Source organism: Astatotilapia calliptera, chromosome 6, assembly GCF_964374335.1.
Source record: "Astatotilapia calliptera chromosome 6, fAstCal68.1, whole genome shotgun sequence".
NCBI lineage: Eukaryota > Metazoa > Chordata > Actinopteri > Cichliformes > Cichlidae > Astatotilapia > Astatotilapia calliptera.
Genome location: NC_137427.1, coordinates 9,781,120 through 9,919,562, shown reverse-complemented (window position 1 = coordinate 9,919,562; position 138,443 = coordinate 9,781,120). Strand labels below are relative to the sequence as shown.

General features: G+C 40.2%; 13 protein-coding genes across 24 annotated transcripts in view; 8 read left to right on the top strand and 5 right to left on the bottom strand.

Moving 5' to 3' along the window:
- Window positions 1–3,020, top strand: part of LOC113023782 (UDP-glucuronosyltransferase 2A2-like) — a 13,082-nt gene extending 10,062 nt beyond the window's left edge. Inside the window, exon 8 of one of the 3 annotated variants that reach the window (XM_026170145.2) lies at window positions 1,968–3,020. The gene's annotated coding sequence lies outside the window, so the exon portion shown is untranslated. Of the gene's footprint in view, window positions 1–1,094 lie in introns of all 3 variants that reach the window. The other 2 variants (XM_026170143.2, XM_080302362.1) reach the window with 2 other exon arrangements.
- aspscr1 (ASPSCR1 tether for SLC2A4, UBX domain containing) lies at window positions 120–22,002 on the bottom strand. Its single transcript, XM_026170142.2, has 17 exons — window positions 21,835–22,002; window positions 21,556–21,611; window positions 21,000–21,114; window positions 18,193–18,293; window positions 15,938–15,995; window positions 15,764–15,837; window positions 14,045–14,576; window positions 13,622–13,681; window positions 12,112–12,251; window positions 11,197–11,278; window positions 11,048–11,114; window positions 10,630–10,692; window positions 9,408–9,460; window positions 5,435–5,486; window positions 5,108–5,177; window positions 3,061–3,248; window positions 120–363 (listed from the first exon to the last, which is right to left on the bottom strand). The coding sequence occupies exons 1-17, from the start codon at window positions 21,922–21,924 to the stop codon at window positions 353–355; spliced, it is 1,812 nt and encodes a 603-aa protein (XP_026025927.2). The 5' UTR covers window positions 21,925–22,002; the 3' UTR covers window positions 120–352.
- A 3,470-nt stretch (window positions 22,003–25,472) lies between these two features.
- On the top strand, window positions 25,473–34,427 carry notum1b (notum, palmitoleoyl-protein carboxylesterase b). Its single transcript, XM_026170146.2, has 11 exons — window positions 25,473–25,982; window positions 26,738–26,790; window positions 26,950–27,045; window positions 28,669–28,729; window positions 29,613–29,671; window positions 31,570–31,672; window positions 31,751–31,942; window positions 32,147–32,244; window positions 32,337–32,484; window positions 32,568–32,615; window positions 33,368–34,427. The coding sequence occupies exons 1-11, from the start codon at window positions 25,618–25,620 to the stop codon at window positions 33,690–33,692; spliced, it is 1,548 nt and encodes a 515-aa protein (XP_026025931.1). The 5' UTR covers window positions 25,473–25,617; the 3' UTR covers window positions 33,693–34,427.
- Window positions 34,428–55,179, bottom strand: tmc6b (transmembrane channel-like 6b). Of its 3 annotated transcripts, XM_026170140.2 has the most exons (22): window positions 55,095–55,170; window positions 53,957–54,031; window positions 50,045–50,208; window positions 44,882–45,012; window positions 44,551–44,712; window positions 42,776–42,931; window positions 42,567–42,675; window positions 42,216–42,300; window positions 40,069–40,320; window positions 39,241–39,440; window positions 39,016–39,160; window positions 38,731–38,886; window positions 38,182–38,360; window positions 37,996–38,086; window positions 37,794–37,891; window positions 37,556–37,651; window positions 37,386–37,461; window positions 36,370–36,503; window positions 35,576–35,752; window positions 35,350–35,428; window positions 35,137–35,223; window positions 34,428–35,035 (listed from the first exon to the last, which is right to left on the bottom strand). In XM_026170140.2, the coding sequence occupies exons 3-22, from the start codon at window positions 50,098–50,100 to the stop codon at window positions 35,021–35,023; spliced, it is 2,484 nt and encodes an 827-aa protein (XP_026025925.2). In that variant the 5' UTR covers window positions 50,101–50,208; window positions 53,957–54,031; window positions 55,095–55,170; the 3' UTR covers window positions 34,428–35,020. The 3 variants fall into 3 exon arrangements, with proteins under 3 accessions (XP_026025925.2, XP_026025926.2, XP_026025924.2); XM_026170141.2 differs by lacking the exon at window positions 53,957–54,031 and having other exon boundaries at window positions 55,095–55,179; XM_026170139.2 differs by lacking the exons at window positions 50,045–50,208; window positions 53,957–54,031; window positions 55,095–55,170 and adding an exon at window positions 45,132–45,243 and having other exon boundaries at window positions 44,882–45,032.
- A 2,412-nt stretch (window positions 55,180–57,591) lies between these two features.
- tmc8 (transmembrane channel-like 8) lies at window positions 57,592–66,158 on the top strand. Its single transcript, XM_026170138.2, has 16 exons — window positions 57,592–57,907; window positions 58,696–58,945; window positions 59,894–60,042; window positions 60,126–60,257; window positions 60,345–60,397; window positions 60,486–60,625; window positions 60,698–60,845; window positions 61,413–61,577; window positions 62,449–62,606; window positions 62,687–62,762; window positions 62,857–62,954; window positions 63,089–63,275; window positions 63,930–64,087; window positions 64,243–64,386; window positions 64,506–64,584; window positions 64,889–66,158. The coding sequence occupies exons 1-16, from the start codon at window positions 57,865–57,867 to the stop codon at window positions 64,958–64,960; spliced, it is 2,052 nt and encodes a 683-aa protein (XP_026025923.1). The 5' UTR covers window positions 57,592–57,864; the 3' UTR covers window positions 64,961–66,158.
- A 1,760-nt stretch (window positions 66,159–67,918) lies between these two features.
- On the top strand, window positions 67,919–76,611 carry LOC113023778 (Fc receptor-like protein 5). Of its 5 annotated transcripts, XR_013909421.1 has the most exons (12): window positions 67,919–68,050; window positions 68,139–68,165; window positions 69,654–69,935; window positions 70,027–70,323; window positions 70,518–70,826; window positions 71,718–72,050; window positions 72,408–72,458; window positions 72,898–73,033; window positions 74,147–74,257; window positions 74,352–74,376; window positions 75,031–75,118; window positions 76,394–76,611. XR_013909421.1 is itself a non-coding variant. In XM_026170136.2 (11 exons), the coding sequence occupies exons 1-11, from the start codon at window positions 67,945–67,947 to the stop codon at window positions 76,412–76,414; spliced, it is 1,614 nt and encodes a 537-aa protein (XP_026025921.1). In that variant the 5' UTR covers window positions 67,919–67,944; the 3' UTR covers window positions 76,415–76,611. The 5 variants fall into 5 exon arrangements, 4 of the variants coding, with proteins under 4 accessions (XP_026025921.1, XP_080158485.1, XP_080158487.1 ...); XM_026170136.2 differs by lacking the exon at window positions 72,898–73,033 and having other exon boundaries at window positions 70,554–70,826; XM_080302359.1 differs by lacking the exon at window positions 72,898–73,033.
- Window positions 76,612–76,852: 241 nt separating this feature from the next.
- Window positions 76,853–82,683, top strand: LOC113023777 (platelet endothelial cell adhesion molecule). The gene is made up of 13 exons (XM_026170134.2): window positions 76,853–76,990; window positions 77,088–77,114; window positions 77,212–77,338; window positions 77,421–77,602; window positions 77,861–78,044; window positions 79,542–79,645; window positions 79,764–80,036; window positions 80,133–80,438; window positions 80,515–80,616; window positions 80,702–80,729; window positions 81,560–81,608; window positions 81,709–81,774; window positions 81,856–82,683. Exons 1-13 carry the CDS (start codon window positions 76,960–76,962, stop codon window positions 81,922–81,924), a joined length of 1,548 nt encoding a protein of 515 aa, XP_026025919.1. The 5' UTR covers window positions 76,853–76,959; the 3' UTR covers window positions 81,925–82,683.
- A 1,270-nt stretch (window positions 82,684–83,953) lies between these two features.
- On the top strand, window positions 83,954–92,134 carry syngr2b (synaptogyrin 2b). Its single transcript, XM_026170132.2, has 4 exons — window positions 83,954–84,875; window positions 88,828–89,065; window positions 90,461–90,597; window positions 91,161–92,134. Exons 1-4 carry the CDS (start codon window positions 84,756–84,758, stop codon window positions 91,434–91,436), a joined length of 771 nt encoding a protein of 256 aa, XP_026025917.2. The 5' UTR covers window positions 83,954–84,755; the 3' UTR covers window positions 91,437–92,134.
- A 1,547-nt stretch (window positions 92,135–93,681) lies between these two features.
- tk1 (thymidine kinase 1, soluble) lies at window positions 93,682–97,322 on the bottom strand. Its single transcript, XM_026170133.2, has 7 exons — window positions 97,067–97,322; window positions 96,896–96,927; window positions 96,385–96,498; window positions 95,724–95,817; window positions 95,022–95,111; window positions 94,624–94,743; window positions 93,682–94,288 (listed from the first exon to the last, which is right to left on the bottom strand). Exons 1-7 carry the CDS (start codon window positions 97,136–97,138, stop codon window positions 94,109–94,111), a joined length of 702 nt encoding a protein of 233 aa, XP_026025918.2. The 5' UTR covers window positions 97,139–97,322; the 3' UTR covers window positions 93,682–94,108.
- Window positions 97,323–102,067: 4,745 nt separating this feature from the next.
- afmid (arylformamidase) lies at window positions 102,068–108,598 on the top strand. Its single transcript, XM_026170130.2, has 11 exons — window positions 102,068–102,227; window positions 103,329–103,419; window positions 104,111–104,215; window positions 104,305–104,353; window positions 104,438–104,523; window positions 104,634–104,706; window positions 104,924–105,021; window positions 105,143–105,221; window positions 106,687–106,822; window positions 107,307–107,411; window positions 107,746–108,598. The coding sequence occupies exons 1-11, from the start codon at window positions 102,201–102,203 to the stop codon at window positions 107,773–107,775; spliced, it is 879 nt and encodes a 292-aa protein (XP_026025915.1). The 5' UTR covers window positions 102,068–102,200; the 3' UTR covers window positions 107,776–108,598.
- A 1,009-nt stretch (window positions 108,599–109,607) lies between these two features.
- On the top strand, window positions 109,608–117,633 carry cant1b (calcium activated nucleotidase 1b). Of its 4 annotated transcripts, XM_026170125.2 has the most exons (6): window positions 109,660–109,738; window positions 110,049–110,086; window positions 113,857–114,444; window positions 114,529–114,669; window positions 115,513–115,716; window positions 116,808–117,633. In XM_026170125.2, exons 1-6 carry the CDS (start codon window positions 109,701–109,703, stop codon window positions 117,176–117,178), a joined length of 1,380 nt encoding a protein of 459 aa, XP_026025910.1. In that variant the 5' UTR covers window positions 109,660–109,700; the 3' UTR covers window positions 117,179–117,633. The 4 variants fall into 4 exon arrangements, with proteins under 4 accessions (XP_026025914.1, XP_026025910.1, XP_026025909.2 ...); XM_026170129.2 differs by lacking the exon at window positions 110,049–110,086 and having other exon boundaries at window positions 109,608–109,738; XM_026170124.2 differs by lacking the exons at window positions 109,660–109,738; window positions 110,049–110,086 and adding an exon at window positions 111,642–111,799.
- A 1,573-nt stretch (window positions 117,634–119,206) lies between these two features.
- ogal (O-GlcNAcase like) lies at window positions 119,207–126,790 on the bottom strand. The gene is made up of 17 exons (XM_026170122.2): window positions 126,411–126,790; window positions 126,189–126,240; window positions 125,745–125,842; window positions 124,840–124,970; window positions 124,397–124,568; window positions 124,183–124,281; window positions 123,934–124,073; window positions 123,694–123,838; window positions 123,059–123,157; window positions 122,714–122,970; window positions 122,461–122,635; window positions 121,900–121,985; window positions 121,276–121,368; window positions 121,102–121,190; window positions 120,631–120,751; window positions 120,412–120,541; window positions 119,207–119,662 (listed from the first exon to the last, which is right to left on the bottom strand). The coding sequence occupies exons 1-17, from the start codon at window positions 126,481–126,483 to the stop codon at window positions 119,526–119,528; spliced, it is 2,097 nt and encodes a 698-aa protein (XP_026025907.2). The 5' UTR covers window positions 126,484–126,790; the 3' UTR covers window positions 119,207–119,525.
- A 1,972-nt stretch (window positions 126,791–128,762) lies between these two features.
- On the bottom strand, window positions 128,763–138,186 carry LOC113023770 (uncharacterized). The gene is made up of 11 exons (XM_026170121.2): window positions 138,057–138,186; window positions 135,908–136,012; window positions 135,667–135,822; window positions 133,673–135,356; window positions 133,029–133,082; window positions 132,161–132,941; window positions 131,885–132,088; window positions 131,623–131,689; window positions 131,415–131,536; window positions 131,172–131,323; window positions 128,763–129,714 (listed from the first exon to the last, which is right to left on the bottom strand). The coding sequence occupies exons 1-11, from the start codon at window positions 138,150–138,152 to the stop codon at window positions 129,614–129,616; spliced, it is 3,522 nt and encodes a 1,173-aa protein (XP_026025906.2). The 5' UTR covers window positions 138,153–138,186; the 3' UTR covers window positions 128,763–129,613.
- Window positions 138,187–138,443: the final 257 nt, after the last annotated feature.

Here is a 138,443-nt window from a genome sequence, read left to right as displayed (position 1 = left end):
ATTCAGCCTTTACCCTGGTGATGGTGAAAATGTTAACTGCAGATCCTGATCAAACTTACCTAGATGTGGCACCATGTGATTAAGTGCTAGCATAATTCAAATTCAATACAACAGACACATTTGTTCATCAATCTTTATTCACTTTTCTCTCAGCAGGAATCAAACACACCGATCTTCTTGACAATTAACGCATTCAATCATTTCAATCTTTATTTTAACCATTTTAAAACCCCGGCTTCAGCTCTGATGGATTAAATCCACTGCAGGTCACAAAGCTGAGCCTCTAGTGAAGCATAGCGAACATTTAAGTTGCATCAGTCTGTCATGGTGGGTCCTCAGCACAGCAGAAGCTTTACTTCTTACCTGTAGAAGAAACAGAAAGCAGGAATTAAACGCACTGCCAACAAAAAATATACACAGTATTTCTCTTAGCTCCCATTTAGCTACCCCTCCTCCTTGTCCCTTTCTTTTACCATGTAATTTTATCTTTTGTTAGTAAGTGGTGTTTCTATGCATGCAAATCTTTTGAGCCAGCAGTAACAGCTGATTTACAGCTCAATATATATATTTCTTGAGACTGTGTGTCTACATCTTTAAGATTTTTCGGGGGGCATTTTTGCCTTTATAGGATAGTGAAATAGTAAAGAGAGACAGGAAAATGGGGCGAGAGGGGGAGAAAAAAAAAAAAAATGCAGCACAGGGCCCGAGGCCATCCTTGACTTCGTCCTCACCCTCAGTTGGAGCTGTCCCTGAGCTGAGAAATGTCTACTCATTTCTAATCCTGTCTTTTCTGATCAATCCCAATGCAAAGCTCAGCATTTTCGGCTCTGCCTCCTGTCTTTTTATCAGTGGTACTGTCTCACAACCTTACATCACTGCTGCTCTCACTGTCATTTTTAAACGTTGCCATTCACTCCATCCTGCCTGCACTCTCCCCTTCACTTCTTTTGTACATTGGCCGTTGCTTTGAATGGCTGAACCCAGGTGTTTGAACCCGTTAGGTTCACTACCTCTACACTGTTACTCCTGCCTCCTTCTCATTTTCACACGTGTTCTGCCTTGCTTGGACTAACTTTCGTTCCTCTCTTCTCCAGTGCATACCTCCACCTTTATAGGCTCTCTTCCACCTGCTGCTTCCTCTGACTACAGATCAAGACGTCATCCGCAAAAACAATATTCAACAGAGACCCCCACCTGATCTCAGCCTGTCCATTATCACTGCAAACACAGAAGGGGCTCTGAACAGATCCCCGATGTGATCCCACACCCACCTTGAACTCATCTGTCACTCCTACAACATACCTCACCACGGTCTCATTTTGAATCTGAAGTTACACAGAGACCATCAAAAGCTTTTTCTTTACCCAACAAGCATCAATAAGACAGATATTTAGGAGTAAACTGTTTGTAACTTGTCCTTTAAAATGCACACGCAGAAAGTTGATGACTGCCTTCAAGTGCTGATTAATGACAGAGTGAATTAAGGCAGATAAGGAAAACATATCCTGAATATGTTAAACACGCTTTGTTGTCCAGATCAATACACAAACACCGAGCCTGGATGCAATGAAAACCAGTTAAAAACAAACCTGGTATCATCCACCCCAGCGCTGTTTTTCAAAACACCCTTCACAGCATGAAACCTGCAATAAATCCAGTCAGCACGACACAAGGCAGATCATCATGAAACAGGAAGGAGAAGAAGTTTAGTTTAAAAGATGCCGGGCTTTAATCGAGGGCCAGAAAGACGCCAGAAGGCTGAACACTACAAGTGTGCTGGCTCTAATACCGAATCCTCGGGAAAGCATCAAAACACTCTGCCCATTACTGAACACACTAACGAAGACATGCCAACAAGCCTCATATGCTCTGTGTGTGTGTGTGTGTCCTCTGTAGTGGTCCACACATGGAATCTATAATTCCTGATTCAGCCTCCCCACTTTTTCTTTTAACTTTCCTCATGAAAGACAAAACAGCCACGACTTTCTTCAGAGATGCGGAAGGACACACACGGAGATCAGCCAGAAATAAAATGAACAGAAACACAAACAAGATGAAGACAGAGAAGAAGAGAGCCATGTACCAAACAAAAACATCAATACGGTGACCACCAGAGACAACCACAGTAGAACAACAGAGAGGCGCTGGGACTGGACAGACCACAGGGGCTCGTGCTGTGTGATGTGGCCCGGCAGCAGGCTCTCTCCCTGGGCACGATGAGTGTCTGTAGTGGTCTCATGGGCTGGAGGGGGTGACCATCCTGAACTAATTGGATCATCCTTACATGCATCCTGATCCTCTGAGTCATCACAAATTCAGCTTTCAAAAAGCCATGTCCTATTAGCTGTGGTTTTGTGGTTTGTGTGTGTGTGTGTGTGTGTGTGTGTGTGTGTGTGTGTTTACCATGACATGAATCGTGTGCCTCAAAGCCTTCTGTTCTTTCTCAACATTAAATAAAAAAAGGGGTGGTGGGGGGCAATGCTTCTTTCTGAGTTAAATGTGTTAGAGGAGCTTTTGCAGCTAACGTGTTTGGTGCAGTTCTGCTGTGCCTACAGGTTTTCTTTGTGCAGGACTGGAAGTTTAATTATTCAAACCGACAGCGAGGACTAAAAGAAGGCAGTGGACTCAAACTGGTATTTGTTTGATGCTTACTGGGATTTGAGAGAGGCGTGATTGTGAATGTCAGAGTTTCTTTCACTAATTTCAGATCAATTTTCAATCTTTTCCTCATAAGTTTTTAATGTGAATGTTTATGTATTTGAAGTCCGTGTGAAATGACAGCAGTCCAGCACAGCGGGCCATAGATGAACGAGGAGAGGATCTTAAAGGGGTGAAATAATAAATCAACCATGTTTTTTTTCTTCTTCTGATAACTTTTTGGCTGAACCTCACTCATGATATCAAGGGTTGATTCCATGTGCTGTTGAAGATGCGTGAAACAGTTATTGTACCTTGTAACCTGTAATTGTCTTTTCTTTATTAAAAAAACCCCCCAAAAAACAGTGTTACTTAAACACAGATCCTTTCTCTTTGTATGTGTGCTCTATTTTCTGTCCTGACCTGGAAGTTTGAGCCATTTAGGCACCTTGCCCGGGTCAGATCTGGCAGGTTTGGCGGCCTGGGTTTGTGTCAATGGGTCTTCCTCGTTTTGTGTGGATCCGCTGGCTTCCACTGTAGGCTCTGGGGGAGGCAGCGGCTCCCTGAAGCCACCAGAGCTCGAGGAGGGAGTTGAGGACTGGAGCATGCAGCTGAAGTAGGAAGGGAAAGAAAAAAGAGAACAAAATGAATGACACGAGTATGAGAGGATGCTGCACTGAACAAAGTTGTCACATTTGTCTGAGTCATAATTAGTTGCTCCCACATAAATTTTGGTAAAGTGAGTAAAGGCAACATGCCATCTTATGCCAAAGGAAAATAGTCGCAAACTGAATGTTCGCCAAACTATGGAGACATCATCCACTGATCCTGAGGGCCTCTGTGATCCGGGCACTTGAGTTCATATCAATGAAAATTGATTTTAAAAAACTGTTTCAGGACATCAAAGTTGGTTGATCAGTGTAATAAGTCTAAACTATCATAAAGAACATGTGAACACCAATGTTGTCCCTTAATTTCATAGATGAAAACTACAATCATGTAAAGATACGACTAAATTTGAAAACTTGAAACAGAGTGAATGTAGGAAAAGGGGAATCTTACAGATACAGTGATTTGTTTTGACCAACCATTTATCCCATATGGTGATTTTTCCGGTTACTGTCTACAGAAAATGCATTTTGTAATTTCCTCTGTCACCTGAACCTGTCACAGCTGGATCAGAGAGTATATCATGTATAACCAAAGTATGAACAGACCAATATATCAGCTGAATATCGATACTGGATTACATCTGGCTTGCTGACTGTTTATGTCACCCTGTTTAAACAGAATAACATTTACTGAAGTGGACGATATTTAAGAACTTAATTCTTAAAGAGTAGAGTTTGAAAAAAAAAATGCTCAAACAAGCACTTTCAAAATTAAAAAGTGACAGCATACCTTTCATATGATCTAACCACCTCTATCATATGCATGTTTGAAAGCTGAAACCCAAACCAAACTGTTCTAAAGCACAAAAAACAGATCAAACTTTCAGATCACCAATAATTACATCTCTTTGGAATCTGGCCTAGCTGTGTGTCGGGCCTATGCATAACTTCATCGACCATCACCTACAAGTTGTAGGTGTTTTCTGTCACCAGGGGGCAGCATCCAAAACATGTGGAACAACTAGTCTGTTGCCTGTACTGCTGTTGGTCCTCCAATCAACCATGGAGAAGACATTAGTTACAACATATAATGAGATGAAGTGAGATTTGCAGCCACGGTCCGTTGTCACACTTCAGTGTTTGCGTTTCTCCCTCTACCTCATGAACTCTGATATGTTTTACTGGGCTATAAACCATCACTGCTGGTTTTCTGGAGGACTGCACACCACCATGTCTGAGTAGGATGCATACCAAGACCCTTGGATAACACCTACACCAATAAACCCAGTGCATCCTGCTTAAATAGGTGGAGTTTTGCTTTTGAAACTAGGATGTATTCCATCACAGTGAAGTTCAAGGTTGGTCAGAAAGAAAATACTCGTCAAGAAAAGCAAAAATGTGGCTTTTCATCTTTAAAACCTATGAAAATCTAGCTCTGTGTTTTACTTCTAAAGTTATGAGGAATCACACATGCTGGAAAAATTTAAGTTTGACTAACCCTGAGCTTGAAGCTAAACGAGATAGTGATCTGAAACAGAGGCTTTGTTAATGGAGCTGAAGGACAACAGGTGGGGGTGACTTTTGGGGAGCTGGCTCTATCTTTAGACAGACTGGAAAATGGTGTGCGTGTATGTGTTTGTGTGTGTGAGCGAGCGAGAGAGAATCTGTATGCGTGTGTAGGAAATGAGGGCGCATGGGGGCACCTGCTGTTTAGGCACAACCTCAAAGGGATTCCAATGATGACAGCTTTGTGACAGGAAAATAGGTTGGTTGCTGCGGGATACAAATGCATATATATACACACACACACACGCACAACCAACTGCACATTTAAAACACACACGGACACGTGCACATACCTTGCAATGGACTCGTTTGCTTGTACGGCTGAGACGGGGGATTCGAGCAGTTCTCTCTTCATGTAAAAATCTGTGGAGGAAACGTACACACACACACACACACACACACACACACACACACACACACACACACACACACACACACACACACACACACACACACACACACACACACACACACACACACACACACACACACACACACACACACACACACACACACACACACACACACTGTAAGCTATTGTTTTGTTACATTACATTCCTCGATAATACACCAGTATCTAATCCAAGTCAGCATATGAAAGAAGGAAATCAGACAAAAACCTGTCTTGACATCAGAGCCGAAGTACACGAGCGCACCAGGAAACAGGTCGGCCTGCAGACACACAGAGGAGCAGAGCAGGAGTGAACGGAAGCTTCTAAAAATGTCTGGCACACATTACAATTTCTGCAAAACACGAAAGAATCCAAACAAAACCACCTCCCGCTACACGCAAACCGAGAGCTGCCGCCACATCCAAGTCAAAGTCAGGTTCATTTTTGGGGATGATTCATCGCTCGGGGGACCTGAACCAGCAACCGTTGGTTCTTTGAAGCAGACCACAAATTGAGCACCAATCAAATGGTTAGTGAAAACACTTTCACCCCTGAAGCACCACATTCCTCTCCAGTGATAGTCTTAATGGGTATAATGGGCCAGTTGCAGCCAGAAATTATCAACCGTACAATTATGAGGTGGAAATGCAGACAGACAGGCAGGCAGGGCACACGTCTGTCAGACTAAGAGAAAGGAAAGACAACATCTGCTGCACAGGAGCTTCAGCGAGTGGTCATCATCGCCGCAATGTCTGCAGGTGTAAATAAGTCTGAGCTGAATTTAAGACTAGATTAGTCTAAAAAAAAAAAAAATGAGGATAGCAGCTGAAAGCAGGAAAAAACTTAAAGAGCTCAGTCAAAAATAATTCTAAATGTAATGCAATAATCAGGGTATTAAGTAAAAATCTAAAAAGATGAGGTGTAGGAGGTGAAAAAAAAAAGAGACCTCAGCACACTAGTGCTGCTGCGTCGTGAGGATTTCTAGGCACCAGCTTTTAAAACCAAGATTAATCTTTATCATTAAGCCATTCGTTGTTACACTCACATCTTCCTGAGGCCATCGAGCAGGCTGGCCAACAAGGCCTTCTTCAATATAATCATCATCAGGGTTTTTCATCAGTGTGTCGTAAACCTCGAGGCCAAACGATCTAAACTGACCCACGCCTGGCTTGAGAATTTGTGCCTCTTTGTATTTGTATTGTTTTTTAGGCATGAGTTAAAGCTAGCTAATGTTACCTACTCTTACGAAACCTCAGTGTGTAGAAATAGTGGTGGTGGGTTCTGGAAATTCTTTTAATTAAAACGTTTACGACCCATCCGAGCTGAATTTAAGATGATTCACGACTTCAAAAGGCCTTTTATTGGTAAGTGTGTATGTAAGACATTAAAACAAAATTAAAAACACTAAAGTCCTAAAGATGTTTCTGCTGCTTTCCCTCTTCCTTCATCTAGTTAACAGATCCTCTTACGACACACTGATGAGCAGCAGACGCTCCGCTCCAGGAATCCTGAAAGAACTGATCCGTTTATCACAGACACATACGTGCAGAGCTGTGAGAAAGTGACATGTGCCTCCTAAAGAGCTTTATTACCACGTAAACAAATGCCCTGAAAAAGAGAGGTTCAATAGCTTCCTTCAGTCTCACAGATGAAACTTCATAAACATTTTCTGACTCATAAGCAGGTGACAGAGACCATCAGCAACCAAAACCATTCCTAAAAATCTTTTTAGATTTATATGTGACAACCAAGAACACTAAAATACAACACTTAGAGCATCTTTTCACATAAATTACACAGTCTAAGCACCGCAGCGTTTTAAAATCCACTTTCTGAATCCCGACTTTCAACAGTTCTTACCAATACTACTAAAATCTCTAATAATCATCCTTTAAATGATCTCAAAACTCGCATCAACAATGTATATTGATCAGAAGCAAAATTTAAAAAAGGAGGTGGAAATGCTGATTACCCCCGTTATAAACCCATCCAGACTTTTCCATCCAAACAGCTGGTGTGAAGGCTCCCAAAGTGCAGCAAGAAAATATCCTCTATATCTTCTATTGCTCAATTTTGTTGAGCATGTGTGACTTGCTGATCAGTTTCCTGATCTTAGCCGACAGAAGTGACACCTGGTGTTGTCTTCCAACCGTACCACATTCAAAGACACTTTCTTCCTCATTCTGATCCTCGGCCTGAACTTCAGCGGGTCGTCGTTTTGACCACGTCTACCTGCTTGAATGTGCTGAGATGCTGCTATTTGATTGATCGATTAGATATTCGTGTTAAAAAGCAAAGTTAACTGCTGTATTTAAGATGTGTCTGCTGAATATATGTTTGCTACAGCTTGTGAATATAAGTAACTGCACTTCTTGTCACTCTCGACAACCTGCTTTTATCCTTGTGAGGACTGTACTTTGTCCTGGATCCAAAATGACTTAAATCATGTAGAGACTGGGCTCTGTTCAGTTCCTCCCAACAGGTAACGGTTTCCTACACGCAGCAATGATGCCATAAAACATTTTGCATATAACTTTCCCTCCAGACTCTTAGATAATCAGCAGCGTAAAATAAAGGCTGTAGCTGGGGTCTGGCGGGTTCACCCAACACCACAGGCCGTCTTACACACACACTGTCCTTTCTCTGGTTGCTAAATTGGGACACACTGGCCTAATTGCTATTATTACAGCCCTGTGAGCAGGAAACAATGTGTTACAGTGAAACAACAGGCATTCCTGCAATCCTGCTCCGTCTGGCAGCAGCAGCAACATTTCCATTCGGGAAAAAGACGAGGCCAACGAGAAGAGACCAGTGTATGTGGGAGGGAGAGGGTGAGTGTGTTTAAATTAAAAAAAAAGAAGAAGAGAGGAATGGAGAGAGAAAAGGAAAAAGAGGCAGAACGGATCCTGATGGAAGACAGAGGGGGAGACGGATGAGGGAGGGGATGACTGGTATCAAAGGACTTCTGGGTTGGGAAACATTCCTTTCCTGACATGACACAAAGTGATTAAAGTGTGTGTGTGTGTGTGTGTGCCAACGTCTATGTGACATGACAAAAAAAGATTAAAGATTCTTTAAATGTGTGTGTCGAAGATTGATGTATAGACAGGGAAGCGGAGCCAGACAGAGTGTGCATATGGGAGAAATGACACCAAGGAGGATTAAAGATTTTGTTTTTGTGCACTTTAACGCTTTTAAGTCCCTAATGGATAGAGACATGGGGTTGAGAGAGGAGGGGTGAGGCACAGGAGAGGGCCGGAGAGAGGGACCATGTGGGTGCTGGAGTTGGAGGAGGAAAGAAAAGAAGAAGAAAAAAAAGGAAAAGAAAGCCAGAGTTGGGGTACAGGAGAGGGACGAGTACTGAAAAAAACAGACGGGGAGAGTTCAGAAGGGGATGAAAAGATGAAAAACAAAGAATGACATCAGAACATCAGACGTGATTCAGAGCGATCGTGACACCAAAGGGGTATGAACACACCAACGCAGCCATATTTCAAAGTGCACTTTTGAGGATTGTTATCTTTTATAGCAGTCCCTTAGAGGAGCTGAATCTTGCTCATCATCACAACACGATATCACTTCAAAAATCACTTCAAACATCCGCCTCTTCCTCCACTTCTTCTGTGCGCTTCAGGTTGAATCAAAGTGTCAAGTGAAAGAACGAAAGGCGCCGATGACAAAAATGTTTGCCAAAATAAAGTGTCTAAAAATACAAGAACCAGCAGTGCGCGGGAGTGTCGAGGTGATCAAACATATGTATCTCTTCACATTTTGAATAAACTCAAAGGCTACAAAGCATCAAAGCTGCCCGTTGCTCTGCATGTGTGTGAGCGCTGGTGTGTTTGTGTGTGTGTGTGTCGAGATCAAAGCAAGGCCTGTATTAACCCCATGTGCCAGTCTGGGAAAAATCAAGCCCAGCTGGGGTCAAGGACAGTGGAGAGGGGGGAACAAGTGCGAGCAGAAGTGAGGGAAGAAGGGAGAACGGGAATGTAGCGAGGCTTTGAAGAGCAGAGGAAGACCAGCTGATATATTTTATGTCCATGTTGAGGGAAAGGAAAAAAAAAAAAAAAAGGTTTTGTAGTTGTTTTCTGCAGTTTCACAGTGATGAAGTTTGTTCGGTTTAATTCAGCCGTTTTATTACTGAGTATTATTACTTAGAAGCTCTATCAAGGTAATCGAAGGACAGTGTGAGGAGTCGTACCTGGAAAAGTGTAGCTGAAGGGTCATCCAGAATAGTTTTTGGAGGGGTAATGACTGAAAAAGGAATAAGAAAAATGGTCAAAATGATAAACTGTGAATAAAAGTCTATAATACAACATATACATGAACACAGGAAAGTTAATGCTGACAAATGAATGAAAAACAAATGGACGCGGCACAGAGACTTAAGATTTTACAAAACAACAGGAGCAACTTTTAACTAAAAAAAAAAAAAAAAAAGATGCTTTAAAAAAAATAAATCAAATTCACATTTGATCTGTAATCTGGAAACATGGCAGAAAAACTGATACAGTTTCAAAGCTTTGTGTGTAGGCAGCACATATCAAGGCTAAAACTGGTTGTTCCTGCTCCTGTCATTTTTACAAGTGGAGTTAAATTAAAAAAAAAAAAAACAATGGTAAAAATAAAAGCAGGTGATATTGCTGATAATTTTAAGGTTGATCATTTTGGGATGAGGTGAAACTGGAGATTAAAACCATGGGTGTGTCGCCAACAAATCTCCAACGACTGTGTGATGTTATGTCGATATGGACCAAAAATCAAAAATGTTTCCAGCATCTCTCTGAATATCTGTGCCACGAAGAACGGAGGCACCTCTGAAGGCAAAAGGGGTTCGACTCAGTACAAGGTCTACCTAATAAAATGTCTCTTAAATGCTTACTCTATTAGGAAAAAAAAAAAAAAGGTTTTGCTTTGGATAGCTGTCACCAAACCTCACTTTCAGTAACCTCATACATCTTAAACTCGCTCAAATGTACCTGCACATAGTTTAAATAAAAAAAGTGACATTATCAGTAAAATCTAACTGAAGAAAATCCAAATCCAGGCAATTCAAATGAAAACAATTCAAACTGATAATTTGGATCCAAAACGTTTGTAGAAAATTCCTCCTTTTTCAGGCTCATAGAAAAGTTGGCCTCATTGCATGTAGATCTCTAGAAATTTTGAGTTTATCAGCATTTTTTGCAGTTTTGGTCAAAATTCTAAGTGTTAATTTTGCATTTATTTGACACTAGAGGAGGTTGGATTAAGCCAGTCATCAGATTTGAGGTTTTTCAGGTGATTTCAATGTGCTTGTAATTATGATCAGAACTATTATCCTATCTGATTTGGAATGAACCAGAAGCAGAAACTGATGCTGTAACATGGTCAGACCTTCACAGGATGAAGATGACGATTCGGGGAAATGTAACGATACTTACACAGGTAGAAACTGAGCTGAGGGTCCTCCAAGTGACTCCTTACAAAGTGCCTCAGAGCATCAACTGGACACAAGACACAAACAAGGACACAGATTACCAGCTGAAGCACAAACTGGGCTATGTGCAGCTACATCGGTCTCTGTGTGGACTGTAATTCATTTGTCAGAAGGAATTTCCCTGCAATCTGTTGTTCTGCTGGTTGTCGTGTTGCTTTTGGGCTGAGGTGCATCTCATCGCTGGAATTACAGACCTGTCTCATTCTTTCAGTCTGTCACTGTGGTGTGGCTACAGTCGTAAATGTGGTGAGGGAGCCGCAAGTAGCTTTCACATTGCAGCCATACCTGTGGCTAGCCAGCTGAAATGAACACTCTCCATACTGCATGCGCGCACACACATGGAGGCACACACAAACACACACCTGTCTCTAGAGGCCTGAAGAAGCCCTGTAGAACATATCTGTCTGGAAACTGGACCCTCAGGACCACCTGGAGAGGCAGAGTGGGCTATTTATAGTCTGTATGTTTTAAACGTACATATATTAAAATGTTATTATGTGTACGAGCTTACTTTGGGATATCTATCCATCTTCTCCTTTATCTGTGATTCTCTCAGAGATTTAGTCATAAGCGGAGCCTCCTCCAAAAACTTCCTGAAGAATGAGGGACAGAGAGAGACACACACAGAGTTACAATGAAATGAGCTGAGAAATAAAAAGCAGGTTGTTTAACCCACAATGAGTAAGATGTGCAAAGAAAACAAAGAATCACTGTTTCTTTCCTACCCCTACTCGTGTGTGGCCGTGTGTGTGTGTGTGTGTGTGTGCGTGCGTGTTACAGGCAAATTGCTTTGGTCGGCTTAATTCCACCCTTGGTAATTGCAGTCATTGACATGGCAGTAGCCATGAGGCAGCCATGTCAGTGCAGACAGAGATTAAAGGATGCGAGCGGTGAGGTCTCAACCTGACGGTGTTTGGTCGATGGCTGGAAGATAAACGTCTACACGAAACAGAACTACTAATTGCTCCCAGCGTGCCATATTTAGAAGCTTTTGTAGTGTTTGTGTGTTGTCTTATAAATGAGAACATGTTTGCAAACACACACGATGTCTCAACAGCTGTGGTCTGCTGACGCCACATCCAGAGATTGCAGAATAAACTTGAACGCATCTGTTTTGAAGAAGCGCTCGTAAATAACTAAAAACTTCAAACTGGTCATAAATTTTAAAAAATAAACAAGTAAAAATACAGAAATGCACACAGTGATGCCCAGCATTCTCCCTGCCTATGGCCTCTCATCACTGCTAGGCTATTTTTGCAATTAAGGGTTATACATGGACAAAACACCGCAGGACCGAATGCCGAACTGACTAATTATCTGTTCCAAACAGCGCAGAAACACATCGGATCCAGACGTGTTTCTGCAGCAACAAGGTATTTGTGCTAAATACTGCACCCAGTCACTCAACCATTTCCTCCTTCCCCACCTCTCGCTCTTCAGCTGGGCAAAGCGCTTCCGCACATCATCCACGGTCACTTCAAAGAACTCGTCGGGCAGATCCCCGTAGTCCTCAGACTGATGGGATGTGGAGTCCAGGTGGTAGATGAGAGGCTCCCTCTCCACTGGCTGCAGACAGAGGGAGATATAAGAGTGTCCGTAACAATATTTGGATCTCAAGTGTCCAAATTTTAGCTTTATCTATCACAGCAGAAGTCTTGTTTTCGGCCACGGTAGAATTTTGCCCTTCCCTGAGCCTGGTTCTGTTGAACATCTCTTCCTGTTAAAAGAAAGTTCTTCTTCCCCACCATCGCCAAATGCTGCTCCTCCTAAGTGATCGTCTGAGTTTTCTCTTAAATGTATTCAGAGTTTACTGCACAACATTGCATAAATTTTAATGTGCCTTGAATTTAAAGGTTTCTTTAGACAAACTGAATACAGCTGCCTGGGGCTCAGGAGGTAGAGAGGGTCATCTACCAATCAGAAGGTTAGCGGTTCGATCCCCTGCTTCTCCACATGGTGAAGAGCACGTGGGCATTGGACGGTATGTATGAAAGCTGACAACCACTGACCAATAAACATCTACAAACAATTTCTGTACACCAGTGATGCTCCCCCCCCCACAAAGAGCCAGACCACAGCTGAACCAGGAAACTTCTAAACTATTTGTATTGCACAGAGTTTCACAACAGTTTGAGCCCCTTTTAATCATCATCATCATCCCAATCTACTGTGGTAAAGATGTAAGTTTACCAGCATGTATTTTGTTCAGTGTTCTGGTTAAATGAGGCTGAGATGTCGACTCTGTCAGGACTCTGCATTGAGGTATAATGATGTGAAACTGGATGTATGCATTGTAGTGTAACATAAACCTTATTTTGAGGTAAAGCCTGTAGCTTCTTATAAATCAAATGCAGGTTTTAGTCCTAGTGGCCACTAAAATTACTCTTGGCTTTCTCCGCAATCATTCAGATAAGAGTTTCAAAATAAAATAAAACAGCTTCTGGGTGTCTAGACTTAAACGTACAGTTCGTTTACCCTGGTCTGAATCATTTGATAAGATTGTAAATTCAAACTCAAACCAAGGGAACTCCAAGCACGTGGGGATATTAGCCCATTTATTGGCCAAATGGGTTTGGGGAGCAACAAAAGTAAATACAGGAAGAAGGTGCTGCCTTCTGGACCAGTGGGGAAGATTAATAATTTACGTTGATTTCACGGCTAGTTGCTAACCTTGGCACATCTATAGTGTCTTGCTGCATTTCAGAGTAGCAAGCATAGATTGGTACGGTAGGTTTCTCAAAGGGTCTCGGTGTGGGTGATTTACTGTGTTCAATCCTGCACAAACGAACTACACAAAGCTGGAAAACCAAACAGAGTTCAATTTAAACTGACTAAACACTGCAGATATGAAAACACTGTTAATTTATGAAGGAGTTGGAAATCCACAAGCAGAGAAATTGGTCATCTGAAATAAAGAGGTTACAGAACAAACTCACCTCTAAGAACTCCTCCGCATCACCCATACTATCATGCTGCACCTTGGTAGTGGTTTTACACTGAAAGGAACAGAAAAGGTCCAGTTTCACCAATTACTGATCAGATCAGGACTGTAAACATTCAATCTAAAAAGGACAATTCTTGAAGCCCACAAAAAAAATGCCCTTAATAAGCAACATAATCGGATTTGAGGTGGTAAGTTTTCATAAATGTGCAAACACATGGCTTTAACAGAAAACATCAATATGAGCTTCAGATTTCTCAGCTTTTATCTTTCATTGTCTTTATATTTTTGTGAGCTTGTGGTTTATGTTGAAAACTGGTTAATGGCAGCATAAGGGCCAAGAAGACACACTAGCTAATAACAAAAAATATCTAGTGCATACACCTGGCAGGCCGAGTAAACTCAGGGTTTGGCTGACCTTTGTGCTTGAACCGTGGTTGGATTTGGCTTTCTTGGCTTTGGGTGACTCAACAGCAGCGGTCAGCGCTGACAGAGATGAGGATGATGATGAAGAGAGGGAACGTGCAACTCCTCCAGCTGGACCGCCGAGGCGCTGACCACCTCCGGAGAAAGGAATGAAAGGAGCTGAAGAAGTAGGAGATGATGGGTGGCAGTTTAGTCCTGACGGCCCCGCTTTTTCACCATCGTCCTCTGGTGTTTGACTTCCTGTGGGAGGGTCTTTAGGTCCAACGGCATCCTGGAGGTTTGGAGCGTCTTCTTGTTGAATGGGTAGTGTGATTGTAGAAGTGGCAGAAGATGGCAGAGTTGGGGTTTCCGCCGGCTTATCTGGGCTTGGCACATCTGTTGCTGACATTTCTGGAACCGATGGAGCGGGATCCGGCTGCGGGGATGAACTGGGTGTGGTTTCCATGGCAATGGGCGTAGTTGGCATAGCGGGTGTATCCATTTCAGCTTTTTCTTCTGGGTTTTTTTCCTTTTTGAGTAAAAACCTTAAACATAAATCATAAATACAGGACGGTGGGAGGAAGCCGGAGTACCCGGAGAGAACCCACGCAAACACGGGGAGAACATGCAAACTCCACACAGAAAGACCCCGGCCTGATGTTGGAATTGAACTCAGGACCTTCTTGCTGTGCTTACAGTGCTAACCACCGTGCCACCGTGCTGCCCGTAGTTCTTTCCCCTTCAACATAATCTCCTTGGTTTCACTATGGACCAAACCTAAAGCTCCTACTACATTTGAATTACTCCCATTCTGTAATGGGAGAATGGGAGTAATTCGATTTCCCCATAGACCTCAAAACTCCCACCAGTATCGACTTTTGTGTTAGGGTTAGCTATTCATCGCTGCTGATTGATATTTCTTTGTCTATGAGCCAGAGAACAAAAAGCAGTTTGCAGTGTCCACATAAGGTGCACTGGGCGTGTAGTTGTCTTATGCCGAGATGTCAGTGTGCTCTCAGGCCATCTTTTTTAAATTTTACATTTAAAGTGTTTGCATCCGTAAATAAGTCCACGTCTGTACAAGTGACATCAATTACATCATCAGATAATGAATGTTTGGCTTAGTGTGGACATCCACAAGCCTTTTTTGTGACTGCACCGACGGATCTGTGGTGTAACTATACTATAACGTTCCAACAACAAATTTGCCCATTAGGGAGACTTGTGATAGAATGTGTTATAACGGAAACAACTAGTGGCTGATAGCATCGCCAACCAAGTACAGACTTTGCTATACTGTGTTGGGCACCACTGATTTGTGAAGATATCTACTGGAACATACTGAAGCATCTGACAGAAAATAGGGTGATTTGTGGCACGCACCATCTTGCACCTGTTCACAGTACACTGAAAACATTTGAGTTTTTTGGCCGAGACATTCAGGTAGCCCTATTTGACTGTCTAAGACATCTTCCTTTTCTTCAAACACAGAGAAGGAGATGTAGCACTGCCAGTGGTTTAGAAGGGACTTCTAGGGAGTGACCAAATGTAGCAGGTGGTGCTAAATCAGCAGATGCAGTTTATTGCTGCAAAAGGAGACCATCTTGAAGGACACTTTTCTGCTTGTCACAGCTGCAGTCATCTTGTAGACTCTCTATATATGATGTTTTAAATACATAATTAATAAAGTCACACCCACAAAATGCATGAAGCATGAAAACTAGCAGCTTACCTGACAATGGCACTTCCTCCGGTAAGACCTAGAGACTTCAAAGAGGCCTTCTTTAGTTCTTCTTCGCCACTCACCTGCACATCCACAGACACGCACATGTGGACAAGCAGCTGTGTTATCATAAAATTCACTTTCATCTCCTGAGAAAGGGAGAGTTAAAAGACCGCTGCATACCTCATCTCTCATGTAAACACACACAGGAGTGGATCCTGAGTCGGATAGCTCCAACACACTGGTGACGTTGAGATGACATGCACGCACACACAGAGACACACACACAGAGATTAAAAATTGCCCAAATGATTTTCATTTGCTTTAAACAAAACCCACAAGTGGTTTTCCTTGTTGAGGATAATAAGCTGGGTGATTTTACAATAAAACCTCATGCAATGCAGTGGCACACTATCAGCATGTGTAAACCATGTGTGCACAATCCCGTGTAGTACCTAATTGAACCATAAATGTTTTACTATTGTTCTCTTCAATTCTGAATATCAAAGCTTTCCTCTGTGCTTCATAACATTCCTTGAGCTTTTTACGTTGCCGCGGAGCTAACATTCATTTCATGGAAGCATGACTTGCTTGGAAAAGTATCAACAAATGCAGTGATGTCATTTAATGGAGTGGAGATGAGGGCTGGACGGATGCGTGAGCACCTGGGACCGCACAGCTGGAACTACTGAGCAACAGCTGCATGTGTGTGCGGGCGTGTGTGTTAGAATGAAGCTTAAACTTCAGTAGAGGAGTGGTGAGAAGAAGGAATGTTATCCTGGTGTGCTTTCATTGTGACAATCTTCACGCTATGGAAGATGGATGAAATGCAGTGTTGAGTCCATTAATCTCTTCGTGTAACACCATGACCAAAGTTTACTTTCTTTCATGTCTACAGTTTCAGTTTTATTTTTCAATTCTTTTTTAAAAATATTACACTTACAAACCAGACTTTCCAATATAGTAAAAATCTTTCCAAGACATCGATGTACCGATCGAAATAGCGATACCGATCAAAGGATTACTCTTTTTACGCATTCCTCTGGTATTTTTTTTAGAACTGTATTTTTCAGACTATAAGGTGCACTTAAAATCATTTCATTTTTTTTCAAAAATCGACAGGGCGCCTTATAATCTGGTGCGACTTTTGTATGAATTCTGGTTGTGCTTACTGACCTCGAACTAATTTTATGTGGTACACGGTGCTCAAAAATCTGTCAAAAAATGTTTTAGTATCACTTTGGGAAGCTACGAAGCTGCAACGTCAGAGCATTACTGTAGTCAGGAGCCTCGCGGAGTAATCTGGGTCCGCTTCAGGTCCCAAAGTCAAACGAACACTGCGGCATCACTGAGAGTTAAAACTGTCTAAATTCGTTCATCTTTAATAAAATGATCAGTGTTGCTGCTTTACCAGGTGAAACAATTAAGTTTAACATCCAGGCATCCATGAAAACAGTTTTTTGTTTTGTTTTTTTTTTAAAAATTTAACAGAGTTAGAAGTTAGCAGGAAGTTAGCTCGCTAGCTTCCACGTAAACATGATATAGCATGTTCTGACAGAGATTTCCAAAAAAATTAAAAACATACAACTATGCTATAACTTCCAACATAAATGAAGACACCTTATGTATGAAAACCGACTCGTTCATCGACAGTGTGTTTTAAAATCCGGTGTGCCTTGTGGTCAGTAAAATATGGTACATTTTTACATCATCTAGTAATTCTTTTTCTATGAGTTCATCATGTAGCTCTACTTGTAGTTCCTCTATATCTTATTTTTTTTCACTCTACCAGTAATTCTTTTATTTCTTTGTATTCTAATTTCTTCTATTCTTTCTTGTTCTTGTACTAGTTCTTTGTCTTCTAATTCTAGTACTTATAATTCTTCTATTTAAGTTCTGCCAGCTTCTTCTTCTACTACTTGCTCCTCTTTCAAGTCTTCTAGTTGTTCCTGTTGTTCTAGTACTTCTTCTGATACATATTCTTGTCTTTTTCCCTAACTCTTCTCGCAGCCCTTTCAGTCTTTTCTTCTTACAGTAATTCTTTTAGTTCTTCTCATCCTTGATCTTTTATTTCTTCTTGTTGTAGTTTCTTGCCTTCTAAATCTGATATGTGTTCTGCAACAAGTTTACCATATTCTTGCAGTTCCTCCTATTCTAAGTCTTCTTTTTGTGCAATTTTTCACTCATGAGAATACACACTTAAAGTATGGATCAATATCTAGCCCTTTCCAAAACAAACAAACACACAACCACGTGAAGTGAACAGGGGTGAAAAGGGAGGCCCTGTATGCTAGAAATTCTCACAGTAACTAACAACATAAAAATCTATTTAGTCGGCATTCAACACAATTTAATTTACTTTTGAGGCCTTTTAACGGTTGTTGTTTTTTTACAAAGACACACAGATTCTGCCCCTGTACAAATGTTCATGCACACACCTGATTTCTGGAAAATGTGTGAGCACTTCCCACAGAGTCTGTCCACAGGAGAACGAACCCTGGAGCCGAGAGCCGTCCTCCATCTGTAGTGCAATCCGCACCTGACACGTATGAAACCACAGGAACACAGATTAAGCATAAAGACCAAAGGCGCTCTTTAACCATTAACCAAATAAAAACAATAATGGAAATAAAAAGCAGGTCTAAACTATCAACATGAGACAGTCCAAAGCTCTGGTTAGCATTTGTTTCATTTATTACGGTAAGTTGGATAGTGACAGATCCAACAAAGGGCACCAGCTGGATCTGAGTAAGACACTGCTTTTATGCCCCATAAATAAAAAAGAAAGACATCAACCAAAAAGTAGGCCCACTATGCCTTTCCTTATTTTCTATTATCTTACAGTGGAGGATGAACATGTTAAACATGAACGAAGATTAAAATAAGTAGATCAGCATATATATATAAGTAATGGATGTGAGCCCAGAGCACAAGATTCAAACTGCTCTAAATGCTCAGTTTGACCAAGTTTTTCCTACATTAGGATCCGCATGATGTCGGTGAAAGTGGACATCCTCAAGCACAGCAGTCCCAGCTAACTACAGTTTAGATCTTGTGTTTCCAGGCAGCAGCCAATCAGAAGAAAGTTGGCTTTAAACACCTATAACAGCTCGTTTTGGATGGAGGATGAACAGAGCCTGCATCCAGCCCCAGGTTAAGATAAATAAGGATTATTTTGGACTATCCATCATGCATAGCTACTCTAACAGCCCAAGAATAAAACTAAGGAGGAGGAAATAAGCACAATGAGGCCCCTTTAAACACATAATTATCACAGTATGATTTTCTTTAAATTATTTACATAGATTTTTCTTTTGATAGAAGCTAAAAGTAATAAAATCTAAAGTACAAGCACTTCACGCTGTTGGACTCACAAACGCCGAAAAGGAAATGATTTTGAAAATCCCCCGCGGTGGTCATTTGTAAGTTCTTGGCTCATCAGTCTTGATACATTTAGCAGGAAGAAAATTCTTTGATAATCAAAGATGATTAAGCTGCACATGTGGGCCTACCTCAGCCTGAAAATAAGTAACATCAGACATGAGTGCAAGTCTCTGTTGCTCTTTCTCTGAGTCACTCTGCGAGTTGTTTACTCTGCAACGGTGTTGTTCGGCACAGAAAGCACGCTGCATATCAGCACACCGGGAGAGATGAAACGAGGGCTTTGGCTGTCAACGGTCAAACACGAAACACTCCCACAAACCAGTCTGCCCCAGAGGTGCCTGCATGTGTGCGTCTGTATAAAATCTACCAGGTATCAACAGTCAACCATCCATCAAATGAACAAAAACAGCAGATCAAACCCAGCCGTGAATTTTACAGCATGGATTATGATGCCATGATGTCATAGGAAACTACAGCTCAGCTACAACAAAGTGTTTTGTTGGATAGGAATCAGAGAGAGAGCAGTGACAGAGAATTCAGGCATTTCCAGGTACGGACAATAAAGAAACCCATACACAGGGCTGACTGACCCACACATGAGGCTACTTAAGGCTATTCAAACATGATCATGAGTGGGACAAATAGCCCTAAGGGGACTCAAATTAATTTTATTTATTGAACAACATGCACACCACGCAAATAGCTTATGTGACCTTTCATAACAGAAGTCTACGCATTCACCTGTTATTTAAAAAACAAATGCGCCATTCAAGCTTAACTTAATTAAACCCCACATACATAAAACATGTAAAAAATAAAAGTCCTGGTGAGCTTCCTCTAATGGAAGGCTAAAATCTCTTTGCTGGGCACAAACACTTTTATATACAAGAAACACTCTGGTAAAGAAGTATGTTCTGAACATGTTTACCTTGGCCACTCACGGGTAAAAAGCCTGGCGAACTTTCATCGAGACAAAGTCACTTAAAATAAGTTAAGCAGATATTTTTTCACTCTGGTGTTTCAAATAACTCCCCACATAAATGACTGGAGGCATTTCAAAAAGGGATACCGAGTTGTGGTACTTCTATAAAAAAAGGACTCTGACTATGCCGATCCTGGAAATGAGCTCTTGTTTAATAATTTTTTTTTATTAAGAGCATGTTTTGTGTTGCAATCAGACTTGAGGTAAAAAGAATTTTCTGATTCATGCACACCATGAATCTGAGAAAAAGAAAAAAAAAAAAGTCTCCAAACACTGGATTTGGAGGGTTTCCTTCCTTTCTGACTCTCTCTAACACCCACATATACATAGATGCACCAAGGCTGCTTGCTTATAGGAAAAGTCGTAATCATGATAAATGTGGTCAATATTATAAAGTATGGACATTATTCACTAGATTAAGAGACACTGCGTAGATACTGGAGTTTAAAAAGTGTCTTTTTCTGGGCATTTTCTTCAACTATGAAAGATTCCTAGTTTGAGGTCAGGAGTAGACACAAACTCTTCTTTGGGGGAGCTCCAATTAAGTGCTCTTCTTTCACATGTTCACCATAAGAAACCTTAAAAGATTTACTTCCTTGATTAGATCTTTGTAGCCAAAAGTTGAACTATAGACACCCTGGTTGGGGTTAAACTAAAAGCTGAACTTTTAGGGAGAGTAAAAACACACCACTCTAAATGAAAGCTGTGCACTTGATTTAGAACAAGGAAACCAAACAAACAAACCAAAAAAGAAAACCCCAGGAGCAAAGAAGATAGTTACAATTATTTTGTTTTCGCAACAATTAGAGAGCAAAATCATAACTGACATTAAAATCTGACTAATCGTTGAGCCCCAAGTTGCACTTTGTTTGAACTGACCTGGCTGTCAGCTATAACTTGTTTCCTCGTACTCGTCACCATTTCCAGTTTGGCGTTGTTGGGCAGGTTTGCAAACCTCCATGGCCGCGTCAGGTCAACAATAGTCCTCTGAAACCTGCCAAAAATGTTAACAGTGGAGGAGAAAGCGAGCAATTAAATGTTTCATGTGGAGTAGCTGGACAGCTGTGAAGAATGATGTATGAGCCCGAGGACTAAATTTGATCAATGCATTACAAGCAGTTATCAAATTTTAATTTGATTTAATTTTTTTGACACATAATTTGTCTTGTTTCTTTTTTCCTGCAGTGACACCGATTTTTTAAATATAAGTAAACACGATCTGAAACCAAAACAGAGTTGCGTAATGTGTGAAAATCGCTTACAACATTTAACTAGCTTAACTTCTTTAACTACGTAAATATACGGATATTTCACACATTACTATCCCGCTACTGTGCAGTGCGATTGTTTGTGTATTAAAGTGTATTTGGATGTAATGAAAGGCTTTTAATCTCAAGGGACAAAAACTGATTTACAGCTACGTTCATTTGCTCACTTTAAACCGTGATCTTCTGGGTCAAATCCGTGCTTCTTGCAGACTTCCTCCAGCACCTGAAGGCGGAAAATGTTACAACACGAGTTATGCCACAAAATCTTCCAAATAATCTGATTTCATCCGCACGAAAACACAAACTGATCAGTCACTGGCTAACAACTGTTAGCCCAGCAAGCTAACTCGGAGGAAAGGAATTTAGTCCGATTCTGTAACCAAAGCGCGGAATTCAATAAGCCGTCCACCTAAGTAAAGATGAAACACTCCTCTATAAAAGTTCACCTGCAGTAACGGCGTGTTTGGAGCCACTTTAACTGTTTGCCTTCTCCCATTGGGAGTGAGAACCGTTACAGCTGTACCACTAGCAGCCATTGCGTGTCCTGACGTCACACTGTTTGTTTGAATAAGCTTTATTGACTCTGTCGCAGCAACACTTAAAGGTGCAGTTCGTTCAACTTTTAAGATTTTCTTCGTCTCACCTTTATGAGCGTTATTACCAAGCAAAATAATGTAAATTATACAGACATTAAAAAAATTAAGAAGAAATAACCCACACAATGTTCTAGCGTCCCACTGCAATAGTCAAAGAGCACTTTAAGAGACATCTGCTAGTCTCTTAAAGTGCTACAGCATGACAAAAATACTAAGAACACAACTTGCACTATATATTCATTTACTCAGCCTTACTATAGTTTAGACTGGCTAGTAGTTTATTATCTTTTATTTTAAAAAACGTTACAGTGAAATATGTTAACACCAAATTCAGTTCGGTTTGGATTTATTCATACGGTGCATTTTTGTATTCAAAACAACCATTGTCTCAAAAAGAGCACAGAGACAGAAACATAACACATGCTATGGGAGAGAGTAGACACAATTTAATGCCATGCAGTAGTGGCATGTAAATGCATCAGGAGTGAAAAGAGTGGACTAGAGAAGAAATGGTCTATGCATTGTAAATAAAAATTTACTTACTTTACTTTACTTACATTGTGTGAAGTGTCCCAGCAGCCTGAACCTATAAAAGAATAACTAAGACGCTTTAGACTCATCTGATCCATCCCAAACGCTAAGCTTTATCAAAAAGGAAAGTTTGAAGCCGAATCTAAAAGTAGGGAGGGTGTCTGTTTCCTGAACCCAAACTGGGAGCTAACCTGATAGCTGAAGGATTTGCCTCCAACTCTGCTTTTAGAGATTGAACTGCTCTATTGGGACAGTATGATATTATAAGGTTTATATTTTGTATTCCCGGGGGAAATAATTTTTGTCTACTTGAAACTAGTGTTAAATTTCTGACTTAACAGATGCATACAAGTGTAATTTGTAATTTTTTATTATTGGATCCCATGTTATGTACTGTGTATACTGGCAACTTACTAGAACACTTACATAAAAATAAGACCTCATTAATCATATTGATGCGAACTCTTACTTTCCCTTTTGTCAGAATAAACCAAAGGGGTTACGGTTATTGACTAGTCTGTCTAAATCCAGCTAAAGGAATTATTTATGAATTATAAACATGATGTGAATTACATGGCATTTAGAGTCACCACATTAACCTGGGTGGACGGGGAGACTTAAGTTTGGGAAGGTCTTTTCTACACATCCGTTTGTGTTAGAAAAAATAATTTGAGTGGGTTAACAACATCAGACTCGAATGTAAAAAAAAAATCTAAAACCAGGTCTATTCATTCTGTGAAAAAAACCCTCCACAGCTTGAACTGTACAGTGTGCATCTAAAAACAATATGAAGATCATTACTCTTCCCTTGACCTTAAAAGCATAATAAGAAAACACAATCTGGCCTCATGAGAGAAGGAAATTGATCCTGTCTGTAAACTGACCACAACACAGTCACACACAGTCAATCTGCTCTCCATATGGAAAACCTAATGTACTGTATGTATGCAGTTTGAGCAACAACAATCAAGGCTGTTTTTTCTCAGCATGGATCAAATTGGATCAAAGCTGGAATAAGACGAGACAAACAACATGACAAGTGGTGCCAACAGATGGAGAGGTGTGAGGCCAGAGCTTCAGAGGCCGAACAACTGACTGATTGACTGACTGCTTCAACAGCAACATTTAAAGACAAAGTCCACCTGGGAAAGAGAGACAGACAGACAGAAATGAATGCGCTTCTCAGTCCTAGTGGGAAATTGCCACCATCTGAACAAACAAACAAACAATCAGTTTCCTTCCTCGCTCAGCAGGACTGAAACTTCAAAACTGTCTGGATAGAGCGCAAACTTATAAAGGCATCTGCAGTGGGTTTTACATGCTGAGAGACCTTTTTTTAAGTGTTCCTTTCATCATAAAAAACCATCAAAGATCGAAATCAAATTACAGGCAGTGTGTGAATGTTAGTCATCAGAGGACGGTGGATCTGGTGAATGAATGGGGACTTTTAAAGATGAGCAGATGTAAAAGAAACAATATGGGAAAACATAGCTTTCTGGTGTTAAAAATATGGCTCATGAGCTACATGTGTCCCACCCATAGGTCCAGTCTGGCCTCCTGGATGGCTTAACAAGATGTGAAAATCTCAGAGAACCTTTCACTTCACCAGAAGTTAACCTGTGTTTTAAGTGGTTAAAATGAATCACATGATTGCAGTAGCTGTACAAACAATTCATTTTATCCAAGTTTCACCATCTTCTTAGAAAAAGAAGCTTTCAGGGATTAAGAATCACTTTTCTTTTGAGCCTAGATGTGCGGAATTATTCTATTCTATTTTTCCAGTGGCTGGAAAAACAAGATCTCCCAGAGAAGAACACACAAACCACTTCATACTGACAAAGATTGTCTTAATGGGGAATCATACAATGTTTTTATTGACCCAGCACACTTGAAATTAAATTGGTCACATTTAAAATGACATTGACACCACTGATGAGTTCTCCAACCAGGCCAGCCAGTGCCGGTTCTCAAACTGCTTTGGGATTCTGTTCATCTGTGAGGTTTAACGACACAATAAGAAGTCAGTTTTGGAAAAAATGGTTGTAAAGGAAAAGTAAAAAGTGGAGAAGATGAAGCGCTGGCTCACATTTACAATAAGGATGAGTCAAAGGCCTTCAATACAGTCAACAGTTACAACAGAGTTAATAATTGTCACATAATAATCTAAAACTCACATACCGCAAGCATAGATTAAATATTTTACTTGTCAGTAATAAGTGTTGATTTATGCTTTAGTGTGACTCAAAGCGATATCTGTTCGCCCTATCGCTGTCTACACATACCACACTCATGATTTAAAAACTTCCAGCGACCTTATCTCCTGTTGTGAAATAGCCCAAAAGATTATCTGATTTCTATCTTGAGCCACAAACACAAAGAAAATGCAGTTTAACTCTGAAGCGCATAAAAAGCCGCAAAACATGTGCATCAGTGGCGTGACCTTCTGCAGCGGAACGGCGTGTCCAACTGCGTTTTTTACTCACACACTATGTTCATCAAAGACACTTCAAAGGCTGCGCGGTCATATGATGACACAACATCAAAGGGGCCGGGGGTATGAGTGAACCGACTGAGGGGGCGTGCCAGGCATACGCGCGCTCTTGGTGTGAGACCCACGCCCCGCAAGGAGCATCCGCCAACGATAATAACGATTGGCCCGCGGGAGTGAGAAGCACGGGGGCAGGCAGGGGGGACGGGGGGAGGAGAGGGGAGGACCTCAAATAAATTCCCTCTTCATCCGCAGCTTATAAGACCTGAACCAAAAGGCAACAGGTCACTGGATAGACTGAGCTGGACGGAACTTCAGAAATTTTTACGCACGGAAGAACCCGTTTACTGGACGAACTGCACGCGATTTAAGGAAATGAACTGGAACTGCACGCGCATTTTGCATGATTTTGAATCCAGATACCCATCTCTCAGGGCACCATGGAGACCCATAAGCTGTTTTTACCCAGCACTGCTGGTATAGGAGACCGTTTGCTTGAACTCTCCATGCGCTTTCGAAGAACTTCCCGTCGATCTACCCACTCATAGGATATGCTGTGTTTTCTTCAGAGTCCACGCAAACACGCGAGGAACGTTCTCCAGTAATAATTAGAAATGCAGAGCCGTGGTGTGGCGAGAAACTCACTTGGACTGTCCGCGGTGCGCTCCTGCTTGCTGCTGCTCTTCATCCACCTGAGCGCACCGGTGGAGGCGAGGAGAGTGCGCGGCGGTCGGGCGCAAACACGGAGGGTGCAGCAGCAGCAGCAGACGCCCCCGCCGTACAGGGAGCGGGTGGAAGGAGCAGAAAGCTTCCCGTTAGACTTCACAGCTGTGGAGGGCAACATGGACAACTTTGTAGTGCAGATAAAGAACTTAGCGCAGTCACTCTATCCGTGCTCTGCGCAAAAGCTGGACCAGGACATGAAGCTGCACTTTTTGAAGAACGTGTCCGTGACTTGCAACGACGGGTCACCTGCAGGGTAAGTGAATGGCCTGCAGATTCTTCAGAGTTTCTTAATGACCTACAGGCGTGATTTAAAACCACAGTTTTGTCATTAATTTGTAAGAATCTGAGACACGGAGGGGCAGATACACCCAACACCCGATCTGCGTTTTACTACTGGTTTAGATCCGTGTGCTCCATTCCCGTGTCACTCCGGATGTAACCAAAATGGATCAAAGGATCAGATCAGAGAGAGCGCCATGCACGCTGCAAATTAGCGCGTACACGAGAGGGAGAGCGCGAGCGAGGAAGAGAGAGGGGCATTTATTCTTGCTCTGGCGACTTTACGATATAGCAAAATTAAGAGTAATGACAACAAAGATTATAACTAATAATAGTTCAAAGCTTTATGGGATCACCAGTTAATTCCACTCAATGTCAAAGTTTTTAAACTCTGTTCCAAGTGTAGATTATAATATATTGTGGGCCAAATATGAATTAAATCGCTGTGAATGAGATGACTCTTTCGATATGCCACCCGCATCAAGTGTGAGTGTTCGTGTGCTGCCAGCAGCATGGTGAGTTTCCTGTCGCTATGTGAAAAAACACAACCGGACATGTGCGGGTCTGCAGTACCCTGGCTCCTACAGAGAAGCTTAGTGATCAGAGCCAGATCTGTCAGCTCAGGATAACAGGAAGCATCCCCAGTGTGTGGAGACTGTTTGAATCCATTCATGAATGTGTGAATACATCAGCGCTTTCACGCTGCTTTGTTTTGCTGTTCTTGTGCAGTTACTACATCAAGGAGTCAAAAGGAAGCAAGAGGTGGCTGCTGTTCCTGGAAGGTGAGGATGAAATACACCTGATTCAGACCACACGGGGAACTCAGTGCAGCTATTTGTAACCTGTGTGTGTGTGTGTGTGTGTGTGTGTGTGTGTGTGTGTGTGTGTGTGTGTGTGTGTGTGTGTGTGTGTGTGTGTGTGTGTGTGTGTGTGTGGTTCAGGTGGATGGTACTGCTTCGACAGTCAGACCTGTGAGAGCAGGTATGAGACGATGAGGAGACTGATGAGCTCCACCAAGTGGCCACTAACCAGAACAGGTACAGGCCCTACAGTGTGTGCTTGCAGAATCCACTTCTACACATTGCCGTCTCTATCTGGCTGCTCATTTACTAACAGCTCGCAATTTCTTTTGCTTTTCCGAGGCTGCCCAAATTGACACATGGCACTGCTTCTCTTCCTCTCCATCATCATGAAGTGTCCTTGGAAGCTGACTGTAGTAAAACTCCATTAAATAACAAAAATGCTTGTTATCATGAGCCAGAACAGCTGTAGTTATTAGAATAGACAATTAATGAAAATTACTGCTGTCTGAATAAATAAAGCAAGCAGACCAAAACAGGCTCCACCTGTTAACCTCTAGAAGTTTCCTTGGGCAAGATACTGTATTTAGTTGTATGTACTTCTGAAGAACCGACACATCCTCTTGGATGAAAAGGAAAACTTTTTCAGGAACCTAAAGAAGCCCAGTTGCTTTTTAAGCACTCCTGACTTTCATGCAGTGGATGAGAGAGAACCTACATAGACATACAGTGTTGTATCTTGCTCAAATAAACTTTCAGAGTTAAACAGACGGGGATCAAACCACTGACCACAAGAAACACTCAAGAATATTGTCTTTATTTAAATTAAATGAATACCTTTAGCATAATTTATACTAGTTTTTGATTTGTAGCCTCAGTTTCACGATTTTAGCTGACAGAAGTGGCACCCAGTGCGGTCTTCTGCTGCCGAAGCCCGTCATGTTGCACATTTAGAGATGCTCCTCTGTATACTTTGCTCATAACAATAGGTTATTTGAGTTACTGCTAAAGCTCAAAGCAGCCTGTCCATTCTCCTCTGACCTCTGGCATCAACATGGCATTTTCATCCAAAGAACTACTGACTGGATAGTTTTTATTTTGGGGGGTCACTTCTCTGTAAACTGTAGAAATGGTTTTGTGGGAAAATCCCAGTTGATCCGTAGTTCAGAAAATACTCAGACCAATCCATCTGGCACCAATAATAACTTAAAGAAGCTGCTTAAATCACCTTTCTTCTCCATTCTGATGCTCGGTTTGAACTTCATCAGGTCGCCTTCATTTTGTCCACATGCCAAAACGCACTGTGATTTGCCCATTCGATATTTGCTTTAATGAGGAGTTGTACCTAATGAAATGTTCTGTGATTATAGCCAGGCATGAAGGCGTTCCCTGGTTTGAGCAGATCTTGTGAATTCTCTGCACAGCCTCACAGAGGCTTCACTTTCCTCAGCAGGAAATAAAAACTTCCTCTGAATGAATGAGATCCATTGAAGTGTTTGCGTTTCCACTTTAGCTGAGATCGCACTAATCATCGTGAGTCAAACTCTCTGGTTGTTTCCCTCCAACCATCAGGGAACTCCTTGTTTGTTTATGAGTCTCTCCCTCAGACTCTGTATACTTTACACTGGTGGCCAGTGCAGCAGCCACACAGGCTCTTTAGTGCCTACATGTAAATGCTGACCAAAGCAGAGAAAGTTAACGACTGTTTGTCACAGGGGAATCACCTTCAACGGTAAAACACAAAGCAGGATTAAAGAATTGTCGCAGCACATCTTACCTTTTTCTGACCTCTTTAACTTTACAGTTTATCTATAAAGTTACCATCATGTCACATCTCATCCATCTTCCCTCCTTTCACAGGAAGGGGAATTTTGTCTCCACAGCCGGAGGAAAACCCTCACTGGTGGAACGCCAACATGGTGTAAGAAAGCATGCCGCTCCTTCTCTGTACATTTAATGCTTTTGTGCATTTTCCCTCTCATTTTTTTCAGGGATAATTCCTTCACTTCTGTCAGAATTAAAATCTTTATGTTAATGAGTTTGTTTGTTTTTTAACATTTTGGTTGCTTCATATGAATATTTTCAGTTTGTGATCTTCTCTGTGATAAATATATACTTTTACTTTGAAGTACAAGCTCTAATTTGAAAGAAATGGAGTCAGTGTTGCCATGGCTGAGGTGATACTTGAGACAGTGAACTACTTCTCATGGGTTAATGCAAATTTAGCATACTAAAGAAGATTATTGCCTAGAACTATGCTGTTTAAATTTGATACTAAGTTACAAATAGCATTAATTATTGGAAAGCTTTCCATTTTTTGTCTTTTATATACAGTTACAGTGGTGGATGAGTGATGGGGTCAGCATATATTCAGCATAGATAGCCAAAAATAATGAAATATGTAGAATGTTAAGCCCAATCCTATCACACTGTAGGAATGAATCATAGAAATAAAGCAAAGCATCTTCAGTAGTGTGTCAAAAAATGAACATATGGAGCTGGAATTTAGCATAGCCAACACCCTTTTAAGCTTAAATGGTTTATTTGCAAGTTTCCTTGCATTTCTTGATAATTTCATTTAGAATATATACAATATAAGATACACAGTGATGTTGTTTTTGTCATTATTGCCTGGCTGTCTGCACACACTTGTGCTTGTTGTGTTCTGTCTACTGTCACACAGCCAACGGGGCTTTTTAATCTGTCAGCATCATCAAATCTAAATGTCTAAACGAGTCTGGCTGCGATTCCAGGTTGCCTGTGTTCTCCTAACAGTGTTTGTCTCTCTCCCGCGCCCCCCACAGGTTCATCCCGTACTGCTCCAGCGACGTGTGGAGCGGAGCCACCCCGAAGACAGATCAAAGTAAGACCCAGTGCGTGATCGCTCAGTGTGTGAGCTTGTGGCTCTGGTTAAGAGAAGGATTTATAAAGAAAGATTTATCAGTGGAGTCAAAGGGCTTCGTGTGTGGAGCCTCTTTTAGCTCTCAGATCTATAAATTTTTTAGCTTCCTCTTCTGGTTTATTGAAAACCTCATTATATTTTATTAGATGCGTTTCAGGCACTTGGAAAAACATCTTTGATTTACAGCGTTACAAACCAACCCACATTCACTCATCTGTTAAAACTGCAGAAATCAATAAAAGGAGGCGAAAAACAGCATTTGGAGAAATATTCACCCCTCCTGCAACTCTTTCCTCTCTTTTGTGTTTCGTCACACGTGTACGAGCTTCATACACACGAATAAAAACAAGTCCCTGCTGACTTTGGCTTCACACAGAACAGGCCTCAGTCTCCCATGTGGAAGTCCTCTGGGTAACTCGCTGTGCCCTCAACTTAACCCGTAGACCAGGGTTGTCACAGATTTTCACTTCACTTACTACGATAAGAAATCTATGACATTATCACGACATTTATAAATATTTTTAAGTAATTAATATAAGCTTTATTGACCCTGTTGAGTTGGGCTGCAATTATTTCTTTGCTCTCAGTGTTCGACAACAGACAATACTGACAAAATCAGCACACATAGCATTTATATGTGCAGCAGTGCAAAGTGTGGACATGTTGGAATAAACAGGGGATGAATTTGTTACTATCTATAAATATATGTATACATGTACAAAGGAATACAAAAAAAACAATTACACAGTTATTTATGCTGTCGATCTTTTTTACAAAATATTGAGATTTCTTCTTTTTTTTTTTTAAATCATAGGATATCGTTGCTATGCAGTTCTCATGACAACCTATGATGACAAACAAAGACACAATCCATAATCATTAGTGACTTATCAATCATAAAGTTGCCACTTTATCCTTTTTGTCTCTAACAGTGAGTGCTTTCTAGCTATCATTCATATGCATTCATACTCTGATGGATTCATCGGAGAGCAAGTCGGGTTTAGTATCTTGCCCAAGGATATTTGGCATGCAACCTGGGGGAGCCAGGGATCGAACCACCAGCCGATCAGCAGCTGACCTGCTCTACCTCCCGAGCTACAGCCACCCCTTATCGTTTTTTCACTTACCCGGTGAGGTGGGGAGACGAGCCCCCGAGCGGGCTCTCGCTTCTGGTGTCAAGCGTCCGGCAAGCGTTCATAGCAACGTTGCTTTTTGATCCTTCGATGTCGGCTCTTCCTATCATTGTGAAGAAGAATTCTAACAGGGACCATAAATTATAAAATTAGCATCATGATGTATTCATTGGGACTTCATACTAGTGCTTTATTTATTTATTTATTTATTTATTTATTTATTTATTTATTTATTTATTTTATAAGAAACAAACTCTTTTTCCAGACAAAAATAAGCCCCCTGCTGGCCATTAGAAACAATGTAGGTTTAAGCCGCTTCACTTTTCACATCAGGAGGCTTTATCCATTTTTAATATACAGTCTATGGTCCTATCCCTTTACCTTTTTTCTCTTTATACTGTCTCTCCTGATCTGATATGAAGGCCAAGGTCTCCTATCTCAGTCTACACTCTCTACATCCTGAGTACAGCCTACTGCATCAACAGTCTTAAAACAGTAGATCCTTTGTGTTGTGTGAGGTCATTCAGTTCAATTCCTTTTATTTATATACCACCAAATCACAGCAAGTCACCTCAAGGCACTTTATACTGTAAGCTCAAGACTACTCAGCTGCCTGTCTCCATGACTAAGTATAAATCCAGGCTTCAGTGTGCCATGTGGCCTCATGTTTATAAATAACTATATTCATTTATATTCTATTCATATTTTATTTCTATTTATTCTCAGGTGATTATGCGTTCATGGGCTCTCTGATCATTAAGGAGGTGGTGAATGAGCTGCTGACAAAAGGGCTAGAAAACGCCAAGGTTCTGCTCCTGGCAGGCAGCAGGTTAGTTCAGCTTCATGTGCCTCCGTGCTCTTCACCAAAGGCGGCTGCTCACTGTTAACTCACTGTTTGTGTCTCCAGTGCCGGTGGGACAGGTGTCCTGCTGAATGTGGACCAGGTTGCAGAGCAGCTGGAGACCCAGGGATATACAGGGGTGCAGGTCAGGGGCTTGGCTGATTCTGGATGGTTCCTGGATAACAAACAGTACAAATTCACAGACTGCCTGGATACAATCAGCTGTGCTCCCACTGAAGCCATAAAGAGAGGCATCAGGTAAGATGACGACGATGCTCAAGGAGTGATATAGTGACTTTTTTTCCCACCAGAGTGTCTAAACGTTTTTTTTATTTAGCCAATACTATCCCTGTGTAGTAGCATGAAGCAGTGAATGAATGAAGGATTGAAGCTACAACCAAGAACTGTGGGAGGGACGGCCAGATAGATTTGGAAAATGTGCGATGGTTTATGTTTGTGCAGGTACTGGGGAGGACTGGTGCCAGAGAGCTGCAGGCAGGCTCACGTGGGAGAGGAGTGGAACTGTTTCTTTGGATATAAAGTCTACCCCACATTAAAAAGTGAGTCACCACACACCCCGAGCTTCTCAGCTAGACAGAAGATGATGCGTAATTTAAAGTCTGACCCACGGAACGTCCTCTCTACCCTGCAGGCCCGGTGTTCGTGGCGCAGTGGCTCTTCGACGAGGCCCAGCTGACGGTCGATAACATCCACCTGACCGGACAGCCCATCCACGAGGGCCAGTGGAGGTACATCCAGAAATTGGGGCAGGAGCTGAGGCTTACGCTTCGTGACGTAACGTAAGGAAGAAAAACGCTCATACACGCTCACAGATATGATAAGACTTCAGTTTTTCTGACACTCTGCTCTTTCTGATTGACAGGGCGATGTTTGCACCGGCATGCCTGTCTCATGAGCTCATCACGAGAGCGTAAGTAAAAATCAAACCATAGATAGATAAATAGTGTAAATTTATACATAAATTGCACAGTGAGAAAATGAACCAGATCTGTGAATTGTAGTATTTCTGATTTTAAGAATAGTGGATTTGTGTGATCTCTGTAATCAGTTTTATGGATTATCCTTATGGCCCTTTTTTTGCAATATGAAGACTGATGACAGCGAACATTTATAAGTATTGCCCCAAACCTCTGCACTGTAAAGCAAATACAGTGAAATCTGAACAATAGAGAACGTGGAGTGATTTCACTCAAAATTGAAATACTTCTTGAAATGTTGTTACGTATATGATTTATATGGGACTTCCAGCTTTTTTTTTTTATCATCTATCATCACACCAAGAAACTTTTGTTTAAGAACTTTTTAATTTTCCACATCATCTATATGAATCTGCACTTGTCAGTTTCTTTGGGAATTCCCAAAAAGAATGATTTTAGTTTGTCAAACTAAAAAGGTCCCTGTGCTGCACCTCACTGTCCCAGAGTTTCCCAGACTAACAAACTGAGGTACTTTTGTTGTCTGTTTCCCTGGACATAAGGCAGGGATCCATACCCGTCCCCTCCAACTTGTGTCTCCATGAATTTTACTAAATGAACTTGAGAAATCAAACTATGAAATACTCATGAATCATCAGTTTCTTATACTTGAGCGCACTTTTCCTGTGGACTGTTCTTCATCTTAGTAACCTTTGCTCCATCACTTTTGGTCTTCCCATCACTGCAGGGACTGGACGGACATCCGAGTGAAAGGAATCTCCCTCCCCAGAGCCCTCCACTGCTGGGACCGCAGCCTCCATCACAACCTCCACATCAACAGCAGCCACAGCCACGTGACCCCTCCCGTGAGAGGTTGCCTTCTACAGCTGATCGACAGCTGCCCGTGGCCGCACTGCAACCCCTCCTGCCCGACCATTCGGGACCAGCTGACAGGACAAGAGATGAGCGTCATCCAGTTCCTGAAGCACATGGGCTTTGACGTGCAGAAGATGGCTCAGCAGCAGGGAATGGAGCCCAAGAAGCTACTGGGCATGCTCAATAACGGGAACTGAGACACTTTTTCAGAAGAGTGGATGAAAACTGAGATATCCACCAACAAAATAAACACACAAAAGTGCCTCATGAGTTTTGACAATATCGTTCAGCTGAATACAATCAAACCAGTGTTTGAGCTCTTAAACTACAGTATATGAGATCACATCAGATCAACATAACCTCCATAAATATGCAGTTTTATGTACTGTATCATTTATATGTGCAGGTCCGTCTCCGGAGTTTTGATGGGAAAGACTGGAAACACTTCCCAGTTTGTTGTTTTGGATTTTTCCAGCATGCTCTTTGTGGGACTTGGTGCTCACCTCTAAAATATCCAGTTCAGAAACCCATCTACGGTGCTGCTGTTTCAACCCTTCACCAAATATGCTGCTTTTTTTTTCTCTTTATGGAAAAGATAATTTAATGGGTAATATTTACTGATCTAAAGATGAAATATTACTTTGTTCTTCAGGCCACGGTTAAAGGATTTATTTATTTTTCTACTGAAGAGATCTTTTTATATTTCCTTATGGTCAAACACAGTTAACCACCTACATACCACCAACTACATATTTGGCTTTTTACCTGCATGTTTGTTTAAAAAAAAAAAAAGAAGAAAGAAAGAAAAGTGTATGCTTGTAGAGTGCATTATGTCCATACTGTTCTTCAGGCTGTAAGCCTTATATTTTGTTGTATGGTAGTAGTGCCCACTCCTTTAAAAACGCACTAATAAAGACAAATACACGCTGAAATATGACAAAAAGATAATTTACTTACAAAACAGAACAGTGGCAGTTATCACTCAAGAAAAAAAATAATAACATCATTTACAACATAAACACACTCACACCAACAAGTAATAAATCCAGCTACAGCATACATACTAACACACGGTAAAATATCTTTCCAGTAATAATAAACTTTTGTTCACATTTGCTATAAAAGTGCTTCTAAAAAAGGAAGGGCTAAAGATTTCTTGTTATGCTGCCCATTTTATTATTACAGAAAGATTTACCTGTTTCATCTGCTTGTTGAGCTCCTCAGACTGTTCTCTTCTTTCCCTCTCATATCCCACCACTGTGACGCTGCCTTTTCTTAAACTCTTTATCAGTCTGTGCATCTTTAAAGTAAACCAGCAACATCACAAGTAACATTCATGTAGATAAATAAACAGTCCCTTTTCCTTCTAACTACACACACTTCAACAATCTGCGTTTGGCAAAATGAAACATCTACTGCTGCATAGTGATTTTGAGTTCCTGGTTAGTATTCCAGTTTTATCCACACAGGTTTAAAATTTCTGTGCTTGGTGGACTGAGGTTTGTCTTCTGGAGAATCAGCTGCCTCAACATGTAGAGTCCTAAAAAAAGAAAGGAAATAAGATGGAAGGTAAGAAAAAGGTTGGATGTGCAGTCTGGTGTTGTAGCATTAGAAATGTTGGTGGTTATAAAGGTGACCGACTTGGCTTTTAAGACGTTTTCCAGCATCTTGTTTCTGCTTGTGGACAGACTGCAGCCGATTGATCAAGAACTTTTTATCTTCTCCCTCCTGAAGACACGCAGGAAAAAAGAAAAAGTACAAATACATTTCAGTGTATAACATCCTAGCACTGTGGTAAACTTGGACCGAAAAAACCCACCAAGATCTGTATTTGAACACTAGGTGGTGCCTTACATTTTGTATCTGATCCTGGAGTAAACTGATGATCTTCCTTTGACCGTCCACCACCTGACTATGGAAGTATATCACTATCCTGATCAACAGAAAATCACAAAACAATCAAGTGTTTAAAAAGATAACACTGCTATCAGTGATATAGATCGTGTGTGTGTGTGTGTGTGTGTGTGTGTGTGTGTGTGTGTGTGTGTGTGTGTGTGTGTGTGTGTGTGTGTGTGCTCACAGAAAGATGCCTGCTCCCACAAACAGAAAAAATGGGTTTTCCACAAAATATGTGTGAGCCTTGGACAGCACGGACAGGCTGGGATTATCTTTTTCCAGTATTTCCATCCAGTGTTTTCCCGCCTTAAACATTGTGTCAAGCGTACGAAACGGACCACATGATGTAGACGGTGTGATGCTGAAGACACAGAAACAACAGATGTGTGAATGCCTCGAGTATTTGTGCAGGCCGGAGAACAAAAGACGAATCAAGTTCTGTTTCTTATTGTTGGAAAAAGTTTTTTGAAACTAACCCAGCCATGAATTTATAACCCTTCACTAAGGCTGAGCTCACATGTGTGTTTGTATCTATTATTCATCTCTTAGGGATACAGTCACATTACAGGGACCTGCCTCCCTCTTAGTGTCAAAAACACGATCTCCTCAAGGCGACCACTTAAATGCCAAGGTTTCCATTGAGGTTTCCAGCTGTTGGACTGAGAACATTATCAGTTCTGGGTTACTCTCAGAGCTGAGAACCAATCTGTTCTTCAAAATCAAACCCATTCGCTCTTTGAAGAACAGTTTGACACAAAAAAGCTACTGTTTGCTTAATAAAGTGCTTCGCAGATTGTGCTGTGCTGCAGGTTGGTTTTTTTAGGATTATTCTGCATTTGTGATTTCACTGGAATAGATAAGTGACCTGGTTTCATTCATGCAGCATTAATGTTGATGTGAACATGCCAGAGTTGCAGATGTAGTAGCTAGAGAAAAGGAGGGGGTTAAATCCTCTTTGAGCTGCCTGTTTGCGAGTACCTCCACATGGTATATGTGACACACACGGAGGCGCCGAGGAGGGAGGGGATGCAAAGGAGAGTGATGAAGATGGTGGTCATCTGGCTGGCTCTGTATGGCTTCCTGGGGGCCTGACAGTTCAACATCACACTGCTCTGTGGAATAAAGAAATAACACAAGAGCTGGGGTCAGAGGTCAATGCCTTCATAAGAAGTGTCAGAGGTTCAGGAGAAAGGTTGACAGTGAAGATGTGTCCCACTGAACTCAGTGTCTACAGGCAAATTAAAGGTAAGACAGCAGAGACGACATACAATATTTTAAGGCTACATTGCTGCTTAATTAATCGAACAATGAGTCTACAGACATGTGAACACACGATTTAACCATTTTGTATAATAACTGGTGTGTGCAGATCTGTCCTGGATAGCTGCCTGCACACGGGTCTCTGCTTTGCCTTATCCCACCTTCTACAGCTGCCCAGAGCCTGACTGGAGGAGGGCCCAAGCCAGCACCCCAATCAGGCTCCAGGCAGCTGGTTTATAACGAAAGTCAAAACGAAAGTCAAGCTTAAGCTGTGCTTTCAAGTGAACAACGTGCCTTTGGCCTCATTCCAGTTTGCATCCAGATTTTAAGGTTTCCTGGTATTATGTCCTGTGCTACAGGATATTTATGTTATTTCTTGTAATGTTGAGGTCTGTAACGTGCTTGTTTTGTTCCTCTGCATGACACACCTGCAAAACAACAGGAGTTTTGGCGAGACAGTAATAATTCACTTCCCCGAACGCCACACTGCAAGTATTTTGAGACACTGGCAGGATGCTGCTTTTTCACCTTTGATGGTTAAGAGTCAGGCTTAACTATTACCCTTCTGTTATAAGTTCCTTTTTGTTTTGTTTGGTTCTTTGTCACACCACCACCCTGTACCTCTAATTAGCTCTCACTAACTCTTTTGCAACAACAAACAAAAAACAGTTCCACCTTGAGCAAGTTTTTTCTGATTTTCTTTTTGAATTTCAGTGTCTCTTTTGTGCATTTACCATCTTTATGTAGAAGACCAGAAATAGTTTGAGAATCTGCACCACAGGCAGGACTGGACTGAAGAGAACTCCCAACCTGAAGAAACACAAACATAATTCTCATCCATCAGAATGAAGAGCTTGTCGCAGCAGGGCCACTTCACTGTGTGCATATCTAAAGAGAATTGTACCAGGCTAATGTCTGTCCATAGATGAGATCCAGAACGTTCCTGGCGATATCAAACACTGGTTTCCTCTTCCTTTTCAGCACCTTTTCAGAAAACAACCTGCCAAAGGCCAGAGGAGACATGAGATGAGTTAATGTAATAAAAGAACTTGACTAAAAGTACATAAAGAGATAAAAGTTTAATTACATTTAATGACAGAAAAAAAAGACAAACCAAGAAAGAACTTGTTGAAGTGACCCACCTCCAAAGTAACTCGCCAAACAGCGTGTCCAGTAGAGTGAAGATGAAGTCCATGAGCAGGAAGCGATAAAGCTCCTGACCCACAAAATCCTCCCAGCACTGAGATAACAGACATAGTCAAAACAAACTTGTGATTAGAAACCCTTTATTCACACAGTTGTCTACTCTGGTAGCTTCAAAGTGTAATTTCTTGTTTATGTTACCGTCAGGCCAATGCTTTTGTATTCAGGAGCCACCCGACCCAGCCAGTGGAAGCAGAGAACTCCAAGCATGCTCATCTTCAACATCAAATTCCTAGAAAACACAGAGAGAGACTGTTAACAACCAAATCCATCAGTTCTGTACTCTAACCTCTGACATTACTCAACCACATAATGCTCTGCTCGTACCGGCCAATGGCGACATATGCAAAAACAGAAGGTGACTCGTAGGTCTCCATCCAGCCGACGAGGTTGAACAGGGCAGGTAACAGCAGGTTAATAACAGAAACCACCGTAGGCAGAGACAACAATTTGGCCTCTTTCATCAAAGGGTTCACGTCAAGATTACGATGGTTTTGCTGCAGGTCCTAAGCAGGAAGAAACAAGGTGTGGATAAGCTGTTCAGTTACATTACTGGAAAGTATTGGTTTGATTGAGCAATATTTTTAGTCGATACATATCATGACTGAACCTGACTATAATCATAGATGTATATAAATTTGAAATGAATGAAATTGTAAGAAAAGTGGGAAATATAAGATGTATAAATAGATTAAATTCATTTTAGAAGCAGCAGGAGATATTTAGATATTACTGTGATGCTGAAAACGTGCACCTAGTCACTAATCTGTGTGATATACAGGAAGTACATCCCGTGTTAACAAGCTCCCTGTTTAAAGAGACATATGGAACAAAGACTTTATGACACACTGGGGAGGACAATCCATCCAGCCTCACCTTGTGGATAAACTTAGAGAAGTAGTAAACGCCAGCCATACAGCCAGTGGTGCTTGCTATGCAGATTGTCCATGCCACTCCATGAACCATCAGCCTACAGAGCGTTTTGCAGAAAGTGCTCTTGGTATGCTTTTGAGTCAGCTCTGCCAGCAGCTCCTGGTGAGGGGGCAGGAGAATGATGGTGTGAGGGAGAGATACAGACCACAATGAATGTTTCAGGTCAGCACATTCCTGCCAGTCAGCGTCTACAATGTGAACGAGCATCGTGTTTGTTTGCATGCTTACCTTGAGCTGTGTGCCGATATTTTCAGACATGATTTGAACAGACTTTTTCTTGATGACTTTAAAATCCCAGCAGCTGAAGGTCTTCATAGTCAAGATACTATTAGATTTGTTGATTCTGAAGCTCCGACCAAATGTTTTCGACATGCTGTTGGGAAATGACGTGTAAACAACAAAAAAGCAAGACTGATGTGGATACAGTTGTATGAGGTCTGTTTTTATCTGTACCTGTATACAAGGATGATGCATGTGATGAAAAATGCCATTCCAATGGTGAAAAAGTATGCGAGAGGCATGTTGTAAGAGAACTGCTGTGAGTCACTTGTCAATGTGGAGGCATTTTGTCCTCCCCCTTCATCCCTGGAGCGCCTAGGCAGTGTGTAGTTAGCGTAGTATCCATAGTACATAACGGTATGTGAGAAAGAGCCCTGAGACAAACACAAGAACAGAAACTTCTTTAGCTGTACTTTACAAGCAAGTACAGGCAAATATAAATAAACAAACACAGTGAAAGGTTAACAAATTGCATTGCTCCAACTTGGGAACAGGAACTGCCTGGAAAAATAATTTTTCGTCTTTGTTCTTATTATTACTACACTTCCTGTAAATAAGGGAACATATCAAATTCTTAAATGCTATTTGTTATGCTCATTTCCAAATCAAGCAGCTAAAATTATGTTTGATTGTATTGTTTCTTTGTATAGTTCAGTGCAAAATTATCCTTATTTATCTTATACTAGGCCTTGGTGCAACTCCTCAGTTGATCGATCCATCTATCCATCCATCCACTTCCGCTTATTCTTTTCAGGGTCATGGGGGGGTGCTGGAGCCTATCCCAGTCTTAGGGCGAGAGGCAGGTTACACCCTGGACAGGTCGCCAGTCTGTCGCAGGGCTAACTCATAGACAGAGACAACCATTTGCGCTCACATTCACACCTATGGGCAATTTAGTGTTTCCAATTAACCTATCCCCACTAACTGCATGTCTTTGGACTGTGAGAGGAAGCCGGGGAGAACCCACGCAAAAACAGGGAGAACATGCAGCAGACAACTTACTGCTCCAGTGAGGAGCTCCAGTCCAGAGAATGATGTCGTATTCCGGTATGGAGGATGCACAGCCTGAGGCAGCACCAGGAACGCACCCGTAACCAGGAACAGGAAGACATTAAAAAAGACTAGGGTCTTGAGAAAGAGAAAGTACGAGAGGACTCCAGTCCCGAAACGCCCGCTCACTCTCTTGAGCAGCGTTTGCCACGGCTGGAGAGAGTGCAGGAAGGACAACCAGCTGTACCAGCTCTTTCTTGCAGCCTGGAAGGAGACAGTTTAAAAAAAGTCAGGTGGAAAAAATAAATAAATCACTGTAGCAACACAAGACAAACTGGACGTGTGTTTGTGGTTTTCTGAGACGCTGTGACTCATATAGAAAGTCATAAACGCTTGGGCAACAGAGCAATCACACTGGTAGGAACACCTACAGGAAATAACCACCCCAGCTGCAACATGAAAGTCAAATGTTCCATTTTCATGTGACACATTTACAATAGCATGTCACACCCTTAGAGCACCTTGAATAAATCTTTAATATTAAATAATGTTTTATAGGATCTTAAAAGGATGAATTGTGAAGTTTTGATGGAGACAGATCTTGCAGTTGTTACATATAAAACCATGAAGACAGGTCGAACGCTTCCCCCCCGCGCTGCAGACATTTAAAGCAGAGTTAATAACCTGTCCCTTACTACCACATAATGAATAAGCACTCTTACACATTGTAGATATCATGCTACATTTACTACATAGCTAAAGTTTGAAAGGCTTGTGTCGCGACTCAAATGCTTCTTTGGTTCAGGTAGGGTTTACATTTTGTCAGTAACTTGGAATTTCTGTAGAAAACGTTTTGCAAAGTAACAAGCTGCACATTACACAATATCACACCTATACCCCACACTCCTCTACACCTCAGGACCTTGGGCACATTTATCCACAGTGCATTTTATGAGTTTCATTTGTGTTTCCATGTTATCACACCTCAGTAACCCTGACAAGAATAACCCAGCTTAAACTTAAAAAATAAAAAATAAAAAACAGAGGAAGGAATGCAGAGGAGACAGATATGCTCATATATGATTTTATGCTTTGAAATGTGGTTAGAGCAGAACTTAATTTTTTAATCTTGCACTAGCCAAGTACTGACAATTTACACAATCAATCACATATGGGAGATAAACATGACATGTGTTTGCTGACCAGCCCCTGAGCCTTGTGGGGTTCTTTCTTGCCAAGTATGTGGATTGCTCGTGTATTTGAGTTTCAAATTCTTAGTAAATATATTTAAGCTTAAGTTTTTCTTTAGGCATTTCCCATTGATTTCTTTATTGTTCTGGTATATTGTGAGTCTTAGTTGTGGTATTTTTGAGTCTTTGGTTTCTGTGTTTAGTTTAGAAATATTCTGCTGTTGGGTTTTAGTTTTGTGTTACTTTGTGTTGTGGTTCAGGCTGATTATTATCAGTAGCCCTGGTCTATTCAGAGTGTTTTTGTTGTGACTTCCTTTGTCTTAGTTCCATGTTCATGCTTCAGTCCTTTGTCTAAGTGTTAGTATTCATGTCTGTGTTAGTTTCATGTTTAGTTTTCAGTTTTATTTTGAATTTTATTCTGTGCTTCCTCTCTGCCATCCAATGACAAGTGAACTTTGTTCTTATTTTGGACTTGCTAACAGTAATGTTCATATGAGTGAAGGAACAGTACCTTATAAACACAAACACAGAAATCCAAGTACATGACAAAGAGGTTATACTCCAGAAACTGATTATTGATAAGACGCAGCAGGAGAACAGGATGCAACTGAAAACAATGATGGGAGCACAATGTGCAAACTGTGCACTTTGGGTTGTCATCTCTACAATTCTCAGCAGTTTGTAGGACAAACTTATCCCTCACAGCAAGATATTATTTGTCACATAAATACTGATTGTATTTGTTTTATACAAGTATTGACACTTTTTCCCTCTCAAAATAAAAAAAAAGAAAAAAAAAAGACAAACGAGTTAAAGTGAGTTTTGAACTCCGTGTGGGCAAGCATTTTTTTAATCTTTTTTCCCCTCACTATTAAAAATGCAAACATAGAAACACAACTATAACAGTTTCTAGTTTCCTTGTATCTGTTAAGGAATTTAAAAATCACAGAAATACAAAGGATAACTTACAATGATGATGTAGTATTTAAGTTGACTGCAACAGGAAAGCTTCTTGTTGGAAAGTATCCGTTTCTCCTTCTGCATTACTAAATTCCTGTATACAAAAAACAACAAAGGATCATTTTCAGTGACATGATGTGAAAGAGTATTTACAGACCAGTAAATATAAACTTTGTAAATACTCTAATGATATCAAAGATTGTAGATCATTACATTTATTTGCAGTGTTTAAAATCCAGTATACAGTGAGAATAAGATGTGCAGCTAATGTCAGAAAGAGTAGAACTAAGCAGGCAGTCAGTTTATGTGGCTGCAAACATAAATAAAACACAAAAGAAGCGATGACTACGAGCAACATGCCTGATTTCTTTCTTCTCAGCGACACTCAGAGGCATTCCTCGAAGCATCCTCACCCGGTCGCTCACAGGCAGGTTCTGCAGGTTGTTCACCAGACGTTCCCTCTTACTCACTATAATAAACACAAGCGACATCATTTATATTACATCATTCTAATGCAGTATAATTTAATCAGAGTAAACAGTGCACATCACTCGTCTGACAGCCTCCACCTTCTGCATCTGTAGTGTCCCCCTCCATGCCGTAGCTTCGTATGGACGGTCTAGAGGAGGGAGAGAAGTCCCGGATGGATGGTCTGGTCTGCCGGCGTCTCCTAAGCTTCAAGGTCTTGTTGCAGTACTGAGAGATGATGGCTCCCCTGTTGCGGCCTGCAGAAATGGGATCAACAACAATTATTTCCTCGAAGGAGTTTCATGAAACCAGAGAGCTCTTCCAACTTCTTGTTTCACCCAAACAAGAAGTTGGGTGAAAGAAGAAGTACATTAAGAAGCACCGTTTGATGCAGATAAACTGCTAAAGCTTTAAATCATGCAGACATCTTGTAAACTTTGTGGCAAGCTAACAGAAGCCACCTCGTCTCTTTCTAGCAGCTACTTCCCCGCAGCCTGTGTGGTAACTCTAAAGGGAGACAAAGCATTTACTGCACTACATTTATTTTATAGCTGTAGCTACTCTTTATATAAAATATAAATATAAATAATTTATGTTACATTCTTAGAGATTAAGCTAGCAGGTTTACAAAAAAAAAAATACTTTTTTGGGTGGCTTGGCGTGTATTAAAAGTCTGGTATATAGTCTAAGTCTATATAATCTCCCAGTTGTGTTTCACATGCTTAAAATATTGCACCATGTTGCAAAGAGATAAAGCAATCTTCATTGCCACCCTGTTTCTCCTGAACTGCCACAGACAGGAAGGTGATAAACGAAATGCTTCCTGCTGAAACACATCAACACCATGTTACATCAAGCAGTAACACCATGTTAACACCTGCTACACCAGTACCTCATTTTACTGGTCAGCACTGCCCTGTCCACTACAGTGGTATACTGAGCATTTATTTAGCAAGTTACTTTAGAATATGATAGAATATACCATACTGAATTCATTAAGTTACTTTCTAGGGCCACCTAATTATTTTACACTCAGCAAAACATTAAATAACATTTATTTATTTTAAGTTGTTTTTTTAAATCAGTTTATTTTTTAAGCTATTCCAACAAACAAACACACAAACAACCAAACACCCAAAACAAACAGATAAGCAAAAGAACAAAACAAACAAACAAACAAACAAAACAAAACAAACTTTTGGGAAAGATAAAGACGATCTTATCCATTTTTTTTTTTACAATTTAAATATTTTTTAATAAAAAAAAAAAAAAGGGATAAGAAAGCTCTTAGAACAAGACCAACTTTCAGACAGTATTTTGTGTTTTAGGTCTGTATATTTCTCAGAAACTACTGCGAACATGCTTCTAGAACACTTTGCATTAAGGATTTTGACTGGATTTCAACATAAACCAAACTGTGGTAACAATTCTCATTTCTCATTCTGTGGTAACTGTTTGAGAAGTCTGATATTTTTCAATAATGTAAAAACAAAAGGAAAACAGCATATAGACTGTGTGAGACTGTTTATGATTTAAGTTAGTTGTAAGAACATTTTTTAAAAGAAACGTGAAAATGTTCTGACTTAGAGCTCTGCAGCTGTTACATAGTTTTAAATCTGACTAAGCCAACACACTATTAGTGATTAGTGCTGGATGGATTGCACTGCATGCCCGACATGATTCAAGTGAACAGTCACCACACTGAATCAGCATGTGTCAGAAATCCTAGAGTGTCAAAATTATATTAAAACACATGTTGGACACACACAAAGTAATCCAGATGAGTGTGCTCATAAGGTTTTAAAACAAACTGATTTATTTATTTCTATGTATAATACTCTCCTCATGATTAATAGTTGCTTGTTGCAGGACTCACCAATGGTGCGACTGGGCATGGAGGACAGGATTTTCAAGGTGTCCGAGGACCAGCCTTCACCTTGGATGGGGTCCATTTCTCTTTCACCACCATCACATTCCAAATCACTTGCCCCCTGCCTCCTTCTATGCTCATGTTCAGGGCCACTCAATGGCATATTGTCTGAGGATAGAAAAACAAATAGACAGAAAATGATGCCTTTGCAATTCAACGCAGCATTGAAAGGTATTACAAGTGGTAAAGACATTTTAGGCATGAAGAAAGAGAATATATATTTTTTATATAAATGAAAAATAAGAGTTCATCACATGCAAACAGTCTTTCTTTTTACCTCGACTCTCCTCATCCAAATCACTCTGCAGCTGCTGCAGCTCCAAGGCACTGGATGCTGCTCCATTGTCACTGTGTTCTGCAATTAGCTGCTGAAATGAATCGTGAACACCTTCCTCATCTGCCGGGCTCCTGACAGAGAGACGCACAGGCTTGAGGACCGATAAAAAAAGGAAATAGGGTGGTACAGACTAGGCTAGATTCAAAGGCTTCAAAGTGCTCTGAGGGCCAGTGACCACTGAGTAACCTACAGATAAAACACTTTCTGACTTGGTCATCAGTGGCCCCGGTGGGAGTGGGAGGCTGCAAGCCTCTTCCTGCACAATCTATATCACATTTGGGCAAAACAAACAAACAAACAAACAAACAAAAAAGCGCAATACACAGTCCAGTGTAAAAGTCTCAAGTCATCTCTCATTTTTGCTTCCAAGGAGCCAAAGTTTGCTTATTGTTTTTTTTAAGTTGTCTTGCGTAATAGTTCTCCTGAAGGTCTTTCAAAAATGCCAAAAATTACCTACAAAGTGATTCCCAAAGAGCTACAAGCCAGAAACTTTGCATAGAAATTACAGGACAAAAAAAGTGCCAGGAACTTACAAAAAAAACCCCCAAACAAACAAAAAAAGACCTGCCATGGGACATGATTGTTGCATCTGCTTCTTTAACTGTACCATTTACTGTTCAAAGCTTCATCAGAAATGATCTCATTGGAAGGATGTTGAGCTGTTCTTAAGTAAAGGAAACAGGGGATGGTATGCCAGATTACACAGGAACTGAAATGAAAGTCAGCGACACCATGTCTTATGGAGCAATGAATCCAAATTAGACATGTACAGAGGTCAGGAGAGAGGTTCAACAGCGATTATGAAACACACAGAGGAGGATATGTCGGGCACCAGTCTGTGTCTGGGGAAACTTTTCATACGCAAAATGTTTCATAGATGGTAAAAAAGAAATGTCAGACAAATATGACAATTCACACTCACGAATGTGACCATGTTGTTCATATTTTATCCGTTTCCATTTACTCATGCAGCCATGCATTAAATAATAAAAGTTAATGCGTGCATTACGTTGACTGTGTGCCAGACTGACACAAAGTTTAAACATTTTCTAACAAGGTTCTTGGTTTTGGCTTATTGTAAAACCATTTTGACCAAAATGTATTAGTTTTAACATATTTCAGCACCATGTCCTGTCTCTAACTAGTTGCTGTGGGGCTGTGGTTCCTTGCCTTGTATCCCAGTCAGTAGGGCTGCTCGATTATGGCAAAAATGATAATCACGATTATTTTCACTGAAATTGAGATCTCGATTATTTGACGATATTTATTTAACCCTTTAAGACCTACTATAGAACCAAGTCCGCCAGAGCTTATATTATTTTTTTACATGTTGTAGTGCCATTTGTGGGAGCATTTCAAGTTGCTATACAACTGTTATAGCCCATATTTTAATAATATGTATGCATTAAGTCCATAGTAACTACATTAATTGCAAAAAAAGTGCAATAAACTACAAAAAAATTGAAAATCGTTTTTTGTATTTTTTACATATATTTCTACTTGGAGAAATTTAAGAGGTTTATCCCTCAAAGCTTTAAATACAAAAAAGTTGCAAAAAATAGTTTACAACAACAGGAAATTTATTTTGAGTGTCTTCATAGTTTTATTTTGGAGATACACCAATTTTTATATACTGCAGGAAAAACGAAAAAACAATCCTATGATGCAAATTTGCAAAGAAAACAGCAGGTGCATCAAAATAAACTATTTCCAGCAGTGCAATTCGAGTTCTAAGCATCCCAGAAACGACACAGAAAAGTCAAACATGACCAGTATAGGTTTAAGGCCTACAAGTAAAAAACTACAATTTCCGCGAAAATGACATCACTTCCGGTTTCGGCCAGGAAATGGCGGACATGTGATAGTTCGTGCTGAGTCTGTTTCACTGTGGGAAGTGTTACGAACAGCTGATCGGATCGGCAAAGCGTGTTTCTGGAATATTATGTTTTTGTTCCTGCAAGCCTTTTTATGCAATTTTTGCAAAGCTTTATGTGAAAGGAAACCGACAAGCTGATGGCATAAGATGTAAGTACAACTCCTCTGGTTTCATATGCAAAACAAATTATTGCGCTAGCTTACTCGGTTCAGGTTCTACAGGGATTTAAAAAATAGTTACACAAAACGGAGCATGCTGCTCTGACTGGCTTTAAAGGGTTAACAATGACTTTAAAAAAATAATATAAAATAGTGTGCAACACCACTGAAGTTTTTTTTTTTTTAAACTCTCTTTTCAACCAACAGCAGTCACTCTCCAAATAACTTCTGCTTAGCTTTCCGAGCTTCCCTCGGGTCCTCTTAATCAGCATCTCCAACCTTTTTTGCGCCAAGGACCGGTTTATGCCCGACAATATTTTCACGGACCGGTGTTCCAGATCAACTGGCGTTTAGATCAACTGGCGTTGGTCGAACAGATGTGTGGCAGTCTTGCGTTTCAGGAGCTCCTACCGACAAACCAGCAAAAAAACACCAAATGTGTCATCTGTGACACTTGTGAGGTTATCTCAAACACACTCCGTCAGTCTTGATGCTGTTGAACAACAAAATGTTTAAAAATGTGGCGAGTTTACCTGGTGATATCCTCATGCGCGACGCGATCGCGAAAACAGCAAACAAGTAACACCACGCCGTTGTTGTTCACAGGACAGCAAGAGTAAACGATCGGGAGACCCTTGTCGTCGTTACCGTTCCACCCGCACGGTTTATTTCACCGAATTCAGCGTTTTTGCTTCACAACTAAAGCGAGCAGTTTGCTCTGTGCACCAACATGGACTCGAGTCAACCAGCGCCACCTCTGGCCAAGTGCCACAGCCTACAGCCAGATCAACCTGTGACACACATCTGCACCACGTTTGAATTCGTGTCATGCACATTTGTACCTTTCAATTGTGTGTTTGTGCGTCATGCAAATAAACCTTTGAAAAGAATGAAATGATATCATATATTCCTTATTGGCCTACATTTGTACAAAATTCCAAATTATATACACAAAGTCATAGAAATCACCACTCCAATTGGTCATCATGATTTTAATATTCTCTTTTTCCATAACAATGAAATACGCCTTGGACAAATATGACACATCAATATTTCATTAGTGTTGTAACATCACATGTCGCTAGCATAGTCTGTCTGTGTCTTTTCCCTGAAAATGAATATTTCCAGCCAATATAGGCAATTCATCAACATGGCTGGAGTTATATACAGTCTGTATAAGTGTGGTTAATCTAATGAAGATTTGTAAGGAGACGGCAGTTACTGTGAATCCACAGCAGTTACACAGTGATTAGTAATAAACAGCCAGTGAGAGTGAGTGGATATGACTGTTCCCACCACTAACACATGACCATAGCCCACTACTAGATTAACTTGTGACACATCTGCACCTGCTGCTATGATCACAGTGAGTAGAGGCTGAGTGGCTGCACTTACCCCTGGTACATCCAAATCTGCCCACAAACATGTTGAAAGATGCAATGCCAGCAATGTGGATTGTCAACACTGAAAACAATCAGTAAGCAAAGACAACAGGGATCACTTTTTTCTGTTTATTTAGCACCCACAACATTTGTAGTCGCCTTCTGCACAGGGGAAGTCCACACACACTGTGTGGTACCACTTTCCACAGAAGGTGCAATCTGCAAGATTGAATGAGATTGTCAGAGTCATTGTCTGGCTGTTTATTACTAATCACCTGCTGTACATTCACAGTAACTGCCATCTCCTTACAAATGTTTATTAGATTGACCACACTTATGCAGACTGTATATCACAACCAACTCTAACATGTTTGTTTGCAGAGGGAAGACACAGACAGACTACGCTAACGACATGTGATGTTACAACACTGGTGAAATATTAGTGTGTTCACGACATTTTTCGTATGGGCAAAAGTATTGATATCAGGATGGTGATTCTTATGTGTATGTCATTTGGCATTTTGTACAAATGTAGGCTGATATTAAATACATGATATCATTTCATTCATTTCAAAGGTTTGTTTGCATGACGCACAAACACACAATTGAAAGGTACAAATGTGCATGACACGAATTCAAACGTGGTGCAGATGTGTGTCACAGGTTGATCTGGCTGTAGGCTGTGGCACTTGGCCAGAGGTGGCGCTGGTTGACTCGAGTCCATGTTAGTGCACAGAGCAAACTGCTCGCTTTAGTTGTGGAGCAAAAACGCTGAATTCGGTGAAATAAACCGTGCGAGTGGAACGATAACGACGACAAGGGTCTCCCGATCGTTTACTCTTGCTGTCCTGTGAACAACAACGGCGTGGTGTTACTTGTTTGCTGTTTTCGCGATCGCGTCGCGCATGAGGATATCACCAGGTAAACTCGCCACATTTTTAAACATTTTGTTGTTCAACAGCATCAAGACTGACGGAGTGTGTTTGAGATAACCTCACAAGTGTCACAGATGACACATTTGGCGTTTTTTTTGCTGGTTTGTCGGTAGGAGCTCCTGAAACGCAAGACTGCCACACATCTGTTCGACCAACGCCAGTTGATCTAAACGCCAGTTGATCTGGAACACCGGCCTTTAAGGTGTCGCGGATAAATGAGGGAGGGGCTAATAATCGGCTCAGTCATTTTTAATGATCGTTGAAAGCCCAGATCGTAATCGTGATTAAAATTCGATTAATTGAGCAGCCCTACCAGTCAGTCAGGCCCTCTTAGAAAAAAAAAAAAAAGTTGCCTACTCCCGATTTAGATACTGTACGCCTAAGCCAGCTGGAGAGACCATTTGTCTTTTTAGAAGGACAAACAGCAAGTTCGCTTCCCTTTGACTTCTACACAGGAATTAAAAGAAGCAAGCATGCAAACAGTCATGATCTGTTCAACCAAACAGAAACAAGGACAATAAAGTGGAGCTCAGCAGCTGGTCGCATTGTTAAAAAAAAGAAAAGGATAGGAAAAAAAACGACAAAAACTCTGCACCAGAGTACAGTCTGATCTGCCTTCCCATTTAAGCCTTCCCTCCCGCTCTCACGGCCTTCACGCTAAGAAAAAAAAAAATCGACAAAATCAAAATGAAGAGTGTGAAAACAAAACAAGAGTAACATGAAGTGACACAGAGCCCTACAGTGACACTTACTCCAGTCCAGCTTCCATAAGCGGGTGGCTCAGGTCAAAGTTAACATTTCGGGACATTTTCCTTCTCTGCCGACAGTCTCGATGTATCCAGCTGTAATTCTCAGGTTCACACCCGCGCCTGCTCAGACCTGCCTTCTACTTCCACCATGGTGTTTGATCTTCTACCTGGGAGGGGGGGGGGGGGGGATTAGAAGGTGGGGCGTTAGTGTTAGAGATAAAGGGGAAGAAAATGCCAGCGCACTTGCTTGGAATTTGATTGCCCCGGTCTTGTTACTGCTTGCCCTGAAAGATTATTAAAGTTACAGGTGTGCTTAAGTGCAAATGTGTATCAAGTGTCACTGCACTGTCAACATTCCCTGGCCTTTACAAAGAGAATAAAGTGACCTGCATGATGCATCAGGGAGACTTGCTGTGAGGAACTGTGTCACTTTGTCTACAATTCTGAGAGCTCCACTGTGGTGCGGTTTATAATAAGGCCTGTGGCCAGAGTCAGATGGCACTGTGTCACCAGTGACATGAATATTTATGAATGACACATGAACAGAGACAGACTAACACATTGTACGATTTTTCTATCAGATCGTGTCATATAAGAGATTTTGAGGAAGCATGTTCGATGGCTTGTTTGCCATTTAAATGGAACATTGTTCACCTGATTTTCTACTTTTATTTCTGGGCAACTGCTTCATATGGTAATCTAACCTTGGAGCAGCTATAAATTCTGCTCTTTGGACATGATAGCTGACTGTAAAAACAAACTCCACCTACTTCAAAGCTAGGAGGCACAACACATCTGGGAAGATAAAATGCGATATTAAACTAAAAGAATAAAATAAAATAAATTAAAACATTTGGCTTTTGGTAACAGTGACTGACAATTTACAATCTAAATTTGGTCAATAATTAATGATTTTTCCTCGTTCTTATTATAAAGGTAACTTTTCTCTTGACATCATTTTAGAAGATTTTCTGATTAATAATTTGCCAAGAAAGTCCCTGATTAACCCTTCTCTATCCATTATTATAACTGATCTAAATTATATCTAAGCTTTATTAATAACACTTACAGAAAATTAAATGTAGGATAATAAAAAAATAGAAACACCTCTCCACAATGTCTTCATATTTTACATATTTATGGTTGTGGTAAAAAACAAAACAGCAAACCCATACATGTTGGTGTTTGTTTTGTCAGTTTGTCTCTGGCTCACAGCTTTTTATTACATACTTGTCACTTTTGGAGCATAATCTGTCCTTATTCTTTAATTATTTCCCTCAAATGAGGTCCAGTGGTTTGAGGGATGCTTGCAATGCACCTATTACGTCTTTCTTGTTAAAGAAAGATTGGGTGATATAGAAAATTGTGTTTGTGGTTCATCTCTCACAATATCTGTGTTACAATACTTAAAAAGCACTTTGAGTGGTCAGAGAAGAGAAGTGGTCTATTTACTAAATGATTTAAAAGCCATTATAAAAGCTTGAATGTATCTCAATTATTAATGGAGATAAGAAATTACAATATGGATTTTAGAGCCAACTTAAAAAAACAACAACAAAAAAAACAAACCCCAACAGCACAATAAATGGTAAGATTGTTCAGACTCATCTCAACCTTATGGGTTTAATTATCAGATTCTCAAACAACAGACAACTGGTCTGACAACATAACAGAGGCTATCTGTGAAAACAATTTCAACTCCATCAAACATTAGATCCACTTCCTGTTTACATGCTCCCACACTAGAAACATTAGCTCAACAATGCTCATGATAAGCAAATATAAAAAACAGCTGAGCTGGAGCTGGTTTGCTAAGACTATAATGCTCTAGTATGATACATGTGAGTATTTCCTTTGCATGTCTCTGTGGAGATCAGTTAGCAGATAATGCAAAGCTTATCATTCAATAAGCTATCAAAACCCACACACTCATATAAGAGGAAACTTAGGTTCCAATCATTCTCAGAAATCCCCACAAACTAATCTATTGCTCAACCACCAAAGAGATCATTCTCTACCAAGCTCTTACCCTTGTCACATACAACCCAGAAAATCAGTCATGTGCCACACTTTTTAATCCGGTGATATCCGTTCATGTAAATAAATGGCCTTCAATATTGTTTGTTCTTCAGGGAAACTTGATGAGCCAGTATAGTGCTAACAGGGACACACACACACACACACACACACACACACTATAAATGGCTGTCCTGACCCAGATCACTGCAGTAACAACATCAGGAATTACTACACTGGATGCACGCTCTACTTGGTGAGCTTCAGGGGCACCGCCATCCTTTATGGCTGCCACATTGGTTTTTGTCATGAGCTTCATGAGCCGAGTTACGTCACCACAGCCTGTCACCGGTACGGTCCCCCCCTTTTTTAGTATTTTTTTCCTCTGATCATTTTCAACTCTTTCAACAATTCCAGCATATTTAGCCAGAGCAAATCTGCAGTGACACAGCAGATAAATATCAGCCACTGAAATCAGTGCATATCATCTTATTTTCCTAATATGACGTATATAAATATACATCATACGACTTCTTAACTTTTGACACAGATAACCAGAATATATGAAATGAAACTAACATGAAACAAACATGATGCTACTGCAATAATGGGATGCATCTTTAAGTAAAATTCAATATCGATCATTTTTCATTGTTATTAATAACAATGCAAACTTTGGGATGCATCCTTTCTTCAGCTTCTGATGTCAGGCATGGCAGAAAACAGGTGGACGCCACTGGTTTAATGTGATTGCCACTTTGAAACTGTACTGCTGGGCCAGCAACAAACAAAGGGTGCTTAGTTTAATCATTCCACATGAATGATGATCCACAAACACAAAAGACAAGACCTGGATTGCTGGTTCTCTTGGTTTTTGTTCTGTGTGAACATATGCAGCATGGAAAGAGTTGGGAGGAGCTCTGCATATCAGTCCAGTCACCAACTAAATGACTCCATGGCTGAGAAATGCCGAATTACCAATTGTTTAATATTTTTTTTACTGCGCTTGCTCTTTTCAGGCTCTGTTAGGACAATCTACTGCACACATATGGTTTCCCTCCCTTTCAAACATACTTTTCCGATTACCAAATTGTTTCCAGGATCATGTTTCTGCACCCATTTCTTTCCATATGCATTTCACGCGCATTGCTTGTTATGCAACTAATATTTCTATCTCAAATTTTCACTTCTGCAGGGCAAACAAGCAAACAAAGCAGGGTCATACAACACTGCTCAGCTTGAGTCACTCTCTGTATTTTGTCATACTGTTTCTCCTATTTCAATGTCTAAGTGCAACTAATATTAAGGCAGTCCTCTGAGAGTGTACAGTCAGTGCAGGATACCGTGGGAATGGGTCAAACAGAGAGCCAGGCAGGGAGGTCAAAGTTGATCTTAAAGACAGCCAAACAAAATAAGCCAGAGAAAAATGCACACAAGGAGTTTGATGTAGGGTTGCTTGAGTATAGTACAAATGTTTTGGTCAATATGAACAATCATTCATGCAGATTGAAATGCAACTGTAATTGAACTGAATACAAAGGCACAAGTAAAAGCTGAGGAGAGGGAATTTGGGTTTTTTGGAGTAACGAAAGCAAAGCAGGAAGGGCTAAAAGACAAAACTAGGGTCTTTTACAAAGCTCAAAAAGTAGCACGAACATTTGGACAGATCCAACTGGAGGGCCATGAAGAGGAGTTTAACCAAGTCACAATGAAGACACCACACTCCAAAAATCAACACACTGTATGAGATCATAAAATGGTCTGATAGTATACAAAAAGGAATTTCTCCACCCTTCCAGCTTTCAAAAACTGAGTACTGAGAAAAGCCAACAAGAGGCAGCAGCAAAGCCCAAAGCTGCAGTTAACATGGCAGCAAAACAAAGACTTGGATTACAATACCTCAAAGTTTGAGTGAAGCCTCGTGAAAGGGTGGAGAGAAAGAGAGGTAGATTTTCTTGCAGCAACTCTGCTTAACTGTAAAGGACATAAAGGTTGGGCGAATGGGCATATGATGAGCAATAAAAACTGTAAAGATCATACCGTAATAGACAATAATGCAAATGTCCATTCAATTAACAAAGCCAGGCATGCACGCACGTACACACACACACACACACACACACACACACACACAGCAGTCACACTGTTATTCAGGCCCACAATAGTCTCTTTAATTCAGAACAGAGGACTCTAAATGATAGGTTTACTCCTGGCTACATCACAGAAACTGCAAACTACAACACAGATTTAAATGAATGCCAGTAGTGCACCTATTACGTCTTCCTTGTTAAAGAAAGATTGGGAGATATAGAAAAAATATGTTTGTTTATCATCTCTCACAGTATCTATGTCTGAATACTTAAAAAGCACTTTGGGTGGTCAAAGAAGTGCAATGTACTTGGAGGTCTATTTACTTAATTATTAAAAAGCTAGTATAAAAGCTTGATCTTAATTATGAATGGAGATAAGAAATTATGGTGAGGATTTTAGATCCAACTTTTTTTCTTTCTTTTTTTTTTTAAACAGCACAGTAAATGGTAAACTTGCTCCGACTCATCCCAACCTTGTGCGATCAATTATCAGCTTCTCGACAAACAGACAACCGGTCTGACAACATAGCAGCGCTATCTGTGAGAACATTTTAAGCTCCAAACTGCAAACTGAAACACAGATCAACCTTTTAATCTGAACGTATCTGCCAATTTGGGAAAACGGAGACCGTTGAAAAAAAAATCTGCCGTAACACAACACACAACAAAATGCTTATTCAGAGATTCCGACGCTGTAATTACATCCGCAGGCTTTTCTGCTGAACACAGCTTACAGAAACAAAAAGAGCAGAGTCACAGAGCCCTTTAAAAACACCAACTTCTCTCTTTGCCGTCGGTTAGCTTAAACTCTAACAAGAGGCGGTCGACAAGTTGGCAAAGACTGAAGTTGAACTTTAACCAAGTTGAATAGAAATTACAAACAGAAGCAAATGAAAATAAACAGCAGCTAAACTCTCAAAAAAGAGTCACCAAACGTATTCACTCACCTACTCAGAATCGTAACAAACCCGCTTATCTTTAGTAACCGACCGCTGTCAGTCATAACACTCGGCAAACTAAACTAGACGGCGGGGACAAACCATTAAAGGATGCTGGGGTTCCACTTTAATATAAAAACTAGTAAAATTATAAAATATAAATTACTTCACTCATCGAAAAACTAAGCTAATACCTTATTGTGTGATATGATTTCCAAACGATTTAACATACTCATCTGTAAGACCCGTAACTGATAACAACGTAATGTAAATTTGACCCCCCACAGAGTTGGCACTCTTGGTTCAGTCCTATTCGCAATTTTACAGGTTTTTTTTTTTCAGCGGGGCAGGGCTGGGCACCAAGAACATCCTAGTAGATGTGGTTGGAGAGAATGAGGTCGTGTATGATGGGGAAATAAAGACAGTGAAGAAAACTGGCGCACAAACGCCCAAATACACGAGCATTGAATGTGGCACTAAAATGTGTCACTAAATAAGTTTTTTCAAGTAATATTTATTCAGACTCTACTTAAAAGTCATATTCCTACTAAATAATACAAAAGTTATACAAATAGTTATATCAAAATATCCTTAAAGTACTTAAAAGTGCCCATTATGTAAAATGTCTTGAGTGACAGGTATCATAATGGATCGTAATTATTGTTTAATTGTATGTATATCACTCTAATGGTGCAGCTAAGTATTGATTGATTTTAATTATTTATATTATGCTGGGATGTCTGATCTATAGTAATACAGCATAATTTACTTGTACCTAAGTAATGTAAACGTCCATGCTTTCAGCCAGTGGTTTCAGAAATTGTCAGATTAACAATAGTCCAGCCCAATAATGTTCATAATGTAGCATCAGAGAGTCAATCATGTGTTTGTCGAGGGCTCGGTGCCCCCACACCGGACATGTGCCTCCTTGTGAACATGCACAAATTGTTACATGGCCTTCAAAGTGTAAATACAAACATTACTAGCCTAGCTGTGACTTAACAACTATTCAAAGACTTAGAGATCTATACTTACCCTTTTACGCACTTGTACAAACATCTGTAAAAACTATAAATAACCTGCATGAGGCTCTTTACTGAATGACAGTTTTATTTTATGTCACTTAACTTAACACATAACTGGGTTTTAAGAAGATGACATATGTGACAACTTGCTGCCACTGGGTATAGAAAGCAGTACCGTACATAAATTTATTTGCAGACTCAGTTTACTAACAAACTACCACCCCCCAGCTGTGGAGACACTTGCACAGCTGTCTTTTTATTTTGCTGTAGAACTATAACCCATAAACTGTTTTCCTCATAGGTTTTTATGTGTGTACATTGGGTTGTTTTATCTTTTATTTCCTCCACTCTCTTTTGGTTTTCTGGTGGTTTTCTCAGCTGGCTTAAGCATGTCTAAGTAAAGCACACTAAGGGGAACTGGTTAATCTTCATTTAAAAGGTTCAGTTTCTAGATCATACCTCAGTATTTTGCATACTAGTTTTTGTCATAATTTCATAGGATAGTTTAATTTGAACTCTATCATGATTTTTACATTTGATATTCCTCTGAAAAGGTGATGCTCCTCTATAATTTAATGGAAAAAAGTAGCAATGGGCACATTTTAGTGTGCCATGTGTTAGTCCTTGGCAATGTCTACATCCTAAAAGTGTGTACACTACTCCTATGATGCAATGGAGATAAATTATAAATCCGGTTAAGTACGAGTCCTGAAATTGTTATAATAACCCAGTAACATCACATAAAACTGAAAAGTGTGTCAGTACAAATGAAAATCAACTCTAAGTGTTACAGTCTCCACTGAACTGAAACCAGTGGTGTTGAAAGAGTGCCTAAGAAATGACGCTCATGCTTATGTTTCGTTGTAAATGGTTTTGACTGGAAATTTCAGAAGACTTAGATGTGTGGTGAGTGGGTGTAAAGAGCCTCTTTGCTACGGCAATCAGATGCCTTAGAGCAAATGGTGCAACACTTCCAAGTGCAGCTGATTAGTCAGTAAAGAACTAACTGAAAAAGGAAAATGATGACTGTTTACCCAATTATTTCACTGATAGTTTAAAGATATTGTGTAAACAAAGTCTAAAATTTAGCCTAAAATAAATATTTGCTTCGCATTGCACTGTGGTGGATTCCACTGACGCAATCAGCTGTAAACAGATCGAACTGTGTTAGAAATCATTAGAAAGTACTTAAAATTAGAAAATGTATGAATGTATTAGAAAATAATGAAATTGTGGATATCAACACATTAAACAACACCAAAAAGTTTTCTGTAGCACATCTCCTGTCTCAGGCCAAAACCTTTATCACACTGTCACCCACTAACACGCCTGCCTTAAAAAATTTTCAACTTAGTGTTTGTCAGTCCAGTGAGATTGGGTGTATTTGTTGTAATCTTGTCATCAGTCCAACGCCTGGGAGTGCATCCTGTCATGTGATTTCCTGAAGCTGTTACGTTCCCCCTCGTTGTGAACAGATCTGACATATTTCACCTGCAACAAAACAGTCAACCATACACAGAGAGCTTGAGGAACAAACAAACTCCTGACCAGCCATTCAGAGGTCTTCATTTCAGCGTGACGATGTGTGTGATAATTTTTATGCAGATAGCGGAAGTAACTTCTCTCTTCACACAACTTTAAGTTGCATCTTGCACGGAGAAGCTTGTTGAAATGCTATCTAGATGAAGTAAGAAGTTTGGATACTTTTTACTTTTATATTTCATTTTTGATTAAAGAGGAAGTTCAAGGGGAAAATGGAGGCGCACGAAAGTGTCGACTTTAAGAGGCTCATGTCAGGTAATGAAAAAAACAAATGTGCCTGTGTGAGTATGTGAGAAAATGCTGTGCTTGTTTAACATGGTGTCAGTACTCAAAGTATGTACGAGTGTGTGAGACTTAATGGCAAACTGACCGTTTGTACTATGCTCGGTACACGGTCCCTTGGCAGTTTACTGCCAGTTGATTGGTTTCCCTCATGGTTTTAATCTAACACAGGTCACATCCAACACTACAAATCTTGTAAAACATTATAAAGTTTTGACTTATTAAGATGTGCGCGTTCTTACCTAAAACACAGAAGCCACAGAGAAAAAAGTAAACTGTTCCAAGTTTGCAAAACAATAGGAGGTGCAAACTAAATAAATAACTGATATGGTTGTTGATGTATTATTATCATCTCACTGAAAACTGAATACAGCGTATTTGTTTTTTGCACTGCTGGCTGAAAAGATAAGACATTAACAGACTTAACCCCTCAGATATCCAAGTTGCACAGATCGTGCAGAAACAATGTTTTCTTGATTCCTTTTAGTTTCTTTATGTTTGTTTTATGGGATTTTTTGTGATAACAGGAACTTTGTGCACATATCGTGTTTTGTTATATTGCGTTGTTTGTATTATGTGCATTAGGATCTTCTACTGTGAGCTAAATATACCTTTGGTTACAAAGCAAGCAACTTAACTCTGAACAAGTTACTTTAGTCATTTTTAAAGCTCTTTCTTACCTTTTACAGACAGAGCAAGCAACAGTACAGCAGCTTGCTTACAAACTTGTACTGTAATCTACTTTTCTGTGTTCACCCCAGAGGAAAGCACAGTGTCCACCCTGTCTTCAGACTCATGTGAGTACTATCAGACTGAGATATTTGACCTGCTGCCCAGCATTCAAGCTTCCCGACCTGAGCAGAACAGACATGACTTTTCGGAAGAGACCAACCAGGGTGGCCGAGAGGCCGGGGAAAAGAGTGGCCAGCTGTCCAGAGGACCCAGAGACAAAACATCCATGCAGCCACTCAGAAACTTGCCCATGTGTATTCAGGGAAAGAGGGGTGCCAAGTGAGTAAATCTTTTGACAGACTTCCCAAATCTGCTTCTTTTTGATCTACGTCTTACTTTGACATACATGCATAAACATGCAGTTAACTTATTACTTAAATAGAATACTACTGATTTACTTAAAGAAACATATTACAGTTGCGTATGTATATCTTTGAGCAGTTGTTTCCACATTTTTTTACTTAAGACCCAGTAGAATGATGCTTATGATCCCGCACACCTGTAGGGAATATTTCATTGGCACCTACCAGGATTGTTTCCAGATTTTTTTCAAAGCACAGAGGTGATCTTGGAAAAAACAGGGATGTGATATCCTAACCGTCGGCTTGATTTTCAGGCTTATGCTCAGCCCGACTGTGCTCATGATGAGTTTTCAGGGTATTACACGTGGCCCTGAAAACTCATTAGCACTGAATAGCTGTTTAGCAAATAAGCAAAACAAGTTCTTAGAACTTTTACCCAAGTAATCACTCAATTAAGTATTAGCACCAAGGAATAGCTTAAAGTAAAAGCACATTACTGAATCATAATTATCATATGCTGGTGCTTGATCTACAGTAGCAGTCCAGCAAACCCTCCTCTATAATTTCTGTTTCAGCCATCTTAGCTGACTAAAACTTCTTAACACATTACAGCTGTGGTCGAGAAATGCTATTGTTAAACAAGTTTGAACCAAACGACAGTTACAAGTGTTAACAGAAGTATTAAGACAACAAAAAAGTGTTTGAAGTGAGCACTTTTTTTTGTACAGACCTCAATCATTTGCTGACACACTTAACTGGTACTTGGTCAGAGGCTATGCATTAACGAATGTTGGATTTCTTTAAAACATAAAATGTCTGATAGCTTATATACATGTTTAATTTCTGATTAAATGTATCATGATTAACCTCTAAAGCTACCATGTTAAATTAAACAGGAGTTCGTTAAATTTATGCTATTTTCTAGGGAAAGGAGGAAGCTGGAAATCAATGATATTAATTTTTGGGAGTCCTGGAGGAAAACTCAGAGCACCAACAGGAAGAGGGTGAGGGAACAGATAAAAGAAGCTCTGTCTGGCCTGGTGCCATGGCGGCAGACCCTCCGGACCATCGAAGGTGAGATAGATTTGTGGTGAATTAACTTAGTATGTGCTGTGACTGAACCACTCAACTATAACTCACCTAATTATTTGTTGCAGGCAAGTTTGGAGTTGGGGTGAAGTCCTATTTTGTTTTCCTCAGATATCTGATTTACTTGAACCTGCTACACTGCGTTCTTATCGGGGGTTTCATTGTGGGTCCATCAATATTTTATCGCACTGACGAGTATGGTAAGTCAGCCGTGACAACAGATGGCAGCAAATTAACCACAACTAGGAGCTGACATCTAAAAATAATTATTCTCTCTGATTTTACAGAACCGTTGATATTTAAAGAAAGTGACTCTGCTTTAGATTTCTTCTTGGGAACAGTAAGCTTTTGTGTTCTAATCTACGTGTAGTATTTATTAGCAATAGCCCCACATGTTTCCCATAATCTTTTCCTTGTCTTTTCTGCAGGGCTACGTGAATCGTTCCCTTGTCTTCTATGGCTTTTATACACGAGGATCCCTGGATTTAAAGTGCTTGAACACACCGTTGCTGTACCTCGCTGGAATCTTCTCAATCATATTTTTAAGTCTCATTCTGGTGGTCCGCAGGTAAGTGATCCACAACAATGCAACATAAGAGGTCAAAATGATGTTTTATTTACGTACATTCACCTGTGATAGAACAACAGTCGGCTACAAGCACACCTGGATGCTCGGGAAGCGTTACAGCATGAACGTGAGCTATAAGATCTTCTGTGGCTGGGACTTCACCATCCAGGATCCCACTGCTGCCGCTCTCAAACACGGCTTCATCAGAAATGACCTCAAGGTGAGTGGCGAGGCACTGACACCCTCATAGTAAATTAGCCAAACTGGTGGTGAAGTTTCTGAAAAGTTTGTGAAGTCTTTAAGTCTAACTATGTTTTCATACATACGCCTCAGAGAAGAATAACACGAAATAAATATAATAGTAAGACCACCAGTGACCGCCCCCTCAGCCTCCTACTGGATGCACGTATTGTATCAATTTGAAAATCCTACGTGACTTCTTTCTCGACTTACCACATTCACAAGATTTTCACAAAACTTGACCTCTGACCTTGACCCTGAGGTTGAGATCACTGAGATCTGAACTCGTTAGTGGATGCACTTATGGTATGAATTTCAAAACACAGCTCCTTGTTCTCAAGTTATCACATTCACAAACATCCTTTAACACCCGTGGGGTAAAATCATGTGCAGCATGGTGGCGCAGTGGTCAGCACTCTTTAAAGGAAAGCTGCGGACAGTTTAGGGGCTCTGTATGTGTTTACTGTACTTCTGATGTTTTGCTGGAGTCTTCGGGTAGCGGTGTGGATCAGATATGGTCATCACAATAGTTTCTGCTTCTCTACAGCTTTTCCTGGAGGAGCAGAGTTTCTCTTTAAGGGCGGCTCAAAGGACACTTGGAGAGAAGGTCCGTCTCTACCTGCTCAGAATCGTCCTGAACCTGATTACTTTATCTCTGCTTGGTGGAGCCTTTTACCTCATCTACTTCGCCACACAAACATCTCTGAAAAAGGTAATGGTTTGATGCCAAGTATTGCTAAATAATGTGGTTTCCTCTTTAGCATGTATTATGTTATTTGATTTTGCTCCCCACTTTAGTATTTCTATCCGCACTTGTCTTTGTCTCCTTCTGTTTTGTCTCCTGTTTTATCTTGTTGAGGACTCTCTCCAGGTACATTCAAATAGTCCAAAAAGATTACCTCTATCTGCTTTTTTAAACATTTACATGACCTGTGCTACTTGGTCAATTATGTTAACTGTTTTCATAAATAGTTGGATAGCACATCACTATTATTGTGGGATGGCATGTGGGATGATCTCCTTTCATAAAGGGTGGCCTGGTGTCTCCTATGCTGCAGCAGTTAATAAAGGAATCCGTATCCTTGGTATTTGGGGAATTCAAACAGCTCTTATTATGACTGCCATGCAGTTCATTCTGAGTCATTTCTCTAACCTTCCTAATTGATACCCTCTATTCACACATACTCTCTGTGTCTCTAGCTCCTATTTTCCCTTCTTAGAGCTTGTTTGCCCCATATTAATTTCCACATGTGTTCATTGTTTCCACCTTTGCCTAATCAGCCCTCTGTGCAGTCCCTTGTTAAATGTCAGCTCTTTTTTTAAGGCAAGCTGACTTTCTGTGTCTCCGTTTTCTTTTCTTTTTTAATAACAACCATAAAAGTTTTACCTTTTTGTTGTTTAATGTGCTTCTGTGTCTTGAATTTGGACCTGCTCTCCTTTAACACCTAACAAATATTCTTTTTTAAAACAATACTTTTGTCTTTCTTGGTTTTCTCATTCCTAAAGTAAATAAATATTCTTGCTTTGTTCAAGTATGTATTTGTTGAATTTCCTTAATAGCTGATAATGTATGTGTGTCTTAGGACAACTCTGGACACCACTGGTTGGTCAGTCTTCTCCTCCAGTATTTTCCTCCCATCACCATCACCTTTGTCAATTTAGTCCTGCCCCACATCTTCCGTAAGATCTCATCTTTTGAAGACTACTCCTTCACCATGCAGGTGAATGTCACGCTTTTGAGGTAAGCTGAAAAGAGACATCAACTTTTACTCTACATAAAGGCACACATGTATTTGCATATTTACTGTTTCTTTTCTTCAGGAGCATCTTCTTAAAGCTGGCCTCCTTGGGGATCTATTTATTTTTTGTCTTCACAACAACAGAGCAAGATGCCAAGGTGATACAGAGCTTTAATGACACATCATCAAGGGTTTAAATTATTTTTTTGAATCCATTTTAAACAGAATCTTTGTGTCTCTTCACTGTTTCAGTGCAAGGAGAACCAGTTTGGTAGAGAGATGTACAAGCTGTCCATCTTCAACTTCCTCGCAACTTTCTTCAGTGTCTTTTTCTTTAACTACCCCAGGAAGTGGGTTTGATTGACATTAACAGTCTGTTTCTTTCTCAGTCATCTTTGTGGTTTGAATGGAAAGATCCGCAATGTCTCTCCTTAGTAGATGACAGGACAGATTCGATCTAAGCCATCTCCCTTATCTTTAACAGGTTGGTACAAGAGACGTATCCAAGATCCTCCCTGGCCAGAATATCAGGGAAACAGCGCTTCCTGATACCATTCAATGTGCTGGACCTTGTTTACAGTCAGACTGTATCCTGGGTGGGAGTCTATTACTGCCCTCTGCTGCCTGTCATAGGAATCGTTTCATTGGTTGTCACGTTCTACGTTAAAAAGGTTAGATTATTATAAACTCTTTATATTCCTCACTTTATTATTTTCTATCTGTAAATTGGTTAAATAAATCTGTAAAAGAAAAATCCCAGCTGTCTTGGGGAGAGAAGCAGGGTATGCCCTGGACAGGTCGCCAGTCTGTCGCAGGGCTAACACATAGACACAGGCAATTGATACAATTTAACACACATTTGGGAAGCTGTAACACAAAATGTTGCCCTTTCTTACAATAGTAAAGATCTTTAAAATGAATCCTTTCCACATCAGATCCAAAGGTTAATCGCTTTCCGGTCCAAGCCCCACATCTGGTAAAGTTTTTATGCAATTCCAGCCAGTGTTTTGAGTAACCCTACTAAAATAGCATCCTAAATCAGATATTAAAAAAATATTGTTAAAGGATAGGCACAAATCAAGATGATCTTTAAGCAAACAAGAAGCATCAAACAGGTCAGCAGGGGGGGAAAAGCTTCAAGGAGATGGGTAAGATGTACTCAGGTGAGCTGAAATAAACAAAACCGTCTGGCAAATAAAATCTGAAGGGAAAACTGACTGATTTGGGGATAAAATAAGTGGAGTACATTAAGTAATGGCTATATAGAAGTCTGGTTTTAGTATAAAATGTGTTCAAACCTTTTTGCTCTGCCTCTGTGTCTTCAGTTCAATGTCATGCGGTGTTGTGTGCCAGAGCAGCGGATGTTTCGAGGGTCCAGCTCTTCAGTTTTGTTCCATTTCATGTTGCTGCTTGGTCTCTTCATGTGTGCAGCGACACTGGGCTTCAACCACTATCCGCTACAAAGCACTGAGGGCAGAAACGCGTAAGGTTTTCACTCCAACTGCATCTAACACCGCCCGTCCTTCTTTCTTTTATTTTTAATTTGAAACCTTTAAGGATCAGAATTAAACCCATATTTATATTTTATCTTTATTTACTGCTCATTTCTCTCATTTGTATTACCTCTGCCATCCCAAGGTCCTCCTGCGGTCCATTTAGAAACGAACAAACAATGTTCACTGTGACTGGAGGCTGTGTGAAAAGTCTCCCCAGCCCAGCCCAGACCACTATCCGCTACCTGACTTCTGAGGCCTTCGCCCTACCACTAATACTAGCAGAGATGTAAGTATGCAAATAACTCCGCACCCAATACAAATATCAAACCTGTATTTGTAGTGTTCACCTTTACCAGCTCACCCTCCTTTAAGATTGTTTAAACACTTTTCGTTTTGTCTCCTCAGCATATTCTTAACCTCGTATGTGTCTCGGAGACGAGCCAATCAGAGGGCCATTGAGAGACTGAAAGACATGCTAGTTATGGTAAGCACATGTCCAAAATCCTTCCAGTCCCTCCACCATATTGGCTGGTAAGTGGAAGCTGGTATGCTTCAGGCTAGTTACTTTAAAGCTCCTAAATAAGTGAATGGGTTAAGAGCCATAACTTTTAGGTATCTACATAGACCTACAACTACATAAAATCTTTTCTACTGCACATGTGCAAAGTTACATGACAATATGGCTCATTACTAGCTAGGTCGAGAGCATCAAAGGCTCCTGAACGACTGCCATTCAAGCATTTCTTTAAATATGTTTAAAAATTTGCATGTATGTGTTTCCCCCACAGAGCAGCTCTGATAAGCGTTTCCTGGTGAAGCAGCACGCCACGATGCTGAGACAGCGAAATAAGCACCACTGAGCTCTTTCTGCGGTCATTGAAGAGGACGTCACGCTCAGTCACTAAAAACATCCCATCTATGCTTTTAAAAAGTGGCTTTGGTCTCCACAGACTTCCTCTTAAAACTAAAATACGGTTCTGGCTGCTGACAGCCAGGCCAAGGTGTCAGATGGCAGAAAAAAAAAAAGAAAGTGCAGGCTAACTCTTGCTTTATAAAAGATAAGAGCCACAAATTTAATCTTTTCCCCCTTTTCCCTTTTTATATTGTAAATACTTTAACTATAAAAACCTTCCTCCTTTTAATGGCAACAACTTTATTTCTATAGCACATTTCATTACATATAAACTCAGTGGGCTTAACACATAAAAACACAAAAATGTGTGTGGGTTTGCTGCCTCGAGGCAGGGAAGACAGTCAAACAAAACAACAGCACTTGTCCATGAATACAGATGTTTCCTGAGTCCAGATTACAGTGGTAGCATGCACAGACAATACTAGGCACGTTATGTTACTAACTTGTTGCTGTTTTATCTGTTAATCTGTTAAGGATCTCAAGTTTAATTCCAGGAGGAGACAAATCCAGCCTCAGGTGGTCACGAGGTAGTGCCGGTCCCAAACCTGGATCAGTGGGAGGGTTGCCAAATTATTTCCTTGGGTAAATAAAGGGAGCAGCTGAAAGTACCTAACACCCTGAGTGACACAACTTGGTTTAATGAGTATCACTGTGTTACTACAGATGGGAGTAAAGCCCTTTAAAACAAGAAGCACTCTCAGAGCACAAACGTCCACCAAGGTGTCTCACTCTCTGGGCAGTATTTACTTTTACAGGAACAGTATTGTATTTTGTACATTGTCCATCCTGTTTTCTGTTCTTTTTAAACATACTTCAAGAGGTTTGCAGTGCAGTAAAAACAAGTACAAAGTGTGGACTTTTGTTATTTCCCCATTAGTCTACTTTCCATAATTTTGTGTATACTTATTTTTTTATTTATGTATATGTTACATGTGTCATGCTCATTTTGCAGTTATTAAAATTCAATTACATATTTGGCAGAAATATCAAGTGAAAAAAGTTTTTGAGGACAAGTTTGTTTTCCCCCAAAAAATTCTTATTGGGGAACCCTGTACACATCAAAGTGTTATGTATTTAAACGGTTAAAACCTGTTACTGTACATAATAACATCATAATAAAATAAATAAACTATATTCACAGAGCATCCCATATGAACATGTTCTTATCAGTTTGAACACTTGATGTCATTTTAAATAATTCTATATAGGATTATCATCACTTTGACCTTCAGATCAATCTACTGAAGGAGAGGTCAGAGGTCAAATGTAACATGGTGTTTTAAACCATTATATGGTACTTGCTATATGCTGACAATACACACCACACTCACAAGAATTATAGTTGCTAAATTATAAGGCTTTTTTTTTTCAATGTAGGTAAAAAAAAATGTCTTCGTTAAATCGGTATATTCGAGCCTTGTGAAGACGATTTTTTTAACTTTGTGTAACGTCTTTGCATTGTTGTTTTTATGCGTGTTTTGTTATATTTATGTTTTGCAGACATGTGACCACTAACCACATGAGCTTAACTTGTCAGCCATTCTAGAGCCAAGTGAATAAAACCTTAGTCATACTGGTGGTTGATCAGCTGCCAACCACCAGTCATGAGGGGAAAAAAAGTATCCCAGACTGGTTGGCAAAAACCCGTGCCCTTTGGTAGAATATTGCTGAGGTGTTAGTTTGAATGGAAGTGATAGACTTGTCTATGAACACTGTCCAGCTACTCAGAGCTGTAGTGAAAAGTGGGATAATAATGGTAAATGGTAAATGGCCTGCATTTGTATAGCGCTTTTCTAGTCCATAGGACCCCAAAGCGCTTTACACTACATTCAGTCATTCACCCATTCACACACACATTCACACACTGGCGATGGCAAGCTACATTGTAGCCACAGCTGCCCTGGGGCGCACTGACAGAGGCGAGGCTGCCGGACACAGGCACCACCGGGCCCTCTGACCACCACCAGTAATCTGGAGACCATTTGCCTTCACAGTAAAAGCTTTCTTTTGAAACATGTTGGAGCTCTAAGGCACAATTTGTACCTTGAAGGCAAACTTTCACCATTTCCAGTTGCGTCACACTTTTTTTTTTTTAGGTTTTACTACCCCTAATACTTAGCAGATGTTTGAAGACAAACGTGGAAAACTACAGGCAACCAGGTAGTAATCAACGCAATCAGTAGGTGGTTTTTTTTGTGCAGCACCTTCTTTGTAACCGATTTCACCCAATGAAAGCCAGTAACCTCCAGAACCACCGCCAAACAGTCGGGGAAAACACATTTTTCTCTAGTAATGGTTATATCACACCCAGTATGGTGGAAAACACCTGAGCAATGTGTGCATAATGTCACAGGAGAAACCTCTATATCTGTGTACTGTCCCATGTCCGGAGCAGCTGGCCTGCTTGCATCTTTTTTGCTGATGTCCCTTAATGTGCACTGTCCCTCTTAAATAAACAAATAAATATAGATACCAAAAGCTAAATAAATAAACTTATTCCCATGGAAGATGAATGAAAAACTTATATCAGAGCTTTTTACCACTTTTTACCACTTTAACTGTATTGAATGTTTTTGACATGTTAATCAAAAGCATTTAAACTATTCATCAAAAGGAAGCAGGCTCATTCTTTTATTTCTCCTAACATCTTGGGTGTGGTGTGGATTTATGCAGGTTATGGATACAATTTGTTGTACATAAGGAATGTATGCACATACACTTGTAGAGTAAACAAAATATGTTGAAAGTATGGTGGTCACGGTCACTCAAAGACTTTAACTGTGGCCTCACTGTGTCCTTTAATATTGACTGTGCATGTTTTTCTCCAATTTGATCAAAATCTTTGTGCACATTTTAGCTATATTTGCATTTGACATCACAGAGATCCTTAAAATGAAGTTAACAGCCCAGTATGTTATCTGCTTGCAACACATGTGTAACACCCTTGCAAGCCTTGGCAAGCTGAAGAAACCATGCCCAAAGGTACATGAGAGGGTTATGGAGAAACGTCAGGCTCTTAATTTTTTGCCAGTTTTGGGTGAGTTGATTAATTTGATGTAAAACTGGGAAAATTTATTATTGTTATTATTGAATAATATTGTTAATGTGTGTGTTGTTTTTTCCAGCTGTGGCAAGTTTCCTCGTCAAGATAAGTAAGTGTGTTAACTGGGTGCTTAAGATATGTGGCTAAGATGACAGAGATCTTCACGCTTTTCAGATGTTTGCTTCTTAAAAATACTCTCAGAAACAAGGTTACAGTAATGTGGACAGTCAGTGTTCGAACAAAAACAACAAGAAAGTTGATATTTTCTTTAGATTTTAAAGTTTTATTGTTCACTTTAATGAAAAGCATTCAATAATGTCTGATGTGTTTCATTTTGTATCAGTCAGCATAGTGGTGCTGTGGTTATCCCTGCTGTTTCACAGCATAAAACTTCTAATGTGTCTTTGTTTTCCCTGTGTCTGCTGGCTGTAATTACAGATATCAGTCAGTAGTCGGTAATACCAGGAAAACCACTTTTCAAATTCTATAAAGCAAAATGGCTTAATGAGTGTCCTGTATGTGATTTAGGACCTTTTTATTATTATTGATGTACAAAATTGCCAACAGCAGTTAAAGACTGGTCCCTGTAAGGTGCAAATCACCATTGCTGGGGTTGTTACTAAAAGAAAAGTAATAGATTACATATTACTCTTAATTTTAAAGAAATGAATGTTTTTTGTAATTTGTGTCACAACTCATTGAATTTTGCCTAACATGGCCTGAAAAGCTTTTGTGATTCCACAAAGTGCTGTAAACATCCCTCTGAGATTTTGGTCCATTTTGACATGATATCATCACACAGTTGCCTCAGATAATCTGAATCTCTTCTAACATCACCTCTCAAAGGTTGTATTTACGTGATTTCTTGATGCAACAGGTCTGCCGGTAATCAGGCCTGGGTGTGGCTAGTGAAAATGAAATCAGCTTTTAAAAATTCCCAAATAATTCATGATTTAACAAGCGGGGGAAATTACCTTTCCAGATAAGTCCAGGTAGGTTTGGAGAGCTTTTGCATTTACTTCTTAGTTTAACATTAAAAATGTTTTTGATTATCTGAAACTTTAAAGAGTGACGAATATTTAAAAAAAAACAAAACAAAACTAAGAAATCAGGAAGGGGGGAACAAATTCCACATACATATGTTTTTTCCATACATCAAAGGTATCTATAATTTTGTACCAGTGTCGTACTAACATTACAGCCTGGGAAAAACAGTTCAAATAAATCATTAAAAGTCCAATATTACAATGAAACCCATGCCCACGCAAGTTGTAAATAAACTTCTGACCACAATTGTACGCTCAAAGTCACTTACCTAGGTCGCTGCATGTTGATGCTGAATAGCATCTTTACGCTGAGCAAACATATCATAGAGTTCATCACCTTGTCTCTGAGGCCGACCCCAGTCACCCTTTTTAAGAACCTAATTTCTACAATTCAACCCACAATCTTCCTTCAGTCACTACACACAGCTTAAGGTCACAGGTAAGAGTAGCAACATAGACTGAACGGTACTTAGCCGGTGTTATTGAGCATAGTTTTAAATCTTTTTATAGTTTCAAGTTTGCATGCACAGTTGTTTCATTTGCTTCTTTAGGTGGATCAAGCTCTTTTCGCCCGGTGCTGACTGGTCCTGACCTGGCCTTCAGTGGCCCGAGGGTGGTTTTCCGTTGTGTTGCATCTAACGTCTCCCCACCAGTCATCTATGAGCTGATAAAGGATGGACGTGTGCGAATTGGCCGCAATAGAGATTTTCAAGGTGGCCAAGTTGCATCATTCCCTATCAAAGTAACTGCAGCGTCAGAAGGGTCATACCACTGCAGGGCCACAGCTGGAGGAACCAGAGAAATCAGCAACAGCATTAAGCTGAGAGTAGTCAGTGAGTATCGGATGCTGGGTAGTTCATTAAAGCTTACTCAACTGACTTTCCCCTTTTCTTCACCAACTGTCTTTTATTCCCTGATTTCCAGCTCCACCATCATATACCAGAGTGACCTCTGAACCCTTCCCCCCAGTTGCATACGAGGGGTCACGCATGGCCCTGAGTTGTGACGCTGAAATGGGGTCCAACCTTTCCTACAGCTGGTTTTTTAACAGGAAGGAAATAACATCTTCGACTTCTCTCCCCTTCCACTTTGTGGAAAACAAGCTGCTGGTGGAGAGGGTAACTCCTGAGTATGCTGGAAATTATTCTTGCAGTGCTTGGTCCAGCGTGAATGGGATCAAAAGGATTTCCAGCAGCACAGAGGTCCAGGTGACAATCAAAGGTACATATTAACAGAATTTACAAAGTTTATAAATACTACGTTTGCTACTTGGCGCTATCAGCCAGTTTAGTTCAGAAATATCTCATGAAACACTGAATAGATTTGCATGCAATTAGGTCCATTGTAATGTTCCCAGAGGGCATTTTTAATGAGTTTTCATTAGCACTGAGGGATTGATATTTTTTCCATTTCAGTGAAGTTAAAACTCTTCCTCCTTCCTCCTGCACCAGTCTATGTTTCAAAGCCAGAGATCTCCTTCTCCGTTCATAAAGAGGGAACCAGTTACCATGGCAATGTGACGTGCTGGTCAACAAGAGGGAGCCCTCCGGTGAACTTGTATCTTTTACTAGACGGTAAAGAAGTGAACTCCGTCACAGCAGCTCAGACCCTGGCTGCCTGGTTCCTTGTAGTCGTAGTCCCCGAGCTGGACATGGGAGAGGCACGATGCCGGGTGAAAACCGAAAATCAGGACCTCACAAGTGAGCCTGTGAACCTGGAAGTAGGTATGAAGATGTGTGAATGATCTCGGTCTTTACCATAGACTGTAGATGGATGCAACCAATGCAAAAGTGACTTAAAGGTGCATTCTTTCTCCTGTTGCCCATTAGAGATGCTTACATTACAATACAATATGAAGTTCAATGTGTAAACGATTCAGATCGGGGGATTATCTAGGATTTCCATCGTGATTTGTCACTATTTAAATAAAACTGAACTGAATTGAAGTTGCGTTCAGTAAGTGTTGATGCAGAAAAGGATCCAAAACAAAAGACTGACCGTTATTTAGTTGAGGTTTATGAAAATCCACAACAGAGAATCAACTAATGAATCCAAATGTCTGAAAAAGTCATAAAGCATAATCAGCAGGGAGAACTGAACTGAACAGGCCGACAAAGGAAGGCAGCAGCTATATCCACAAAGAGGTGAGAGACACCTGGAAGAGACAGAGAAGTAAAACTAAATACTAAACACACAGACGCTGCCAAAATAAAACAGGAAGTAACTAAAACATAAACACGGCTCCCACAGACCAAGAATTAACAACAAGACATGGGAACAAACTGAAAACTCAACCTATGAAAAAATTAAAAAGCTCAAACACATAATTAAAAAAAACGAAACTAGAATTACAAGAATAGAGAAAATCACAAAGAGGAAAACTCTTAAGTAAGGACAGACACAGGACCAAGACAAGTAGACTCAAACCTAAGAGCACAAATTCATGAGGAAAGCGTCGTTTTTCTAGACTTGTTTTTGCAACCAGACGAAACGCCCCCTGCTGGCCATTAGAAAGACTGCATGTTTAAGACACCTCTGCATTGATATGTTTTACATGAAGTCTATATTTTATGTGAGATTTGTGACCCTCTCTTCCTTCTTCTTTGTCTGTCAAGCTCCAGTTGGAGGAAATGTGAAAGTGGAGGTGGAATATCTGTACACAGCTGATTCCAAACTGACTACAGCAAGGCTGAGCTGTCACGTCAGCAGAGGAACTTTTCCTTACATCTCCTGGCTCTTCAATGACTCTGTCCTTCCCTCTGAGTCTCATCCGGATTCCCACACTCAGCCCATCCTGCCTCACATTGCCTTCGCTGACCGAAGACAATCCCTCATCCTCACTAAGCTCAGCCCTGAGGAGTCTGGGTATTACCGCTGCAGGGCCAGGGACAGCTACGATGACTCTGGGCCCTGGGTGGAGAGTGCAGCTGAGCTGGTCCAAGTCACAGGTGAAAGACCAGGACTAAGAGAGGAGTAAAACTTGTGGAGTAGTCATTTTGGGAAGTATACTAACTTGCTTTATTATTGAGGTTTATAAACTCCATGTAATGGTTCTCTGCAAGAAAACATACAGTACCAATTGAAATAAGCAGTCATGATAGATCATTTCCACCTTAAGACTGTCCCTTGAATCTTTATGCCACAGTCCAGACATGAGTGTGGTATTGAGCTTTTTGTCTAGCTCTCTCCAAGAAGGCCAAATTATGCTTTAAAAAGGATTTCTGTTCAACCCAGGCTTTTGTTCACATGCATCATTTAATATAAATGTGTCTTCCTGTGGGTTTCTGCACTTTTTATGCCTTCAGTCAACTCCATGTCTCAAGCAGCGTCCTCAACCGAAACGCCACCAAGTCAAAGTAAAAATATTTTGTTTGTTTTATTAATCTTATTTCTGCACAAAAGTTTGGGGTCATGCAAAAAAAATAAAATAAATCTAAATATTTTAAAATATTTGTATTTATTAAATGAAAGTGCAGAGTGATGAAAAGTACAGTCGATTAAATAATGAATTTGAAGTTATTTTGCCCTCTAAATTCTACTTTTGTCCAAGGAGTAGAGTTACAGCATTGTAGTCTTCATTGATTGTCAGTAATTCATTTTTTTGAATTCTTTAATTTTCTTTTTTTTCCACCCTTTCTTTGTGTCTAAAGTCTTGATTTTTGTGATTATAGTTAGGATTCCTGTTATGCTTCCTTTGTCATTCTAGTGTATTACAAATCTTAGGTCTGGTTTTGTTTTAGTTTTGTTTGTTTTGTTTTTAGTAATAAGTTTTGGTTTGTGATTTCTTGCATTTAGGATTAAAAGAGGATGCTAGGGATAGGGTGAGATGGTGGCAGACCCCTACAGGGAGCAGCTGAAAGAAGAAGAAGAAAAGAGGGTTCTTGATTATCATGATAGCCCCCCTTGTGCTTCCTGCGTCATCTTGTTAGTAGTAGGTGTCAGTATTCATGCCTGTCAGTCTCTTTGGGTTATTCTCTGCTTTTACTTTGAAGGATGTTTTCTCCTGTGCCCTGTGTCAGCGTTGTTTCCTGTCTGTCTTCTTTTGAGTCCTCATTATTCTCACCTGTTGTCAGTTGTGTTCACCTGTGCCCCCCACCCCCACGTAGCTCTGCCTGTCTTTGTGACATAACCTGCTTTGGCTGTTTAGCGTTAGTGAAACTTCCTGTTCTGATCCTAGTGCAGTCTCTATCGCGATCTTCTGCTCTCACCCCCTTTTTTCAGATTTTGAGTTTTTTGCATTGCACTTTTTAAAAGAAAGTGAATTTCAGCGGGCTTTTTGTTTGTGAACTCCATTGTACACAAAGCACCACCTACAAGTGAGACTGGTTTCATGGGTACTGAATAGATGCAAAAACATCACCTCAATAGGCAAAAACAGATGTGTTTGGTGGCCCAGCCAGACATACAACCAGCTGTTTCTTTCTTACATAATTCTTGCATATTTTGGATCTGTGCTGATTGACCTGTTGTACGAGGAAGCTGGCTCCCGACAAGAGCGATCCTAAACGTCTGTCAGCTAAATCCATTTTAATCTGCACAAATCTTATATTTACCTCCACATCATACCCCAAACCAGAACATTTCCTCCATGAGGCTTGACAGATTTGTTCTGTTTTACACAAATTTTCTTCTTTTTAATCCAAACATATTTGGACATCTGTAGCAATTTTGCAGCTCGAGGTTTGTGGGAAACAATGAGGTGTTTGTGTCTCTGTCAGGAGACTCTTTGTATTCTTGCTCAGTCCTGCAAGTTTCCAGCATTGAATGTTGTTCCTTTGTTAGAATAGCCTTTGGCCTTTTTAATGAAAACAAAATTGCGTAAAAATGTAACTGTCATTTAAAAGTCATTAATGATTGATTGATAACGTTTTATTGCTTATTGCTTGTCATTTGCAACATTTCTGGTACAGTTTATACTATTTTATTTCAAAACAAATATGCAGTTCATTCAAACTTGTAGATGTCACAGGTGACCCTAAACTTTTGTGCAGCAGTGTGTGCGCTGCCTCAGAGTGTGAAACTGTCTTCGTCTCATCTCTTTCAGGTTTTTGCATGAACATCACAGAAGCTGTCACCATCGCATTCTGCTGCTTCGTTCTCCTCATGCTAGCAGTGGGTTCAGCCTGCGTGTACAAGATGTTTGAAAACAACCAAGGTGTGTGTGAGAACCAGGAATCCACTGATTGGTACACACGCAGGAATTCCTATTAAAACTTCTTGTCTTCTTGTCATCTTATCTGTTGTTCCAGCTCATACCAACAGTGTTCCAGCAAAGTAAGTTTTACACCTGAAACACTCCAACTATAACTAAGTGTGATCATCTTATATTTACATAACACTTTAAAGCCTGAAAAATGAAATAATGCAAGAAAATTCTTTTTTTTAATGGAGTATTTAGCGAACTTTCTGATGAAGTAAAAAAAAATTAATTAAATACTAATTTGCATATAAGAGTTGTAGTTTGTATCATATTTGCTACATGTGGTATTGTTCTGCAGTCAAATGTCACTGAGCTTTACCTCCATAGGTAAGCTGTTACAGTCAAAGCATCTTGGAGTTTGACTTAATTTCTGAAGAGTCAGACGGGTTCGATTCAGCTGCAAAGTGGCTCAATTTTTTTAAATGAGCTGAACCGAATGTGCTTTAAAAGGGATCAGCACAGAGTTGAGCTTATTGCTTATTGCTTGGAAACTTTCAAAGTTTATGCTTTTCGATGGAATATAGATATTCTGGCCTTTCAAAATATTTTAACCACGAACGGGCTCATATCTAAAATATCTGGACTTTGATATGGCTCTTTTGTTGTTGTGTTATTATTTGCATGTGCATTCTTTACATATTTTCTTTTATAAACTGTTTAACGCTAAGGAAGGATTGTTTGTTAGTTACATCATCCTCTTCATAAATGTTTGTGCCATCTCACCCCAGCTCTGATGCACTCCAGTCTGAACTGACGCCCCAGTCAGGGGGAAATATGGCTGATACTACTGCTACAGATTGTGATGTTCAAAATCAGGTATGCAAGCAAAAACTATAATACTACTATTCAGGATCAGTGAAATGTTAGTGTCCAGTCACACTCTTAATGTCCCTTTCTTTCCTATAATTAAGAAATAAGTATATGTAAATTCACTGAAGGATTTCTGTAAAGAACTACTGCATTTGGTACATAAAACAAGGAACACATTTTTCTCCACTTTCCTTAGTGTGTCAATTTTCCTGTTCTGAGCACAAATTCTATATTTTTCTCAGGGGGATATTTTTGGAATCTGATAGGAAATCACACATGCTTGAACAAACTGATAAGAAATAATCAGTGTACAGGAGACATAAATATATAGCATAAGCTTTCAGACTCAAACTATGTAAACTACATGAAGATTTTGAAGATGCCAAACCCACAGACTAGTGAGCTGCACCAATGGTTCCTAACTGTAACAAGAAAACATTAATTTATTTGTCAGTTCTTAACCTCTACACCATAACCTCCACACTGGCATTTGCCAAAAAATGATTGAGGGAATTTAAGCTGTTATAAATGGCTTTTTGACCTAAAATCTGTCAAAAATAGGTGAGTCATATCACTATATATATCGATCACATCAAGTAATTTAGAGCCAGAAAGAGCATTCCTATCAAAAAGCAGCTGCTGCAACCAGACTTTTACAGTATATATCCTTTATTTATCCAGGTAAAAAGTGTCATTGACATTAAAAATGTGTTTTTCAAGAGAGATCTAGCCGAGGAGGCAGCAGAAACTGTAACAAATATAACATCACAGTTCTAAAAACTTACTGGAAGTAAACAAGAAGGACTGGATTGATGACAATATTGGCACAAATATGCAGAGTCATAAAATACTTCAAAAACAAGTCATTTCCTTGTTTTACGTAAAAATCCTTCATAAATCCTGTTCACTACAGTCTATTTGCTAAAATAAGCGACGATATTAGACGTTAAAAAAACAAAACACAAAGACATTGGAAATCACTTTTTGGCACAACACCAGTGTCCTGCATAACTACTGGTATGTGTGCTTGTGCCCTGATGTTTCATGTGTGGTGCCAGCTAATAACAAAAACAGTTCCTGAGAGTCCTCGCTCTCTGTTGTTCGTGTGTTTGTGTGTTTAGATGTGTGACTGCACAAAGGCACTTATTTTGAACTGTCAGTCATGCAAAACTGTTTTTTCTGGATCCAAGAATAAAAAAAAGTGAGCAGAAAAAGTTGCATTTAAGCCAAAATCAGCTCCCTTAGATGTGATTGTAACATATTTCTCTCTCTCTCTTTCAGATCACTGAGGTCACAGTATGATGCACAAGACTCCTTCACCTCCTAATACAATATTTAATTTTAAATGTTTATATTATGTTCATATTTAATGTTCTTGGGTTACTGAACTTTCTACATGGCACTGTTGGAACATTCAGTTATAGACAAGTGCGAAATTGCATTGCCTACCTCCTGTATACTGTTATTTTGATGCAAATAAATTTTTAATGATTAGATTACTTTTTGTTTCTGGTGTTTTTGCTTTTTTTTTTATTTTATTAAAATAATGCAAAAACACATCATAACACTTACTTTCAGTTTTACTTTACACTGTGTTTCACGTGATATTCATAGCAAACAACACCAGTTAATTAGCTGATATGACAGAGGCACGGAGCAGGGAGGTCCAGAGTAACACTATCAGTTATTTGCACATGTTTCGAAGAGGGTGTGTGCGTACTTTTCCACATGCATTGCCTAAACACACAGTTTAAAACTGACAACTGTCACACTTGTGTCTGACAGCAGCTCCCTGTAATAATTTTCAAGGACTAATGTTGTATTAAAGTCTGTTGTTTTTCCAGAAGATGCTTGCTTCCTTCTTTGTGGTCATTCTGGGTAAGCAACACAAAGGGAACCACAGTAAACTTAATATTTCGCAATGTTAAAATCTTCCAATCTCTTTAGTTTCTTTCTCGTTTTTTCATCCCTGCAGGGTTGTGCTGCTGCTTTAAGGAAAGCAGTAAGTGAGCGTTACTGTTTGTATGTGTGTATTTTAATTGTGTTGTTGTTGATTCTTTTTGTGATATTTTCATTGTCTTTCCTTCTATTCTTTATAGGTCAGTTTTTTCTGGGGCATCCACAACTGTATGGCCCCAATGAGGCTTTGGTGAAAACGTATGTAGAGTTTCAATGTGAAGTGCCGAACCACCCGATAAATCACGAAATCCTGCTGCAGATATTTAAGTGGGTACATTCAATTTAACCACTGTGGTGAGACACGTTACATTAAATGATGACATTTTTCTAATTACTACCCTTTTTACAGGGAGGATGACCCCAACAAGGCATTGGGTGAATACACTTCACTGGAAGGGGAGGCCGCAAACATTCCCATGGTTATCAAAAAGCGTTATGACGGCTATCTGAAGTGTGTGGCTAGCGTACAAAACCGCTCCATCTCTCATATTAATTCCACATCCAGCAACCTACACTATTTAAAGGTTATCGGTGAGTCCCTTTATTTATATGCATATAAACAGTTGCTGACTATCACTCTGGGTTGTCTTTATTATATTTTAATTATTTTTTTAATAAAACTGTTTCATTGTGTTTCACCAGTGCTTTGGATATAAAAAAAAACATAACTGCTTTTGTTTTTGAAGTTGGGGGCTGAAGTTTGGGGAAACAGTAGTCAGTATCAATAAGCATTACTGTTGTTCAGAAAGTGCACCATGATCTCAGCCTGTTCTTGTGTCTGTCCTGCAGAGCCGGTGAAAGGTGCACAGATCATCAATTCTGGTCCAGATGACTTCTTTGAGGGAGAAACACTTCAGCTAATCTGTCAACTTAGCGCTGGAAATTATATCTCCTACAAATGGCTGCACAGTGATCAGCTTGTATCGCCGTCTTCCCTCCGTCGTATTTATGACAACCAGCTCACGATCTACAGGTTAGTGACAATCAAATGAAGCAATCCAGCAGGTGCATGTTACTAATAATCAACAGTCCACTTACATTTGAGCTTCTGACAGCGTAGGATTATCTAAAAAACCACGTGCTGCAAATCAAACGCACTTGATTACCTGATCATCACCAACTGCAACCAAGTTTAAGTTTAGTGAAATACAAACACAGCCAGCAGCTCATACTCACTGTCAAGCATGATGGAGAGCTGATGATTTGGGCTGGTTTTGCAACAACAGATGTTTTCAGTCATTGAGTTGTTCATGAACACCTCTAAGTATTGCACAGTCAAATGTGAGGCCATCTGTCCAACAGCTAAAGCTTTGCCCAAACTGGGTCATGTAATGATTCCAAACATACATACAAATCTACAACAGAATGACTGAAAAAGAAAAGAATCAAGTTCTGATTTAAATGCTGTGGCAGGACTTTAAAAGGGCTGTGCGTAAATGAATACTACTAAAACTCAATTAAATCAAGTAGTATTTTAAAGAAGAATGGGCCAAAATGTCTGATGTTTTACGGTGGCCCTGAGAGGCCTGCAACTTAAGAAAACACCAGTAATAAGAAAAACGCTGCAAAAGCACACAAAATACAACGGAAATAGGAAAAAAGAAAATAGAAATAGGAAAAAACTGATTTCCAAAAGCACAAGGGAAGTGTTTCTGGGGAGACAATAACCCGACGGACATGTTGCAGGAACCCAAAACATGGTAGGTGTGTTTTATCATGATTCATATAATACTGATGATGGATTTTTAGGCTAATAGTTAGACTAACACACTTACCTCTCATCTTTTCTTTCCTCACAAAACCGATAGATCCTCCACTTCTCCACAAGTGTCTCCCAGCGCAATTCTTAGCATATTTTGGTTCCTGCAACTGGTCCGTCGGTTTATTGTCTCCCCAGAAACACTTCCCTTGTGCTTTTGGAAATCTGTTTTTTCCTATTTATGTTTTCTTTTTTCCTATCTCCGTTGTGTTTTGTGTGCTTTTGCAGCGTTTTTCTTGTTTCTGGTGTTTTCTTAAGTTGCAGTCCGTTTGGCCTCTCAGGGCCACCATAGATGTTGCTGTTTGTCAGTTTAAACAAGAGAAAACATTGCATAACCATTAAGAATAATCATTTAAGACTGATTAAGAAATCATCAGCTAATTTATAAAACAGTCATTCAGACCAAATGTTTTGACAGATACAAGGTTTTTAATTTACCAGGTAGGCCCACCCTAAAGCATACCTGATATTCTTCTTTTGACTCTAACAGAAACTAACAGGGACCTGAAACTAGTGTGATTAGACCATAAACTTATCAGAAAATGATTTAAGAGTCAATCTCTCATAGACTCTAGAACTCCTCTAGACTTCTTTTACGTAACTGGAGGAGTTGCCCCCTGCTGGCCATATATTGACACCTATTTTTCCTGTACAGTCTATGGAAACAATAAATTCAAATATTACAGGAATAGTTTTCTTTGTCACCCTCAGAACAAATCCTCAAGACAGTGGCTCCTACAAGTGTGTGGCTACCAACGTCTTCAACAAAACAGTCTTCACCTCCAACAGCTCTGAAATTGAAATCACAGTCAAAGGTTAGCACTCATTTTGTGGGGAAAAATCCTTCTGGTCATGTTTTCGTAAATTCATCATGGTTTGTTTTTTTGACAGCAGATCAACAAAATAACATCACTCTTCTTACTCTTCTTTCAGAGTTTGTGTCAACCCCTGACATCTCCTTCACTGTGTTAAAGGAAGAGCCACAAAATTATTTTGCGATGGTTGTCTGTAACTCAACACGAGGAGATCTGCCTATCACCTACTCGCTGTACCGTGGGAAAGAGCAGGTCTTCAACATGACAGTGGAAAAGAGACATTCCATATTTAAGCTTCCTTTGGTCATGGACCGCCACTTAGGCTTTTTCAGATGCCATGCGAGCAACGGAGAACAGACCACATACAGTCAGTGGTTGCCCTTGCATGTTGGTATGTTTTTAAAACTGTTAAGAAATTACTGAGATAAGCATGTGTTTTTACAGTTAACATCTATTTGTCTTGACATCCCTTTCTGGCATCCAACAGTCCCTGTTAGTGGACCTGTGACAATGCATTATGACTACGACACTGGAGAAAACTACGCTGTAACTGGCCTGAGGTTCTACTGCAAAGCCGAGAAGGGATCACATCCACACTATCAGTGGTTCCACGACAAAACCCTCCTACAGGATCGAGGAACCTACTACTATGTGGTGGACCAGATGCCACAACGATCGATACTCCTGCTATCTGTGGGGAGGGAAAGCGCCGGGACGTACTACTGTGAAGTATCAGACAGCTTCGACAACAGCACCGCCATAAGCAGCAAGAGACGATATTTGGATAAAGAAGGTACAGTTGATTTGAGTCAAACATACAGATACCAGGTGACAGCTTAAATCATCTCTTCATCTTCCTCCCCCTCTAGTGCTGAACCGCATTCCTGACTTTGTAGTGGGAGTTGTATTTGGAAGTTTTGCCTTTTTGATTTTCCTGATGTCTGCTTGTTGCTGGATTGGAGTGATTTTCAGTGAGTACAGATGCTTTTTCTTTCATCTCGTTTTGCAGCCTTTGCATTTGCTGCTGAGAAATAACATTATTCACTTTCGTTTCAGGGAAGAGGCAGTATGGAGAAAAGTCTCTGTGAGTTCTTTGTTTAATTCTGAAACTGCTGAAAAGTATAGTAACTATAATGTCAATGCTTCCTATGTGAAGGGAACTGTGCTACTTCCTCCAGAGTCAGGTTTTTCTTTGTTTTTATTGGGGTGTTATCCACCATAGGCCACTGAAAGAAACAATGGTGGACTATAAGTAACAAAGTAAAGTGGCCCTGCTTCCTGTTTTCCTTTTGCAGCACAGCGGCTTTTCAAAGAACAGCAACAATGAATGTAATGTTCAAGCCTAGATTCTTATTTGTTTGTGGTTAAATATTAAAGCTATCAAGGGAAAAACTCTACTGTATATTAGATGCTACACCCTTCTTGTCTACAGTTAAGACTCACCATCACAGGGTTACCAGAGAGCTATGAGTACATTTGTGATCCTGTCTTTAATGACATGTAAGATTTGGGGAGCTAAGATTGAACATGGGGTGCTGTGGTTTGGAAATTTGGAAAAATTGGGGTTTTTTTTATGATAATGGAACTGAAACAAGTGATCAATGTGTCTTATAAAAAATGTCACATGAAATGCTACTTACTTATTTTTGACTTCACTAAAATGGGTCAGCTTTCAACAACCTAACAGCAGTTTAAGATATAAATAACGAATGAAATAAAATGAATAACATGGAAGTCTGTGGAGATTGAATCACTTTGGGGTATTAAAGTAACTGTAGTTGTTTTGAATTTGACCACTTTTTTCACACCCCTTTCTCTCCTTCCCTTGTATGGGACTATAAAAATGTCTGTGCTTGCACACTTAATCATTCTTAAGACAGCTGTAGCCTACATGTGCATTTTGTCTCTTTGCAGGTGGAGCTTGGAGATGCAGAGAAGCAAAGCTGTATATGAGGACGAGCTGGTAAGTGGCGATTTCTTTAGTGCATTCAATGACATACTGATTGTATTGTACCACTTTACTCCCAGCACAGTAAGCACCACTCAATAATGTCTTCTTATAGGACTTTTCAGTCCACAGTGATGATTCTGATCTGCTGAAAGCAGCGAGAGAGGATGAATTCGATCAGGTGAGGCCAGATACGTTTCTTTTGTTACCCAGTTAGAGATAAACAAGCCGTTGAAGTATTTTGTTTGTTTTCTCCCCTCAGGCATCTGAATCCTCTGAAGATGAATGGCCCCAGATTCAGAAGAAGACTTTGAAGGATGAACCAGTTTAAAGAACTACGTGGATGTTTGCTCTCTAAACGTGAACTGTTGTAGTGAAATAAACATTTGGTCAGTGCTGCAGCGTCCTTACAGCATGAGCACTTTTACCAGTTATCTGTAAAACATTGTGAAGGACAAGTTAAGTCAGAGGTGCCAAGTTTAATACTGATGAGGATGAGGGAAACAAAATTAAGAAAGAAAGAACTCTCTTTAACCAGTGGAATCATTTTTGACCCCAGTTGTATATTTATATGTGCCTGTGTGATAATTTTTGATTGCAAAATTATTTTCTAACACGAGTTTGTCAGTTTACTTGTTCCACGGCTTTTCTTTGTGCTTTACAGGAATTGGGCGATTTGTATGCATGGATTAAGGAAAGTTATGTGGGGTAATTAATGTGTTTGTTTGGTTTGTTTATTTTTATCATGATTTTCACTCGTAACCTCTACATTGTAATGTTTTGCAGTGAAAACTGGCTAACAAACCAGGATATAGCAAGCTCCGAGTGTTGCAGAAAATATTAAATATTACACATTTAAAAACAACAAATTTGTTCAGACTGTGCCTGGGCTATGATGATTTTATTGTAATTATTTGTTGGTCAAACTATTACAAAGTTATCAGTTCATCAATATTTTGGTGTGAAAAATGATGATAGCATATAATTTAGCATAGAAATTTTATTTTATTTTTTTTGGGCGGGGGGGGGGGGGTGGAATGGTAAAACGTTTAATACAAGAATTCTCTAAATAAATCATCTTTCGTTTGTACATTCGTGTTTGTCTTAACTCATTTCTGGATAAAGACTTTTGAAACACATAATTGACTACATTATAAAATTTGTGAATTTTAGTCATACATGAATGAGCTTATGGCCACTATAGTCAGTAAAACCACTTGGTTACTTGACAAATAATCAATTTGTTTCTAAAATGTTTTTTAGAAACTTTGCACACTTTCTGTTCTGCACAATGTTGCCGCCATTTGTGTAAGCTTGTATCTACCACTGGAAAAAAATACTTTTTTTTTGCCACCTATGAGTAAAAATCTGGGGTTATTATCTACTTTTAAAAATTCAAATATCTAAAATTTATTTTTCTAAATTAGATAATAACTTAAATTTTGTGTCATTGCTGTGAAATTTTCAGATAATAACACAAGATTTTGGCTTTCTTGTCTGAAATAAGCTTCTTTATTCTTAGCCTCACCACACCTGGAATAAAAATGCACTACATTAAAATAAAACAAAACATACATTTAACATTGAATACATATTTGATACATTGGGGTGGCTGTAACTCAGGAGCTAGAGCAGGTCACCTATCAATCTGAAGGTTGGTTGTCTGCTCCATTCTGCTCTGCTGCATCTATCGGAGTGTGAATGCTAGATGAAAAGCACAGAAAAAAGTGCTTGTGTGAATCGGTGAATGAGGTAAATTGTATAAGAGCACTTTGAGTGCTCAGTTATATATAAGAACCAGTGCATTACCTGCAGTTTTCAAACTCTGCAGAACCATTCAGTAGGTGTAATTGGTCCAGTTCTAGAAATTCTGGTAAGTAATGGCTCTCAGAAAATGAAGATTTCTGCAGGGAACCTCTGTAGAGCTTTAACAGGTAAACAGGGTCATTCCTGAATTATGCTTCAGTGGGAAATCTACATGACCCCTACACCATTACCTCCATGGCGGTATTTGCCAAGAAATGACTGAGGGAATTTAAGCTTTTAAAAATGGCTTTTTGACCTAAAATCTGTCAAAAATAGGTGAGTCATATCACTAAATATCGATCACATCAAGTAATTTAGAGCCAGAAAGAGCATTCCTATCAAAAAGCAGCTGCTGCAACCATACTTTTATATATTCTTTATATATCTGGGTAAAAAGTGTCAGTGACATTAAAAATGTGTTTTTCAAGAGAGATCTAGCCAAGGGGGCAGCAGAAACTGAAACAAATATAACATCACAGTTCTAAAAACTTACTGGAAGTAACCAAAAATGACTGGACTGATGACAATATTGGCACAAATATGCAGAATTAAAAAATACTTCAAAACAAGTTATTTCTTTATTTTATGTATAACCCCTTCATAAATCATGTTCACTACAGTCTATCTACTAATATAAGTAACCAACCAATTTCTGAGCCACACAAGTTTGAAGGCATTTTTGACGCTCAAAATGTGGTTTTAGTGTTAGTGTGTTAAGTTCTTGTTAGGTTTAGGCTAAAGGTTAGACATTCATATTTGAAGGTTAGGTTTAGGGAACGCATTGTGTCAATTAGATTTCCTCACTTAGATATAAAATGCAAGGATGTGTGTGTGTGTGTGTGTGTGTGTGTGTGTGTGTGTGTGTGTGTGTGTGTGTGTGTGTGTGTGTGTGTGTGTGTTTGTGTGTTTGTTTTTCAGAGGCAAACTTATTTGTCCCACTAGCGTTTCCATATCTCATCAGTTCTGATAGTTTGTCTGCGTTTTTGAGTCCTTATGTTGACGCTGTTATTATTATCATTTTTGTTATGATCGTATTATCGCGATGGTTGTTGTTCTCTCGCTGAAGACTGCAGTAGCCGAAAACGCGCAGTAAGCGTCGGTAATCCTGAGCGGACCAATCACAGTAGCTGATAGTTACTTCGCCACCAAGTTTTGTTACGACGTATTTCCCGCTGAAGAGTAACTTGGCCACAGTTTTCTGTGTAGCTCCGCCCCTTCTGCGCACAGCGGCTACCTCAGGTGTCTCCGAGCTGGTCCCACTTGAGTGCAGGAGGCGGCGGTAGCTGGTAGTTTTAGTCGACTGTGACCGGAGCGTTGCTTTCCCCTTAGGTCTACTCGCACCGGAGGATCGGCTGAATGGCAGACATGGAGGAGACGGGCGGTGTAAGTGCGTACGGAGCTGCGCTCGCAGGAGGAGGTTTCGACTTTTACAAGTTTATCCGCCAGCCTCAGACCATCGTGCGCTTTCTCAGCTGGGTGAGTGCTGTTTGTGTTTGAAACTAAAGGTCCAGCGGGGTATGTGAGCAAGTCCGCGCACAGAGGTGAAGATGAGATATGTTGGTAATGCCGCGGGACAGCGGGCAGCTTTGTGCGCTTCCTCCGGCGGGCGTCGTATTTACAGCAAGACTCTCCGTGACAGCGCCGCAGGTCACCCCCGCTGCTGCTGACTGAAAACTGCACTTCCGGGAAAACACTACCTGCCAGATATCGGCATTAATAATTAACTCCTTATAATCCACAAGATTACGTTCTCATAATTTCACTTCACACAGCGGATGGAAGTCGATGTTTTTAAAAGTCTTTATTATTCGAGGCTGAAGCGTCAGAGTAGGTGGTGTTTACATTAAAAAGGGGAAATCGTGCTGAGAGAAAGTTCTCGGAACTTTTACAGCCCTAATCACCTGTTGCTGGGTAAATCTTAAGGCACGCAGAATTTGGGATGTGCAAAGTCCTAAATGAATCTCAATGAGACCGTTGATATAGTGAAAAACATACTGTTGTGCAACCCTGAGTGACTGAGCAGACACCGAAGGACCGTTTTCTGTCCTTGAACACTTCCTAGTTGAAATCGAGCTACGACATCTCCACAGAATGTACTAAGCTTGACTGTCGTGTGCTTTGTAAATGAAGATTAATATTCTCCCGTGCAGGACAGGCCCGGGCAAAGACGAGCGCACACATTAATCTGCAGAGTGAACAGTTTTTAGTGTGGCAGATGAGGACAGACTGTGCCCTTGGCTGTAGCTGTTGTCTGTGTGCATGTGTGTGTCAGTGGTAAACAGGGGCTAACAGGCAGGTAAGGTGACACCCGCTACTCTGTTATGCTTGTTGAATGTCTGCTACTGATCTCCCCCTGTGACTGGCACACATATGCAGTGCAGCTGTGCTCATCTCAGATTCTTCCAGGCTGGATCACTGTGTATCTCTGGTGATTTTAATCTTAGAAAATGACACCTGCATGTATGATTGCACAAAAGAGGAGCACACCTGGTCCTGGGACCAGTGTTATCATAGTTTTTATTTAACTTTTTTTTTTTCATTTTCCATTAACGCTGGCATTTATTGCAATATTGTGTGTCACGAATGAATTGTGTACCAGTGAATGGAATATGTTGCCCGGCTGTTGTAACTAGGCAATTTTTTTTTTTTTACAAAAACTTTTGCAATATCATTCAACACAGTTTAACCTTTATTAGAATACCGCATTACCACATAGTGTGCTCCAAAACATGGGAAAAGGAGAAGTGCAAACCGCCTCCAGTTCCCCAGAACTTTCCAACAACATGATTGTGGGATTTATCTTCCTATTTTATACCAGTTTTCTTAGTAAATATGACTCACCTTACATTCAGTCATCTTACTGCTTTTCGTAGCTTCTCCAGGGCAAACTTCCTACATGCCTTCCTGAGTTTGCACTTATAATTCCATATGATTGAGAGACCTTTCTAAGTATGAACAGCAACTGTTGTTTAAATAACAGTTTTGACCAATCTGACCACAAACTTAAGACATTTCCTGTATAAAGGGTATGTCCAGTTGTTTCTTTTCCACAGAGTCTTTATATTTTGTTATTTTGATCACTTGTATTGTTACATATTTTTACACACCTGTTTGTTTTGGGTTTTTTGTTTGTTTGTTTGCTTTTTGGGTGGAAGGGCTATAACAGCCTTACCTGAAACAAAAAAGGGCATACACTCGCTCCTGGCCATTAAAAGTAGCTACACCTTCCCTGAAACAGTATATTTGCAGTATATTTATGTAACTAAATGCGTGTCATTTAGGTTTAATGCAAAAACAAGTCATCCAAACAAATCTTATTTGCGTTGCTTATTGACTGAAAGTTCAAATCAACATGTGACACTTGTGCGTCGGTTCGACATTTGTTATTCATTGCACAAATACTTTCAGTTCTTTTAAAAATGTACAAAAATTTCCATCTACTCCTCTGAAAGTCCCTGTCTTACTTTTGTTCCATTTTAGGGAACCCCCCTCCCCGCTTTTCACTTCTCCAATGTCTCTGTCTGCAGCTTATTTTCTGTATCGTTGGTTTCATCCCACCAGCAGGACTTTGGCCTTCTTTCCCTTCCCACCAGTTAAACAGTCTCTCTCTGTCCTCCTCCCAGATCTCATTATAAGCAATGTTAGGGAGCTGGTGGCATCTCAGGAATCACATGGCAGGCAGCTGCACTCAGAAGTAGGTCACATGGTTAGGTGGGTAACCAGAGCACAGAGAAGCCAACCACGGGACAGCCTGTCAGAGGGAATAAACACTCCACATACTAACATGAAGGAAAGTCCATATTTCAGGGGTTGATAGTAAGAAAAGATGTTATGTTATAATTATGTAGCTTGTCCATTTTCCACAAAAATCACCCGCTTTTGTGACTTTGTTGTTGCTAAACAGTTTCATTTCATTTTGATAGATGTGGTGTGAAGACAAGACAAACCTGGGGGTGTTTGCTAACTTTCTCACATGAGTTCTAAAACAAGCCTCTTTTTGATCCTACTTCCAGCTGTTGCATACAAAAACACATTGAAGAACTGGCTGCTTAAAAAGTATTTTACATGTTGCCTTCATGCTACAGCACATTACGTATTTTCTAGGAACTTTCATTTTTCATAAAGTTAGAACAACGGCTGTCTGGAAGGAGCTGAAAAGGTCATGTAATGCCTGCAAAGAGTTAAACACCTTCACACGTTTAAAGGTCTGAAAAACAAATAACACTTGAAAGCACAAAGTTCTTTACTTGCCCAACAGGTTTAATTTTTGATCTGCACGCCAACGTTCTGTAAGCTACACTGAACTCACAGATCCAAAGACAGGTGAAGATCTTTTCTTGGTTTTATGTTTATTAACAACAGCATATCTAAAATGCAGATTGTTGTTTTCCATCCATTTTGCCAATTTTGGTGACCTTCACTCTAAATATCCAACCTCTGCTTGATGCAGAGACACAGACACACAGTGATACAGCACTTCTTTAGTACTAACACTGATGTCGTTGGGTTCTTGGCAATACAAAGTGTCCAGTGTAAAATTCATAAACTTTATTCCTAACTATAAGTAAACATCAGACATGGCATAAAAAATGACTGAAACAAAATGTAACAAGTAAATAAATACATAAATGTAACTATTCATCAGTTACTTAAATAATGCATAGTGCAACCAAGAAAAAATATTTGTATTTTTTTGTCATTGTAGTTTGGTATGAGAGTCATTTCTGCGTTTTCCTGTCGTTTAAAGTCATGCTGGTTTCTCTCCTCTGGTCTGTTTCACCGTGTGCATGATTGGAGACAACAAGTAAAGGATGATAATGTTACTGTAACTGACAATAACCCTGACAAATGTTAAAGAGAGAGCGAGCAAGGAGCTGACAGCGACAGAGCTGCCGCTGCATTTTTATCAGGTTTTCTGGGTGTTTTTTTTTTTTTTCTTCTATTTTAAACCACGAAGAAAAAAGTAGAACTTGTTGGTTTAACAAACCTAAAGTATCTCCAAACTGCTCACACAGTATCTTCGTCTAGCCTATTGTAGCTCTCCAGGGCACAGTTGTACATGCCGAACATCACATTGGATGAATTTTATTTTTAAACAACAATATTATAATGGTGGATTTGTGGCACATGTTACACATGATAGAAAAATATCTGTTTTTGTTGACTCTTAGCTTATTGAATTCGCTATGAGCGTCACAAGTTTATATGTACATTAAGTCAAACAAGATCATCTTAAGACTGGACACCTCTGCCAGGGCTGAGATATCCCTGCACATCATTCATAAATTGAGTCCAGGAGGATGTCTGGACCCTGATTAGTTTGAGATATTTTGAGCGATGCAAACATCAGCTTTTACCAACAATTCCGCGTTTATTTACTCTTCATTCGTTTTCATTAATGCCCGCCTTCTTTTCTCTTTTTCTGTAGATTTTTGCCATGGTGGTGTTTGCCTGTATCACGGGAGAGGGCTACGTCAACACCCCCTACGAAGCTGAGGCCAAATGCATCTTCAATCACAACGACTCGGCGTGTCATTATGCAGTCGGTATCGGGGTGATTGCTTTCCTGGCATGTGTGGCCTTCCTCGTGTTGGACGTTTACCTGCCTTTTATGAGCAACGCAGAGGAGAGGAGGTTTGCTGTCGTTGCTGACCTGGGATTCTCTGGTGAGCATGAACGTTTATTTTTATAAAGATTGCACAAGGAAGAAGAGACTGACAGAAAAACCTGAGGCAATGACAGGCAAAATAGTTGGTGGTGATGCAAAGTGGGTGGGTGTGTTTGCAGAAGTGTGTTTACAGCCTGGTGCAAACATAGTTTCAGCCTCTATATGTAATTTATCTATTCGTAGCAGCTGTAAAGAGGGCGAAACCATTTTTAGAACTCACTCATTTGGATTCTGTGAAGAGTTAAAGTTGGGGCATGGCTGCTTTGATTGATAGGTGATTGCTATCTCCTGGGCCTCACCTCTGCTAATTAGAGTCACCGAATTGTACCCTCGACTCTGTTTGTGCTGTTGTTTCCCTTTGGAGCATCTGTCCTTGGGAATATGAATTACCCACTCCTGACATAGAGGGAAGGGTCACTACATGTTAATACAAAGTACCTCTTAGTGATCACCTTTAATCCTATAATGCAAGGGTGTCAAACATAAAGGCCCAGTGACCAGAATGGGCCCAATAAAGACTCAGGTCTGGTCCACTGGATGGCTTTGGACAATGTGCAATGTGGAAGGCATAGATTTTTGCATTTTAACTATGTTTTCACAAGTTTTAGATTTATTTATTTTTTCTACGGATAAAGAGCTCTCCCATTGCCATTCATACTACACCAAATTATGATAAACAATAAAATAACAGAACATTTCCCGATTTTGAGGTCAGAAATATGTGTTTCTTCTTTCATTCATTTCAGTGACCTAGATAAACTCAAACGTATTGTTGAAATGGCGCTTCTTTCTTCTTTAAACTTGGTTCTCTGAATCATTCGCGTCCTGATGGGAGTGCTCTCTTTCAAGATGATACTCGCATCCACTTGGCATGAGCTAAATGGCTACAGCCTTTGCAGTCATCACATCATAAACTAATTGAGCATCTTATGGAGATTATAGATTGAAGTGTTTTCACCACCATCGTCAAAAACGCAAGAAAGTGAGTGATTCATGCATTCAAGCTGTTCCTAAAGCGTGAACTTGTTCATGTCGAAAGCCTCTGAGTGTTGGTGTAATCTGGGACAGGCTGCTGACTGTTTCCCTGACATAACGCAGTATTCATCATTGCAACATTAGACGTGGAATGAGCTGCAGGGTGGAGGAGGAGTATGACCTCACATATTCAGATGAAAATAAACAGACATCGGCTTTCCACAGTCAGCCATTCTTCAGGAAAACAAAAGAGTGTTAGTTTGGAAAAACGGCGCGTTTTCGTGCGAGCAGATGGAGACGGGGGAATCCTGTTGTTTATCTTTTCATATCTGTATTTTCAGCTGAACGCTTCTGTTCCTCCATCCAGTGAGGAAAAGGTGATCATTTGTGCGTCTGTTTCTCTGGATGTTTGTTTTAGGAGTGTGGACCTTCCTGTGGTTTGTGTGTTTCTGCCTGTTGGCCAGTCAGTGGAGTAAAACTCCCGATGACCACTCAATCCCCAAAGACGCCGCACGTGCCACCATAGCTTTCTCCTTCTTCTCTATCGCCACCTGGGTGAGTGGGATTGCGGCTTTGATTTAGTCACTTTATCATTCAGTAAAATTTAGTTTTGAAAGTATTTTGTAGATATTTTGATTGTGTACTTGATGATGCTTTTTTCTGATTTAAAAGAGTGCTTTAACATTTTAGAAAATGTACTGATTCCCTTAGATGTGTTTGTTAACCCCAGTCTTGTAGCTTTTCATTAAGATTAAGATAACAGTGTATCTATGACAGAGGATAAGGAAAAGCCTAATAAGTCCACTCTAAAGAGCTGCTTACATCTTGGTGCCAGATACCACAGAGCCCTTCAAATTGTATTTCTAGCCTATTCCTCAGCAGGTCAGAGCTGCTTCTGGCAGAAAACAGAGGTTTAACACTTTAGGCAGGAATGCTCAGTGTTTTTGGCTCATCAGTGCATAATGAGTGTCTCCCATTAATTTTTTAATCTTGTGTAAAATTTGCATTATTTCTGTTATTGCTGAAAAAAATGCTCATCGGCCTCTCGTGTGATTAATTACTTGCACATTTTTCACAGAAGCTTGAATGACTTCATCATTTTTATTCTCATCATGCAGGGAATCCTAACATACTTCGCCCTGGGTCGTTTCCGCCATGGTGTAAAGGATGTTGCCATCCCTACCTACACGGAGACGGTGCCGGATATTGCCACCCCTTATCCTCCAACCTATGCCCCCACCTCCTACAATCCCACCACTTACACCCCCACCACTTACACCCCCACTACTTATACAGCCTATCCCAGCAATTTGCCTGACATCCAACAGCAGCCTCCTCTCGCCCAAAACCTCCCGCCCAAGGTAGATGCCGGCTACCAGCCGCCCAGCTACTGAGACAGAGGGGAGGTCACATGGGCCAGGTGGTGTTCGTCTGTCGGTGGACTGACTGCAGTTGCACTGCACACCCGCAGAGCTATATCATATTGATGTGGTTTCACGCTGATTTAACGATGTCAGATTTGAGAGCCTGAGCAGTGCAACTCCATGTTAGAGAAGAGGAACACTGCTGTTTACGTCAGTGGGTCTGTGATCAGGTCTTAAGACATCAGGCTGACTGCTGAGATTAGTGCTGATGATTGGGTAATCTGACCTTTGACCCCTGTGCAAAGATGCAACTTTTACCTCAAATGAGCAGATCCTGGAGGTAGAAGAGGGTCACATAATGTGACATTATGAAGAGTGCTTATGACAGCCACAAGTGGAAGAGGCCAGCATTTAATGTTTTGCTCATGAATCTGTTGGAACTTGAGGATATGCATTTATACAAACAATTCACAAGTAAAACTGCCATTTTCATGGTTGTATGTGGCTGATTATATTTTCTTATTTGGTCATACGTTTTGTTTTGTTTTGTTTGTTCAATTTATTAAGCCTGTGGAGATGCAACTAGTTTACGAGGTATTAAATTAATTTGCAAATGCGAGTTGACTGTTAGTGTGAAAAACTACTGTAAAGCCAAATTCTGACAGAATTGTATTTTGTGAAACTTGGGGGTCTACATACAACCATAAAATTATCTATCCATAAATGTATTCTTTTCCATGTTTACTAACTGTGAGGACCCTGAATTTAATCAAGTCTGACTGAGGCAAATACAGCAGATTTGTGTTTGTAAAAAAAAAATTGGTTAAATGTTTCCAGCCTGCAGCAGCGTTCATTGGACTTTGATCCCACCTTTAAGATAGAGAGGGGGGAGGAGACTCTACACAACTATGCATTCATTGAACAGATTTACCATATCCTAATACAGACGAGTAATTTATTAACTGCCATTAACAATGCTTTCTTGCTAGCCTGTGAACAGATCAGCCTCACACTTCCTCCAAGGTCTCAGTGACATTTTGTTTCCTCAACACTGATTATTATCTGCTTCTTAGTGTTCACTGTGGGAGAGGAAATATACCCAGTGTGTTAGTATAGTTACAGAATAAGTGCTTAATTTGCAACATGTGCATCCACCACATACACTTAGAAAATCTGGGGTTATGCAATGTTGCTTTGTGCCCAACAGTTAAATGTTTGCTGGTTTTTAATCTCAGCTGTTGTCGATCTGATTACACTCAAAACTTGGCCTGGCATCAGTTTTGGCGTGAGTGTGCAAACTCTGAATTGTCAGTTGGATGGGCTCATACTCACTAAACATTTTTCTTATTCTTCTGCTTTTATATCCGTGGATGGGGAATAAGGTTTGTTCCTTTAAAGATGTGCATAAATTACTGAAGCCAACTGTATGAAAACATTGCTTATTTATCATTTGTGCATCAAAGGGAGAAATTTGAATGACATATGTAAGATGGTGAATGATAGTAAATTGTGCCATGATTAAATCTTGAAGTTATTTTAAGGTTAAGCAGCTGTGCATCACAGCTGCCCTCACTGCTGTGCGTGAATGATTTGTTAATTTCCATACTGTTGAAAGTTCTGAAATCAAAATTGGCAACCCGTAGTTGTCAGTGAAAGGAGCTTGAAATGATTCAACTATATTTTTTTTTCTTTAACATTATTTCCTGTTTGCAGCTTCAAAAGTAAGCCATATCTGCCTCAGTGACAAAAATGTAAAGTGATTATTTGCTGCACGTATCAAGTACAAAGTATCCTGCATTTGTGCTTTTGCTTAAATGTTAATCATAACTGGGTTAATGCACATAGCCTCATGTTTTAGATGCGAGACTGGTTTGATTTGCATGGTCTGCAAGTTTTATAAACACTGATCAAATTGTGCTTGGTTCATTGGTTTTTCTATCATTTCCTGTTTTGTTTTTGATCAAGTTCAGTTTCTTTTGCCTTCGTGCCAATGTCACAGATGCACAACTGTTGAATAAAGTCATAGGTTCAGGCGTCTTGTGCATGCTGCGTCATTCATTTGCTGCAGTAGTACAAATTTAATATAGTTTGCAGAGGATATGCTGTACTTTCCCATCCCAACATGACAGCTCACAGCACAGCCTTTGAGTCTGCCTGGATTTAAACAGGTTATTTTAGGCCTCAGATGCTTGTGAGTGTATTTACCGGTAATTACATGTCACAGTATGCACTAAACATTTACATCTTAAAAGTAAAGAATTCCACAGAAATGGCAAAGAGTTTAACCACACATTTTACTTACAATATATAGTAAAACGTTGAGTCTGTGTTTCCATTGAGTATGGCCTTGTGAATGTCAGTACATTTGTTAAACACCTTACATTTACTAATGCTACAGTTCAAGATGTCAAAAGCAACCTAAACTAATGTTACAGATATCACCAAAACACTGAATTCTGTGACAGCAGGTTGTTTACTTAGATTCAAGGTTATTAAGTGCGTCAAGTAAATAATATATATCTATCAAATAGACACCAAATACAAACCAAATAATCTGATTTGATCATATTCTTTAGCAGACATACAAATAATTAAAGATTCAGTTATTTCAAATAAAAACCCATTTACTCTGCAATCTGCTCACACACACACACACACACGATTAAATGTCTGAACTTGTACACCAAGTCTTTGTTTCGTCTTCAGAGGTGTAGAGAGGAGAAGAGCTTCCTGGGAACACCGCTGTCCACGAGTTTTCCTATGAGGGCATTTTGTGGAGTTTCGTTCCTGAAGGGAGAACTGTTCTCTTTGTCAACCATCAGACCTCCGTAACACTTTCTGCACACCGCCTGATATTTGTCTGCTCCACCAATCACTTCCACCTATGACACAGACAAGACTTTATAAGTATACAACAGATTTATTGCAGACTCTCCATCTCCAACTCTAAAGCACTGGAGAAAATACAGGAAATGGTGAGAAAAATTCTCATTTTATATCACTGGATTTTCTATGGCATATTTTCATTCGTTTGAAGTCATCAGCATCATGCTCATCAAAGATCGGTTAGTTCCAGTTAAATCCAGAATCACTAATTAAATATAAGTGAACACTTCTTTTATGTTTTTAATATATTTACTGCATACAGACACTAAGTCTGTCTCATCACCACCCTTTGAAGAGTTCTTTTATCACAGCCTCAGTTATGCCTCCTCACCTCCTTTTCAGCTCCTATCCTCTTGGTGTAGGCAGCTTCTTTGAAACACTGCATGCAGACAGCGTGGAGCTTCACTACACTCTCCGCCAGAGGAACAAGGTTCAGGATGTTTCCAAACGCCTACAAGAATGTGCAGGACAGCAGAAAAGCACAGTCAATATCACTGAATGAACAGAGGTATAATTGCATTACAAGAAAAGAATAGACAATGTAGTGTGGAATAATGAGCGCATTGAGCCGTCTGCATCAGTTCTGCTCCTGCAGATTGTTCAGCATTTCCTTAAAAATGTTCATCGTCTGGGACATTTTGTTACCCCTTTTTCCCAGAGCGGTGCTTGGTGTTGCCCTGCAGCAGCCACAGTCTACCTGTATCACACCGATATGTGGACACTACTCACCTTTCTCTGGAAGGTTCCATCTAAGGCAGCTACAATGATTGTCTTCCCCAAATTAGCCATCTCCTCACAAAACTCCACAGCATCTGGGAACTGCAACATGAAGGAAGCAGAGAGTATTTAATGAAGGTCTCTATGCAAGTAAAGACCTATTAAATCAAATAATTTTTTAAGCACTGGTCATTCAGGCTAGTGCAACTAGCAACCTCAGATGGCTGACAAAGTAACAAAACAAGATTCAGTGACGACCAATTTTAAATAAATTAAAAATAAGCTAAAATGTAAGTTTAGAATAGCCTAAGGGAGCACATCAAATGAAATTCAGAAATTACTTTAAATATTTTAAATCCAAAATTTTAAGAAAATGGATGAAAAAAGTAAAAATATATAAAAGAAATAACTAAAAACAAGGCTAGAGAAAATAAAATAAATAAATTAAAAAAAAATAGCACAATGGCTATTAAAATTTTAAGAGTGTAAGAAACCAAAACAACAAAACTGAATAAACCCAATATATTAGTTAAAATGGAAAAATAAATAAAAACAAAGTAAATGTCTATCAAAATATCTAATAAAAAAAAAAAAGAAGGACTTTATTTTAAAGTCAGAAAGGTAGCAGTATAGGATTTTTTTCAAAAAAGGAGAGAGAAAAAAAACAAAAAACAATGGGGTAAATGTAAAATGTAAATATATAGATAGACTTACAAACTGTCCTTCATCGATTCCAATCACACAAGCTCGTAGTGCCAAAGGCCGCACATCCCTCAGACAATTTGCTGGTACAGCTTCCATTGTGCTTCTAAAAGATGTACCAGAGAGAAGGAACTTAACTTCAGACAGATGTGCAGTCATTGCATTTGCTGTGACTGACCTGCTGAAATATTTACACAATCCATTTGCACACTAACTCCTCCACAGGAAAATGCACATCTGAGAAGTCTCACCACTAGAGGTCAGCTGGTGCTAACGTGTCATAACTTGGATTAAGGTAAAAGGAAGCAGCAAACGCAGCTTCTCCTCTATTTTTATTAAAACTCACCTTTTAGAGAATTACTTAATTGCTGTATTTGTTTGATGTTCATTATTATATGAAGACAATCAGTGGGATTATGCTTTCAGGTGTTCTACCTCTGCTGTATAACAAAATTATTGTTAAGAACTAATGTGTCCAGAGAGAGCACTTCCAGCCTAAGGTGTACTTGTCGGAAAATTGCATGCAGCTGTGCACAAATTAAAAATGAACTACTAAGCAAGACTGCATTGGGCTAATGTCTCCTCTTCCTCCTATTATGAAAACCAGAGGGTATTTCTGTGGATATGAACAGCTCAGCTAAACAACAAAGTAAACAGAAAAAACGAGGCTTACTTGTCATGAGTGGCCATGCCCGTGTCGGAGTACCGTGTATCTTTGGCATATTTGATCACCAGGCAGTTGTACTGGGCTATCTGGAAACGGCGCACTCTTCTCATCAGTTCAGTGCTGCAGAATAAATAAAGTTTGCAAACATCAGTTAAAGCTGGATGTTTATTTTCTACATGGACATAAAACTATAGTGCAGACACTATACACGTAAGCGCGGTAACGAATGCTACATAACATGATTAGTATGAAAATAGTGCAAAAATCTGTGCACTGATCGTTAAAATGTACCATATGCTGTATTAATGTGTATCAACTGTACGCTGTACAGTAACATGAACTGTTTTTATGAATGGGAGCCGGATAAACAATGCAGAATTTGGCGGGAAGTTTTGATTTGGGCGGAAAATCTTCATATAGTTTGTTTTAACATAATTTTACACGTTGGGCACGTAAAAAACTGGCTAATTAACGGCTCTAAAAATGCTTTCTTTAGGTTTATAAGTGAAGAACCCACCTTTTGCCTGAAAACATAGGTCCAAAAATTACCTGCAAACGACAACAAAGAGTCGACGTCAGGACGTGAAAGTCGGTTAGATAACAGTTTTTATCACCACAGGTATGCACCGTTTAAAGTTATTTATATTTTCTTAATTACCTGAGGGTAATTTTTGTTGTAGACACCTACCTGAATTTGTCCCCGGGCTTTCCTCGGTGAGTTTGGTAGGACTCTTGGGAAATCTACGCAGTCCATGTTCATTTAAAATACACAATAACTTAGTAATAAAAAAAATAACAGACAAAAAACCAGGTAATTACAACCGCTACTATCAACAAAACGATAACGTAGTCAGGACACAAGAAGTTGAATTTGCCGCGCCGGCAGTTGTCAGCGGATTTATCCACAGTTCCACCAATCAGCACAGAGTCACGTGATATAGTTTGAGCCAAACAGGCTCAACGGCTCATGTCTGCCACTATTGACCAATCAGAGCCAAGAGGGGTGTTTCGTTAGCCTAAAAAATGGAGGGCTAAAGAAAAGCTCTCTTTTTTAGGCTAAAAGCGCATATTTTCTTTAATAATTTACAGTTTTATGTTAATATTTGTAAAGTAAGACCCCTATGCGCTTACGTAAAATAATGTAAGTGATGTTTGTATGTTGAGTATAAAAGCAAAAGGTGTTGTTTCATATATTTTATGCATTAACATACAAGAAGTATCTACTGTATATGCATGAGGTTAATTTTACAAGTTTGATTGCAGGGTCACTTGATGACATTTCACTGTAATATACACTGGCTTGTCAGTTTATTAAGTACACCTGTTCAACTAGTTGTTTGCACAAGTATCGAATCATGGAAGCAAGGTGGTCAAGACAACCTGTTTAAAGAAAGTTCAAAGAAAGGTGATCATAAGTATTTCAGAAACTGCTGGTCTACTGGGATTTTTTTTTACTTTGATGGTTCAAAAACGAGAAAATATCCACTGGATGGCAGTTCTCTGGGTGAAAATGCCTTGTTGATGTCAGAGGACAATGGCCAGACAGCTTCAAGGTGATAGGAAATACAACTCAAATTTGTATTTGAGTTACAATGTAACCATTGTAACGAGTGGTTACAATGTAACGAGTGGTTACAATAACCACTCGTTGCAATGTGTGCAGAAAAGCCTCTCTGAATGAACAACATGTGGAAGCTAGCGCAGGAGACCACACCCGGGTAACCCTATTTCATCTAAGAGCAGAAAACTGAAGCTACAGTTCACATTGGCTCATCTTAATTGGACAATAGAAGAAAAAATGAAATGGAATTGGAAAAATGCTGCCTTGTATGTCTGCTGAGAGATTCAGATAGGGCCAGAATTTGGATGCATGCCTTGTATCTATCCATGGTTTTATATTGTATATTTTCTTGACGAAGTTTTGCCCCCTTGGTAACAACTGAGCATCATTTAAGCACCACCTTATCACAAAGCTTGTTTATTTATTAATTTTTTGTCTTCATCCCTTTTATAAAAACAATGATATGTAGATGGAGTTTAGTAATTATTATCTTTGGTGTTTATGAAACAAAACAGTGGGCCTATGTTTACTTATTTTGGCCAAAGTATTTATTCACAAGGCTAAAGACCCACAGTATTTACATGCTATTCCTCTGTATGTGTATTTATTAAGCATGTATCTCTGTTCTTCAAGAAATAACCTCACCACTGTTAACTGTAACATTTTTTAATGTTTCATTTTGTTTAATATCTATTTAGGTTTAATTTACTAAACATCCGATTTTTATTCAATGCACAGTCTGTATTTTCCATCAGCTGCCCCATGGGTCATCCAAATGACTGTGGTAAATAGATTCCAGCTACCTTCTGTTTTCCTTGTTTTGTCAGCTTTTTTGAATAATTTATAGTTTATGCTATTACTTGTCCTATGGCTCATTGTAGTGTAGGTCAGAGGCGGAGCCAGACATTTGAAACACCTGGGGCTTAGCCCAAAAGGGTAGTGTGCATGTGGGATTTTTTTTTTTTTTTGGGGGGGGGGGGGGGGGGGGCGGGGGTAGAAATGACTGAAAGATTAATAGGCTCTGTTTTGAGTTTTGTTCAAAAAAAGAATGACTTCATATAGGAAATAAAATATATCACATATGCAGGACACCTTAAACTAGTTTTTTAATTAAGCAGCGAGGCAGAACAAAGTCGGGGCTGTATCAAGACACGAGGACTAAACCCCAATTCAACCAGACCCAGAACTGATCTAGAATTAAAACAGGACTACAACAGTTCAAAATCAGGACTACTGAGGACTTAACCAAAACAGAACCACAATCAAAACTAGATGATAGTAGCACTAAAATCACCATAGACCTGCACTACACTTGTTTTTTTAATTCTACCAAAGTACAATATTTCGATTGAGAAAAGTTTATATAATTATTTAGCCTTGTTGTGCAAACAAGCCTGCAAAACTTAATAAATATAGAATTTGAAAAATAACAAACCTAAAAAGAAACACTAGGTATGAGATACATGAGTACCTATGATACGGTGAAACCAGATATTTACATACTCTTCAGATAAAAACACTTTTTTAATTGTAACATCAAATCAGACTAAATGTTAATTATTTTTAGATTGATAAATATAAAAAACATATTTGTTTTTTTTATAATTCAAGTATTTATTAGATTTTGCATTTTATAACAGCAAATACGGAGATGCAACAACCAAAAGCAAGAAGCAAACAAACAAAAACAAACAAAATAAATAACTGTAGCGCGCGGCGGATACACTAAAGCGGTCGCGCCAGAATGCCACGCTAAAAAGAAAGATTCTTTAAAATACAAGGGGGAGCAAGCGAGTCAGATACCACGGGCACAGAGAGGAAGCAGGTCTGATCAGAAACAGTTTATTACTAGGCCAGGGAGCACAAATAAAAACACCCTTAAAATGTATGTAATAAAATGTTTGCCCTCTACTAAAAACAATTCTAAAACCCGTAAAACTACCATTTTCTACATTCACTAAAAACCCCCCTGCTATAATTAGGCCACATGTTCATTATGGGTCCATCAGCAGGCCAGGAATTCCTCCTTTAGAGCAGAGTCCACGCCAGCCCCGTCTTCAGCAGAGAAGAAAGAGCCACCCATCTTCTTGTCCTTCCGCTGGCCCATCGCTTCCCAGCCCGGCTTGCGTTCTGCACCCGAATCCATGATGTGACCACCGCCACAGCTCCCCTTGCGTCGGTGTCCTGCAACATAACAAATAGGGGCCAGAACAATGGTCCCAGAAGCGGCCCTGGCTCATGGCCATGGTGACCCTCTCCCAATCCAGCTGCACCCAGTAAACAACAGTAGAGACCCTACTCACAAATGCAGGCAGAGGTAAACCTCTGCCCTGCTGCCAATCACACGCGTTGTCTCTTACTGTTGCCGTTCCATGAGGTCAGGACTTGGTCGCCGCATCACACTTGCCATCTCGCATTAACCTTCCAGTCTGGGGCCTCTCTCTTTCAGTGCACAGCTAGCCTGTTTTTAAAAGGTCTTTACACAGCTGATAGGCCACCTCTGGACACACCCCTGCCTCAGCAGGTGGTCCCTATCAGCTAATTTGTCCCATGTGCAGCCAGTCCACAGTGGATAAAAACCATGTCACATAACACACTAAAAACCATGCAATAGAAACAGAATAAAACCATGCAAATAAAACACTCATAAATAAACACTAAAAATCAGAATAAAAACAATATACAAGATAAATACAAATTTCCACTGTGTGACATAACTAAAAAAAAACCCCACAACAAAACAAGTGAAGTTTTAACATATGTTGTATTAAGCTCAAATGTCCAAAAACATATTTGTTAACTTTAAGAGTAAAGAGAGAAACTATCTGTATTTCTTAATTGTAAATGGCACCAAATTGTATTCAAACTTGAGCCACACTTATGGAGCTCCACAATTCTTTTCCTAGTGTTTTGGTTGACATCTCTTGGTTTTCCCATGTCACAGAAACAGGCTCTGTGTTTCGCCTTACATGCATCCACAGGTGTGCCACCAATTTACTCACATGGACTCTACTAACCTATCAGAAGCTTCTTCAGCTCAGAATGGAATCGTCTGGAGTTTCTTATTAATTAACAATAAACTTAGTGTATATGTACTCCTCTCTCTCTCTCTCTCTTTATTCTGACATTTAACTAATTCAAAAGATATTTCAATATTTATTTATCCAAAACAAAACAAGTTTACTCTAAATTGATGTTGTACAGTAAAAAAATGTTCTTGTGTTTTCCATAAAGTGTATGTAAATATCTGGTTTAAACTGTGAATATACTGCTGTGTATTGAAATTCCTCTTGTTTTGCATAGATATATACTGAACAACATACAAAGCATAATATATAAAATACTACCAGAGTTTTTTCTTTGAAAGAAGCCCCTTATGTCCATTCTTGTATATCAGTGCATTACTGAAACCGATTTATTTAGCCGTGGAGGGTAACAACTGAAAATATGAAATAAACACACATGTAAGCTAAGACTCTCTAAAGAAACATTATTGTTGTTGTTCGGCTTTTCATTTCGCCGTTTGCTGATTCACTGTTTGATATCAATCTTTCGTGATGCACCGTCATATTTACATTATTTTTACAGTAAGAATGATTTGCTTTGGTACCTGGTCGAACTTCAGTTCTCCTCTGTCTGCCTGGCTGCGTTTCTCTAACAGCGCAGCAGCTGCCCCGCTTAGTGTCTGAGCTCGGATCATACCAATATTAGGGGGGATTTACGCACAGTCGTAAATTCCTACAGTGTGCACTATGTGCTTCGAATATTGTGTGTAGTTTTTGTTTTATACAGTGTCAGCCAGACATCTAACTATGAAAAAATTACACTCCAAAAGACCCCGGGCTTCTGACAAAACAACCCGGGCTTAAGCCCAGTAAGCCACCCCCCGGCTCCGCCACTGGTGTAGGTTTATTCGACATTACATTAGTGTCACCTGCACTGTTTGTTAAGCTCTACTTCCTGCATAGCTGTGCTTTAGGTCACATGTTTGATCAAATCCCGGAACTAGATATAAATAAAGAAAATGTAGCTTTTAGCAACCGTTACTTCCCATTTTTGTAAAGTAAACAATACGGTTTTAAGCCTCTACCACTCCCTGTCTGACATTTCTGATCTATAAACGACCACGTCCACAATAGACATGGCTGATTTATTTACTTTTCTGAAATGAGGGTCAGTCTGAAGTTCAGTCCACAGTAGAGAGCACGTCTTCTGTATTCATCAGCCAGCGACGACTTTAAACACCACAGGAGAAAAAATAATGCACTGGACAGAGATGAAGAAAGACGTAAGAGCTTAATTTTTATGATTTTTTGTTTTTTCTGTGTTATTAGGATTAGTTCAGTCTTAATTCAGTGTGAAAACAAGTAGAGATCACCCACCCTGCACAGGATTGAGTTAGGAACCGTCTGCAAAATTACCTGGCTTACTGAAACAACAGACTTGGGCAGTAATATAAAACCTATAAGACATGTTTTTCTGCTATTATTTTTTTAATCTTCCGTGTAATGAGAAAATGGAGTGCGCAATTAAATCCCCCATAGAGGGCAAACACCCGGATATTGGTACTTTGGATTGTAAGATATGCTTTATTGATCCCTAAAGTTGGGAAATTACTGCGATATCGCAGCCAAAACTCAAACACAACCCACAACAACATAGTCTAATAAAAAGAATAGAGCAATAAAAAATACAAAGTCACACAACAAAATAGTTTAATAAGGTAAAATATTCAAATAAAAAAAGAATTCTGTTAAATAGTGTAATAAAGACCGATAAAAAGTTTAAATAAACTACAACAAAAGAAATATACAGAAATTATATAAAAAGCTGAATATAATGTGATGAAGTGCCTCTATAAAGTTGGTGTGTCTGACATGTCTTTATATTCCCTGTAAAGCACTTTGTAATAGATTGCTGTCTTAAAAAGTGCTATATAAATACATTTTACTTCCTTACTAAAATAAATTTAACAAAGCAAAATAAAACAGAATAACACGTACACTACTATAGTTTGTAAAAGTAATTGTCAGATAACAATGCCCAATACACAGTCTAACTGTAGTGGACAGTTCCTGCAGTGTGCATTTTATAATATTTTTCAGTAGAATTTTTTTCCTTTCTTTTTTTTAGCAGCCCTGGTGTAATTTCACTCACCTAGTTCACCTTCCAAATATTTTTTTAATGTTTTCGTCACAACTATATCACAGGACTCCCATTCTGATAGCAATAAAAAGAAGTTGGAGTAATATAAGCACCAAAGCAGCGGTGTAATTGCGGCAGCAGAAGGCGCTGTTCACCGTATTTACGTCGCTGGTCGCCGGCTGATGGTGGTTGGTGTCTGTTCTTTCATGGCCGCGCAGCTCTCATGAGTTTCTCTCTCTTGCAGGAGCTCGAGAGGCAGTATTCCCCCAGCAGGTGGTCCCCCAGGATGTCGGCCGACGACGTGATCAAAGCCCACGTGAAGGCTTTAAAGGAAGGTGGGTTTGTTGTGAACTGGATACACACGACTGTGAAACCCGGCTGTGGCGAACAGGCAGGGCAGCAGGAACACAGGTGTCGTGCCAAATGTCGGATACTCGGGGACATCTGTGTCCGGGTCGATTATTTGTGCCTTACTTTGAAGCTTTGACACGCATTCTGACAGAGAAGCTACAGTTTTTCATTGTGCAGCATTTATAAAAACACTCACAGTGCTTAATGACTTACTCTAAGACTTCCTCTTTAATCTGCCAGATTACAAGATCCTACACCTGTGCATATTACGCATAAAACTACGTATTTTGGATATTTAATGTAGTGTGAGTACTTTTTAAAAACAAAACCTCAGTGAATAAGTAATGCTAATAAGTCTCTCTGTCATCATACGTGTAGTTTTAAGGGCTATAAACATATTTGGGGCATTTTTTTTTTTTTTAGATCTATAAGTCTTAAACCTGAGACCCTTTTCCTGATAGAAATCACCAGTTTTGCCTGTTTTCATTTTTGATAAATGTTTTTAATTTAAGTGGTAAAATCTTTTTCTTTAAACAGAAAACAGTCTACTGATATGAAAATACGCAGCATTGCTCAGAATGATTTCTAATTAATTTGTCAGCAGTAGACAAACATGCATTTGGTCTCTTTGTATCTGTAATCATGGCGTTGTACCTAATGCTGTCTGCTGTTCAGGTACGGAGCGAGCCCGTGGTATGGCTCAAACTTTACTCAATGTCCCATATGGGGAAGGAGATGGAGAGAAACTGGACGTCTATATACCCAACATCAACTCTCTGGGTACGGACATGCATCGTTGCCCCACACACTGTTATCCTCCAGGTACAGAGCTGGTATAGGATTAACAGGCCTCATCCTCTCTCTTTCAGATGTCCACCTTGTTGTTTACATACATGGAGGCTACTGGCAGTTTCTCAGGTCTGTGCTGTTGCTGGAATCTCTACATTTCTAACCATAATTCGATTTCTGGGTCATTCATTTTGGGTTTTTGTGGTCACACAGCAAAGAGGAGTCTGGGTTCATGGCTGTTCCGCTCATTGATAAAGGTGTAGTGGTGGTTGCAGTCGGTTACGACATTGCCCCCAAAGGTAGTCTTTCCATTTTTGACAGTATTGTTTCCGTTCTCTCAGGTGAAAAAGGATGATTTAAGAAGATGAACTGAAAAATGTCAGCTTCCTGTTGTGACCTTTCTTTTCAGGTAACATGGACCTGATGGTATCACAAGTTCGCAGGAGTATTGTGTCTGTCGTTCAGCAGTATTCTCACATCAGGTAGCATTGCTTGTTTTTTATATTTGGATTGGATTGTATTTCTTTATTTCTTTAGTTCTTTAAACCTGATGATGAAGAATGTGAAAGCTCATCATCGTCAGGCTTGAAGGATGTCATCTTAAAGCCTCCCAATCTAATGAAATTGTATTTGCAGCTGACTAAAATGTCACTGCCTCTGTTGTAAACGCACTGTGTGTCGTTCTGATGATTCACTCAGTGGTCTGTACCTGTGTGGCCACTCTGCTGGGGCACACCTGGCTGCAATGGTCCTCTCAACTGACTGGTCGCAGTACAGCATCACTCCCCAGATTAAAGGTGAAGGCTGTCAGTTGAAACGGGACATGTAATCAGTAATATAATAAGGCAGAAGTAATTCAGTATTAATAAAATAGGAGGTTAAAACATGATACATTTTTGTTTTCTGATTGTGTTTTAGGTGCTTTTCTTGTGAGTGGCATCTATGACCTCCTGCCCATCTTGTCCACCTACGTCAACGAGCCTTTGAAGATGACAGAGTAGGTGCCTCACTACACTACAGACTGCGGGATAGCTTGTTTAGTACAACTACATACACCATCCCTGTTGTGTTTGCAACTCACTTTTTACAGTTATCTGAGTTTAGAAACACCAATGTGGACATAGACTCTGTGCTTGGTAACAGTAGTTATACTTAAAGACGGCGGTTTTCAAAAAGTTAATATATTAATGAAAGCGACTGATGCAGGAATGCGGTATCATAGTATACTCGCAACTGAACATCTGTTGAAGCCCTGTCTTTTTGGTAGTCCAGCAGATGTATTCCCAGCAACATTGTCCATTCAAGGGGGAAATGATCCAAATCTAATTCTAAAAGTGAATAACTGGAAATTATTTTTTCCCTTTAATGTTGAAGTTACATTCTAGTTGGTTATTATACCAAAAACAGATCTAAGTTAATACGCCCTGATAAAGGCCAAATTCACCAGTTTTGCCCAATTTATTGTTTATTATGAGCGCTTAAGGCCTCAAAGCCCTTTAAAATTCGTTATTAACTAGTATCTTAATATTTACATATACAGATAAAGTAAGCTGGACTCTTATGAATAACAGGAAAATTATGGTGTTACAGTTTAACCTTTCAAAATTAGCTAGCAACCTACCTCTTAAGCTGTCCTACTTTACTACATGTGCTGCAGACATAATAAGAGTATGTTCTAGAGAACGTTCATATGATGTCTCAAAATTTTTATTTAACTTCTTTGTTGTCTTGTGTTTTATGTAATGGTTGTTATAGTTGTAAATAATCCTATCAGAAATTCCTGGATCCAGAGCCGGATCAGGATCAACTGTAAAACTGAGTCACTTGAAGTTTGGCTAAACCTCACTTCTGTTCTTAACGTTTTAGGAAAATTTCTTTCTAACACACAAACTAAACCAATCACTTAACCTTCTCAGCAGTGTTTAAAAACAGAGTGGGTGTAGTTAGAAATAAGTTACCAGACCTAGCCTGCTTCTCTTCTTGAGGCTACATTAATTGGTGCTAACACACCTGAATGTTTGGAGATTGCCTTGGAAGCTTAGTGGTGTAATCCCATTGTTTACAAACTGAAGTTGGGTTTAAAAAGTAATTAGATTTTCACAACTTGTTAACACTTTATGCAATTTCCCAATTTAATTATCGTACTTTCTCAAACTTGGTAGCTGAGGTTGGTTGATGTGCACATTTGTCTTCCATCTCAATGTGTAAATCTAAAAAGTCCTTAAACTCATTTGTCATTGTCCAAATTAGTTTAAGGACTCCTGCAGTAATCCATTTGCATTTGGCTCTAAGTGCCAGTCCGTGTGACGTAAAGAGCATTGTGTGAACGAATGTCATGATGCTCAACACAAAGGAGAAACTGTGCGTGTAAATGTCCTGGTGTTCATCCGTGTGTCCTCCGTTGGCCTGTGGTGCCAGTCAGTGCCTCATTCCTCTGTCTCGTGGGTGTCTACTGTTTGCAGGGAGGTGGCAGTTAGGAACAGCCCCAGCAAGCTGGTCCCTCAGCTCAAACTCTCCTCCTGCAGCTGTCAGATTGTTGTGGCTGTTGCTGAGAACGACTCGCCAGAGTTTCGCAAGCAGTCTGAGGAATTTTACAAAGTCAGTACCCGTGTCTGAGAACAGATGCAGTTAATGATCGGTGTATAAGAATAATTCAAGATAAATGATTTAGCCTTTAAAACTCTGATGCTTTGTTATGCCTTTTCTTTGCTCCACTGCTTGTTTTGTCCAATTTTCAATTAGAGCTCGTATTCAATTTGCAATACAAGAAAAGCTCCCAAAAATCTAAATTCAAGCTAGGAAATGCTTGTCATTGTTCTTATAAACAACATTTAGTGCATTCCTAAAATATTCTGTTAAATCATCTCCTGGCCTTGTGGTGATTTGGTGTCTCCACCCAACAAGCAACAGTCTTTTAAGATGTAAATCACAAGCAATATGACCTGACTCGGAAACATGGGGTCAGGCTTTTTCGTGTGTCTTTTGTTGGTGGAAACATCAATATACTTTCAAAATATGTTGTTATGCAAATCTGATATTTCCTCTGCTCTTTTTCTTGCTACCTCTTGTATTTCCTTTTAAGACTTTGGAGGCGTCAGGGCTGAATGTCACCATGGAGGATGTGGCGAATACAGATCACTTCAGTATTATTGAGAAGCTGGTTGACGGAGAGTATCACCTAACAAAGGTAAATATGCAAACAAAACCAAAGTTATTGAAAATTATTATGAATGTCAGTGCTTTTTTTTTTTTTTTTTTTTTTAACCACTCACCCTGTCTTTCAAAGCTTTATGAGATCAATATACTGTATTAACTTATAGCCTACGGTAGTCAAATTTCACCTCCTAACATTCAGCCGCTCTTTTACTAAAAAGACTAAAAGTTTACAAGTCAAAAAAGTATCTCTGTAGATTATCTTTTCATCAAATGTTCAACAAATGTAGTTGTTTTTAACCTAATTTCTGCACATGTTTATGGACTATACGTTTTGTCATCATCTTAATTTCCTGGTTTCTTTGTAGCTTCTCCTGAAGATGATGGGGAAGAGCTGAGGTGTTTTATCCATCATCTAATATCAACATACCTCGGTATCAACGAACACCTCTGAACAGAGCCATCATGCAGCAACACTGACTAAAATATGCATTGTTTCAGATTTGTACTCTGGTAAATCTACATTTTGTGTCCATTTGGATCCTTTGTCAGTGAGGTGCTGTGGATTGTTTTGATGTCTAGTTTCACTGTTTATGACCTTGTTCACTGTAGTTACTGCTTCTTTTTTTCTTTTTAAGGCCTAAGCTTTGTATGTTTCAGCCACCATGCTATGAAATTGTGTGCCTAAAACTAAGTCACATAAAAATGGCAATGGTAGTAAAACTATAATTTTAGATTCAGTTTGCACAATAGCTGTTAAGTAATCTCTTAAAATGTTTGTCCTGTCTCGTACCTTGCAAAGTCTATTGTTAGTTTTGGTATATTTCTGGTGTTTGTGTGTGGGTGGGTCTGTCTGGTTTGTGAATTGTATTTTTTTGGGGGGGACAACAATAGGAGCTTATGTCAACAATAATGAAACCGAATGTAGCTTTTTATTATAACTTCCGCAATGCTTATATGTCACCCAGGGAACTTTAATATGTTGTTGCTGATAAGGAAAATAATGTGTCTTTGCACTTTTTATTTGATTATAATCTAGTTCAAGAATCTGAATATTCAGGCGTTATTTTAAATTGCAGATACAACAAAACTGAAACTGATGCACATCACTACTTATGGCCATTACTCTAACATCTGACAAAACTGTTTACATGACTATGTACACTGTGTTCTGTTTATCGTTACTTATAAAGAGAACAATCAGTAAATGTTTATATTTGAGAAGCGTCAAGTCAAATTTATCTTTGTTTATTGTTTTCTTGTTTAGGAAATGATTTAAACTTGGATACAAGTGTGCAAAGGTAGTGAGGGACTCTAAATCCATTACTGTACTTAGAAAACAACAATTACATATTTGTGCAGTATAACTAATGAAATATTCTATTTTAAAATATTACAGATACTTCATTTATATTGAAAACTATAAATGGCAACTAATCAGTGATGTTTTATTGTTCTAAAGGCAGTTCCAGCAGCAGTTTTACTGTACAGTTTGGCCCATAAGTTTTTGGATAGTGATAGATTTTAACTCAAGCGGTGATTGAAGTGCAGACTTTCAGCTTTAATTCAAGGGCTTTAACAAAAGTGTTTAAGGATTACAGCAATTGTTTTTCGCATAGCTGCTCATTTTCAGAGGCTTAAAAGAAAATGGATCAACTAGAGTAAGTCACAATATTAGGACTGTTTTGACCCTTGGATGAAAACCCTTCGCAGTGTTGTACAGCCTGAAGTCATGGACATCACCAAATGCTGTTTTTCCTCCCTTGAAATGCTCTGCCTATATATATTTTTTGAAACAGTCAGTGTAATACTTTTTGTGTGTTGTTGCAAACCTAACTTTAGGCTATAGAAAAAAACTTCACATTATAATGTAAATAATTCCACATATTGAGTACTAAAGTAATAAGGTAGTTTGATGCTAATTGATGCTAACTGTAAGTACCCCCTTAAAGTCTGGAAACCCCCTTGCTCTCTTTTAAATGACACAATCATGCCATAAATAAAAAATAAATACATACATAAAAAGTTAACGTACATATTTTAAAATACAAATGTGTGTTGTTTTAACTGACGTAATAGTGTGGGTAATTGTGTACTCGGTTGGTTCAGGAGCGCTTTGTTTTGATCTTGAAGACTTTTAAAACGACGATAGTGACGATTACAGTGGTTATGATGACATTTCCCCTGTCAATAGTAAGTTAGTAGTCATGGTGATTACTGAGTCATAATTTGGATGTGCAGACGCCCAGTTTAGCTGCTCCGGAGTCTCGGAACAGGAGGAGCTAATCATCGAGAAACTTCCAACCGAACCGTCCCAACAAAGATGGACAGCCGGGCTGATTTACAGACCGTCTACACCAGGTGAGTCCTCAGAGTCTCAGCGAAGAACTCGACCTATTGAACCCTTGAAGCAGTTCACTGATTTTAAATCCGAGGAATAAATGTTGGTAGTAACGTTAAGATGCTAGCCGACGCTAGCTGCGTGGCTAACGGGAGCCGGTGCGTTTCTAACTCTCATAAAGTGTTTAGCCAACTCTTATGTGGCTACTTTAAATACGTTAAATCCTTTAGGTTTTCACAGTTTGAGGCTCCAGTCTACGGCTGTGCTTGTGTGAGAAAGTCGGGCAAAGTTTATAAACTGCCAGGAGGTGATTTGTTTGGTTTTTTACAGGTCGCCTTATCTCTGCTTTCGTGGCCGTGTGGACGCAGGTAGGCACAAAGCGACGGGGGGTGGGGGGTTGGTTATTCAACAGGCAACTAGTGAGAGATGCCTCACTTTATCTGGGACTTCAGCGTTTTTATTTTGTACTTATTTACACGTTTAAACAGTGTCCCACGTATTTACTAGCTTAGAGAGATGTGCTGATCTGTCCCAGTTGTTAAGATGATGAGCAGAAAGGAGAGCAGCTAAACTAGTCTTTACAGTAGAGAAGTGAACGCAGAGGTTTACAAAACTGTAATATAAGACCATAAAACAAACAGGATATATTGTATTTATCCCAAAAGTTGTGAAACTCTCAGATTTGTTATAGATGTTAAATAATGAACACAACTTAAACAGAATAGATTGAATAGCTCTAATAAGTAGATTGCGATAAAGGTCATTACAAATAAAAAGGCTATATTATCTATATCTTATACAAATCATTTAAAGTTAAAATATATAATATAATATTAAATGGTTATTAAACACGTAGTTCGGTGTAACAGTTTAAGAAGTAGAAATCACAATTAAATACAATGCAATATATTATTGATGCCAAACCTTTAATCTGCCCAGTTTGTGATATATCAAACTTAGAAATTAAACAAAATATAGGTATTAATAATTGTGCAGCTCATTTTGCTTGTTAAGTGATATCACAACAGAGATGTGTGTCCTCAGACTGTTGTAACTTTATGGTCCATCCCGTGGTAAATGGAACTGCATTGTTTCTAATGAGCACCAGGAAGCAACTCAGGTGAAAACGGCCCTCTGCCCCTATGCTCTGACCTCAGTCAACCCTTTTCCTTTCAGGTCATACTGAGTAAAACTCAAAGTCTGTTTTATATAATTATGGTCATTTTGAGAAACAGAAAGGAGGATTACCCAGGATATCGTCACTGGTTAAGGATTTGTCAATCAGAAGACATTGTATAACAGGAATTCACAATATGACCACAAACCAGTGGGTGATGACACTTTGACTCCACCCATCTTTCGTACCATTCATGGTTCCAAGCTCAGCTTTGTTTATTCAGCCTTAAATAAAATACGGAAGAAGTTGATGATTGGTAACTAGAGAAAAAATGATATTTTCCTTCATTTGCTCAGAAAGGTTTTATCTTGACCTTGAAAACAGGGTGTACTTCTTAGGTGATAGCTTTGTTAACACAGCTGAGAAATGACCAGGGTTTATTGGACGTTGAAAAGCAGTAAAAGTCAAGAAAATAAACTTTGTCATTCGACCACTTTATAAAACATGGTTACAACGTCCTTTACAGAACACAATAAAAAACAGATCAAAGTAGAAATGGAGTTTGCCAACCTTTGTGCCTACCTTTATTTGTCTTTCTTGGTTCCCTGTTGTTCATTAGTTTTGTTAAAAATGTAACCAATATATTGTTGGAAAGCAAAGCTTGGTCCTGATTCAAAGTGCTTCAGGATGACCTAAAGGTTCATTGAGCTTACTCATCTGTAATTGCTGACCAGGGCTCCTTTGTTCTCCTCAATTCATTATTGAAACTTTCTTGGCTCTGCAGGAAGGGGGAGAAATTTGAGATAGCCGACAAGGAGAGAAAAGGAGGAGACTCTGCGAGATCAGATATTCATGTTGAACGAGGGCTGGCGGAAGGGGGGCAGGGAGTTTATTATGGGATGCGTGCAAAGGAGAAGAAACATGACAGTCGTGGCGTGTTCAGGAGTGAAGAGGCGAGGCAGGGGTGAATAATTGAACTCTTCATACAGCGTACAGTGAGGCTGTGTCTGGCTCTCCAGGGATGTGAATTACGGGCCGTATATTCAGTAGCAACAATGAAGGGTTTGTTTCATAGCCAAGTGCTTGCTAATTTGACATGTGTGTATTTGTGTATGTGGTTTGGAGAGCATGTTAATCGGGAAGTCTGAACTTGTCTAGAGAACTGTTCAAGAGGCAGTTCTCTGGAAAAACTGTGGTGGGAGATTATGTGAAGTATTGCAATAACACGAAACAGGATGTTGCCAAGTCTTTTCTGGTTTGCTTTTTTACACAAATTTTCAGATGCGAGTCTTTCGAAGCATAGGCTTGTTTCCTGTTTAATGTCGTTGCTCTTTAACAGAGAGAGACAGAGTTTTATTGATGCTGCTGTAATGATGCTGATATAATTTGACTATAATTTTGTTTTATTTAGTTCTGCTATTAGTGTTTAATTTATAGCTGTAGTAATGTTCACTGTTTAGGATTAAGTTCTGCGGGATTGCAAGTTGTTGTATAGCAAATAAAGTGAGGTAATCTTTTAAGATGTATGCTAAATATATTTTTTATAGTTATGATAACGGCACATTATAATACTTTATTAAGAGCTCAATCTGTTTTAGTGGTGCAGCTTTTTTTACTGTGCCGGTTTATCGAGGGTCACCTTGGCACCCTTTGCTTTTACAAAACAAACACACTTCTTGTGTTTCAGGCAACTTACTCACTATTTGTGAAACGCGCAAGTACCCATTTTTAACTGAGTAGACTGTGGTTTGTTAAAACAGTCACTACTGTTGAACTCAACGTTTATTGAGCATGCTGTTTAACTTTTGTCTTGGTGTCAAGCTTTAATACATTCATTCACTTAATGTACTACCAGCAGAAGATGACAAACTGATACAACCACACCTCTACGCATCATAAAAACATGTTTACCAGGATAATTTTGTGTCACAGAGTAACTAAAAAATTGTGTTATCAGGAACTGAGCATCCCAGCCTTGCTTGTAACTGGATGACATTGCATTTTTCTTGTAATCTGATGAGCTTTTCTCTGAAACCACAGAGGGACAGTGCTTAATTGCTTAGTGTAGTACATCCTGTACCGCCACCCAGATCCTAGCACATCTCCTGATGTGATATATGTTGCTGAATTGTATTTGCATACAAAACGTTAACTTATAGCCTGCAAGTCCCTTTATTCTGCACCCTCCTGTTCTGTCCTGTTCCTGTTCTGGTTGAGAGTAACAAAAGAAACATGAGGTTCACATTTTGGGGGGGGGAGTTAAATTGCACAGAGGCTTCCTGTATATAGTCTGATAAATCTGCCCTGTTGTTTTATGTTGCCTCTGTTTTATGTTACTATTAAACTGATTGTTTAAAGTCTTAAATGTCTAACCAGGGATGGCAGCTCCACATGGTTAAACATTGTTGTCACATAGCTCATATGCACCAATAATATTTACCAGTGCTTTCATTTTTAAATAAACTGATGAAATAAACGGAGCAAAGATCTGGTAACTGGCACCCCCTCCATTCAGAGGAAGTAGGATGGGTCAGCTACCTCCTCGGTTTTCTGCCTGAACAGCACAACAAAGACCTGCTGTGAATACAGAACAATAGGAACAAGAGCCCAGTTTTCCTTCTGGTCATCCTCTGCCCTTTGTTCATTCTTTCTATATATTTCAAGTTTTAGTCATTTTTCTACTCAAAATTGAAAGTTGAAAATTTGATTATCAGCTTTCATTTTTTTACAGTATCTCTTAATGCACATGAAATGTTTGACGTGATATGTGTCGATATCATTTGTTTATTGTTTCCATTGTTAGAAAGGGAGAGCTCATCATCATCATCAGTTTCTGTTTTGAACATCAAAACGCAGTTACACAAATATTCAGTAAAGCTTGGTTTGAGCAGTTTGATGTAGGAACCGTTTTCTTTTCCAAGCACTTTGTTCTTTGTCAGATTTAGACTTTTTATATTTCATTTTTTAATGTATCCTCCATCATGCCCCTCTGCTGATAATCCTCTTTGTGTTCATTTCCAGGCCATAATCACCCCCAGACCACAGACAGTAAGGATGAAAAGGATACTTCAATGACCTCCTTTGGCATGGCTGCGCGAGGCCTCCCTTTGGCCTTAGCATCCATGACTCAAACTGCTACCTCCGACACGCGCTTCCACCCAAAATGGCGAGCGATTGCCGTGGCGACCCTGTTCGCTTTAGTGCTCATGTTATATTTGCACCGGACCGTAGAGGACTGGGAGCGTCCAACCAAAGGTTACTACCGGAACAGGGTTCACAGCTTTCAAATGCTCGATGAGGGTGAAGATGACTTATTCAGGGACACCAATAGACAAATTGCACGAAAACTCGGCCGCCAGCAGAGGAGGGAAAAACCGTACAATCACACATATCCTTTGAGTCCACCTGAGAAGACGCTGCACGGCACCCGTTACCGCATAGGAGTGATTGCAGACTTGGACAAAGCGTCACAGAGCTCAAAGGATCAGACGTGGTTCAGCTACATGAAAAGAGGTCACCTGACTGTTTCAGCCTCCGGTGACAGACTGGAAGTGGAATGGGATGCGGAGACGGTCACCCTGGAGAGTCATCTGGCTGAGAAAGGACGAGGTACGTGAACTCAGTGAAGGAACTCAGATTTATAGTTGCATCTAAATATTGTTTTTGTGCTTACATGTGTTAACTCCTCTGCAGGTATGGAGCTATCTGAGCTGGTAGCATTCAATGGTCACCTGTATACTGTGGACGACCGTACAGGTGTGGTGTACAGGATTGAGGGCAACCAGGCAGTTCCTTGGGTTATATTACCTGATGGTGATGGCTCAGTCTCCAAAGGTGAGTCCTTTTCAAAACTCCTGAAGTCTCAACTCACAAACTCCACAGTGCTCTTCACACAGCTTCACACTGGGAGCATTTCAGAAGCAAATAGTTTATTCTCTGTTTTGTTTTTTTTTGTTTGTTTGTTTGTTTGTTTTATCTTTCTGCCATGTTCTGCACCTGCTCTGTGAAACTTGATCTGGCTTCTCTGAAAGATAAACCTGGTTTCTCTGAAAGATAAACCTGGTTTCTCTGAAAGATAAACCTGGTGTTGAAAAAATACACCAGGAAGTGTCCCTGCAGGGAGACTTCTGAAACGTGCCAGAATGCAGCGCTTTCAAATATAATCTATTACTGGGTTTATAGGGATCTTTGTGTCCAGAGGAGGAAAACAATCTGAACAATATGCTGGTCTTAAACAACACAATATGGTTCTTAATGAAATAAAGACAGATAACAGCAGCTGTGGATATGCTAAGGTGGACTAAAGATGGCCAATTAAGTTGGTAAATTAAAAACACAACACGGACTCCAAAACTTCAGGGATCATTTCAGGGAACAGTCACCCTGTTGAGACTATTCAAACCAGTTTATAATGCAATAGAGAGACTGCTGTAATGAGACTTGTGATGCACTCTCCATTGGATGTTAATGGTCCATTTATTTAGCAATAATTCAGCGTACCACTGCTCATGTAAATCCACTATTAGGCAATAAATTAAATATGATAAAACTAAACCACTGCATGGTAGTCCACTTGGTTAGTCAAACACCGGCGCTGTCAAAACCGTTTTTCTTTGTTCATTTGAAAATAAACAACCAAAAATGTCTCACTCGTGTGTCTTTTGTTTGCTTGTGCAGGTTTCAAGGCAGAGTGGCTTGCAGTAAAGGATGAGCACCTGTTTGTTGGAGGCCTGGGGAAGGAATGGACGACGACTTCTGGGGACGTCATCAACAACAATCCCGAGTGGGTAAAAGTTGTTGGTGTCAGTGGGGAGGTGGAGCATCAAAACTGGGTGCCGCACTACAACGCCCTACGGAGTGCAACGGGGATCAAACCACCAGGTACTGTTGGGTGTGTTTTTGGGGATTTTTTTGTTTTGTTTTGTTCTTCAGTACAGTCTGAATTAGTAATCAGGCTTTATTTCTATTTATTATTAAACTTCTTGAAGACCAACTTATAACCTATAAATTTTGTTAAATGCTTATGTTATATTTGCCTATTTAATTAAAACAAAGATCGCTGATTTACTGCTTTGAGGTTTTTTGTTTGTTTGTTTGTTTTTGTTAAATACAGATTTCATATCTTTTTTTAGGACTAGTATTTGCAGTTTTCTTCTGAAACTACAGTCAGACCAAAATCAAGCTGGCCCAGTTTTCCCTGTTAGTGTAGCGAAATGCAGACGGAGACAGGAAATGTTTTGTAATCCTCTCATGAGCCAGCATGGCTGCTATGATGACAACAGCAGTCCACAAAGTTGTACGTTACCAAAAAACCCAGCTTAATCCAACTTTTGGCTCTTTTTACCTTCTGTGCATCCAAAAACATTTGGTTTATGGGTTATTTAACAGAACAATAACACACGGGTAACAGTCAGCACTTGTTAAGTAAGAGGTCAACTACTTCTCTCTCACGAACTGGCTAAACATCAGAGAAAGTTGCACTTTTGTCCTCCCAACACTTTGTCTTCTGATGTAGTCAACTAGATATGCGAGCTAAGACTTCCTGTTCTGTGGGAATGTCATTGTTAACTGGAGGGGAAAAAAATTATACAAAGCTAAGTTGTCTTCAGACAATTGTGAGTGGGTTTCATTTCATTCCCCTTTTGCATTCCACATGGCTCTCACATGTGATTTAAAATAGAAACCAAAACCTGAATCCTTGTCGTGCCAATAATCCTGCCTCTTGCCCACAGCTACTGCTATACATTGGTTTATAGAGACTAAAGACTTTAAGCATAAATTGTGTTTGAATTCTGGTATAACTGGGCTTAATGGGAAGCTTGATAATGTATAAAAGCCAAATTCAGGCACAAAACAAAGAGCTTAAAAAATTATTGAAACCAAAATATTTGGGAAAGGACAAAACATTGTGAAACGTGGAAATTACCTCCAACTCCTTGCATTCATTTCTGTTACCTTTCCTTGCTCTCTAGGCTACCTTATCCACGAATCAGCAGCTTGGAGTGAGCGTCTCCAGCGGTGGTTCTTCCTCCCTCGCCGTGCCAGTCACGAGCGTTATGAAGAGACGGCAGATGAGCGGCGTGCCACCAACCTCCTCTTGTCCTGCCCTGCAGACATCCGCTCCGTCAGCGTGCAGCGCGTCGGACCGCTCAACCTCACACGTGGCTTCTCCTCTTTTAAATTTGTCCCAGACACAGATGATCAAATCATCCTAGCCCTAAAATCAGAGGAGGATGCAGGCAAGATTGCCACCTACATCATAGCGTTTACACTAGACGGCCAGGTGCTGCTGCCTGAGACAAAGATAGGAGATGTAAAATATGAAGGGCTAGAGTTTATTTGAAAGAGGCAGTGCTGAATATGCAACGTTCCTGTGCAATATGATGTGACCAGATTCAGAGATTATATAACTACGATTATTGAGAGACACAAGAAAAGTTAAAAGGGAAACCCTGAAGCATAGCTGTGTGTCGCCAACCACAGACTGGCTGACTGATGCAGCCAAAAAACAAATGTTTTAAAGGCATTACTACTAAATTTAAGCACTGCTACATTGCCGTCTAAACTTCCTGGTTTGACACTACTGAGTCTGTTAAACACCAGATAAGATGTAGATCTCTTTTCCTGCAGCCGAACTCTGCTGGTCAGACACTCAGGGAAATGAGATGAAGGAGCATTTAAAAAAAAAAAAAGTTAATGTTCTTACATTACTTGAAATATTTAAGGTCACTTGTTGCTTTGGATTTTATTTATCCTTTTGGATACACTGAGGTTTTGTCATAATAGAAACGGAACCGGCCCAAACATGTTCACTTGTTTTATTTCGGCTGTTCTGTAAATGATAAGTTATGCTACGTAAGTCTAGAGGGGTGTACTATGCAGCAAAATTAAGCAGGTAGTGAGATATGTTGAGTTTGGAGTCAAAGTTTTCAGTGCCACAAAGGTGACTTCTCTTTTACTTTCGTTTGAGATCATTATGCTGAATGTAATCTGGGTTTTACAGACCAGCATGCTTTACTCACTTGTTCTCTCATGACATGAGTGACACGTTCCCGTCTGAGGGGATACATTTTTATATAGAACCTGTTCAGGTACTACTGAACAACAGTGCAGTAAAGTTACTGTGGCACAAACTGTGTCAACTTAGTGATGCAGAAAATGCATAAATAGGTGTTTTTCTTTGGTCTTACTTTGTTACTAAGTCTAGTTTACACTGTCAGTATGACATCCTGATAGAAGACCAGAGAATTGATTAGTCTGTAATTATTAAAAAGAATATTCACTTAAGAAAATCAAATATTCACTTTAATTCGGTCCAAAGACTGAGTGACCCATATCGTCTTTATTATGAGGAATTCTCAGACTCAAATGCAGTTTGAATGTTTAAATGGATCCCGTTTAAAAGCTGTAATACGCAGCTGTCATATTAGAAATAAACCCCAGCATGAAGTTTGCACTGCATGGAAAAACGGCCTAATATTTTTTATGTTCTTCATATCACTTCATGACCCATTTCTGCTGATTGGCACTCCATCTGTTTATGTTGTGCAGAAGAGAGTCAAAGGACATCAAATGCCCCCCTTTCATGGGAGTGAGCACAGAGCCTGAAGCAAAAGGCCTAGGGCTGCTTTCACACCGTTTTCAGATCTTCCAGCAGGATGTCACTCTGATTTCTTTACTTCGTATCATTGTTACCGCTTTAGCTTTAGTAAACCTGTAGACTTATTGATTGTTTGGATTGAAATGTATAAGGCCTTTAATTATGTGGTCTAGTTACAAACAGGTGTACAGTTCTGTACACACACACTATAACCTCTTCTTTGATTTTCTGTTAGCCAATCAGAACACAACCAATGGATTCTTGGTTTCTTTTGGCTGGTTGGTGGTCAGGCTCTACGTCTTTTTTTTTTTTTTTTTACTTTGACCATGGTGCCAGCAAGAGATCTTGCACTCCAGATGTGCTTTGCTTACTGCTGCCCGAACCATTGAAAATAAAGGTTTTCAGATCACAGGGGTACTGTCCACATGTTCTGCGTGTAAGCTTGTCTGAGCGCGCGCGCACGCACACACACACACACACACACACACACACACGTTAATTGTCACTGAAGGTTTTGTCAAACCAGCTTATGCAAAGAAAGCCTGGCTAAACCAAACTTGCTTCCTATTACACCCCTCAACTTAAATGTTGCCTCACATGTGTTGAGTAATTATGATAAGCTTCTCAAGCCAGAGAACATGAGAATCACCAGCTGTTTAATGTAACCATAATTAATCATATATTCCCTGTATCCCCTGAAAAGATTAAAATTTCTTCTTTAAATGTTCGCGTGTGAATCGTGATTTTAAACAAGAAACCAAAATCTTAATGTTGCATTTGCTGTGGTATTTCGTGGCATTTATTTAACTTGATTAAATCAACAAATTCATCTAAAAAATACCTATACAGTTTCATGTCTACAAAATCAATAGTAATGCATTACACTTCACTATACATTAGTTAGTATTCAGGTTTAATCAGGCCTTTCAAAGACTTGGCAATGGGTGCAGGATCACACCGATTAACCGCCTAACGTGAAAACATTTTGAATCAGTTTAACATGCTCCAAAGTTAGCGATTAGTCACATAGCAGATGTTTATCTCCTCACTTCAAACCTGAGGAAAGTACTCGTGAGCAGTTTTTTTTTTTTCACAGGCTCGTTGCCATTACAAGGATGTCTTGCGGTAGCCCGTCCATCTGTACGAGTTTGAAGGAGCCCAGTTTGGAATAAAAGTTGAGCATCCTCCGATTGCTCTGCCTCAACTCACAAAAGGCTCCTCTAGACCCTAAAAGGAAAACAACAATGGTAACTTTGGAGTTTTGTAATAAAAGAAGCAGTAAAGGCTTTATGTGAAGTATTTCACAGATGCAAATATTCTGAGACTAACTTTATAATTAAGTATATATGGGGGTGTTAAAAGGAGACCATTATGCTTTTCCTTACTTTCTTCCATACATATACTGTTAGAATGGTGGATACACACAATCTTAGAAAGCATTTCAAATCATAAGGTCAGCATGTGTAAAAGTAACCCCTGTGAGCTAACAGCGTGGGCTTCAACCTGCTCAAAACACTGTTTCCTACAGTTTCTCTTTATGTTGGTGACTGCATGCATCCCTAGTATGGTCATCAAAGCCCCACCTATCTCCTGCTTAAACATTCTTTCTGAGTGGGGCAGCCAATCAGAAGAAAGCTGCCTTAAATTGAGGGTAGCTTTAAAGACAAGAGGAGCTAAATGTCTTATTTCATACAGGATGAACCTATACACAGCATAAGATTATTATGAACTGTGATTCATGCAAAGCCACTCTACTGGAACCCAAGAACAAACACGTGGAGTTGGAAAAGACCATAACTGGGCCCTTAAACAGCAAAGCAGCTTATATTATAAACATCTATAGATATAGAATGATATTGCTCTAAATGGAACAGCTCCCCCATGTGGTTAATTTTCTGCCTCATAAACCTCAACATGTGCAGTTAGATGAGCTTCATCCAGAATGATCAAGTTCACAGTGTGAAATCTCGACCTACCACTGCTCCTGATGGAGGACAACAGCTGACCAATCATGCGCTTGGCTGGAGAAGGATCAGTGACCCGAGGGAGCATTTCCAGAGCAATCACTGAGGGGAACTCTTCAAACACTGAACCACTTACTGCCCTCTGGAGTTTGGAAATAGAATACAGTCAAGTGACAGCATTTATGGTTATACTGCATTCTAGAAAAATTTTCACATCTTGCTTTGAATCACCTGGATCTTGGCTGCAGCTGGTTTGGCATCAGTGAGGGCCAGTGCATAACCACACAGCCCGAGGTCATCCTCCAGGATAAGACCACAGAGAGGGGAAGGAGAGATTTCACCTGCTGACAGGCTGCAATGCCCCAGGGGAAAAAAATAAGATGAAGAGGAAGATCACATTCACAGAAGAAAAAAGGTTTATCATCCCAAGTAATTTAAAGTGCGTTTTAACAATATACCCGCTGTATATAAAAGATTGCTGTAGCCATCGTGACATCACTTGTTACTATCTTGGTGTTTTGAAAATAGACGTTCAAAGTGAGGGGCGGTTTTTCCTGAGAACTCGAGGAGTGATGCATGCTTCCTGCTTGTGCAACTTGTGAATCACGTGGACTTTTAATAACGAGGACCACAGTTTCCAAAAATCAACATGAGGAAAGTGGTTAGTGAGGTCACATCACTAACAGAGTAGCTAACTCTTACCTGTCACTGATAAGTGGAGACTGAGCCATCAGAGCAGAGTTGCCTTCTCCTGCTTTCTGCATCTCCCTAAAAATCCTCTCTACCTCTGGCTAGAAAGAAAAAGAAATACTCCATAACATCACTCCTGAATTTTAATCGAGAGAAAACTAAACCACTGATGATCAGCATCTTCACCTTGTCCTCAGGGCAGTAGGGTCGTATGCAGTAAACTGCTGTCATGGGAGGATGTCTGAACAGGTCTCTGTTTCCATGTCCTGGCAGCATCCTCTGTTGGTGCGGAAGAAAACAGACACCAGAAACCCAAAGTTTAAAAATCAGGTGGATCTAGCATCACAAGGTGGTGCTTATATAGTATGCACTACAGATGGATGGTAACGTTAAACATGAAAACAATAAAATAAACGTTTGTGCACATAATCACTGTAGCCAGAAGCTCAGACATCAGATTGCTTTTGTTTTCACGGACATTTTTTTTTTTTCTTTAAACTCTTGGACCTTGATGATGTCAAGGCACACAGCACTGGAGGCCCCGCCCACCTTTATGAAGGGCAGCCAATCAAATGAAAGCTGGCTTGAAGGGAGCGGATATAAAGCAGCTTGTTTGAGACAGTAGAAGAACCAAGGAGCTGCACCAAGGCTCAGTAACATTATTTTGAACTGTGAATAATGCAAAGCTACTCTAGTGGAGTGCAAAAATAAAATATGGAGCACAAAACATCAGCTGGAGACCTTGCCTTGTTACTGACTATTATCACTGCTGTGATTTTATATAACAACTCACTGCACTGCTTAGTTTACCTGGAATTCTCCAGACAGGCCTCCTCTGAAGCCCCAAGGTTCAGGATCATCGTTCAATAACTGGGCTGAGGGTTGGCTGTGGCCTCCTGTGGAAGGCAACACACAACAAAATATTAAAAGCTACAGTAAGCAGCTTCAGTTCACACTTTCACGCCTCATTTAACCAAAGCATAATCACTTCTCTTAAAAAGATAGAAGGATTAATCATCGAGCTGATAATCTAAATGCAGTTCCCTGCTGATTTTCATGGCTGCTGCAGTTTTTGTTTGGAAAAAAAAATGCTTACAAGCTCATCTCTTATTACAGGTAACAGTGGGAGCAGAAAATCACACAAACTGAATGAGATGCTCCAGCATTTCTTAGTTTCAGAATTCTTCAAAGAATTCAAGAAATATCTGTTTATATAGATGTAAATTTGAGTTTATTGTTGTTTATCAAGTGTTATTTTGTCCGTATTGTGATATGGATATTTTGCTACTAAGGGGTCCGCAACGTCTTCATCTATAGAGCAGTCTTTCAGTGTTGGTTTGCAATATGAGTGGAATATATTCGTTTTCTCACCTAGTGTTTTCACGTAGGCTCGAGCCAGACCGACCCCACTCTTGATGTCACAGATGTAGTTGTACAGATCGTACAGGATGCTGCGGTTCGGGGCATTTGACAGGCGGTTGAACATCTGCACCACTGCCTCACACATGTTATCGAACTGCTGGGCTCTTGAGCACCACTCTGCTGTCTGAAAAAACAGAAAACAGCTGTAGGAGGACAACATGTAGAAAAATGATCTGCGTTTGCATATAAATATAAATACTACCTTGTCTGTCTCTGCAGCTGCTGCCTGACTTTGGTTTTTGAGCCAGTCCAGCTCCTGCAGCATGGTCCTGGCTGTGGTACCGTGTTCGTAGGGCAGGTAGAAGAGGTCTGACAGCAGCTTCAGGTCAGCCAGGGTCAGAGGCTCAGCTGTGTACAATGGGTTCTCCCCGGGACCAGGAATGTAGGGGCTCTCACCCATGTCAGTCTGCATGGGCTCCTCTTCTGATGACTCTTTCTTCAGGCGAGGATGACAAGGGCCTGGAAGCACAGACATACCGTGTATTAAAGTGACAACCACCCATTCATGTCTTTTAATATCATTAAACCATATTTAATAAGACTCTACCTCCTGGTTGATCTGTGCTCATGAACTCCTCCAGCCAGTCAGTGAGGGCCAGATTCAGGGCTTTCTGTGGGCTGTAGCAAGGATCCTGCTCTTCATCACCTGGAGGTGAAGGTCAGAGAAAGTGAGACAATGTTTAAGCTCCGTGACCTCACAGACAGCATGGAGTGGATTCCAGCAAACACAACGACAACACTGACAGCATTTCCTGTCAAAACTGGAAAAATAAATCTGCACCATAAATAGATGTTGATGTTGCTTCCACAGACAACAGTGATTCGGGCGGGGTGGGCCTTATGAAGCAAAAAATACTATTCAAAATATTCCAAAAAGTGCATGTTTTTATTTTTAAATATGATGTCTGACTGTCATGGCGTGGTTGTTGGTGTCAGGCAGGCTGAAATACTCTTTGCGGAAAAAAGGAAAAGAAAAAACCTTGTTGATGCCAGAGGAGAAAGGCCAGACTGTTGGCTTTGAGCACTCCTGAAAGCATCAGGAGCAGGTTGGGTTCACTATATTATGATTGCAAATTACTTTCTACACAGTCGCTGAATGCACTTGAGGGTAGTCCTGTAATGTTTTACCTTCTACAAAAGAAAAAAAATGCATTTGTTAAATCATGACTAACAGAAACTCACCCATCTCCACATCCCTCGGTGTTCCTTCGGCAGGTGCTTTACACCATGTCGCCAGAGTGTGAACGGCCACGAAGTTTGGGTAAAACTCACAATTGGGATTTGTGAGCACTCCTTTCAGTTTTGGGATCAGATCAGTGGGTCTATCCTTTTTGAAAAAAACAATAATATATAGACACCGGAGTCATACTGGTACATACACACAATCTAACACTGTTAAAATAAAGAAGAGAAAAAAATAACCTTATAGGGTCCAAGGAAAAGCCTTTGGGGATCATAATCATTGGCATGAATGTTGTCCCAGATGACTGGTGCCCTCTTCAGGACTGAGGATACCTCCTCTATGGATTCAACTGAGATTTTGTGGGATACTACTTTTGGACCTAAATAAATGAAAAAAAAAAAAAAAAAGTAAAAACAAATGAATAATTAACCTTGGGGAAATTCAAGATCATGGAAACAGGTTCAGGCTCCGGCTGAGTGTAATCTTACCAGTCCACAGTACGTCAATGCCAGGCAGGAGCTTCTCTCCCACAGTGTTCAGGTACGAGGACTGGGTTACACTGGGCGTACAGAAGACAGCACAGTAATCTGAAGATAAAGAGTGACTCATTAAGAAACTGTTAGAATAATGTGTATTATTTTCTACCACAACGCTCCCTGTTTAACTGGACTGTAACTGGACTGGACTGTTTTGCTGTCTGACCTGTAGGACAGAAGAGGAAGACTTCGGGCTCTCCTAAGTGCATGTACACCTCGTTAGTGATGGCCACTTGAGCGTGGGCGAAGGAGCTGAAAGCCTGCTTGTCAGCTGGACACATCTCAGTCTCAATGTCGTCAAAGAGTAAAGAGAAAGACCTGCAGCCAAACTCCTTGACCTAAGGAACAAATGTAATTTCTGTCAGTGAACAGGGTCAAGTGAAAGTTAGCATCGCTTTGCTTACAGCCAAAGACATAAAAAAGGCTATTCCACCTAGAATTACACCAGCCTCTGTATAATTTTACTACCCCACTTTAAATGCATTCATTTTACTGCTAAGCGATGCGCTGTCCAAACCCTCGGAGAGCCACAAAGTGAGATACAACCAATTATAAATTATATTATATTTTTTCCTGCTGCACCCATCACCTCTGCTTCCAAAGTCCTACCTGATCTAGTTTCCTCTTCAGGGCAGCTACTTCTTTAGGGTTGGAGAAAGTAATGTCCAGACCGGGTGAGATTGCATAGACGAACTCGACGTCGTGCTGTTTCGCTGCTGATATCAGGCTCGTTAGTTGTTCTATGAAAAGAAAAGGGACAAAGAAGAAATGCTATTTGATGATGCAGTTCACAAATTCTGTTAATGATCCCTTTACTTCCCATCAATGAACAGATTTAAAACAAAGAGTTAAAGTGACATGGTTTAACCTTAGATTTAGCTGCTTTTGTGTCTGCGGGGAAACTTTACGAGCATATACAGGTGGGTCTGAAGTCCACTGACTTGATGAGGGGTCATCAAAAACATGATAGTTTGAAAAAGGTTAAACATCAAATCGTCTTCACTGCACTTCAGATTGTAATGTTTTTGATAACATCCAGACAGTCGACCCAAAGACACTTTAAACACGTCTGAGGAGATAACAATGAGTCGTAAGGGGATGAGTTCGGAAGAGCTGACAACTGCAAAATGACCAAACTTTTATTATTTTATGTGTTTTAATTTACTTTTATTGTTTGGGGCTCAATTTATAACCAGTTTTGCACGACTATTGAATGAGGACTCAGATATGCACACGTAAATTTAAACACATAGTTTCAGTTCCATTGCAGTTAACTGGACATTGCAAATTAGTAAGTTGTCTGAGGAGGAAATATAGTACAGATTTTTTATTTAAATGAGCATTTGTTAAGGTAGCGGACTATGCATGGAGGCACAACTGCTCTGCTAATAGATCAGGGAATTAGTCAGTGTTACTTTTAAAATTAAAGACAGGTGCAACTGAATTTCATCTGCTTCCAAGACCAGAAAGATTTTTGTGGTTTTGAATTATGAATGTGATACGGTGAGACTCACCCGCCTCCTCAGCAGCGTACAAGTCTCTCCAGTACATCCTGTGTTTGTAATCATCCTTGGGGGCGTACAGGTATGTGTTCAAACCCCACTTCTGTTCCCTGCAAAACCAAAATATTATGCCAGAGGTTAGAAATTCTCAGTGCAACATTTCTAAATGTTGGTGCGCATCCTGATCACAATAAAAGCTTCTAGTAATAACAGAAAATAACAAACGAAATTGCCAGTGTAAGAGAAACTGTGACAAAAGCAATGCAAATCACCTGCATGTCATTTCATTCATGCAAATGATTCAGCGCAACTACTTTTGGATATTTAAAAAATAAATAAATACATGAATATGAATACAGCTATATTACATATGTCAAAATCAGCAGCTGCTGTTATTACTTTCAGGAAGTGTGTTCATCATTTCCAGTTCTTCGCTTGGTGCCTAAGACCACATACCTCTTAAACAGTTCTGTTCTTTGCTCCATAGTCCACGGCCGCCCATAAAAGCCTGTAACAAGCAAAGGTCGACTTACACTTCAAAACGCGTCATCTTACCAAAAGTGATCAATGCATGATTGATTAATCAGATGCATTTTAAAGCGGGCAGCTGGAAGCATTCAAGAACCTGTAATCTAGCGGAGCCGCGGTGTTTGGGCCCCTGATTCCGGGTCTGCTCACCTTCTACTACGCCGCTGATGAAGCGCCCAGTCCCGGTGACAGGCTGTCGCTTGGTACTGTCCAGTTTCGACATGTTTTCCTGTAATATTCAGTCTCTTCCTGCTTTTTGACTTTAACAGTGCTCAGTCTGCAGCCCCAGCTGTGACACGGCGATACTGACAGTCATGCTTCTGCACGCCAACCTTTGAATTGATTCGCATTTATTGCACCTTATTCTCACGCCTGCGCAGTAACAGTCGGGTTAAACACCTGCAGCATTGCGCAACATCGCGCTAACGCCAATAAATGTCCAAACCTGTAAATGGTCGAAACAGAATCGCAGCTATTGTTTGGTGCGGATAACTGAAGTTCAGCTCATATTCAGACGCATGTGTCTGACTACCGGGTGGACGTCTTAAAGGGACAGTGTGCCCACAACTTAAAGGGACAACACACCAAAAAAAAAAAAAAACACGCAGGATGCCACAGGAGTTCAGTATCTTCTACTAACTTTTACAGTTTTAATTTCAACATACCCGGTAGTTTGTTAAGTTAGTTTCGAGAGGGTTTTTTTTTTTTGCTTCGTTTTAGTTTTTATTCTTTAAAATTTTTTATTTTATAGCTTAGGTTTTATTAGATTTAGTCTTCTTAATTATAGAAATATGTAACAAGCAACCTTATTAAGTACACCTGTCCAGCAGCTGCTTGTAAAGGTGGGTGAATCGATCCAAGCATCTATACCAAAGCTGGTCTTGGTGTCTAACGTGACAGGATCGATATTTTGTTTTTATCTTTGAAGTTCAGCATGTAGCCCACTAAAGAGTTTTAAATAAACGGTTTTACTCTTCTTCTTCTTCTTCTTCTTCTTTTTTTTTAATGAAAAACATCTAACTCAAGATCTGAACAACGTCTGAAACTTTCTGTGTTGATTGTCACATCTATTTTATTTACAGCCTATAAGACATTTACAGATTGACCCAAAGTGATTTAGAGAAAGGCACATTTATATTCCAGGTAAAGCGGAAAGAGTGAAAGGTGTGGTTTTTGTATTAATCAATAATTATTGTGGATAGTAAAAATCACCTACCCTTAATATGTGTTCAGAATTTGCACATTAGTGATCCCATAAATCATGACACAATGCTGGCACATTGATAAGCTGCGTTTATAGATTAAAAGTATCTGTATCGGTACCGCTATTGGTAGTACTGGCCCTGTATTTACTTGGTATCAGATTGATACCAAAATTTGTAGTATTCCACAGCAGTTTATGTAAATAGCCAATCACACTGCAGAAAATCAATGCATTTAGGCCTCTAGACACGATCAAGGCAACCCTCTGAAGTTCAGACTGAGCAACAGTTCAAACATGGCTGGTTGTGCCAGAAGTGCTGGTAATTTTCCCGCACAAACGCCTGGAGGGTTTAGAGGGATGCTCTCTTGGTGAAAATGCCTTGTTGATGGAAAAGTCAGCGGAGGATGGCCAAAAATAACCATTTGTTACAACCAAGGTATGCAGAAGAGCATCTGTGAACAGACAACCTGTTGAACTTAGGTGGGCTACAGCAGCAGAAGACCACGGCAGTGCCACTCCTGTCAACTCAAAGAACAGGAAACCGAAGCTACAGTTTGTAGGGAAACACAAAAATGGGAAAATGGAAGACTGAGAAAATGTTACCTGATCTGATGAGTCTCACTTTCTGCTGTAACCTTCAGATGGTAGCGTCAGAATTTGGCATGAAAGCAGCAAGTCTCGTATCAATGGCAGGATGGATCCAATGGCCTTATATCACACTCCCTTATCTTTTCTGAGGCACAAATTGCAGTTCTTCTTGGTAGTTAATTACTGAAATAAACTGTCTAGATCTTTGCATATAAATCAGCAAACTCTTAGGAGATCGCCCAAAGAACTCCCACTCCCTCTCCTGAGTGTGTGGTTTTGCGAATGCATCATCAGGCTAATTTTACTTTTGTCCACAAAATTGCTGGCCCTAGTTTTTTGAAGCCAGGAGAGGATTTTGTGGCGTCGGAAACTAAGTCTAATCCTAAGTACTGTGATGATGTTAAGATATGTGAACAGTCTATAACAGTAAAAACACCTTCGGGAGCTCAAAATCTCAATATATCAAGTCTCCACAGATAATTGGTGCTTTCTAGTGATTCTAAATGTAGATTTTTTTTTTAATATGCCAGCAATTTAACTAGAGGTGCAGTCACTATCAGTAGCTGCAGTCCAGAATCACAGGTTTGAATCAGAGGTTTTTTAAGGACTTTTTTAAAATGGGGTCACTGCATAGACCAAAAGAATCACTTGTGTGGGCCCACGGGAAATTATTTTTATCAGAAATAAATTTCACACTTGATGACAATCACTTGAAAATTCAACAGGTTATGATTTTAATTGTCAACCAACAATTAAGGAGACCCCCCTGAAAAACATAGCAGCCAGATTAATGCACAAGATGAAACTGAGGTAATGCAGTGTGGTTACAGCCATAAACATTGTTTATTCTATGTAAAGAGCAATATATCACACCCTTTATTTCAAGCTCACCAATGGAAAGTAAAGCAGTGGAGCAAACCACTGTCTGCCACAATTATCTGGATCTGGTTCAACATCAATATGATGTCACCAAATTTTTCTTGTTTAAGTTTGGTATATGTTTGTGAAGATATAATCCTAAATGTCTAATAAACTACTAGAACAGATCCAAATGTGGACCTACTGGAAAAGTGAACCCCTTCTACATTAGTCCAAGCCCTCAAAAACGTTCATTTAAATCAGTCCGGAACAGCAAAGAAACACACAAATCAACACAATAACAAAAGCTCCTTGTCAGAGGTAAATATCTACATGAAAATATCTAATCACTCAAATTAACCCAAGTAAACAGAAAAACAATAAATTGCCTTTTTTCCCTATACAAACTTTTCTCAGTGCTCTGGAATGCCATAAAAACCTTGTCTCACATCAAGTGCTACATGTCAACTTTGCACACGATTAACTGCATGCATACAAGTGCTACATGTTTGTACATATAAACTGTACACATAAAAACCTTCATGCATTTACAATATAGTTTAGCAAAACATGAAAACTTATAACAAATTTTTCCCATGCCAGTATAAGCACAATGCTCTGAGGTTTGTGGAAAAACCCCCCCAAAGCAAACGCTTCCATCTTTTCTTCCAGGCTTGTGCTGCCGTTCATCCTCTCGGCTCTGCTACGTCTTTAATCCTCTCTGAGCCTGCTTCAGCAACGAATCAAAGTCGAGGTCCTCAAACTTGGTCCTGGAAGGAGACGCTTCTGCGTCTCTGTTTGCATCTGAGAAAGAGAGGGATGTGCACATGTTCACTGCTGTGTTCAACAAGGTGATGAGGGTGTCCGCGATGTGTATTACAATATAGTGTGAGAGCACTGTAGCAAATACAGCTTTTGTGAAGCTTCAAAATTTCAGTTTATGATAACACTGTTGCACTGTAACTCTTGACCAGCAGTGACACTGGCCCTTAATCCAAGTGCTTCATCTGTCTGCGGAGGCTGCGTGATAACCCACTCTGCCCTCCTTCCCTCTCAGCCTGTCTGTGTGGCCATTCTTTTCTATGAGCACTGGAGAGGATGTGTGCCTTATTTTCAATCAGCAGCACCTGGGCCAGAGCGCCGGTGCTCTACAAAAGTCAATAGGGATTAGTTGCTGGGTGGCTCTCCTCCCTGAAGCCTGGAATGTTTAGAGCTGCTTAAAAAGAGCAACAAGCCCGTTTACTGGACCTGTGTGGATTCAGATACAGATGCACCTTCACCTTTACGAGGTGCCTCGGGCATAAAAAGTTAGAAAATCACTCACCTAATCAATTTATAACTTACACTAGTTACACCATCATCATCATTCATCTTTCTGATTAAGGTTTTCAGCTGTACACAGCGGTGCTGTTGGAGTGCTCTATTCTCACAGAAGTGAGTGGACTGTCATGATAGACTCGAATCGAACATGCTAGTCCTGCTGGGAAGTCATGAGGTGTTTTAGCAGTTGGTTTCTGTTTGTAATGAAACAGATTAAATGTGCACAATTATCATATATGACACCAATTTTAATTCTCAACCCAAAGAGATGACCCACACTGTACAGGTTGGGACACCTCTGGGGTGGCATCTTTGGCTCTGCAATTAAAGAGCATAAACAACAGTTGACTGTGTTGGGTATAAACCCCCTTTTTCCTGTGCTGAACATCTCAGCCTCATGTCTGAACGAGTACTGTGGTTTCTTTCTTTTTTTTAAATGCCTGAGAGCAACTTTCAATTTTAATCTGTTGGATTTAGTCACAATGTCACATCTCTACAACTTCAATTATTTTTTTTGGTTGTCTGGCTACATTTAATATGATTTCATTCAACTTCTTTTTTTCCTTTATTCTGGTAGAATAAACCAAGCGTGTTTCAGCCTGTCCATTCTCACACAGCTATTATAAGGCCGGGCTTTTATTCCCTTGCGGACGCCACAGATGAGTAGTTGTTCTTATATTTGTAGACCTTAGCTTGAAGCCTGCATGTGCTGCTGGTGCTCTTATACTGTGCAGAATACACAGTATACTGTCTGTACAGTCATAACAAATTGAAGGATACAGCATGTGTAGGTTCACCTGCCGTTTCATAACACAGTAGTTTTTAGGGCAATTTTTTTTAGTCTTTTCCAGATAAATTTTTTGTTTTTTATCGATTTGTCCGGTAACTCTCTCCTTTCACTATAGTGTCGTGTTTGTCTTGGCTGTTGGTGTTAGACCTACCAAGATCCGTGTAGTTTGTATTACAAAACTGCCGTCTTCCACCAAAGCAGATGTCAAAGGGCAGCTCATCAGGTTGCCGTAGTTTCCCACCATTATCGATGGCTGCGAAAGCATCTTCCATGTTGTAGAAAGTAACGAAGGCATAGTGGTCACTGTGGGAACCAAAGATGTTGAGTTTAATGGTGACCCATTTCACTGTAAAGCCAATAAAAAACGTGTTAAACTGTAATGGTGCATGCTTACCCCCTATCTCTGAAGTGAAGTGACACACACTCCACCTCTCCAAACTGAGAGAAGCGTTCTCTCAGTTCATCGTGAGTCATGGACCTGCGGATGCGGCCGACGTACACCACCCGGCGCTCGTCCTGTGTGAAAGAATTAAATGCGATATAGTTACCGCCCACTGGAAAAGCAAAAAAAAATATCAGTACGTCAGATGAGTTTTACTCACTATGGCTTTCAGTTTCTGAATCCTTATCTCATGCTCTCTCCTGAGCTTCCTGGACTCTCTGCTGCTGCTGCACGGACGAAGAAAATGGAGAGTGAGATTTTGCTCCCACTGAATGTGTCAGTTATCGCATAAAATCAGGGGCAACGACAAGTCAGTGCGATTGTTCTTTATGTCAAAAGTTCGCACTAGTTCTCTAGCAGTTAGCAACAATTGCACTGTATCTGAACTGGATGGTTACAGCTCATCAACAATATTCACTGACCTGCAAAAGTCTCTCCACCGCTTACAGCATATTTGTGGAGATGGCGACCGAGACCGGGATGTGGACGGGGACCAAGATCTGGACCGTGATCTGCTGTATCTTGGTGTACAGCACCCTGACCTGTACCGCCGAGGAGGGGATCGGGACATGGAGCAAGAGGGGGACGATGAACACGAGCTGCTCTCTGAACGCTTGCGATGGAGCCTGCAAGATAGACATATTGTAGCCACAAAAGGCAAAAGCTCAGGCTGAACGTGAATGATAGAAGATGAGTACCTTAATCTTTTTGGAGAGCGAGATGAAGAGCTGGATGAGGAAGAAGAAGAGGAGGACCGGGAGCTGGAGCTTGAATCGGACCGTGGTGATCTTCTCCTGTATCTCCTCTTCTCTCTGCCTCTGACAGGAGGGCTGGGTGGAGGTGTCGGGAAGGTGCATGGAGCGGTCTTGTCTTCACTCCTCCCACGATCTTCTTTGGCAGCACAGTCTGCAAACTGCAGAGCTCTGTCTGTGGTCTCTGATCTGGCCCTGGGCTGATTGAACTGATGCTGCAGCACTGACTGTGTTTTAACAGTTGTAATCTGGTTCTTCTCTTCACCTGCAGCTTGCGAGCCCTGGGTCATCACATGGTGCTCATTTGTGGTTTGAGAAGCATCCTTGAGTAAACGGGGCTTAGCTCTGCTACGCTGAGAAGCATTTACAGGAGAATGATCTACAGAGCCGCAGTAATCGTGATCGGCAGATACGTGCACAAATATGTGGGAAGAAGCAAGAGCTGCAGCTGACTCTGACTGAGTTGTGTGAGTCTTCCTGGACGGCAGAGGACGGGGGTCAATTATCTGAATAGCCTTGGATGGAGGATTTTTCCGTCTTGCAGGCTGCTTAGTGCTCAGAATGATTTCAGTGCTGAGGGGCTCAGGGATATCCACAGCCTCCAACACTTGGAGTTTCTGACTTTCTGCAGTGCTTAAAGATTCAAGTGGTCCCACAGAGGACATCGCCGTTAATGAAGCAGCACGGAGAAGCGCGGGCTCGTTCTCACAAACTCTCTCTTCTTTAGCTGGAGGAGGAAAAATAAAAAGAGGTTATGTATCGCAGGACGTGAGCCTCCATAGTACACCGCTGCTAGTAATCTGACAAAATTCACCTTGTGTTTCCTCAAACTGCTCCAACAAGCTGGTCAGATCAGTCGCTTCAATTCCTGATGAAAGAAAGAACAAACGTGAAAAGATCGCTTTGGAAGATGCTCGCCTTTAGTTCTCTCACACTCCTATCATCATCACATTTAACTCAAAATAATAACAACACCATGTAAGCTCAAAATCCTTGGGCTTTCTTATTAATATGTTCTATGAGAAAACAGTAAAAATGAAGACTGAATCTTCTAGTATGCAGAGTTTTTTGGACAGCCTTTAACTTTGCATGCGTCTCCTGTCTGCACACCTGTCTCCACGTCATCGTCCCACACAAGTTTTACCAGTTTTTCCTGGTAGTTCGCAACATGTTCCTTTCCTGCTTTTGTTGTGGAAAGCAAACAGCTTATAAGTGCTCTACTGCCGCACTGTGGTGATCGCAACATAGTATATACTAGAAAAAAAAAGAGAAAGTATGCTTCCTGGCACAAAACATAAAAAATAGCTGTTGTTTTAAATCAGGCATATTTTGCCTTTGAAAATGTTTTCCCCAGATTCCAGTCTTTAAGTCGAGCTAACTGGCTGCTTCTACATTTATTTCACAGTCAATCAACTTCTGTATATTTCCTAAAATGTGAAACTACTCCTTTGTGTTTACCTGAGTCAGCTGTTGCTCCCTGCACTCTGCACCTGGATTGAGGAGGTGGTGGTTCCTCAGGAGGACTCATACTGTGGGTTAGGACCTCGGTTACTGCTCCAGAATCTATGTGAGTGAGGGGCTGACTGAAATGTGGGCTGACAGAGGAACATTTTACTGGTCTCTGTGCGTCAGGACTCGGTGCCTGTGGAGTTTCTGGTAAGCGCTGGGGTCCTTTGGGTGGGCTCAGACTGCATTTTTGAATGTGTGATTTTATGCCCTGTGAGTTTTCTTGTTCCTGAGAGATATAGGAATCATCTGCTATTTCACTAAATGCTGTCTTCGTATCCTGAAGTGGTGCAATGCTCTCTTGGCTATAATCTTTGATTAGAGGTGACACCTGGGGATTTAGCTCTGAGGAACATGTCTGTCTCTGAAGAGGTGCAGCTGAGGATTCAGTGTGGAGTTCTTGAGGCTGTCTGTTGCTCTGCAGGCTTGAATCCCTGGACAGAAACTCCACTTTAGGTGCTGATGAAGAGTTGGAAGTGGATGGTGATGCTGCCTGAAGAACTGGCAGGGAAAGGAGGACAGGATTTGGGGGGTCACTACTAAGTATTGTTGGCTTCTTCACTGGACTTTTCTGGCTTTCATGAAGAATGTCCGGCAGTGGACTGGCAGGCGAGAGGACTTTGGATTCAGTCCTTTGGTGATTTAGTCTGCTGTGATTTACATAAGTGGAAGATTTGGCTTCTGAGGAGTGAAGCTTGCGTGGTGAAGAGGCAAGATGGGATGACTTGAAATCAGGTTTACGGGGGTCTGGGTAGTGATGCGGCATCTTAGGTTTGCAGCCGTTTTGTTTCTGCAAACAGAGGATGGGGGTCAGCTCCTTAGGGGGCTCAGGAACAGAGGGCCACTTGGTAGTGTAGTTCCCCTGTTTCTCTACCAGGGGTTGTCTCTTCTGGCGCAGCTGTCTGTACTGTTGGAGGCTGAGTGATCTGGCCTTTGTCTGAGCTTTAGGCTGCTGGTCCTCAGTTTTGTTATAATTGACCTCCGAGGACGTTGCTGAGGCTTCAATTGCTGGATTTTCAAGTGTGTTTGTGCTGTTCAGTGGAAGTGACTCACTTTCACTAGTATGGCAATTTGTGGGATCGCTCTCATTTAATCCATTTTCCGATTCATCCAATGAAGCCACTCGAACGGGGCCAAAGCTCACTCTTTTCTTCCCTTTGGATGGGGGTGATCTGGAGTTTCCATTCAACAGCACGCTCTTCAGGACTTGCCCGCTATCTCTTCTTTCATCTACCTCATCTCGTATCTTGGTCTCTCTTACAGGCGCCTCGTCATCAGATACTACATTTATCTCTTCATCACTGTCTCCAGTTGGTCTTTCGTACTTCCACACCTCTTCCTGGGAGAATATGGTGGGATGTGTCCTCGGCTGATCCCCTTCCTCCACACGAAGCTTCAGACAGTAGGGATGCATGAGCTTCACCAGGCTGACGAGAGAAGTCGAGGTAAAAACCTCGACTTCGGCATCTGCCTTTTTATTTTTGGGATGAAACATCTGGCCTTGTAGCTTAAACATCTGTGACAGACCGCTTTTCTCTAGTTTGCCCCCCTCGCCTTTCTCCCCATCACTCTGAGTTGTGGATGCTGTAGTTGGTGTTTTAGATCTTGGTCTAAGTCTCTGAGCAAACGATGATCCCTATTAAAAATGAGAGAGAGGGGTCTCAAGATCTCATACTGCATCTGCTGCGAGTAACATGTCACTTCCTTCCTACCTAAACACAAGTTACCATGGTGATCTAAAAGAGCTGAAGTTGTGACATAGAAAAATCTTTATTTTATTTACAGACACCTCACTAACACACTAATCCTGCTTTGTAAATTTCCACATTAGCTGATCATCATTAGCTTCATGATGAAACAGTCGAAACGCTTCTCCTACTTCTTCTCTGATTACTAGAACAGACTGTGGACAATACAAGTAATTCTTCATTCTAGTTTCTACTCACCACGGTGTTGTCCCTGTACTCTGCCTGGCTGAGGAACTTGGTGTCTGGCAGGGTGTCGAAAGGAGACAGAGTCCTGCCGTCATCCTCCACACAATCCAGCATCTCAGTCAGGGCGGACAGCAGGCGCTCGCTTTCTTCCTCAGCTCTGCTCTTGCACTGAAGCGAGAACGCCAAATCAAAATACATACACAGCCAGTGTGACTGAGTGAAATCATTTAGATGAATCTGCTTTGACTCTGACCTCCGATGCAACAGTGGAGTCTTCCAAGATGGCCAGGATGGAGTGATCCACACAGGACTGTGTGTCCATGTCCACGCCTTCCACACCTGCCCTGCTCAGGACTGGCTGTAAACACAGGCATGACACTTCAATGTCCATGTTATACTGATTTGCATGCACACACATTAGTATATTTACACCTCCTGCTTAATAAAAAACAAAAACCCCAAAACACTCATTTCCCTGGGTGTGACCAAAAGATCAGGAAGCATGACTCTAACTCCAGAGCAAAAACAGGAAGTCCCAGTTCTGACAAAAGTTCAAAAAACTGTGATCAGATCTGATACTTGACTCATGTTTAAAAAGCGAGTACTTGTCTATCACACATAAACCCATACTGACTTACGTATCGTCCTAAATGAAATGCTGTTATTACAGAACATGATAGTTTGATTGCTTACTGCACTCAGCACTATCTGAAGCATTAGAGCAGCTGAATGGTGGTGCAGCTAAGTTGTTTATTAGTTTGTGGAATACAGCGGTTGTGACTAAAATATTAAGACTGTCCATAATGTTGTCCATTTCAGGGTTTAACATAATCAACATCTCAATGACTGTGGGCCAGTAAAAAAAAGGGCATCACATGGACAATAGTAATGGACCACATCTCTTAATCTTCAGGTGTGTTCAGTCCTTCTGCCAAAGGTGCAGAAAATCAAGTATGTAGTGAAACATTTACAAACATTCGCGAAGAACAGTTTGCTGTAAAGAGCTTGATGAATTTGAGTGAGCTGCTGTAATAGGATGCAAACCTTTAACAACTCAGTTTGCGACATTTCTTCTCTCCTAGATTTTCCACAATCAACTGTAAATGGTATTACTGCAGAGTAGAAGCATTTAGAAACTTAGCTCAGCCACGTAGTGTCAGACCACGTAAAGTTACAGAGCGGGTCGCTGAGGTGCACAGGGCACAAAAGTCTCACTGCTCTGCTGACTCAGTAACTCCACAGGACCAAACCTCCTCTGGCATTAACATCAGCACCAAAACGGTCCACCAGCAGCTTTTTCTTACATCATTATTCACAAAATATTTTTTTCTAAACTGCGTCTTTGGATAGCTTAAACATAAATGAAGCCATCCTTAACCACTCCCACCCACCACCTCATTACTATACAACGAATAACTCAATCAAGAAGCTGGTGAAAGGAAAGGTGCCTGTGTTACGTTGGATACTGGGTCTAATAATTTGACCTAAGAAACCCTATAAAATACTATTTATTTTTTAAAGATTTAAATCTGTGACAGCACACTTATAACTCACTGGGAAGCAGGAGTGCGCATCTTTGTTTTAATAGTATTTCATGTTATTAACAAACTTTGCCTATTTTTTGTGGCCGCTGTTTAAAAGACCCCTGCAACTTTTTTAGGCTCTAAATGTGATTATGTGGCTCATGCTATTAAATCAAGAACTGTGTGGGGTATTTAATCGATATACTATAACTAAACACAAAGAGGAGCAGACACTCAGTCAGACAGCAAAGGATTTCTCTTAAAGGAAAGAACAGGAAAGTGAAACCTCAGTTTTTAAGATCAAGTTGTGATGAATGAGTAGGAAGCCGGCTACGGCCCTAGAGGCGGGTGTAACATCTGTACAGCACCTCTGGGAAGTGAAGCAGCTCTCATTTCCTGCACTCCTCTAACCAAGCATTTGCTTGACAGGGCAGCGGTTCATTTCAGTGCCTGGAAATATGTTAAAATTAGGCTTCCGGCAGTCAAGCAAGGACAGCAGCTGGGGGATAGTTGAGGGAAATAAAGCAGCGTGGGTCGTACGGAGGGCGATGCCTTATCTGAACATCTTGTACCTTCGCGGGAACTCACCGGCTTCCCTCCGTTTAAACGTCCAAACTAATAAACATCAAACTAGACACGAACAGCCTCATTAACTAGCTTGTCATTTAGCATTTCCCGCATCCAAACCGTCCAAATGACAGGCGGATCGATCCGCTCCCTGATCACTACCTGAGTAGTACTACGAGCTCGTTTCAGCCACGTGTCGTTATTCGCGCATGTGGCCTCGAGAGCAGGGGATACACGCCCGACTAATGCACCGAAACCCGCCACTATGCGGTCTATTTTATGACCGATGAGCTAAAGTGAGGAAACCGGTACCTCGTTGGGGGTGTTGCTGGCCATAAAGTCGCTGTTGCCGGCATTTACTTCCCCGTCTTTCCCCCTCCACCGCGCCGCCATCTTGCCTCTCCACATGGTCCGCTGGCAGGCCGGAGGGAGACACGTGGTCACCGGTTGGAAGCGCGCGAAAAGCACTGATCTGAGATCGGATTTAACTACGTTAATCAGAGCGAGGACGCGAATAGAAATCAGATCCCAGGTCAGCTGTCTGCTCGTCACGTTTCTCATTGATTATTAATTAGTTTTAGCTTAAAAATAGTTTTAGTGACCCACAAAGCGAGACGAATTAGGGACAAATAAAGGAAGCGGGTTTTGACAATGAAAGGTAAAATAAAAGGCAGCTTATTAAAGGAATCGTTTTTCTTT

Bases quoted from the DNA above. Each gene is read 5' to 3' on its own strand.
- LOC113023777 (XM_026170134.2), top strand. From the start codon at position 76,960: ATGCTTGCTTCCTTCTTTGTGGTCATTCTGG. The intron at 77,339-77,420 runs GTGGGTACATTC...CCCTTTTTACAG, and splicing joins ATCCTGCTGCAGATATTTAA to GGAGGATGACCCCAACAAGG. The intron at 77,603-77,860 runs GTGAGTCCCTTT...TCTGTCCTGCAG, and splicing joins ACACTATTTAAAGGTTATCG to AGCCGGTGAAAGGTGCACAG.
- notum1b (XM_026170146.2), top strand. From the start codon at position 25,618: ATGCAGAGCCGTGGTGTGGCGAGAAACTCACTTGGACTGTCCGCGGTG. The intron at 27,046-28,668 runs GTACAGGCCCTA...CTCCTTTCACAG, and splicing joins GTGGCCACTAACCAGAACAG to GAAGGGGAATTTTGTCTCCA. The intron at 31,673-31,750 runs GTTAGTTCAGCT...TTGTGTCTCCAG, and splicing joins CTGCTCCTGGCAGGCAGCAG to TGCCGGTGGGACAGGTGTCC.
- afmid (XM_026170130.2), top strand. From the start codon at position 102,201: ATGCACTGGACAGAGATGAAGAAAGAC. The intron at 104,216-104,304 runs GTACGGACATGC...TCTCTCTTTCAG, and splicing joins ACCCAACATCAACTCTCTGG to ATGTCCACCTTGTTGTTTAC. The intron at 104,524-104,633 runs GTAGTCTTTCCA...CTTTCTTTTCAG, and splicing joins TTACGACATTGCCCCCAAAG to GTAACATGGACCTGATGGTA.
- syngr2b (XM_026170132.2), top strand. From the start codon at position 84,756: ATGGCAGACATGGAGGAGACGGGCGGTGTAAGTGCGTACGGAGCTGCG. The intron at 89,066-90,460 runs GTGAGCATGAAC...TGTTTGTTTTAG, and splicing joins TGCTGACCTGGGATTCTCTG to GAGTGTGGACCTTCCTGTGG. The intron at 90,598-91,160 runs GTGAGTGGGATT...CTCATCATGCAG, and splicing joins TCTTCTCTATCGCCACCTGG to GGAATCCTAACATACTTCGC.
- LOC113023778 (XM_080302359.1), top strand. From the start codon at position 67,945: ATGTGTAACACCCTTGCAAGCCTTGGCAAGCTGAAGAAACCATGCCCA. The intron at 68,166-69,653 runs GTAAGTGTGTTA...TTGCTTCTTTAG, and splicing joins AAGTTTCCTCGTCAAGATAA to GTGGATCAAGCTCTTTTCGC. The intron at 69,936-70,026 runs GTGAGTATCGGA...CCTGATTTCCAG, and splicing joins CATTAAGCTGAGAGTAGTCA to CTCCACCATCATATACCAGA.
- tmc8 (XM_026170138.2), top strand. From the start codon at position 57,865: ATGGAGGCGCACGAAAGTGTCGACTTTAAGAGGCTCATGTCAG. The intron at 62,607-62,686 runs GTAAGCTGAAAA...TCTTTTCTTCAG, and splicing joins GTGAATGTCACGCTTTTGAG to GAGCATCTTCTTAAAGCTGG. The intron at 64,585-64,888 runs GTAAGCACATGT...TTTCCCCCACAG, and splicing joins TGAAAGACATGCTAGTTATG to AGCAGCTCTGATAAGCGTTT.
- LOC113023770 (XM_026170121.2), bottom strand. From the start codon at position 138,152: ATGTGGAGAGGCAAGATGGCGGCGCGGTGGAGGGGGAAAGACGGGGAA. The intron at 133,083-133,672 runs GTAAACACAAAG...TTCTTTCATCAG, and splicing joins GGGAGCAACAGCTGACTCAG to GAATTGAAGCGACTGATCTG. The intron at 131,324-131,414 runs GTAAGCATGCAC...TGGTTCCCACAG, and splicing joins CTTCACTTCAGAGATAGGGG to TGACCACTATGCCTTCGTTA.
- ogal (XM_026170122.2), bottom strand. From the start codon at position 126,483: ATGTCGAAACTGGACAGTACCAAGCGACAGCCTGTCACCGGGACTGGG. The intron at 126,241-126,410 runs GTGAGCAGACCC...TGCTTGTTACAG, and splicing joins CATCAGCGGCGTAGTAGAAG to GCTTTTATGGGCGGCCGTGG. The intron at 121,369-121,899 runs GTAAACTAAGCA...CCGCACCAACAG, and splicing joins GCCTGTCTGGAGAATTCCAG to AGGATGCTGCCAGGACATGG.
- tk1 (XM_026170133.2), bottom strand. From the start codon at position 97,138: ATGAACATGGACTGCGTAGATTTCCCAAGAGTCCTACCAAACTCACCG. The intron at 96,499-96,895 runs GTGGGTTCTTCA...TTTATTCTGCAG, and splicing joins CCTATGTTTTCAGGCAAAAG to CACTGAACTGATGAGAAGAG. The intron at 94,289-94,623 runs GTGAGGAGGCAT...TCTGTGTCATAG, and splicing joins GGATAGGAGCTGAAAAGGAG to GTGGAAGTGATTGGTGGAGC.
- tmc6b (XM_026170141.2), bottom strand. From the start codon at position 50,100: ATGTCCCGAAATGTTAACTTTGACCTGAGCCACCCGCTTATGGAAGCT. The intron at 44,713-44,881 runs GTAAAAAGAAAG...TTCTATCCTCAG, and splicing joins TTTGGATGAGGAGAGTCGAG to ACAATATGCCATTGAGTGGC. The intron at 36,504-37,385 runs GTAAATGCACAA...TTTATTCCACAG, and splicing joins TGGTCTTCTACATAAAGATG to AGCAGTGTGATGTTGAACTG.
- cant1b (XM_026170124.2), top strand. From the start codon at position 111,688: ATGTTGAACGAGGGCTGGCGGAAGGGGGGCAGGGAGTTTATTATGGGA. The intron at 111,800-113,856 runs GTGAATAATTGA...GTTCATTTCCAG, and splicing joins AGTGAAGAGGCGAGGCAGGG to GCCATAATCACCCCCAGACC. The intron at 115,717-116,807 runs GTACTGTTGGGT...CTTGCTCTCTAG, and splicing joins AACGGGGATCAAACCACCAG to GCTACCTTATCCACGAATCA.
- aspscr1 (XM_026170142.2), bottom strand. From the start codon at position 21,924: ATGGCTGCTAGTGGTACAGCTGTAACGGTTCTCACTCCCAATGGGAGA. The intron at 14,577-15,763 runs GTAAGCTGCTAG...TTTATGTTTAAG, and splicing joins GGAGGAAGTGCCATTGTCAG to GTTTTTACTCAAAAAGGAAA. The intron at 11,279-12,111 runs GTGGGGAAGGAG...CTCATTCTTCAG, and splicing joins GCCCAGCTGAAGAGCGAGAG to GAAGTTTTTGGAGGAGGCTC.